At 46.0% G+C, this 134,739-nt stretch overlaps 1 protein-coding gene across 2 annotated transcripts; it reads left to right on the top strand.

Moving 5' to 3' along the window:
- Positions 1–19,360: 19,360 nt before the first annotated feature.
- Myom2 (myomesin 2) lies at positions 19,361–81,463 on the top strand. Of its 2 annotated transcripts, none has more exons than XM_057752760.1 (37): positions 19,361–19,424; positions 25,223–25,340; positions 27,560–27,709; positions 30,612–30,750; positions 30,882–31,039; positions 31,460–31,552; positions 36,840–36,928; positions 37,021–37,071; positions 39,587–39,751; positions 40,098–40,259; positions 42,249–42,390; positions 43,992–44,191; positions 44,835–44,888; positions 51,790–51,917; positions 52,882–53,065; positions 53,692–53,866; positions 55,245–55,366; positions 56,231–56,418; positions 57,749–57,875; positions 60,108–60,286; positions 62,129–62,243; positions 63,712–63,868; positions 63,950–64,056; positions 64,844–64,888; positions 65,277–65,413; positions 68,056–68,200; positions 68,285–68,344; positions 69,601–69,668; positions 72,345–72,458; positions 72,625–72,712; positions 73,464–73,502; positions 75,255–75,360; positions 76,751–76,914; positions 77,161–77,197; positions 78,569–78,591; positions 79,024–79,079; positions 80,614–81,463. In XM_057752760.1, exons 2-37 carry the CDS (start codon positions 25,234–25,236, stop codon positions 80,923–80,925), a joined length of 4,386 nt encoding a protein of 1,461 aa, XP_057608743.1. In that variant the 5' UTR covers positions 19,361–19,424; positions 25,223–25,233; the 3' UTR covers positions 80,926–81,463. The 2 variants fall into 2 exon arrangements, with proteins under 2 accessions (XP_057608743.1, XP_057608744.1); XM_057752761.1 differs by lacking the exon at positions 19,361–19,424 and adding an exon at positions 21,585–21,781.
- Positions 81,464–134,739: the final 53,276 nt, after the last annotated feature.

The raw sequence follows: 134,739 nt of genomic DNA, 5'->3' as shown, positions 1-134,739 counted from the left end.
TCTCCTGTCTTGTCTCTTATTCCCTGCCCTTTGTCCCTATACGGCAAGCAAATCTCCTTTGTGCTGAGAACTTCGTCTTGGGGTGTTCTGGGCTGATACTGGTCTCTACAGCCACTGGGAAGAGAAGCCCAGATCCTCAGAGGGTCACAAAGCATGCTCTTTGATGGGGCAGACCCCACGGTAGTCTCCTTATTCCCTCCTATGCATGGGGAAAGGCTGGAGTACAACTGATGCTTTCTTACTAGAGAGAGGTGCAGGCCTTGGACCCTAGAACACTCTTGCTCTTAGGGACAGCCAGATTTCCAGTGTGCATGTATGTGATGGGAGGGGATGTCCAGATTCTTCTGGAACCTTGAGGACACCCATACACTGTGTGTTTGCCTCGGAGTCTGGAGTATCAGATGTTAAAACACAGAGTTCTGAAAACGAGGTTCCAGGGTCGTGAGGCCCATGAGCCTTGACTCCAATGTATTGTCCAGACTTCAGTGCTACCGCTTCTATCAGGTGTGGTTGAAAAACAACCAATCACTCTCATCTTTCTGTATCTCTTTCCTGCTCCCTCTATTCGGGATGACATTTGGGTACACAGGCGATGGTTCTGAATCTGCCTTGCAAACACAAGACCTGGTTCCATGGTCAGACTGCACCCAAAAAAGTCACACGTGATAATGTGTGTTGTAATCCAAGAAATGGGCAGGTGGAAACAGGTGGAGAAGCGTGGATCTCTGGGGCTGTGGATCATTACCTAGTGAATTCAGGCTGGTAAGACACTGCTTCAAAAAGCCAAGTTAGGTGGTCCCTGAGGACCCAGTCATGGTTTTCCTCTGACCTCAATTGTGGGGCTTTTTTTTTTAAATCACTGAATCATCTCTCCAGCAGTTCTTTTCTTGATTATCAAATCTATTTGATTCTCTCCCAATGGTTTCTTATTTGAGGATTAATTTTTAATCAGAAAATATTGAATACTTTGATATTAAATATTTAAAATTTAATATTTATTAATAGTCCTATGTAAACTCTTCATATATTGAAAGACCTCTTGTACAAGGAAACTGCAGTTTGTATAAGAAGCTTCTAAATGTGTGCTTTACAAATTTAAATTGCCTTTTGTTTATTGTGTGAGACAAGGATCGCATATGCCGTGCATATGGAGGTCAGAGGACGACTGGTGGGAGCTGGTTCTCTTCTTCCACCAGTCGAGTAGCACAGGATTGAACTCTGTTGCCAGGCTCGGCGGCAAGTGCCCTTACCGGCTGAGCCATCTCGCTAGCTCAGGTGCTCTTTTACTATAAATGGGTGTAGGTAAAAACGTGTCCCAGGAAATGATCCAAAGAAGGTCATGATATATGCTATAGTGAAGTTCATTGGCAAAGGCACGCAGTGAGCAGAGGAGGTGACAGCAGGGATGCAGATGGCCGGGTCAGACCCAGACCTAGATCAAAACCTGAGTGATCATAGCCAGGGAGCACCAGCTCCTCTACAGACTCGGCAGCCATGGAGTGAGCTGTCCACGGGTAGTCACAGTGCCTCTCATGAGCACGTCAAGTGTAGTGTCCCCATTCTAACACAGTTCCGGAGTATGGTAGCCTAGAAAAGAATTGCATGCATTAGGACTGGGTAACTCTTATGTGGCGACTGCCCAAATCTATGGGATGTGTTCCTGTAAAGAATTGTCACAGAGACTCCTGGACTTGGGGGGCACTGCTTACAGCAGGTTCCTAACCCTCAAGCCTCCAGGCTCTTGTCAAGACCTTTGGGCCTCCTCACCCTCCAGGTGAAGGCTGGAGGGACATAGACAACTTGAACCTTGGAAAACCTTGGAGCAGAGTAAGGAGCTCGTCTGGGGAAAGCCGAGATCAGTGAAACGGACTCTAGGGTGTGCTCAAGGTACTGGCATTATGATAGACTGTCACCTTCAAAGTTTGAACTTAGGAGCTGCACAGTGGAGTTATAAAGATTAATTATGGGCCATGTAAGTATGAGGACATGAGTTTGGGTTCCCAGCACCCATGTAAAGCCAGCTGGGGCAGTGTGCATCACCGTGCTGGAGGGATACAGACAGGAGGATCCCAAGTCACTGGCAGCCGGCATAGCTGAATTGGCCTCTCTGTGAGAGACTGTGTCTTAAAAACCAAGGTGGTGAAATGACTCGGGGTCAAGCAATTGCTATTGAATGATGGCCTGAGTTCATGCCCTGGAACCCACATCAGGGACAGAACCAATTCCACTGAGTTGCCCTCTGCTTCTGTACCATCGCCATATATCTACACAGTAAAAATAGTAATAAAATAATCAATATGAAAAATGAAAACTTTAAAAGTGGTGGAGAGTGAGCAAGAAAGATGCCCACTGTCAACCTCTGGCTTTTACATGTACACACATATGTGTGAACCTATACAAAACATACACTCTCAATACACATAGAACTACCCAAACCAAACAAAAACCCAAATCTCCTTCATTATAAGTAAGCTCACCATTTTGTGTCTAGCTGCATTCCTAGCTATCTGGGGCACCCCGGCTGCAAGTTGGACATGGTCAAGTACATCTGTCTGTCTGTAAATTCCTTATTAACCTTGTAGGGTTGTTCTGCTCTGCTTTTCTAAAATATGAATTTCCTGGGAACTATGAGGTCAAGAGCTGAACACTGACCCCCCTGCTGTTCAGAACATTCACATTTAAAATGCTACTTGACCTTGGAGTCTTCTAGGAAGAAGCCCCTGCTCTGCCACACTCGCCTCCTGCCCCCATCGTGAGACAGGGTTTCTCTGAGTAGCCTAGGCTGTCCTGGAACTAGCTCTGTAGATCAACCAGGCTAGCCTTGAACTTAGAGATCCCCCTGCCTCTGCTTCCTGGGATTAAAGGCGTGCACCACCACCACCCGGCTTTGCAGTCAGCTTCTCTGGTGTGATACAGACCTTGGGCCACGAGACCCAGTGTTTTACCTCCCGTTCCCCACCAGTGCTCTGCAGCCCAGTGCAGGAATCCACCGCATGTGTGGTAGCAACAGCAAGCCAGGTGTATGCAGGTCAGTACGGGCTTCAATGTCCCCGAGTGTCCACCCCAACCCCAGCAGCAGCTGGCTCAGGACCTGTGGCCTGGATGACCTGGAAGCAGCTCTCTGGAAATCTGTTTCCTCTTTGTACTTTTCCTGTTGTCTGCTCCCACCCCCACCCATGTTCCCAGTTCCTTTTCCTTCCAGGGTTTAGCATGACATCACCGAGCCCCGGGCTCACTCTGTACACAGGCCACTTTCTTTGGTAGGTCTTGCCTGTCACAGTTTACCCTCTGTCCAGCTGAGAACAGAAAATCAACAGAGAAGTGCCCATTGTCCTGAGCTGTGGGGAGGACACTGGAGGCTGCTGGGTAGACAAATGCTCTTTCTCTGGCTAGCCCTCCAATTGGATTTCCTCTGGTCCCCCTGCTCTGGCCGGATGTGATGGGGGGAGCAGACTGAGAGTCTTAGTGGCTTCTGTTGCTCCAGAAGACCCTTATGGAGAAAGTGGGTGGTCTGGCGTGATGGTCACCTCCACTGTCACCTACACGGTCATGAAGAGCTGGGGAGTGCTGTTCGGGAGAAGGCCAAGCCTGAGAGCTAACAAAACCAGATCCAGATCCTCAGGTCTTTGCACGACCTCCCTCTGAGAACTAGGTGTTTCTTGCTGCCTCTACCATACTCTGTATCTCTTCATCTCTGGTGATCCTCAGCTCTGTCTTTAAACTCTCTCTCCGAGGTTCTTTCTCTGTTACTGATAATGTCTTCGGTCCAATTTAAATGGTTTTCTCTCTGAGGTTGGGGTTCTGTGAGCGGAGGTACGATGTAAAAGCATCAAGGCCAGTCATAAGTTACATGGGTCACTGAGTGTGGGAGAGGAAGACAGACCGAAGAGTGTGGGAGGCAGACAGGAGAGAGGTCTGGCGGAATGTGTCTGCGTGGAGCCCCGCCCAGCCTGGGACATCAACAGCTGGCCCCATCTGCCTTATTCAGATGTGGTAGGCTGGGGGAGCTTTGGGGGTGCTGATGGCCGTGGGCTCCCGTATGCCCGGGTCTCAAGGGTTGCAAACCTGAGAGGCTCACAGCTCTCCTTCCTCAGCGCTAGTTTCAGCCTCAAGCATTCCAAACTGGAAACAATCAGCTCTCCAGGCTCAGGCTGGAGCAAACTCTAGGCTTTCTACAACGGCGTGCGGTTCTCTAGCTTTGGGTGCCAGGACTCTTGGCTCTTAGCTGTTAGCTCTCTATCCATGGAAGCCCCCTGGAGCTCTTCTAGCCCCAGGCTGTGGTTCTTTGCCCATCCCCAGTCCACTGTTTGAGTTCTCTGTCATCTCCAGCTTCCTCCTGAGGTGTAAGTGACCTCAGGGTTTGCAGCCTCAGCACCTCCCCAGCTGCCTTCCAGCTGCTGATCCTGGGGGCCTGGGCCCCCAGAGCGTCACCTGTTCCAGTGTCTCTAGCTCAGCCTGCTCTACCTGTGACAGGGACCATAGGTGACAATGGACCACCCAGAAGAAGCCTCTACTGCCTCTTGTTACAACATGGGAGTGGAAATATACAGGAGAGGCCTGTATATAGGTTAACCCGTCAAGATTGAGAAACAGCTTGCTTATATATCGAAAAAAAGGGGTACAGCAAAATTCTGCTTAGCTGCAATTCTACCAAGCCTCAGACTTGTGCGTGCATGGCTTTCATTTATACCTCTCTTAAGGAGAGATGGTTCCAAAGGTCCTTGTTTCTTGCTTGCTTTTCTTAAATTATTCCATCTACTCTTTGACTTCTGTGTTTTTCCCATTATTTTACTTCTTTAAATCTTATTCTTACTCCGTGGATTGCTGGGTGGCTGGTCCCTGATGTCCTCTTTCTCAGGTTACTTACTCAGAACTCCTTCTCCCAGTTTCCCCCTTCTCTCTGTCCTCTCTGCCTGCCAGCCCCGCCTACCCTTTCTCCTGCCTCGCTATCAGGCGACCATCAGATGTTCAAGACAGGCAACCAATCACAGCTTCACAGAGTTAAACAAATGCAACATAAACAAAAGTCACACACCTGAGCATAATATTCCCAGCAGCACATGGTGGCTCACAACCATCTAGAACAGGATATGATGCCCTCTTCTGGCCTGCAGGTATATGCGCAGAACACTCATACATAAAATATACATAAATAAAAATTTAAAAAAGAACCCATCACAAGCCCGGCATTTCTCCAATAGCAGGTACTTCAGGTGGCTCTCTGCCCACCTGCTCCCTCTTGAGACAAAGGGTGAGTAAGGTCACTGAAGTTCACTGAGGCCTGCCTGGCCTGCCTGGGAGTTTTCCCAGGTACCTGGGATGGTAGTGACTGAGGTAGGAATCGTGGCTTGTGCCGTGGCATCCTGTTCTTAGGCATGGAGCCCTGCCACTCAGCCTCTTGGCGTGTTTCATGGAGAAGCTGAACAAGGCTTTGTCTTCCTTAGGACACTGCCGCACTCCCAAATCTGAGGGCATCCTTTTCCCCCACAGATACAGTCTGGTTGCCTCCCCAGTGGGGCAGGATATATCTAAATGTCTCCTTTGTCACCATCATGACACAACTGTAGCTGTATACATCTAGTAGTTTACACAATTCCACTCTTAGGAGAGCTTGACGTTTGAAACATTTGTGAGGAAATGGATCCACGCTGGGCTGGCCATCGATGCTATCACTCACTTTGCTTTAGGAATACAGCCCCCCAAGGACGATGCTGCAGTCTAGGATCCCCTGTGACTCAACTTACCCAGTAGGGACAAAGTCTTCAACACTCAATATCTCAACCATAACAGCCCCATAGCAGGTGACACTGTGGCCTGGGATCTCACGTGTCTAACAGCTTCACCAAAGCTTGTGCTTGGTACCACAGCATCCATGGCTTGCACTGTGACACCGTAGCCTGGGATGCTGTGTGTCTTACAGCTTCACCTGAGCCTGGGCTGGGTACCACAGCATCTACAGTCTGAACTGTGACACTGTAGCCTGGGATGCCACGTGTCTTACAGGTTCACCTGAGCATGCAGATGGATGGAGAGGGACCCACAGAAAACTGTGAGCATTAAAGTCCACGGCTGTGGCAGAGAAGGAGCCACTCTGAAGTTTGTTCTGTTGCTGTGGGAGAGAAGAGCGGCCATGGCATGCCACCCTGGCCCTGCAGGCTACTCCGGTTTCCTGACACTCACTACAGCTGTGTAGTCTTAGGAGAGGAGGTAGAAGCTTCAGAGGGGGAGCTGAGTGAGCCTGGATTCACCAGAGGCCCTGAACGTCATGCAGAGAATTATGTCTTTTGTCTCAACGTCAGAATAGGGAGAACTGATACCACCCACACTGCCACAGAGCAGTGTCTGTACCCCGTGGCTCGCAGTCCTCACCTTAAGGCGACCCGCGAGGGAGTCAGGCCAGTCTGCTACAGCACATCTGTATCCGAGGAGGAACTGGTATGGAGTGAGCATGAAGCTGGGTAAATGATTGTCACTCCTACACTGTGACAGCCGGGGCTGAACAAGCCGGGGGTTGTCCTAATAAGTCCAGGAGCCACTGGTGAAAATGTGGGTTGTCACTAGAAGGGAAAGCCCCCCCCCAATGCCTTATGGGGCTCGTAGTCTCTCTACTCCCTGCATTCCCAGCCCCACAGGTAGAGTCAGGTGTATTCAACACGGCACCTACCCAGTGGAGCTTACCTGGACCCACGGGCAGGCTACTTAAAATGTAATATATTTCAACTGCTAAGTGCATTTTGGCACACAGGGTCTCTGTGTCCTGTGCACATGGCTGGTAACTTATCCCAGGCCCTTTCCCAAGCTGTACTGTGCACAGGCTGATGTAATGTCAACAGTGGGCTGTTTGGCCCACATTCCACTGTACCCCGGACCACCCTGAATAGTATCCACCCTCACCGGTCCAAGACCCTCTCCAGACACCAGCACCTGAATTAGAGCCTTGGTACCTGGTTTTAGGGGCACAGACAGCCAGAATTCTTTTGTACTTTCCCACGGTGTGAGGAGTTTTGTTTTCTCTAGTTCGGGTTCCTGTTAGAACGGCTCTACAAATTCTAATCCGTGCCATTGGATTCTGACTGCAAAGAGGGCAGCTGACATCAAACGCTCACAAAAGGCTTTTGATGGCTCCGCAGTGACACAACTGCCCCTAGATTTCCCACAGCTATAGGAGATCATGGGCCAAGGTTTGGGAGGTACAACTTCAAATCCAACACCACCCCCTGCAGGTCACTACAGCATACTGCAACTGTTAGGTCAAACTGAAGAGTTGTAATAGAGACAAGTAAAAGTATATTAATAACAACAAAGTTACTAAAAATAAATGGCAATCATGATGCCGTATTTTCAGTTTTTTACTTTGTGTGTGTGCATGTTAGTGTGTGCATGCCTGCATTCATGTGTGTAAAAGGTGGGTCATGTATGTTACAGTGTGCATGTGAAGCTGATGGGCTCGTCTCAGGCTTTGCTGGTTATCTCCCTCCCTGTTGGACACAGAGCCACTTTTTTCTCTGGTCCAGTTGGCTGCAAGCGTCCAGGCCTTGTCCCGTTTCTGCCTCCCTCACAGGAAAAAACCTGAGCTACCGAGCCTAGCTTAGGTAAGTCTTGGCGATTTGAACTCAGGCCCTCAAACTAACGTGGCAAGTAATGCATCCAATGAACCATCTCCCCAGCCTTTCAAAACATTTTAAGTACATTTTATATGAGGTAAGTAGTGTATGCACAATAAATGCTTGCTAACTGAAGACATGAAATATACTTTCTTTTCAGGGCAGTGCCTGCCATGGAGAGGACACACACTCCAGTGACACATGTGTCTGCCCAAAATACAGTCCACTAAGCCCCCAGTGTGTACCTGCTTCTGTGTAAGCTCCCTGGTCTGTGTTCATGGACTGAGAGTCAGTACAGCAAGGGGCCTGTTGGTCCTGAAACCAATAGGGGCTTTACACTTTTTGGAAAATCCCCAATATCATCCCAGAATTATTCATGATAGGCCAGGATCTGCATCTAACACTCACCATGTAAAAATTGGAAGATTATGAGGAGGTCAGCGCTTAGGAGTTACAGCCTCGTTCAGTTGTTTGGGTTCAGGCCAGATTGCCTCTGTCTCAGTTTTGCTGTCCTGCACCAGGGCCCGTCCCCACCACACCATGAATCTCCAGCTTCTAATACTTCGTCCCACATGGTATGACTGAAGCAGGGCAGGCTTGGACATTTTGGATACAGTGTTAATTTTGTGCTCTGGGCATCCAGGGAGTCTGGTAGGTGTCACCTGCTGGAGGCTATACTAGGTGGGGACCTCTGTGATGCTATCCACTCAAAGGTCTTTTTTTCTTTCTTTTCTTTTTTTTTTTAACAGTTGTTTCTGACCATGGCCGTTGAGTTTTCAAATATAAAAGTAATATTTTATCTAAAGGGATCATTTGACATCAATTATTTATACTAAGCTAATACTTTTTAAATGCGAGATCATTTTAAAACTGAAAATTACCATAATCAAAAGGAGTCACGTCACTCGTCTGCTTAATAACTGCTTATTAACAGCTAAAACTAGAAGGTTGTAAAAAAAAAAAAAAAGGTCTGTCACTTGGCTGCCAGTTAGATCTCAGGAAACAAAGTAAACCTCAACAGGCAGAGGCAAGCTGTGTTAGCCACTCAGTGAAGCAGGCCTCATTGTAGGCAAACATTCTTCTGTAGTAGGAGCTGCGGGCTGTGTTCCTGCCGCCCCAGCTCCTGGTCGCCTGGCTAGCTTATGCCCCGAAATAACAACACACAAACTCTATTCTTTTAAACACTGCTTGGCCCATTATATCTAGCCTCTTCTCGGCTAACTCTCGCACCTGGACTAGCCCATTTCTAATAATGTGTGTAGCACCCCAAGGTGTGCTTACCGGGAAGATTCTAGACTACGTCCATCCTGGGTCGGAGCTTCATCGCATCTGCCCCAGAGAGGAGAGCTATCGAGTCTGAGCTCACTTCCTTTTCCTCCCAGCATTCTGTTCTGTTTACTCCACCCACCTATGTTCTAACCTATGAGGGCCAAGCAGTTTCTTTATTTTTTAACCAATGACCTTCCTCCATCACTCTTCAATGGAATTTTTATGTCATGCTAAGTGGCTCCTGCCTGCCATATTTACAACGCAGCATGCCAAGAAATGTGCCCACCATCTTTCTTTCTTGAATGTAACCTTCAACTGAGGACACTCGGGTGTTCACATCTTAGCGGCGTGTTCCGTGATGTGCCCACCTCTGAAGTAAGTGTGTGTATAGGCTCCCTGAGTAGCATCCGGGCACTTTAAGGAAGGGCATTGCTTTGGAGGTGGCCTCCTGTCTTGCCCTGCGGCAGGTGGTGAATCGTTCCCCTCTCGTTTCGTGCTGGTTTGTTGTGACTTTGTACTCACTAAGATGCTCATTGCATTGGTTACAGAACCAGACTTTGGTCCAGAAAACCCTTTCAGGATGTTTGCCCAGCAACCACCCACACAGCTATGGGTGGCATTTCCCTTGTTGATCTGTGGTCAAGGAGGATAGTTCCAAGGTGCTTGACGTAATTCATTCTGTCTGTAGAAGTCTCCTCTGGCCTCCACTCAAAGCTTTCTGTATACACCTGTCCCCACCACAGGGCATTCAGCTCTCTAAATCAATGTTCTGAAGACAATGTCCTTCCCATTGCTGTATCTCGGCATCTCTTCTTCATGGGGACCATGTTTGCAAGTGGTCACCATCCCTTAAGGCACAGGGCAGAGCCCAGATGCCCCAGAATGTGGGGGAAAGTTAAGGATTTGGTCTCATCTTGGTCTGATGAAGCTGAGATGTGTCTCTGTGGGTTTCCTGGCGGCTATGCCTGGTAGATTGGGGTCCCAGGAACTGCAAATGGGGGTGCTGTCGGCTTATATGGGTGAGTTTCCACGTTTGTGGCAAAGGGTGGTACCTGTTTAGAATCCCTTTATCTTCTGGGTTTCAATGAGATGCGTAGTAGAGAGACCTGTAGATTTTATGAACACATCATGTGAACAATGATAAAATAAAAATGTGTTAGTATTTGAGTAGCCATACCAGGTATGGGTCAACTATTTCAACAAAGAATTGTGCTTCCGGGGGAACCTAGTGACCAAGTCAACTTTCTTGGATGTCAAAAATAAATAAGCAGTCGGAGCTATCCCTCCCAAATAGCAGTCTACATCATGAAGACACTGTAGGCCACTTCAGTTGTCCCTGAAGTCAGGCTTGAACTCACCCTGATGTCTGTGGCGTTCCCGAGTTGGCTCCCCTGAGGTGCCACAATGGTAGAACTGAAATTCTGGAGGCAACAAAGAATTCACATTCCAGATGTTTTCCTTTACCAGATCCTGGAATTTATATTCGTTAGCACGTTTAGCACGGTGTTCTTTCACCATGTTTTCCAAGGTTGGGGAGGCCTTTGTTTCTAAAACTTCTCAACAGCTTCCAGCCGGTCTTATTGGCCTCACGCTTTATCTGTGTCCTTAGGAGGACCCCTGCAGCTCGCATCGCTCCAAACTCCACAGCCTTCCAAATCTATGGTTAGGCTGCCCAGCGGAGCCATCTGTGCAGGGAGAAGGGAAAGGACTTGTGGGTGCTCACACAAGGGCTTCTTGGGGTGGGTCATTCCAAGTCATTATTTAGCGACAGATAAATAATGAGATATTGTATTATCTCAGTATATAATTTCAGTATATGGATTTTTTTTTAATTTGTTAAGTATTAGTATGCTTTTTTGCCCCATCCCCTTTGCTTTTCAGGGTTTTCAGATGGAAAATATGTTGGTTCTATTTTTAAAAACTATTTTAAAATTTTTATTGTTGTTTTTGAGATTTTAAAAGACTATTTATTTACTTTTATTTTATGTGAGGAATATTTGCTTTTATGTGTGTCTGTGTACCAGGTACATGCCTGGCACCCATAAAGGAGGCCAGAAGAGGGCATCAGATTCCCTGGAACTGGGGTTACAGATGGTTTTAAACCTCCCTGTGAATGCTGGGAATTAAATATGGGCCACCTGGAGGAGCAGCCAGTGCTTTTTTTTTTTTTTTTTTTGGTTTTGCGAGACAGGGTTTCTCTGTGGTTTTGGAGCCTGTCCTGGAACTAGCTCTTGTAGACCAGGCTGGTCTCGAACTCACAGAGATCCGCCTGCCTCTGCCTCCCGAGTGCTGGGATTAAAGGCGTGCGCCACCACCGCCCGGCTGCAGCCAGTGCTCTTAACCACTGAATCCTCTCTCCAGCTCTGGTTTTGTCTTGTTGAGACTATAGGTCTGGTATTTATTATCCAGCCCCCTCACCTCCCTGTTCCCTTCCGCTTTTGTTGTGGAGGGACAACAACAAAGGCCGTATTTGTTGTCTGTTGACACATTTACTCTGACCCCCACTTCCCCTCTCTCACCCCCCACCCCCCACCCCATGCTGCTGTGCTCTCTGTAGACACAATTACAGTGAATCGCCAGCTCCATTCAGGAAATGTTGGAACTTTTACCACATCGCAAAAGGATTGTGAGTAATAATACAAAAGTTTTCTATTTTTTTTTTTCCTTTTGCACGATGTTGTTGAGCTTCCTTTAAAGAACTCAGAAAAGTTCTCAGGGAAGAAGAGATTTCTGGTGGCTTGGCGCGCCCTCTTGTGGACACATGTGAGATTGCAGTAGTGGCTGTTAGTGAAGCGAGGGAGGGGAAGGGCTCCCTGGGGAGCAAGGATCAGAACTTTCACCTTTGCTTTTGCAAATAATTTTCGCAGTGATTGCCACAGGTAGCGAGTGTGTTATTTACTTGGTGAGACGAAATACCTGGTAGAACAGCTAAGGGAGGAAGAACTTGTTTGGGCCACAATTTGAGAGGATGCATCGTTCATAGGGGAGGGGAGGCTTAGGGGAAAGAGCAGTACGGAAACAGAGCGAGATGAATGCTGGCAACCAGCTCACTTTCCCCTTTTTATGCGGCCTGGAACTCCAGTCCAGGGAATAGCACCCCTATATTTATAGTGGGTCACATCAGCAAACCCTTCCTGAAAACACCCACACAGACCTACCCAGAGGCATGCCTCTTAGTTGGTTCTAGATCCAACCAAGTTGACAGCCATTGTACACCATCACCATGGGTGGCAGATTAAGGATCTGCATTCTTAGGTGTTTCTGCTAAGTAGATAGGCTCACTGTGGTCAGGGTGGCAGATGGCTGGACCTTGGGCCATGCAGAGGCTGTCAACGGTCCCTCTTTCCAGTCTCAGGGTAGCTTTGTTGTGGATGATCAACTGTGTGGTCCCCTAGTCACAATAGACTCGGGGGTCTGTGGGAGCGAGGCAGTCCGAGATTGCTTCTATTCAAGGACTTCACAGTCACCCTTTCTTTGTGAAGCCAAACCTGTGTCTCATCCAAGGTCACAGCTCTGGCAGGTGAGTGCCTGGGACGTCAGTGCCATCTCTAACACCCACTTGCTTGCTTGGTGACCTTGTAGTTTCTTGTTCTACTCACCCTTAGCCTGTGGGCTTCTGGGGAAGCCACAGCTGATGAAGCAAATCAGGCATTCACATAGGCGGCTGCGGGGTCCTTGAGGAGGACTGGGCCACAGTGGGTTTATGCTAAGCGATGATGGAAGAGGACAGTATGGGCCTGTCCCTGAGAAAGAGCCCCTCGGGTGTTGGCTTCATTCAGGTCTTGAGCTAAGGGGGTGGCATATTGCCAGTCTTCAGAGTGGCTTAATCCTGAGACTGGACTCTCCCTTCATCCTGCCTTTCCTATTGGCTGGGCAACCATGGGTCTTGGTTCTGTGCAGAGAATGTTGAGCCTGCGGGGGACCTGAGCTTCCCTGTATGAGCAGCGTATTCCCGGGAAGGCAAAAGCAGCAGGCCGGTTGTTCTGGCTTTGTGAATGTAGAGTTTAGCCTGGGCCTTGAGGCACAGAAGGCTGAAGCTACCCTGAGGACAGCTGTGTATTTAGCTGCTCTTTAGCGATCAGGTTGCACGGGGGGCTTGAACTTGATATGTAACCAAAGATGGCTTTGAGCGCTTCATCTCCCCTCAGAAGGGCTGAGATCATAGGCCTGCCCCTCCACACCAGACTCTGGTGGCTGTTCACATGGCTATTTAAAATCCCTTTGACGTCCCACCCCTGTTGTTGACTGTGTCTTGTCCAAGCTACACAGGTCCCTGAAAGTTGCTCAGTCCCCTGGGCCCACACTCATTCTCCATGGCCTCCCAAGCTGGAGTTCTGTCCCAGTTCCATGCTGGACTAGATGGGAGCTCAGACTTTGATCATAGCCCGGTTCTATGCGCCTCTCATTCCTCCCAGTAGGCTCCACCACAGGGGAATAGAAATCAAAAGTGGCAAATTTTAGTTCTGAGCCTTCTACTGGCTTTTTAAAGAACACCCGCCCCCCCCCATGGTTTCAATTTCAGCGGGTGGGGCAGAGGTAAGGACGTCATTTTCAAGAGTTCCTCTAATGGCTGTGGTTCAGCCGTTCCTCGCGCTTGCCAGGACAGGCAGGGCCAGCAGAGTGGACTCCTGTGCCTACTGCCATTTTATTTTATTGCTGCCACTGTTCTTGTAAACACGTGGCGTGGCACATTGCTGCTAATCTTTGAGCCTCTGGTCATTTTCAGAATGGAATCCTCGCTGGCCTGGTTTGTCGGAGCCTTCATTCCTGTTTCCTGGAGCCTGTCGTTGGCCAGGCAGCTGGCCACACGGTCCTGTGCATCCAGCTTATGCTCAGAGCACGACCATGCCGGACCGAGCCCAGAGCCTCTTGGGGCTTAAACGAGGAGTCTCTAATCTGATTCCCACTGTGCCAACGAGGAAGTCAAGGCCCAGAGCAGCTGAACGGATTCTCAATAGGTTTTCAGACCCAAGAATAGATTAGCAAACAGAATGAACCTGAACCGGTGCTCGTGATTCCAGCTTAGGGCTCTCCCTCTAAACCTAGCTGCCTGCTGCCTTAGCATGGCTCATGGAAGCCACTTTAGGAATACACTCCCTGGGGGGCTGGAGACGACTCAATTAGCAATGCACTTGCCACACAAGCCTAAGGACCTCAGCTCGGATACTAGTGCCTCCATTCAAGCCGGATGCTATGGCACAATCCTTAACCCCAGTGCTAGGGCACAGAGACAGGCAGGTTCCCGGGGCTCATTGGTTAGCCAGTGTAGCCGAGTCTGAACTCCAGGTTCAGTGAGAGACCCTGCCTCAAAAAACACAAGGTAAAAAGTTATTGAAGAAGACAATGAAAATTTCTGTTTTCCTAGTGCATGCAACCGTGCATGTACATACAATGAGCACACACTAACATGGGCATGTGCATACACACCCTCCTGCAAGAAATAAATGCAGACACTGGAGTCCGGTGCTTCTAAAGGCAGATGCCTGTCCACAGAACCTGCAGGGTAAACTCCAGGCCTTCACAATTAATCCAAGATAGACCTACTGACTCTCCAGCACGCTGGACGTTGATGGACCCATCAGAGTGAAGATGCAGGTCTATGTCAATGTCCTCCGCAGGCAATCCTGGCCACCTGGTGTAGACAAATTGTCGGAGAGTATGCTCTCCTACCAGTAAGTTGCAGCTGGGTGGCTCCTCTCGCAGGCTGAACGCTGCAGGAATGTTTCACTGCAACTCTGAGTGCTAGCTAGATGCATGGGTGTGAGGGCGCCCAGATCACTACACACACACTAAGCCGCTTGTGTTCCTCTCAGTCACGCAGGAGGCCTCATGTCCTCTGTGGCTTCCTGTCTGCTAAGAACACTTTCACCCTTGGCCTGCTGAAGACAGACCTTTGCAGGCTGAGGGAAAGCCTCCTGCTGCCGCTTTTGATTCTGGGCTTCCTGCCGCTGCAGCCTGGGCACGTAGCTTGGGTTGAAGGCGGTGGAGCTGGTGCCAGAGGGTTGCACACATGATACCTGCAAGGTGCACTGCTGAGATCTGTTGATGGGTTTCCTAGGATATGTTTTGATCGACAAGATACAGAAAACCTTCCGGCTCCCTTACAGAGACACAGAGTAATGCCAAACGCCAAACAAGCATGCAGGCCAGGCAAGTGACCTCAGAAACCAGTCTTGTCTTCAAATGAAGCTGGACCTACTAAGGGAAGCTGTGTGCTGTCTGAGCCCCTCATCCGCGTCATGCGAGAACCTGGGCCTTATCATCCCAGTTCCAGTGGGGTGGAGCGCATTTCCGGGTGTGTTGAAGGTGGCAGGTAGGGCTGGAAAAGGCCTCACCCAAGATCTGAAGTATAGCATGTTACACCGTCTCAGGAGAGGCACCAGATAACCTCACTAGGAATACAAAGTAAGGTCAATGTTATAAAAAAGCATTATTTAAGGGAACATGAGTATTTGTCTTTATTGTCCCTGATAATGGAGGGGATAAAATAATAACAGGAGAAATATTGTATCTGTGTGTCTTAGGGTTTCTAATGCTGTGAAGAGACACCATGACCATGGCAACTCTTATAAAGGAAAACATTTAATTGATGACTGGCTTACAGTTCAGAGGTTCAGTCCATTATCATCATGGCAGGGAGCATAGCAGTGTGCTGGCAGACATGTTGTTGGCTAAATTTGAACAGAAGGCAACTGGAAATGGACTTTCTGGGACCACTGGGTGTTAGTTTGAACATATATCAGATCTCAAAGCCCGCCTCCACAGACACACTTCCTCCAACAAGACCACACCCACTCCAACAAAGCTACACCTCCTAATTGCACCATTTCCTAGGAGATTATGGCAGCCAACTACATTCAAACTACCATGAAGTGTAGCAAGTCAGTTACCAAAAGACCTTCACTATTAAACATTTTCTGTGAACTGTGCTTGATTGACTGAGAGCTAGGAAAGAAAGCAAAGTTCCCCAGAATGGGGTCACATCTCACCAGTGGCTTCAGGGAAACACGTGACATCCCATTGGGGTTAAAGGTACTGATTCCCTTTCCCTTGACAAGTCCACATGGATGGAGAAGAGGTAGAAAAACAAGCTATAAAGAGCACATGGATTTGGAATCTGGAAGGCAAGGCAGCGTGTGCTGTGTGACCAGTACGTGGCCACTGATACCCTCAGCCCCAACACCACCTCTAAGAGAGTTGATTTCTCTGTGGATGATTTCCGTGTGGACGGTGGATGGCAGTGGCATACACATGCAAGCATTACCCCAGAGCCTAGCCACTCCAGTGGGCGTGGGTAGGGGCACACCCATGCATCCACAGGCGCCACACTCTTGCTGAGAAAGCCCTGGGTGTGGTGGCAGGGGCGGGGGGTGGGGCACTGGGGGGCTGGTCATAGCAGCTGTTGCTTGTGGCCCTAGAGTCGGTTCCAAACCTCATCTTTTTCTCATTTCCAAGAGGAGAAAACAGAAACCAAAGGACATTCTGACACTCACATAGGGAAGATGGAAAATCCCTTGCTTATCTCTCTGGACACTTACCTGAAGCAGGACTGCTTTCCTGGCATGCTAAACTGCCTCCCTCCTGGGCTGTCCTGACCCCTGGGGGCTTTTCTTTCTCTCCTCCCTCCCTACCCCCTCTTTCTTTCTCTTTCGTGCTTCTCCATGCCATAGGCCTCTCATGAAGTCCACCTGCCTCTGCCTCCTGAGTGCTGGGATTAAAGGCGTGAGTTATCACACCCTGAGCCAGGGGATTTTCTGATCATGGACAGCCGTGATTGTTTAGCCATTTGGACGTTTTCTATAACATATTAAACCACCTATTTTCTAATATACAATACATGAAAATTAATAACTCAAGAGTAACTTTATTCATAACTTTATTTATGAGGTTCTTCATGAGTTCCTAAGTTGAACAACAGTTTTGACTATGTGGTATCTTAACCAAATCCTCCAGGTTTATTTTGGTCCACACACTAGAGACCCCAGAATTTTCTAAGATTGAAATATTTATGATCCCACTCTGACTTCTGGTCTCTCTTTTTATGTAAAGGGACATTTCATAGAGACCGTTTATTAAGTTGAAAGCTCCAGCTGGGGGTTTGGACATAACATTACCGAAGTTATATTATTATTATTATTTATTTATTTATTTACTTTTTTTTTTTTTTTTTTTTTTTTGGTGGCACATGACAGAAACCCAGGCCTAGCTTCAGCAATGAAGAGTCTTCTTGTCTTACCCTTGGGAACCTGGTGGAGAACCAACATCCCACGGTAAGTTCTGCTTTCTACGTTTTGGGCTCTCACCATTTGGCTTTTCAAGGTTCAGTCTGTGGCAGGTTGACTCCATCCAGGGGCTGATGGCAGAGTCTCGGGGAGGAATCAAAGGCTAAACTTAAATAAATGTATCCTGAAGCAGAAGGGACATTCATCCCCAGGGGAAGACATGGCTGCTTCTCACCAGGAAGCTCCTCTGTCCTCAGATGCAGTGGTCTAGGAAACAGGCTTCCTGCATCCCAGAGCGCTATGCACGGATGCACATGCAGAATAAGTAACTAAAGGAGGGTGGGGGTGGGGATCCTTTGAGGGCTTGCCTCCTGAGACAGGGCTGGGGGAGTTGGCAATGGGAACCCAGGTAATTGGGATTTCCTTGGGTGTAGTGTGCTTTCTGTAGCTACATTACATGCAAGTGGGGTGCAGTGAACCATGTCTGGATATATGGGGTGGGGAGTGCAGAACTGGTCCCTCGTGTGTAAAAACAGCATATGACCTTGGGACTTCTACTGTGGCCCAAGTATTCGTGTTCCTTAGTACTTAGGGAAATCTCTGTAGCTTTAGAGCCTGTCTTGGAACTCACTCCATAGACCAGGCTGGCCTCAAACTCAGAGATCCGCCTGCCTCTCCCTCTGGGTATTGGGATTAAAGGTGTGTGCCACTACCACCCGGCTCCACCACAGATTCTTAGTACAAAGCACCACACTAATTGCCCGGTAGAACCTTCGGGTGACAACTCTCTACTATCTGCCCTACTCTTGGGTTTATTTTCCAAGTCCCCCAATATCTCATTAAGCTCTTAGCATGGAGAGGCTTTTCTGGGTCTAAGTTCTAAAGCCTTTCCGCAATCCTCCTCCAAACATAGTCAAGTCTATCACAGCAATTTCCCACAACCTGGTACAAATTTCTCTCTTCGTTATGGTTTCTATGGCTGTTATAAAGCATAATTACCATGTTATAAAACACAAGACTTGGAGAGGAAAGGGTTTATGTCAGCTTCCGGTTCTCCATCAGAGTTCATCGTCAAAGGAAGTCAGAGCAGGACTGAGGTAGAAACTGTGGAGGGGTGTTGCTTACTGGCTTGCTCCCCATCACTTGCTCATCCAGCCATCTTTTAACACTCCTGCCCAGGGGTGGCACCATCTACAATGGGCTGATTCCTCCCACATCAATCACTAAGCAAGAACGTACATAGTAGGCCACTGGGGTGTTAGGAAAAATAAGACGCAAAAATAAAAGTATGCAATTCACTGACTAAAAATCCAAGGGGCTTCTGGATGAGGCCGCGTGGATCTTTACCTTAGGCCTATCTGAGCCTTAGCTTGTTCCTCAAGCCAGGTGTGGGAAGATGGGTTTCTTGAAAGACTTCCAGGTAATCTGCAAGCGTAGTTCTCACAACAGACTTCTAGGTGGTGGTTGCTGCCGTGCACAACCTAAGACAGCAGTTCAGAGCTCTGCGGGGCTGACCGGCTGGAGACCTCAAGCGACAGCCGTCCCTGCAGAGTCCTCTTCTTGGCAGGATGACCATGCCAGGGGCACGCTGTTATTTATACTTGGACACATGCTGTGTGAAGAGATGGACACCTGCTGTCATCCCTGCAGGTCAGATGATGCGGCACAGTGTGAGGACCTTAAATAAGACTGGGCTTGCCCTGCAGGCTGTCCCCACTCAGGTGGGTAGCTCCTGTTAGAGTCTCCCCTAATAAAGTCACAAAGTCACAGCCAAATTGGAGTAGTTTTTAAATCAACACCCACACCCACACACAACTGAAAATGCATGGAGCTGCCATCTTCCCTAGAGATAGCACCCTTGCCTCTAGGTGCTCTGGCTAACAGGTGACCTGGATGTCTGCGGATGCTCAGGTAGAGAGGCACCATGGTACATGTCTGGAAGCCTTCAGTGAATGAGAAAACTTGCTGAGAATTTGGGTCTGACTCTCAGATCCTGTGCCTGAATCTGGGTAGAGGCAACACCAGAGTCTGCTCTGTCTTCCGGGCAGTAGCCAGAGGAGCAAAGAGTGGAACACCCTAGGACACGCTACCGACACCTTCTACTTCCTAGCTTGAGTTGCCCCCTTGCATCTGGTGCTTCCTCTCTAGTGAGCAGGCCAGTGATTTATGATACAGGTATGGGTTTGGGAGAGGCAGCCCTGTGCCTAAATATAGCACCTCCTCTGGCCATAAATGGGAGGGGAAGCTCAGAGCTTTGCGGGGAGAAATTAGCTCTGCTGACCGGAGCCAGTGTCTGAGAAACCCTTCTGCTCAGGCTCTTCTCCTCTGGGTGAGTCTTTCTCCTTTCCTCAGATGTGGTTTTTGGGAGACCACAGAGCACGCTGCAGCTGCATTTACTTTCACAAGGGGCCAAGTTCAGAGCAAATTGCTACCTGCAGGTATTCCTGATAGGACAAATCAAGGGATTCCACCCAAGGTGTGCTTGTCTTTGACTGGACTCTGCTAGGCTCAGCCAGGATCCCTCCCCATGCCCTGCCTTTTCTTCTTCCCCTACCCACTCCTGTTCCCCTTTCCTTTGCTTCCTTTCCCTTCCTTCTCCGCCTCACTTTTAAAGGGGGAGGGTTACACGTCCCAGGCTGGCCTTGAACTTGCGAGGTAGCCAAGGATGACCTTGAACTTGTGAGGTAGCCAAGGGTGACCTTGAGCTTGTGATCTTCTTGCTTTTGTCTCCTGAGCTTCAGAGCTCTCAAATCACAGGTGTGTACCACCAGGCTTTATGCTGTGCTGGAGATCAAACCCAGGGCTCCAGGCATGCTGGGTTAGTTCTCTACCAGCTGAGCTACACGCCTAAGCATTACCCCTATGTTCTGGGCTTTTGTTGTATAATCTGACACCCCTTCAAGGCAGGTTGTGCCCCCAGTTTCCTACCCTTTTCCTGAGTCTGCTGGTTGATTTGAAGTCTGAGGTTCTTACAAAGGATCAGAGATGAAGAAAGGAGGAGAGGGCGGACTAGAAAATGGAGACATTCTTGTGGGGTAGAGGGCAGAGAAACACCAGGCATTCAGCTTAGAGCTTGGGCAGGACTGGGTGGGAGGTTCAGGCATTTTCAGTGAAAGGGCAGTTGTGGGTTGTTGGGTTTCCTTTGCTTGTACATTTGGAGTTTGGATCCTGCAGGTCACCGGCGCCATGCCTTGTGCAGAGCTGTGTGCAGAGAGCTGCGCCTGTCAGGAGGGAAAGGGGCTCCTGCTGCATCTGAGTGCATTCGAGGGCTGGAACCTCAACTCTCTCTGTCACCTGCCCCACATTCCTTCCTTACTGAGTGCACTAAAAACAGGAAGCAAAGGGCATGTGGAACCAAGACACTTAGAGGTGATAGTGAATAAATGGGGGCCCCAGATAAAAACCTGTCCTAGAAGCCAAGGGCTGGGGCCCAAGCCAACTCCATGTGCCCTCTAGAGATGCTGTGCCCATGAGCTCAGTGCCTGGCACTTTTAGCTCTGCGAAGGAAGATTGGAGCAGGAGTGAGGGTAAGCGGCTGAAGGCTCTGGAAGGATGTTAGATCTTATCTACATCACATTTGTGACAAACTCACAGGAACCAGGGAGCGAGGGGAGCTTGTCGCTAGAACTTAGTGAGGCTTCCATGACTGCTGACTTAATTTCCCTTTATGAAGTAGGGTGGTGCTGTGGGTTGCTGTAAGGATTGTCCAAGTGGGAGCTGCCTGGGACCATTTCTGTGTCAAATTCAACATGATTGAAGTTTTATGGGGAGCCAGCGAGCCTTGACAGACAGCTGAGTGCATTGTGCATACGAAGTTGGATCCTTCTGTAGCTTATGCCAAGGCTTTCAAAGGAGGAGCCCTGCAAAACCCGGCCATGTTTAATTGATTCTCAGTGTCCCTAAGTCATTTTGAAAACCCTTTAAATAGGTCCTAATATGAACGAATGAACGAGCTGGGAAAAAAATTATCTTATGAACTCAGGGCTTTTTTTTTTTTTTTTTTTGTCTACACTGTGTTAGCTGTTTCTCTTCCTCTTTGAATTATTTTCATCCCATGTGTCTATGAACTTTGGCATTTTTAGCTGTATAAATAATTTCTTTAACTGCCTAAGAGGAAATGCTTTCAACCTGGCACATCTCCACAAACTAAAACCGTGTTTAGCGACACAAAAGAGTTTGTTCCCTCTGTTCCTTGCAGCGAGGGCCCCGGACAAGATGCATCACCGACACGGAGCCCTGGTGCTGGGGACAGGCTCGAGTTTCATGGTGGTGTCATAATTCCCAAACATGTCAGGAGCCTCGTGGGTGTGGTTCCAGAGCTGGGCTGAGGCGGAAAGTGTCTGGGAGTGGTCAGAGGAGCAGCTGGTGTCTTGGCTCTGCTGGAATGCCCCAGGCCTTCAGTTAGGGCGTGTTCATCTGAGAGGGTTCAGTCTTACTGGTCGGCACGGTCTCTGGTGTGAGTTACGTACAGCCACGGACATACACTCCTGGAGGCAAGGAGTATTTAGGGGAATATTCCTGGCATTAGTTCAGTCCCCTGGTTTTATAGTGTGGACCACACAGTAGCCTGGCACTGTGAGGGTTCAGGCCTTGGAGTTCCCAGAACCAAAGCCTCTCTGTGCTTCTGAACTCCAGGGGATCAGCAAAACCTGCCCTTTGGAGAAGAGGTGCTCCTCATCTTTTTGGGTATGTGTGGGGCCACTTTAAGGATTTCTGAAGGAGGACAGCAGCAGTGTGAATCTGGGTGGGCTCCCCGAGGGCTCCTTCACCTCCTTGTACCTGATACTCCCAGACGCAACCTTTGTTTCCAGTCTGGGCCACAGGAATATACTTCAACAGAGATGGGGTTGGGAACCCCTCAGAACTCCTCAGGGCAGTTCTGAAGCAAGAAGTCCTAAGGAGACAGCAATGACAGCGTACATTGGACCTGGGTTTCATGAGGCCTCCCTTTCATGTGATATGTCTTGCTGGCCATGGGACTGGTAACAGTCTGAGGAGACAGGTGGAGCCGAGGGTCCCAGGCACAGCGCTCAGGTGCACTGCTCCAGCTGAGGTCACACGTCAGTTGCCCCCAGAGGCTCCGGTTTGACAAAGGGGTATGTTGGGGAGTGCCTGCTCTCCGAGAGCCCTTGACTCCCGCCATTGATGGCTTCAGGGAGACAAAGTGTAGGGATAAGTGCGCTAAAGTGCTGTTGCCCTTGTCAAAGGCACCTAGGGGACGTGTCTGCAGTGGGTCTGTGTGTCAGAGCGAGGGGCCCAGGAAACGTGACCACTTAAAGCAGGTGGTGCCTGGCTGATCACTACAAAGTGTGTACTCCTCACACATGAAGTGTTTGAAGACTTCCAGGCCCTCTGGTAGTGTCAGAGATATATCGTGCTGCGTGCAGTCACTGTCTGTGCCTGTAGCGTTGATTGGGACATTCAGACTAGTCAAGGGGAAGAAGGCCATTGAGATATAGGGACCCTTGTCATCTTACGTTCCACACAGAAGCATGCATCTAGTGGAGTGTGCTTGGCCCTCTTTTGTGGATGGTGCTACTAGGGCATGCGTTTGGAGTTCTTTTTGTAAAAGACAGTTTGGAAGTTAATGTGGCGTGAACACATATGTAAGTGAACATATAGAATGATGTGATATTCTATGTTTCTGATGAAGAATTATAAGCCATCAGGGCAGATGGATTAGGGAAGCAGCCTAGGGAGTAAACTAGCTTGAGGGTGGTTATCTCTGCAAGGCAAGGCTACCTTTAGTGGCCATGTATGCACGCCTCCAGAGACGGCACATGCAGTCATGGGCAGCAGACCTTTCTTGGGGATCACCTTGCTGAGGTACAGTTAAAGTGAGAGGGTCTTTTCGGGGTACCTCTTCCCGTCTTCATGGTTTGGGGTCACAATGACCCTTGACAGAGACAGCCATGGAGTCTGCTGTTTGGCACTCTGTACCAAACACAGTGCCAGCTGTTACATAGATTCAGTGTGGAATATCAGAGCTGGAGAGATTAGGAATAAGCCCCAAGACTGCACCACAGAGCTGGAGGTAGGGTTTGGCCCCAGGGAGCCTGGCACCTGACCTCTGAGTTCTCCTTGAAGGCTAGCTGGGTTGGTTCTGTGTGGCCCTTAGGGCACAATGTCTTTTAACACTTTTGCAACCAGTGGATGGTGACACACTCTGTGGAAGCCTCTGGGAGATGCTTGGTTGACTTGTCGATTTTTTGAAAAGAGGTTACTGAAATATGCTAGTGTATCAAAGCATAAGGGGTCCCAAGACAGAAGTTTACCAACCTTGGGGGTGGGGGATGGACTGGCCTGAGTTTGGATGATTCCCAGCATCTTTCTCAGCTCTGTGATTCTGCGATCCCACGGTCTTAATTGGAATTGATCACAGGGTAAATTGTGCGATATGGTGAATTTTGTACTATAGATGAGGAGGACTGGAATGGGGGCAGTCTCTTCTCTGAGACCTCAGGTTTCCATGCTGAGCCCACTCCGGTCATTTCATCTGAGTGGCAGTCTCAGGGCCGTGCTGTGGGTTCTAAACACAGAAGACTCAGAGCTCATGCCTGGGAAACCAAGGCTCACAGAGACAGAGGAGAGCTGCCTCTGAGTGACTGTGTAGAGATGCCCAAAGAGGCCAGGTGTGAATTCTATTTACTTGGGGTGAATCTGTGCACTATATGAAGACATATAATTCCAGCAATGCTCCAAAATCTCTCATTGATCTCTCAGGAGAATTCCACAAAGACTTGCTCACTTTTTCAGACCCTGGGGTTTCACTGCTGTCTTGGTTTGTCCTTTTTTTGTCTCTGCCTCGGATGCAGAAGCCCAGGACTCGACTCCAGTTGACTCTTGGAGACACTGCGGGGTTAATAATTGCCCGAGGCCCCTGGCCCAGCCACGGGAAGTTCATGGAGTGGCCACAGCCTTCCCAGAGTAACGCCCTGCTGTACACCATGTTTCCACCTGCAGGCTCTCCCTGCCACCTGACCTCTGTCTGTTGGCCTAGTCACCCCCCAGGGCCCTTCCCACGTGTGTCCTGCTGGGGGCCTTGCTGGCTGCCCTCTCTCCTCTTTTGCAGGACGCTCTATCTTTGTGTGGCCTCTAGCTCCTGTCATGTCAAGCATTTGTTTACTCCCCTAATCTGTTTAAATTATTTTTATCGTCTTTACTTGCACTGCTTTGTGAATTGCTTCAAGCACAGTAGGCAGTCTGTAACTGATGTTAAGAAAGAAATTAAAGGCACATTTTCTGATTTTCATGGAAGCCGACAAAAATTAAAACTGGGTTCCAGAGAACTCTGTGGACTTCATGATTATATCTGAAGATTATTTCTATCTGTACAATCCTCCCCATCTCCCCTTTTGGATCAGTATAGCCTTTCTGGTGTGTGTGTCTATGTGTGTGTGTGTCTATCTCTCTCTCTCTCTCTGTATACATCTGTCTGTGTGTCTTTGTGTCTATGTGTGTCTATCTGTGCCTCTCTTTCTCTATGCATGTCTCTCTGTGTGCTTCTGTGCTTGTATGTGTCTGTCGTGTTTGTGTGTGTGTCTGTGTGTATCTGCTACAGCTGTCTTTTTCTCTGTGTGTCTGTGCATGTCTGTCTCTGTGTCTATCCTTGCATATGTCTGTCTGTCTGTGCATTTCTGTGTCTATATGTGTCTGTCTGTGTCTATCTGTGCCTGTGTGTATGCCTGTCTGTCTGTGTGTACCTGTTCTCTCTCTCTCTCTCTCTCTCTCTCTCTCTCTCTCTCTCTCTCTCTCTCTGTGTGTGTGTGTGTGTGCAGGTGGGGACAGAAATCAATGAATCAATGTCAGGTGCCCTTCTCAATTGTTTTCCACCTTACCATGAGACAGGTCTCTCACTGAACCCAGAGATCACCGATCTCTGGACTTCTAGGCCAGTGAGCTCCTGGACCCCTCCTTTCTCCACTCTGCCACCTCCAGCCCTAGAGTTAAAGGCATGTAGGACTGAGTCTTCCCGTGGGTGCTGGGGATCCTTTGCAGGGCTTCCCGCTTGCATAGCAAGCACCTTTTCACAGAGCCATTTCCCCAGCTCCTCCCCCTCTCCCTTGGAATGATGTAGAAGGTAAAGCAGAGACCACAGGACCTGACTTATGCTCTTTTCTCTCTTAGGAGCACTCAGAATGTCCCTGGTGGCAGTCCCTTTCTATCAGAAAAGACACAAGCACTTCGACCAGTCATATCGAAACATTCAAACCAGGTACCTCCTGGACCAGTATGCATCCAAAAAGTAAGTTGTCAGGTCCTGGCTAGGCTTCCTGAATGCTGAATGCATAGCTCTGATGTCTTCTGTCTCCAAACTGTGTAATTCTCTGAGATCTGGAGGTGAAAGGGTTTGAGGGATGTCTGGAAGCAGGAAGACTGCATCCCTGATATACACATCTCTTTGGAGACTAAAGTTTGGCTGGGTTGCCTGGCTTGGCTGCATGGAGTTTTGTATCCTGCAGGGCCTGTGGGCTGACCCTGGTGGAGATGCCCAAGGTTACTCAGTACAAGCCCACTGACTTGCGGGACTTAAAGAGTCACACACAATATGGGACAAGGAGGAAAGCAATGGAAGGACACTGGCAAGGTTCGTAGGTGGCAGAGCAAAGATGGAAATGAAGTCTGTTCTGACCGTAGCTCTGCTACCTCAGCAATACAGGTACAGCACCTGAGCATCCATCCTTCCTGCCCAGTGCAGCCGGAATCTAGACCCCCTCTTCCCCCTTCATCTCTGGCCCAGCTCCTGAAGGACGAGGTCTCCTCCAGCTTGCGGCTCGTGCCTCCCTGGCACTGTTGGAGTGGCAGCCGGCCTATCTACAGCTTCAATGGGCTGATTAGAGGGTGGTGAGCAGGAAGGGACCTCTGAGTCTGGCCTGCTCCTGCTGCAGGTTCCTGCCCCATGTCACCAGCACCCTATATTTAGAAGTGCTGGTGGCGTTCATTTAGTTGCCATCCCTTGTTATAAACAAAGCCAAACATTTGCAGCCTATCTCAACAGAGATTATGCTCCCCCACACACAGACAGATACACAAACACAGACACACCACACACTCATACATACACACACACCACACATACATATGCACACACATACAGGCACAAACACACACTCACATGCTACACACACACACGTACACACCACACATACACACACACTATATACATGACCATATTACACAGAAAAACAAACACAGGTACACACCATAACACACATACACACTACACACACACAAACCACACACACACTCATACACACAGGCACAAACACACACTCACATGCTACACACACACATACACACCACACATACACACACACTATATACATGACCATATTACACAGAAAAACAAACACAGGTACACACCATAACACACATACACACTACACACACACAAACCACACACACACTCATACACACAGGCATAAACACATACTCGCATGCTACACACACACATACACACCACACATACACACACACTATATACATGACCATATTACACAGAAAAACAAACACAGATACACACCATAGACACACATACACACACACAAACCACACACACATTCATACACACAGGCACAAACACAGACACACCACACACTCATACATACACACACACCACATACACATATGCACATACATAACAGACACACACACACCACATACATCTCACACACACACACCACACATAAACTGTACATGTGAACACATCACACATACATTAACACATACACATATCATACACACACACACACCATACACACACACACACCATACACATGAACACATCACACACAAACACGAACACAGACACATACCATACACACACACCACACCACATACACACACATACTATACACGTAAACACATCACACACACACACACACGAACACAGGCACACCACCTTCACCCCCTCACACACCAACATCTACAGGCAGCATCTTGACTGAAAAACAAAAAGGATGGTTCAGGAATGGCTGGCAGAGAAGGCGACCCACCAGCTCTAGGGAGCTCGGCGGGGGATGTTTCTCAGAGGTGGTTTGCAGACTGAGGGAGAATACCACATGCTAATATGCAGGCTTGGGTTTAGGTGTACTCATGCATATGTGTGCTTGTGATTGTATATGTATATATCAATATATATGTGTACCTGCACAAGTATAGATGTCTGGGTATGTGTGTTCATGACCATGCATCTTCCTGCTTATGTTTGTGTAGTATTTATTGGTATATGTATGTGCCTCTGTATGTGGTATGTATGCGTACACAGGCATGACGTATGCCCAGGTACATGTGTATGGACTACTTATGGGCATACATGTACATATGTGTGACTTGTATGTGCATGCTTTGGGTGCACATGTGTGTGCTGTAGGGAGGGATGGGTGTGTAGAAAGGAAACTGTGTGTGTTAGCATAAGTGTTAGTGATTTCCAGCACATCCTAATCGTTTTCACTGTTTGTTCAGGCGAGCAACCACCCAGTCATCATCTGAGAGGTCTCTTACAGAGAGGTCCTCTTCACAGAGAGCTTCCAGTCAGAGCTCCACTGGGGGTGTGTGCAGGCTCTGTGCAAAGCGGGTGAGCGCCTCAGATGAGGAGGAAGTTGAAAAGAACAGGTAATTGCTTTGCGCCCTCCCTCGGCCGCAGCCCATAGCTCCAGTGCTTCTAAGTGCGGTCCTCCAATTCATATGTGGGCTGGGTGACCTGGGGCAGAGAAGGGCAAGGGGGTACTAGCTGGGGAGGTCCAGCAGGCAGAAGCCGGGTTGCTTGTAACCAAATCTGAGTTCTTTCAATCACTCATTTGCTCTTTACCATTTGACGTCAGTCCCAACACACAAGGGATTGGAACAGCATCTCCATCATTATTGTCCCAGGCTGAGATGCAGTTTTGGCTCACCCTCTGCATTCAGATCCCTGTCTTTCCAAGTTATCAGGAGCCTCCGCTCCACGGCTGAGTTTCCATCACAGCCTCTGGGGCTGTTGTCCCTTGGAGCAAGGTCATCTTCTGAGGAGGCAGCCAGTGTTTAAACAGCTGTCTCTGTGGACACCAAGGGCTATGAAGGGTTCCATAAATCATCGTATCTTAGATGTCAATGGATCTGGCTCATGAGGGTGCGTAGTCATAGGAAAGAGAAGGACCGGCCAGAATGTCAATCCTACAGTTACAAAATCCAAGTGATGGAGCAACAGCTGGTGGCCGTGCATTAGTCTTTCAAGAAAAACACGGGTAGGTCTGGAGGGACCGCTCAGTAGTTGACTCTTGCTGCTCCTGCAGGAGAGCCGAGTTTGATTCTCAGGCGACTCACAGCCACCTGTACCGCCCTCCAGTTCCCGAAGATCCTATGGACTGATGGTGGGAAGTTCAGCGGACAGTCTCTTTTTCAGTCGTTTGCAAAGTACAGTTCTTCAGTAACAACGATCCACTGTAGAGCTGTAACACAAGTGAGGTGGAAGCAAGATTCCTGGTGTTTTTAGATTCCTGGCATGTTAAATTCTTTTACATCCAGGGACAAGGAATTCTCAGCCATGTCAAAGTTATGATTATTTTTAAGCATACTTGTAGTAATCCTCACACTCCCATTTAGTTAGTTAAAATGTGTATTTAATGAATAAAATGCAGCCGGGTGGTGGTGGCAGACACCTTTAATCCTAGCACTCGGGAGGCAGAGGCAGGCGAATGTCTGTGAGTTTGAGGCCAGCCAGGTCTACAATAACTAGTTCCAGAACAGGCTTCAAAGCTACAGAGAAACCCTGAAACCCTGTCTCGAAAAACCAAAACCAAACAAGCCAAACCACCACCACCAACAACAAAGAATAAAATGTACCAAATTTAGTAGTACTTACAAAGAACTTCATCCGAGAGGAATAGTCAAACAGTGATATGATAAAGTTCAGGTCTTGTAGTAAGATAACAGCTCTCCGTGGAATCATATGTGGACACTGTTTAAGGACCCACAGGATTTAAGCTTAAGTTTAAGGACTTGAGGACTTCATTTATATAATGTATTACACCTTAAGAGTTCATTCAAAGGACAGGGATGAAGAATACTATATATGTGGACTTATAAGTATGAATTTTATTCATCCTTTTCTTACAAATTATCTTATCAGTGATTTAGGTATATAGTACTATGAATACTGTATACATTTATTTTATTATAAAGTGAGGGCTTCTGATGTTAAAAAATGACTTCAGAGTATAAGCTATGTGGGGTGGGGGGTGTAGGTCGGTGGTACTTAGCATCTGTGGTGCTCTGGGTATCATTCTGAGTCCCACGTAAACCATGTATGGTACATGACTAAATTCCCAGCAGCTGGGATGTAGAGGCAAGAGGATCAGAAGTTCAAGTCATCTTGGCCTCTATAGTGACTTTCATGTCAACCTGGGCTACATGGGACATAAACACTCTGAAGTTTTAAATATTCATTTTTTGGAAAGATATCTTCTGATTATATTTAAGTTTGGGAACAATACATTGGACATTTGAGCCATGCCGCTGTGTGTCCATCCATTCTATATCAGTGCGCCTTTGAACATAATAAATGTCACTCAGTGTCCCCGCTGTCGGATGAGGAAAGTGGACATCATTAACTGGAATGGTTGGTAGGTTGGTTATGAATCCCACACAGTTTGGGGACAGTCTCAGTGGATGGAAATCTTCATGACACACAGATCCTTTGCACTGGGTTCTCTCACTTTGAGTCTGGGTTTGAGTTACGATGGCACCTCTTAGCCTAAGGTTAACATCGGTCCTCTTGGTAGGTATAGGGTTACAGGTGTGGGGTTGGCCAGTCCTCTACTCACCCCACTGTCCCCCGTGGAATCATATTTTACTCTCATCAGTCATGTGGGTATCTTCGCCATGTCAGGTCTTGAGATCACTGCTTCCTCCATAGTGGACTGGGTGGCAAGTGAGTGATCCCTGGGGTCCAGGGAGCTGAAACCACTGCATTGCTGCAGATGAGTGGGCCCCGCTGAGCCCTGATGGGAGTCTCGGTCTCTCATTATGTGCTACCACTCTCAAACAGCCCTAATTGTTATCAAAGTTCTTACCATTCCTTGCAGGCATTAGTCCAGTCTGGTACATATTGGTCCTTTGCTTTGGTAAGAAAGGGCTGACTCTGACTTCCCAGGATTAAGACTGGCATTTCTTCATTGTTTATGAACCCTCACCCTCTACATGCAGGGACCTTTCCAAGCACCCATATATACATACATGCTCTTGAAGGAGTGGCCAAGTATATTATTAGTCTGGTCTCTCATGCCAAGAAAGCAAGAGATGTGTCCTGTGCATATCTATATTAATAAACCACACACCTGCTGTCCTTTGTAACTTCCTGTGTGCCCTTAATGCGCTCTGAAAAACAAGAGGCAAAACTAAGTAGAAAAGGTTGGTTTGTTTCCCTCCATTGTCTTCTTTTTTCCCCTTCACACTGAGGGATGGGTAGCCAGAGAGGATCAGTCTAGTCTGTCTTGTCACATGTCCTATGACTAACAGAGTTCCTGGGCTCTCCTAGGTACCGCTCCCTAGAGGCTTCCTATGGAGAAGCTAAGAGACAGCGTTTCCTCAGTGAGCTGGCCCAGCTGGAGGAGAATGTCCACCTGGCACGGTCACTAGCTCGTGACAAGCTGGACAAGTACTCCCTGGAGCAGATGGTAGGAGGACCTCCCAGCTCCTTAGGGTGCAAAGAAGGAGAGTTTGCATGCATGCAGGTGGTTTAATGCTTCACTGCTAGAGGGATACTCTTGCCACACCCACCCTGACCATCCTTGCTTCTTCCTGGCAGGTGGACGACAAGCTAGCCTGGGAGAGACACTCATTTGAAGACCGGATAAGCAGAGCCCCTGAGATCCTGGTGAGGCTCAGGTCCCACACCATCTGGGAGCGGATGTCTGTGAAGCTCTGTTTCACTGTGCAAGGATTCCCCACACCTGTCGTGCAATGGTGAGTGACCGCATGCATGCAGGGCTGCTTTCCTCCGAGAACTGTGTGCGTGGAAGATATACACGCCTAAAGCCTGTCCTGTAGAGCTATGGAAGTCCCTGAGGGAAACGCATGCGCAACATTCAAAATGCCTTTCTAGTTAATCCTCAGGGCCAGGCTGGGACCTGGCTAGCATCACCTGTGTTTCTTTTTAAATGGAATGATAATTTCTGAGTTCATAAGAGGTTCAGGCAGGTATATGGGGTTCTGTCTGTTTGAATGTTACAATTCCTACCTCTTCTTGAAAGACAACTCCAGAGTGTTTTGCATTAATGGGCAGGGGAGAGAGGAGCCGATGTTTCTCAGAGCAAAAAAGAGGTTGGGATAAAACTGCAGAAGTATGTCCACTGTTACACTAAAGTGAATATTTCCCCCGACCAGGTACAAAGATGGCAGTCTGATCTGCCAGGCAGGTGAGCCGGGGAAGTACCGGATTGAGAGCAGGTATGGTGTGCACACCCTGGAGATCAACAGGTGAGGAGCTACAGCCAATGTGTGCTGGGATCTCATCCTATGATTGAGGGCAAACTACAAAGACAGTGGAAGCTGGCTGGGAGAGGCAGTAAAGCCCTCAACCCTGCCCTCAGGAGGGTGAGGCAGAGAGTCTGGGGTGTCTAGGCCAGCCCAACTGACTGAGACTTAACTGTGTCTGTAATCTCAGGAAGACTTTGATGTCAGGGAACCTGGCAGTATATTCCTGGGCAGAGTGCTCTGACCGGTAGGCCTGCGTAGGTTGGTTTGAATGAACAGTTAGCTTTTCATCAAGAAGTGTTTTCTCTTTATCAAGTATGGAAATAGTCACACCCCTACCCAATGTTGGCAGCATTCAAAATTTACACCCAGAATAATATCAGCTTTCAACAGTGAAGAAACACCCAGAAGGATCTAAGTCAGTTGGCCCTGGTAGGTCATGGTGGAATGATCCAGAAACACGAGTCTCTTGATTTACCAAGACCAATGCATCTCTTCTGTCTATCTCTGTCTCTGTCTGTCTTTCTTTTTCCTCCCTACTGGGGGGTTGTCTTAGCAGATCAAGAGAATTTCATGTTCTTCAAGAAAAGAACAACGGGAAACCCCACAAATTATAGCTTCGCTCAGCTGTTCATTCCAAAGTGCTGAGCTTCAGATCATCTGATCCGGGGCGTCTCCAGGGTGAGGAATGCCTTGCCCGTCTCTCTAGCTGGCTGTGGAATGAGCTTTTCCTTGCATTCTGAGATGACATTTGCTCCTATGAATATTCTTTGGCTCCTGCAGTTGGATTCTTCAGACACTTAAAAGCAAACAGGCTCCTCGGCACTACTCTATTTGAACTTTAACTTGTTATACTTGTATGTTTTCCTCTGGCCACCCATAATGAGAGCCTCCTTTTTATTCCCAAAGGCTTTTTACTGCTCTCTTATTCTGAGGGGCACTTAGAACAGTCCGTTCTCATTTCTTATTAGTGGCACCGCCATCATCCCCGCTTTGCAGAACATTTTCATGACTACACTTCTCTTCTGATTTACTCTTTGACTTTGGCGTTTAAGCTCTGAGCTAAGAGTTAAGTGCTAAGTCTGATTTCTACATCACTTACTGTTTAAGAACCCCGAGTGTTGTCTACCAACGAGGAATCCATTTATGGTGTCTGTTCATCTTTAGCAAAGATACAATTGCATTTAGTTTCCATAGGAAGTTGTGTTGAGACACTTTTACACTGAGATTTCGAGAGGCAAAAGAGGTCCCATGGAAGTAAAAATTGAGACCAAAAGAAAGCCTTCCTGTTCTGGGAATCCATCCAAACAGAAAGTAAAACCCTTGCAGAGTTCTCTCAGCATGAAGCAAAGGCTAGAATTAGACTCTAGGTTTGCGGAACGTTCCCTTTGGGTCGGGAGGAGCAGAAAGGGAGGGAAGGTCCCCTGGGACTGGTGGGGATGGGGTCATAGTTCACTGTCTCCAAGTTAGCCTTGGCTGAAATCAGGGTTTGGTAGAGTTCCCAGAACCACCCTGCGTCCCATTAGGAACCGTTTCCTACAGCTCTACTACATTCAGTAGTGGTGGAATATTCCAGGGCTTACTTCCATACAAGGATGGTTGCTCGCTTATTATTTATATCCATATCACTGTTTCAGAGTTTCGTAGAGACCAAAAGCACCAAAGAGTATAATGGACAAGATGAAGGAAGATACCAGAAGTTGTAACATGCACCCTGCCTACCCAGCAGTCACCTGGGTGCACCCGATTCTGGGGAACAGCTGTCATATTTGGACAGGTCATAGGTTTCCTATCCAATGGGAAGAAAGCTCTGGAGCCTGCCTCCCAGGCCGGCTGTCTCCCGAGCCGGGCTCTCTCCCGAGCCGGCTTTCCTAAGCAGTAGTTATTGCAGAGGAAGAAGCGCTTCTCCCATCAGACCTTCTCCCAAGTGCTCCAAGTGCTAATGGGTGAACGGAGGAGCTAATCAGTGCTAATGCGTTAGGTGGCGCTGTCCCATCTGCATGTCTGAGTCAGCGCGGGGAAAGCTGGGAGTTCCAGGGAGGTGGCCTGAGGTGCAGCGCTTTTTTCCTCTCTCCTGTGGTCTGTTCTGCAACAAGCTTTGTTCTCTTCCTGTGCCATGTCAGCTCTTCCTTACTCAGAAACGGTTCAGGGGGATTGGAAGGCCCTGATGTTTGGAGGACTTTGGGCAAAGAAAGAAAACTTCGTACAGGAGAGAGTGGGAGGACTCTTTTCTGACTCAGTGATTGAGCTAATGCATTATAACCAATGATGATAAGCTTGATATTTATATTTATAATATATATTTATAAAAGTGTAAAAGCTTTTCAAATACATTGTTTCATTTTGGTCATCAAAATCACCCTTAGAAAGCATTTTAGGAATTTAAAATATAGGTACCTTTGGGGAGGGATAACATCTATACATGAGGACTGTGAACTGATCAAGGAAGTGAGAGGTACCAAGGTACCACGGCTGGAGCATTACAGCCTTGGCAGCCGTGTTCTCTGCGGTTATTCTGACCGACCACTATTGAGAACAGCCCTAACTTGCCAAGATGAACAGTTACAAACAGAAACAAGTTTTACCTTGAGTTTAAAGGACGTTACTCGATTGAGGTGGAATCTTTACTGAGGTCTAGGTCCAGACAAATTATATACTATATAAATGACATACTATAGAGTTCTAAACACTGCTCTTAGTTGTGCAAATAGGGTGTGATACATCTGAGCACACACATTTACTCTGGATTTAAAAATTGAAGAGATTTGCACTGCCACAAAGGAAACTCAGTTTGGAAACCATTATATCAACATGAAGGGCTGTTGTTGGAACTGGAGATCATGAGGTCTCTTCAGTGGACTGGACACCTGGGTACCATCTGTGTCCACACTCCCCTGAGGACTCTTTATGGCCTAAGTGTTAATCTCCTTCTCAGCTCTGAGGACCAGGTGATCTGCTAGGCCAAGGGCAGTCTTTGTCCTCTGGGCTCCTCCTGGAAGTCCTGCCCAGGCTTCCGCATGCTCTCCTCTGGCTGGTTCCTTTGGGTGTGCTGCTCCTACTTCCAAGCTTTGTCTGGGCCACTATGTGGCCCTGGTTGGTCTTTGTGTTGGTCAGGCAGTCACTGCACAGACTCTGTCTCTTTCCGTCACCTGTCCAGGACCCCCACCCATGCCAATAGTCACCAGGCTGTCATTTTTCCCATTTTGCAATGCCGATGATGGTGGAGGTAGGTGGGTGTTGGTGGAGTAAGCATCCATGCTGTGGCACTTGCTTCTGTACCCTGTTCTTCTGCACCGAGGTAGGGCTGCCTGCAGAATTTCTAACTGCAGAGCTGATTGCTTCCTCATTGAAGCAGGCCAGCACTGCGCTGTGCTGACGGGTGGCAGCTGGTGTTCACGCCTCCCAGGTGAACGGAACATGACGTTCTGTGTGAATGTCCAGATGGACAGGGCTATGTTGACCTCTGTGAGAAGCGGCATTTAAAGGGGCCAGATGTCATGCCTGACACAGCAGAAGTGGGTTGGAACTCCCAAGAGAAAAGAAGGGCGTTGGCGGACAGCATAGGACTCTGAGAATTCTCCCCCTTTCCTAGAGATATTATATCTTTGGTCACAGAAAATATTTTCAGCTCTGAAAGTGCCAGAGAAGAAAGCCAGGTGATAGAAAACTTGCAGGACAGGGCTTTGTCTCTGGGATGCTGGCTGGAGGCATTTTAAAATTAGACTTGGGCAAAGTTTTTATTTCTTATAAGTGAACTTGTGCTATTTCTTCCCAGTGCCCTCAGTTAGGGAAACAGCAGGAATGCAACTTTTGGAGCCCTCTGGAGCTTGCTTTCCGAACTTTCCAAGTGTCAAATTCTCCCACGGTGTTTTTTAGGATCTACTGGTGATGTTATATAAGCCTGTAGCTGGGGACCGTGGTGCTGGGAACATGGCACAGTCAGTAGGGGCTTGTCGTGCAAGCGTGCAGACCTGAGAGCTGGGCAACAGGCATGGGCGCAATCTCAGTGCCGCTGACACACAAACGGGTGAAACCTGGGGCCGTCTACCTAGTCAGCCTAATGTGGTCTGAGCTCCGGGCCAATTGGAAACCTTGCTTCCACGGTGAGCAGATCCCAAGGCACAACTCCAGAGGATGACCTCTGGCTTTCGTGTGCATGCACACTCATGTACCTACACATACATATACATGAGCACATATGTATATACACACAGGAGAGAGGGTGAGAGTGAGACCCCCACCAGACCCTAACGGGGTACCTAGCATAAATCAGAGGACATAAAGCCGCCTGGGTCTCTCTTGTCACGTTTTCTAGGGAAGATTAAGGGGTGGGGTGCCAGTTCATCACCACAGAAGTGGCCTCACTTCTGAAGGAAGCCAGGAGACGAGAACCCTACACTCTGAGAGTTTGGGCCCCTGCCGTCTCAAGCTCATAGTCTTCCTGGGATGGACGCGTGCACACCCATGTATTAGGTGGGACCCAGCCCAATGAGGCCAGTGTGGTCATTCCAGTCTTGGAAGGATTGTACCATTTGTGGTTTTCAACATCAGCTTCTGGCTGAGGAATGCTCTGGGAGTGAGGCAGCCCTGAGTCTGCTTTACTTGACTAGCAGGGTGCTCCACACTCAGGAAAGCTTGTAGGTTTCTGCTCAGGCCTCAGATACAAGCTCGGGTTCCTGCCTGGGACTCTGGAAAGTTCTCAGCAGCCTGGTCCTGCTGTCATCTCAGAATCATTTAGAACAGGACAGTGGCAAACACAGTCCCAGATGGGAAGCATCAACACAACGTAGAAACCGGCACCAGTCGCCAGCTCCTGGACTACCTCAAGCCAACTAGAGATCAGCTCCTAGGGAGGAGAGCAGCCACCCTCTACAGAACAGGCATAGGACTCTCCCAAACATGCTTCTTTATTGGCCCAGCAGAAGGTTCTGCTATGTATCAAGATTCCAGAAGCCTTTCCCGTGACTAGATAAAACAACAGATTCAACTAGGCTGAGAAATAGGGCCAGACAGACCTGATGAATTCTCCTTGAGAGTGAAATAAATGATTTCTGGAAGCTCTCCTATCCTTCCTTTCTGAGGGTGCAAGCCACACATAGTTTGGGGTCAGGCATGCCTCTGTATCTATAATTAATACTATGCCCTGCCTTCTGTTCCAAGATAGTGCTGGCGTTCTCCAATAAATCACAAGCGATCCAGGCCATGTGGTTGGCTTTTCAGGAATGCTTTGTTCAAGTTCAGGAGGCCGACCATGTCAGGACATCTCTTAAACTTGCTTTCTCTCCCCAAGGGCCAACTTTGAAGACACGGCCACTTACTCAGCAGTAGCCACGAACCCCCACGGACAAGTGTCTACCAACGCTGCGGTGGTGGTGAGAAGTATGTTCCTGCTGTCTGTCCGGCGTAGAGGAAGAAGGTCTTTGTCCTTGCCTGTGTCCTTCTGTGTCTCATTCACCCAAATTTCTCCACAGGGTACCGAGGAGATGAGGAGCCATTGCACTCTGTAGGACTCCCAATTGGATGTAAGTATACCTGGCTGTCTTTGTCTAGAAAGATTTGTTTAGTGACAACTCACTAGGTGAGAAATGATTTTCTCAGGGTAAAATCTTGGTTAAACTTATGTGGCTAATACCTTTCTAGGTTTCTCCAGCCAGGGCTATTGAATGATAATTTTCTCTGCTGGCAAACTGGGTTTTTTTTTTAGCCACAGGCAAAACCATCGCTTATAGAGACTTTCTGTATCTGAATGGGAAAAAGAAATGAACACAAATTCCTGGACAGAATCTGGGATGGTGTCATAGTTTGTGTGTGAAGACACTCCATGCCCTAGAAAATCTCTAGGCCACTTATATGGAGCAGCCGCCTGAGGTCTAGATGGGACGTGTGTGTGGACAGTGACACACACCACCTCAGAGTCCAACAAACCTCTTCCTCGTGTGTGGTGCCCTGGAGGATGTGGCCCCTCGTCTACTGTCAGTGTCAAAACCCCTCCACTTGCCTTTAAACACCATGCATCAGAATTGGGAGACACCACCTACCAGCCATAGGCTCCTTGTCCACAGTGACCTACAGTGGCCTTGTCATGAGCTATGCACGTGACCTGTGACCCAGGTTGGTTTTTCCCTGGGAGGCTCAAGAGTTGTGCTGACTCGGACCAGGTGAGGCAGGCTGCCAGAGATGAGGGTCTGCTTCCAACAGAACTCATGCATGGCTTAGGGACAAGGTTTAAATTTCTCCTATACTTCTACCAGAGGGATTGTGCTTTCCGTGTGGGCTCTGGCTTGGTCATGATTCTATTTACACATGAGCCCTAATCATGAAGAGTTGATGACAACATTTCCTAAGGATAGATCCTTTGGCAACCACCAATTATATTATTTTGGTGTATATGCATGAGTTTTATTGGATGGGCCCACATCTAGTCCTTGGCTGGTATTAAACCACTCCGGGAGCATGGGGCAGGCTAAGGTTGGTGCAGGGAGGGTCTATGGAGCTGGAGTCTCATACACCTTGAATACGCCGATCTTTGAGTATCAGCCCTGTTTCTAGGTTTCTTCCACTAAAATTTTCTTCTTTCTAAACAGATACTGGAAATACTTTTAGATCACAATGACAATAAGTGCGCTTGTATTCACCATGTAACTTTTTTTTAACCATTTTTGTACTTTCGAAATTAGTGTAAAGCTCACATGGCACAGAGTTAACCCCTTAAAGTGCACAGTTCAGCCATGCTTCAGCTGTTTTAAAAGGGCTGGAGCTATCATGGAGTTGGTAAGAACTTCCGGACACTCAGTTAATCTGCCAGGTCAAAAAAATCACTATTTCCATTCTGCAGACAGTTTCTGAACTTTCCCTGTATGCATGTGTTTTAAATCACAGTGGTTTTGGGTTTTAAAATTTACTTTTTGTTCTTTTGGTTTTTTTTTTTGTTGTTGTTTTTGTTTTTGACACCCCATTTCTCTGTGTAGCCCTGGCTGTCCTGGAACTAGCTCTGTAGACCAGGCTGGTCTGGAACTCACTGAGATCTGCCTGCCTCTGCCTCCCGAGAGCTAGGATTAAAGGCAGGCACCTCCACTGCCTGGCCTCAAATTTACTTTTTAAGTGTGGTGGCACACACTCGGGATGCAAAGGCAGGGAGATCCCAAGTTGAAGGCTAGCCTGAGCTACATAATGCAACCTTGCCTCAACAAAGAACTGGGGATGATAGCTCAGGGGTAGATACTTGCCTAGCGTGTGCCAGGCCCTGAGTCGGACACCAGTGCTGTAACAACCAGCTAACCACAGCCTGTTGACTTCCTCCTGAAGCACACGCTCTCCTGAGTGCATCTTTGAGGTTTAATCTGGCTCTAGTTGACATCTCCAGGTCTGCTTAGATCACTTGCTGTGAAATGGCACACAGATCAGAACAGTCCACAGTTTATTCTTAAAGAGGAAGATGTCATACCACCAGTGGGTATGTCTTTCCCAAAGCCACTCTTTGGGTTGAGGTGGGCCGTAAATCCTATGTTGTAAGCGCAGTCAGGTCTGCACTATGTCCCTGTGTGACCATGTCCCTAATGACAAGACAGAGAAGGCTGCTTGTTTGACTACAGAATGGCGGTCTCCCAGGAGGGTGACTGAGAAGGGGCCGCGGTTCCGGGTTTGCAGGCCTGATGTCTTAGATTGCCAGTGTGTGTTCTGGCAGGTGCTGCTTCCTGGTTTATAGGTGGTCCTTCCTGGTCCTTCTGGGTACAAAGCTGTCTCTCTTCCTTCTCTGTAAGGGCCCTGACCCCACCATGGTGCCCATCCTTGTGATTCCATCAAACCCGAATCACCTTTGAAGGATCTACTGCTTTCATATCATGGTGGTTAGGGCTTCAGCACATGAGTCTGAGGGATGCAGAGCCTCAGGCCTTCCCACCCCAGAGGGCATGTACCCCATAACCAGGTGAGGAAACAGCAGACAGCAGGCAGTGCTCTGAGTGCATTTGCTGTGCTGAGACCCAGGCACACAGGCTGGCTGGGTGCCAACAGTATCTGTCCTCCCTACACCCACAGTGCCGCTTTCATCCGTGATTCCGTACACCCATTTTGACATCCAGTTTCTGGAGAAATTCGGGGTCACCTTCAGAAGAGAGGGCGAGACAGTCACACTCAAGTGCACGCTGTTGGTGACGCCAGATCTGAAGAGAGTGCAGCCACGAGCTGAGTGGTACCGGGATGGTGAGTGCTGTGGTGAATTAGGCCTAGGGACACCGCTGACACAGTGTCCCCAGTGGGGACATTGCCTCCTTACTGCTAGACTTGTGAGCCCTTGGTGGAGGTGTGGCCTCAGGCATTTGTCCCTCATCTCTGCTGGTGTGTTAGCTGCTGGCAGAAAAACAGACGTGTGTGTGTGTGTGTGTGTGTGTGAGTGAGAGAGAGAGAGAGAGAGAGAGAGAGAGAGAGAGAGAGAGAGAGAGAGAGATCTTGGCAGCCTAACACTGACCTTGAACACCATCTAGGAGCCCTTTGGAGCAGCTGATGAGGAAGCCCCTGGAGCTAACCTTGCCCTCTGTTACTGTTTCAGACGTTCTACTGAAAGAATCGAAGTGGACGAAGATGTTCTTTGGGGAAGGCCAGGCCTCGCTGTCCTTCAGCCACCTGAACAAGGATGATGAGGGGCTCTACACCCTGAGGATCGTGTCCCGGGGTGGCGTTAGTGACCACAGCGCCTTCCTGTTTGTCAGAGGTGCTTCAGTGGGTGGGGTCTAAGCAGAGGGTTGGAAGAAGCCACACGGGAAGTGGGGACAGGGAAGAGATACAGGAAAGCAGATGGGACATCTTGGTTATTGCACACTCCCCTGCCCAGAAATAGCCCCTTCCAAAATGAGAGGCATGTCTGCCATCATGACCCGGACTTGTGAGTAGGCAGATAGAGTTAGATGCATGGTCTCTGCTCCTTACTGTTCCTACCCATCTAGAATTTATAAAGGGAACCCCCAGAGTGAGTGTGCTGCACGCTCAGTTCCATGGAAGATGCAGTTTTAGACTCTGACAGTGGTTTTTTTTTTTTTTTTGGACTTCAGTTCATTCCTGCTTACTCTGGTCACAACATGCCGGCAACAGTTACAGAATGCCCTGGGTCAGGCTGAATCCTCTGTCCTGCCTCCAACCCTCAACACAGGCTCATCAGTATGCCCTTCTTAATTATATAATAAGGAAGTGTACCATGATGCACCAGGCATAGCACCAGGCAATAGCAATGATGGCATGCATTGTAAACACTCATCATACATATGTGTATAGGTGTGTATAGATGTGTGTTCATGCACAATCTGTACAGACCACTGAAAATTCCCATGACAACTCTGTAAGGTGCCCTGTTCCCCAGCTGGAGACACCAAAGCTCAGAGAACTTAGTTATCTTTCTTGCGGGGGAGCCGGGGCTGAACTCTGTTGGAGCCATAGCCTGGGAGCGTTCCCCCTGCAAAACCTAGTGTACTGTCTTAGAGTTATTTCCCCTTCTCAGCAAGCTGCTTCTGCCCTCCCTGGCCCACCCACCCAGGCTTCCCTCTGTGGGCTCCTTCCTGAGCCTGTTGGGGAGACCCCAGTTATGGAGGCTGTCCCAGGTTGTGGTGTTTTCTGTCTCGTGTGGCCAGCCCTCTTCAGCTGGTCCCTCTGTTCAGCCTCCTGGTGTGAGAAAGTCCTTGGGATGTTAGTTTTTTTTTCTCTCAGTGGCAGTTAGAACTTCACGGAGAGCTGTGCCATTAGAGTATGTTACCTCAGGAACAAAAATATACATTTCGCTTTTGTACTTCCCGCAAGCTCACATAAGCACGCAGGGCTGTGATTTCAGGCTCTCCCATACAGTTTTGTGGGCTTTATTAGCGTCGGCGTTAAGAGATACCTCTCATTCTCCTGTGTGCCTCTGGCAGGGTGCTGTGCACCATAAAAATGCAATGACTTCAATCTGGTTTCATTGCCTTGCTTATTCAGGACTCTGAGCAGGGAGAACAGGACACAAACCTGGGGAGCCCAACCGTTCTAATCTCTTTCTGGAGGTTACGAATGGAGAGGAGCCAGTATACTCGATCTCAATAAATCCCGGGCCTTTATTACATTAGGGGGGTTCGAACTAGACACCACAGAACACTCAGCTTTCTGTGGGCATGCAACATCATGGCTCCTGAATAAATATGAATTTTAGATAAGAAAATCAAGTGTTAAATGTATTAGCTCTCTAAACAGCTCTGCTGGCCTTCAATGTACTGTAATGAAAATCGCACTTACAGGCCACAAGATGAATGGGGAAGCTTTGACCCAGGCATTTGACCACAAAGTTGTCTTTTTTTTTAATTCTCACATTTTCTAAGAAATTTGAAATATAAAAGCATCTCAGTTGGTATTCCTCAGGTGTTGCAAAGTCTACTTCACCACCACTCCATTATTAGCAAATTTTGACTACTTGTAATATTTTACCACGTAAAATTAAGTGAAGGAAAATTCTGATCAATTTATAAAAAAATCCACAGATACAAGACTAAATGATCTAGGTTTTTTTAAAAATGCATATAGACATTTATATTTCTTGATATCAGTCTGTTGGGTTATTAAACATGTTCAAATAATTGGTGATAAAGATCAAGCTGATGAGATAGAATGCGAGTTTGGAGGTCTGTGGGCAGGCTTGGCAGTAACCCCACCTTGTAGGTGATGTGAACACATTTTCCCATGACAGATGCTGACCCCCTGGTCACAGGGGCTCCTGGAGCACCCATGGACCTGCAGTGCCATGATGCCAACAGAGACTATGTTATCGTGACCTGGAAACCACCCAACACCACTACCGAGAGCCCTGTCATCGGCTACTTCATTGACAAGTGAGCGTGTGCTTCATTCCCCTAGGGATGGGAAACACCAGTGACATAGCTAAGGATACTGGGATGTTCAATGTCACTGTAGGCCGACGGTGCCATTCAGGAGAGTGGTCATGCCACTATTTGGCTACCCAATGTCACTGTTAAAGTAGTTGATAAATGATGCTAGTAGCTTGAGGCCTGGGAGACCCCCCGGGGGCTGGTTGACCAGTAACAAGACTGATCCTTCATCTGCGGAATAATTAGGGGAAGAGGGGTGGCACTTTCTAACATGAATGTTCAACTCTATGACTTGAAGAGCCCAAAAGACTAACTTTCAGACCCTGCTGTTTTCTGCTGGGGACTTAACATAAAAGTTTATATTTAATTTCCTCAGCCTATGCCTGTGTGTCTAGGTTTCTGGACCGAACTATATGTTCAAAAGTCTTCAGAATTCTGCATGGGAAGGGTTCTGGAAACTGGTATCTTATTGTTTAGTAGCTTGATCAAGATCCCAGTAAAGTGTCAGCCCTGACTCAGCTCAAGTAAGATGTCCAGTTTAGAGAGAAGACAGTAGATCCTCTCCAGACTTCACCCCACAGGCCGAGGGCCATCCTGTGGCCTTGCCACTCAAGCTGCCGAAAGAATTGCCGATACTGTGGCTTGTCCTGTTCAATTTTGATGCGATAGTTTTTGTTTTTATCTTAGATTTTGTTATGTTTTATTATCACTTAGAAGCCTGTTCTTTTAAAATAAGAGACAGAAAAGGAATGCATCCGGTTTGGGGGTGGGTAGAGAGGAACTGGGAGGAGTAGAAGGAGGGGGAAAACTAAAACAGAAAATGCCAACAATGGGTTTAAAATAAGTTTTTGAGCAGATTTGACTTAAGCATGTTTGATGGCAGGAATTATCTTAAGCTATAAACCACAAAGATTGAACTTACCTGTCTATCCGTGTAAATGCATGTATTGGTTATCTTCCTAACATTTAACTTTGCCTCATCTGTCTGTCTGTCTGTCTGTCTGTCTGTCTGTCTGTCTGTCATCTATCTCTCTCTGTCTGCCTATTATCTAACTGTCTATGTATGTATGTATGTATGTATGTATGTATGTATGTATGTATCTATCTATCTATCTATCTATCTATCTATCTATCTATCATCTATCTCTATCATCCTTCAATCGATCATCTCTATCATTTATCTATCATCTATCTCTCTGTCTGCCTATCTATTATCTATCTGTCTATGTATCTGTCTACTACCTCTCTATCATCTGTCTCTATCATTCTTCTATCAATCATCTCTATCTATCTATCTATCTATCTATCTATCTATCTATCTATCTATCATCTATCTTATATCTATACTATCCCCTATTTATATCCATCCATCCATCCCTATCTCCCTCCATTCTTATGTACCTGTATAGTGATAGCTATTGAATTTGCTAAATACTTCTAAGGTTTATTTTATTACCATTAATAGATGTCAGTATTTCAACAGTGTGAATTTTTATCCAATAGCATGCCACCCTGGGATGACTGCTCTGTGAGCATACCTCTCTGAGTATTTAGCAGATTACCACATGGGCTTCGTTTGTCTTTACTTCTTTTTCATTTTGAAGATGTGAGGTGGGAACTGACAATTGGATCCAGTGCAACGATGCACCAGTAAAGATCTGCAAGTACCCTGTCACGGGACTTTTTGAAGGGAGGTCATATGTGTTCCGTGTGAGGGCTGTCAATAATGCTGGCATCAGCAGGCCTTCCCGGATCTCCGATGCTGTGGCTGCCCTTGACCCCGTTGACCTCAGAAGGTTACAAGGTAGGCTCATTGAAGTCCCAGTAGTAACTGGGAACCCGTGAATCCCCTGCATGTTGTTAGTTCTTTCTCTGGCTACCCATTGCATGTAAGCATGGCTTCTCGTGATGAGTGTGGCAGGCTGTGTTTCCCTATTTTCAGCATCTCCATCAACATTGTCTTTGGGCTTGGAGGTGACTGACACCTTGGAGGTGATTGGCATGCCTGATGCCTGTGCTTCACGACAATGCTTCTTGCCTTCACCATGCAGTGCCTGGGGATCTAGAATGCCCAGAGTCACATGTCCCCCATCTGTTGGTTATGCAGTTTCCACACGTGGTGAGACTTAGGTCTCAACGCCAAGCCACTCTGTGCCTGAGCTTTAAGTTCGATGGCACAGATTCCTTTATGGAACTGGACCCTTCTCCATGGCTCATGGGAGTCACTATTTTTTTTTTACCTTACTATGAGTCCTCTGACCATCTGCAAAGTGCTGATTGTGCTGAGAATCATCAGAAACACTTCCAAAATATCAGAGGTCATGACCTCGATAACTGTTTATTGCCTAAATGCTGAGCCAGCTCACAGCTCACCCCAAGTTAGGGAAAACTGTGCTTCCTGTAGAGAACCCTTGGATGTCACAGTCACTGTCACCCTTTCTATGCAGCCATTCATTTGGAAGGAGAGAAAGAGATCGTCATCTACCAGGATGACCTTGAAGGTAAGGCGCTCTTTCTTCAGCCTTGTGAACTCGAGAGCTCTAGTTAGAGGTGAGAGAGGCTGAGGGCAGAGGGACAGTGGTCAAGCTGTCCTATGTGAATCTCTCTTCATCTTCTAGGGACTTTGTCAGGTAAAGCTGAGATTTGATTCTTAGCTGACGTTGGGTCCCCCCCCCTCTCTCTCTCCCCTCCCTCACTCCCTCCCTCTCTCTCTCTCTCTCTCTCTCTCTCTCCACATACTTTCCCTTCCTCTTTTTTTCTCCCTCCCCCCTCTTGAGACAAGGTATCTCAATAGCCTGGAGCTTGCCAAGAGTCAGTGAATCCCAGTGATTCACCTGTCGCTGCCTCCCAATCCACTTGTCGCTGCCTCCCGAGTGCTAGACTTAACAAGTATGCACGCTTGGCTTTCTACACAGGTGGAGATCAGCAAGCACTGTATTGATCGATCCAGTGAGTCCCCATGCTATGCCCAAATCTGCGCAATCCCCACAAGCGAGTCCTATATGTAAAAGCAAAGAGCCTTTATTTTAATCAAGTTTGCAAACTTGGTCTCTCCACACATCCAATATATTAGAATAACCAGAGAGCCCCAAGCTCAATTAGAATAGGGTTTTTATAGTAGTAAAGGTGGGGGTCTCTGAGGTTTAGGGCCCCTGATTGGCTGACATTTGTCTAGGGGTGTCCTGGTGAGATGCGCTGGCAGGTGTCTCTGTCTACAGCTCTTGGAATGCCAGGCTTTTCCTTTGAATGGTCTGCTCTTGGGTGGGGATCGGGCAGTCTGGGCCTGTGGATCCTTCTGCAGCCAGGCATTGTCTCAGGGTAAACTACTGAGACTCCGGATTCCATTTAAATTCATCGATGGCCGGAGTCCCAGGTGATAACGGTGGGAAGTGAAGAACTTCCTTTGGGTGACCTGCCCAGACTTAGATTATCAGGGCTGCCCCCACACCCCATCTTACCAACTCTCTTAGTGAAAGAATATTTTGTTTTATTTGAACTTTTTTTTAGCAAGAATTTTATTCCTAACATCTGAACTGAAATGGGTTGCGACTCCTCTTTCAAATGGCATTCTTGATTTTGGGGATTGTGTTTCTCTTGTTGAAGCTTGATGCTATTTCTGTGTCTTATCAACATGCACCCCGAGACAGCTAGAAAGAGGGACCGAGGAGGCGAATATCACAGCATGAGTCCGACGTCCTGAGACTTTATTTGGACTTATTGTCAGATCACAGTGCAATGAGCAGAAACTTAAAAAGTCACATTCCAGGGGTGAGATGGCCAGTGGGTAGGAGTGCCTCCTGGCCAATCCTGGTGACCTGAGTTTGATTCCTGGAACTCATAATAAAAGGAGAAAACTAGAAAACTAGCTCCTGAAAGTTGTACATACACACACACACATACACACACACACCCCCCCCACACACACTTTCTTCCTCTCCTCTCCTTCTTTATAAAGAAAGACTGCAAACCAGTTTGAAGTTACCAGTGAAGCAGGCAGGGGTGCTTCTTGGCTCTTCTTCAAAATCCACAGTATTTCAGAAGATTCCTCCTAGGGCACTTGTGGGCTGTGACTGACTTTTAGGTTTGCAATCCACAGTCTCCATGTAGACCTGTGAAGGTTATAGGGTCTCTGAAGAAGCATGCTCCAACCCTGACCACAGAAGGAAGTAAAGTTCCATGGCAAGCGCTTGGGGATTCTGGCGAGGTGACCTCGAGGAGGCACTAGTGGTCTTTGTTTTATGTATATCCAGAAGACCTCCAAAGTCAGGAGAGACTCCTGATCAATGCTAGAGGAAACTGGCCCTGGCAGGGTGGTTTACAACCCCACATAACTGTCTGTCCCTCAGTCTAGCGCTGTGCTAAGCGCAGGGCTTACTGAAACACAGCTATTTGAATGACTGAGAAACGGCTTTGAGATATACTGGAGAGGACAGCCTTGCTTGTGAGCAGGCCCCTATAATTGGGAGGTTTGGCATGCTGGGGGAAAGCATTCTATTTCACTCTCATGGGATGCAGGATTAGCGGGAGAAATGTGGTGCTCTCCCAATGTGGATGGTGGAATTCACACCCCATAACAAAGGCCGCGGTGAGAAGGTGTGGCTTGCTTCACAAATGTCCTGGGTCTGTGATGAAACCTGTGGTACTGCAAAGCAGGGAGCCTAATAAAACTCCTCAAGGCAGGGACCTTCCAGCCATGCCTTTCTACCTAGAGGAGCCACCCTTTAGCACATAGGCACAGATGCATTTGGGAAGATGCTGAGCAAAGAATAGTGCTGATGAAGAAAAGTGTCAAGTAAACGAGGCAGTTTCCATAGCAACAGGAGTGATACAGAGATGCTGCTGGCAGGTACGTGGGCTTGGATTTCCAGAGGAGGAAGATGGGCATTCAGGTATTCCCCTATCCCTCCTCCCTACACCCCCTTTCCAGCTGGTTCTACCCTTCCTTGTGGTTGTGACACTCTTGGGTGTGGCAGTGTCTTATACAGGCATCAGAGCATTCCCGAGGCTAGTATCTATCCATGTGGCTAGCCTTGGAAGGAAGATGAGACCCCATATGAGGACTGGGGACCTTGGTATAGGCTGGTATTCAGCCTCGTGGGGATGCTGGCCCTGGTGTGAGGTGTTGCTTGGGTAGAATAGCAACACCTATCGTCTGCAGCAAGCTGGGTGTGAAACAAGGTTCTGGTGTAGTGGGAGAGAACTTGGAGAGTGAGTTTGTGTTCTAGCTTTATTCTGCTGATATGATTTAAAGGGAGCACTGGAACGAAAAGCAGCTTGGGAAGAAAAGGGTTTATTTCATCTGACAGTCTGGGTTACAGCCTACCAGTGGGGGAAGTCAGACTAGGAACAGAAGCAGACACTGTGGAGGAAGTCTGCTTACTGCTCATGGCTTCTTGGCTCGTGGTTTGATAACTTTTTCATATGGCTGAGGACCACCTGCCTAGGGAGAATACCACCCACAGTGGGCTGGCGCCCTTCTTTGTCAATTAGCAATCAAGACTGTGTCCCTTAGACACGCCCACAGGCCAACCTGACCGAGGCAGTTCTTCAGCTAAGGTTGAGTTCCTCAGCTCTTCTCAGGTGACTTAGGCTGTGTCAAGGGGACACTAAGAACTAACCAGGACAGACTGCTTCTTCTGGTCATTTAAACATAAATATTCATCTTCACTAATCTTTAAAGAGATTCTATAGTGTTTTTAGGTAAATCATGTCTGAGTTAAAACATCTGCCACTAGCAAGCTCCTTTTTCTGTCATGTTTCATGTAATCTGGCCCTCCTTCCTCTCCCCTCTCCTTCTGCCCGGCAGCCTTCCCCTGCAGTGCTGAGGAATCAAACCAGTGTTTGCTCATTTCTACTCTAACATTGAACTTCCCCACCTCCTCAGCTTTGACTGTTTTTAAGTTCAGATAGTTCTTTAGACATTTGTATCAATGAAATGGAAATATTACTTTTCTTTTCCTTTTTTTATTGATTTTATTGAGCTATACTTTTTTCTCTGCTCCCTTCCCTTTCTCTCCCCTCTCCTTCTGCCCTCTCCCATGGTCCCCATGTTCCCAATTTACTCAGGAGATCTTGTCTTTTTCTCCTTCCCATGTAGATTAGACCCATGTATGTCTCTCTTAGCTTCCTCATTGTTGTCTAGGTTCTCTGGGATTGGGATTTGTGGGCTGATGGAAACATTACTTTTATTGACCAAGAAAGGCACGTCAACAGTTTTGTCTTTTTGTTGTCTTTCTTCTTTGCCCTAATCGCAGTTGGTTGGTCCCTTCCTTTAAATATTCCATTCATAGCAATGCTCCTTCCTTAATATAATTTACCTTTTCCCATTTTTACTGAATTATCACTTAAAAAAGATAGTCCATTCTTGGAGAAGCTAAATGTCCCTGCATAATATACTAAGGCTGACTATTTTATGCAAACCTCTTTCCTCCTGCCCCCCCAGAACAACTTTGTGGGGTTAGTTCTCACTTTTCATTTTTATATAGTGTCCTAAGTAGCATTCACTGTCAGCTTGTCTCAGCCCAGAGTCACCTGAGAAAGGAGTCTCAGTTGAAGTATTGCCCAGATAAGATTGGCCTGCGGATATGTCTTTGGGGATTGTCTTGACTGGTCATTGATGTAGGAAGGATCAGCCCACTATGAGCAGCACCATTCCCTGTGTGGCTGATTCTGGGGACTATAAGAAAGCTAGTTAGCTAAGTATGAGCTCCAATGAGCCAACAAATCGTGTTCCTCCATGGTTTTGCTTCAAGTTCTCGATTGAATTTTCCCCCGACTTCTTACAGTGATGGGCTGTAACCTAGGAGCTGAGCAAACACATGGCCCTCCTACCTTGCTTTTGGTCAGAGTGTTTTTTATTACAGTAACAGAAATGAAGTTAGAGCTTTTGGGTCCTGGGTATTGAACTCAGGTCACCAGGCTTGCACAGCAATCACTTGTCGTCATCAGTGATCCCGCTATTCCTGCAAGATTGCTTTTCTTCTACTGATTCCATATCCAGGATCCCGTGGTTGGCCTTGGACCACAGAGCTCATAACTGTGCGTTCAGTTGACCATCTATTCTGGCAATTGTAGCCCTTGGCTTGGTTTCTCATTCTCTTGACTTCTGGCCCCTTGAGAGCTCTACAAATTCCAAATCAACCTCAGGTTTTGGTAACTTAAGGATACTTCTGGGGTGATGGTGGTTTCCTTGGATTAACAGAGGGAACAAAGCCCAGGATTGGGACCCAGAAGCCCTAAGCTTAAACCCCAGCTCAACCTCTCAATGGCTGTGGTGTTGGATGTGGTCTGGGCTTCTATTATGTTTTCTAGATTGGAACTTGAGAGTGTCATCTTCCAAGGGGAAAAAGATAATGGATGTGGAAAAATTTAAATAGTAAGAAGAAAAAATAACACACACACATATGTAGTTATACATTCTGTATTTTTGTTATCAAAACAATTTTAGTCTGAGAAGTATTTCTGTATCTCTCCACTTCATCCAGTATAACCATGGCCTGCTGAATCAAGGCCCAAGAGAACTGGTAGGAAGTGAACAGAGGTCAAGATCATTTGTAGCTAACCAGCTGCACCCAGCTCTACAGCGAAAGGCACAGGGAGAAGTATTTGGTCTCTATTTTTTCATTTTGTCTCTACAGACCTCTCCCCTCACCCTAGCTGTGTTTTTGTGAATTTCCTTAATTCATTCTTGGCTTCTAGGCCATCCCCAGCCTGGTTTCTTCTGTCTGTGGCTAGGGTCTTTGATGATCTGTTACTTGCTTCCCCCGGGGTAGTGTAGAAAGTCTTAATGCCTCAAGAATTTTATCCTCAGTGTGAGCTCTCTGTTTGCAAAGACTGGATTTTTACTTCTTGCCTTGGTAGCCAATAGTGTTTCTTAGTCCACTTTTTCTATGCCTAGAGGCTGTGTCCCCAAAACTACACAGATAGGTCTCAGCTCTGAAGTACGACATTTGGTGTGTAGTTCCTGCCTGCTCCAGGGTGGTAGGAACTATACACAATATGTTCTCCCTAGTTTGCTCCACCAGAAGTGACTTGGTTCTGGGAATTTGGCAACATTTTCTATGCCTTTTTGTGGTGTCCCTGCTTGTACTCTTTTAGGTGCTATGCACATGTACGGGTTGAGAAGGGCTAGTGGGGTCCTGGGCTGTTCCCCATTCCCTCAGTCACCTGTTTCCCCACTTTCCTGGAGACATGCTGACTCCTCTGTGAAATCCAATCCACGGACGGGCATGATTCCGGATCAGGCTGAACCCCCTAGAGCGCGCTGTGCTCTGTGAAGCGACTCCCAGAGTGAAACCCAATCTTGTTTTGTGCTGTTTCCATGTGGCTGCTCAATTTGCCGCCTGGAGCTGAGTCCCAAGGGAGCAATTAGATATTGCAAAGGGCAGAAAGATGTCCTGGGGACTGTTCAAGCCATTTTAATCATGTGCTAATCTAACTGAAAGTTTTAATATTTTGTATAACAATTAAAAAGGCCTGTGAAATTCTCTCATAAATTCGAACACTAATATCTACCACCTCACATGTATTTAAACAATTTAGGTGGCTGAGAGGGGACGTAGGTACACCAGATGTCTCTGATCATAAATACCCTTCACAGCTATCTGCAAAGAGCTTATCACCGTCTCTCCTGAAGTTCAAATAAACAAGCACAGATTCCATTGCTTGCACATGTGTGTGTGGGTCTTTGGAGGGAGGAAAGAGCAGCGTGCCTTAGGAGCTAATGTAAGATCTCAGTTCAGAGCGTGGTGACATCAGGAAGGTGCCGCCAGTGCAGGCTCCTTGGCAATGCTGCCTGCTGCCTTCTCAGATCCTAGCAAGAGACAGTCTTGGTTTGGTTGATTACTTCTGGGTTCTGATTCCTCTGCCCTGTAGAAACTCTGAAAGACTTTTGGATAAGATTCTTAGGAACTGTTTTTGTTTTTTTTTTTTTTTGTTGCTCTTTTTTTTTTTTTTTTTTTTCACAAACAGAATGGAATGATCTTTAATGGAGTGGTTTTGCTTTGACTCTGGATAAAGAAGCCTGGGATCTGTTTGCCTTCTCTGAGTAGAAATGGCCAACTGTAGCAGGGTAGTCTTTCAAAAATATTTATTTTATGAGTATGACTATTTTGCCTGCATGTGTGTCTATGGGCTGTGTGCACAACTGGTGCACTCAGAGGCCAGAGGAGAGCACTGGGTCCCCTGAAACTGAAGTTATAGCTGCCATGTAGGTGCTAGGAATCAAAAGCAGGTTCTTTGTAGGTGCTAGGAATCAAAAGCAGGTTCTTTGGAAGAAGAGCCATTGCTCTTGATTGCTGAGCCATACTCCCAGCTCACCAGGGCAGTCTTCTGTGCCCTGAGTTATACTGGGGATGGGTGGGTATCACCACGCAGCACCCACTCGGTTCATTTTTCCTGCAGGTGATGTTCAGATCCCAGGACCTCCCACCAATGTCCAGGCCTCAGAGATCAGCAGGAACTATGTGGTCCTCAGCTGGGATCCGCCTTCTCCCCGTGGGAAGGAGCCCTTGATGTACTTCATTGAGAAGGTATTCTGGCCCTGTTCCCAAGAAGGCTTCTCTCTGGTCGCCACCCTGTTTTCTGTGCTTTACTTAGGAGCTGTGAGCCCATTGGTCTCTGTAGAGCCTGACCACTGTTTTATAAGAGGAGGGTAGGCAGTGGGGAGCAGAGTTGCGACCTGGGGGCTGGTCCCTCACAGGTATCTGCTCTGGCATGGAAACCGAGCTTTATCACCTGTAGTGGACTGTTGCACAACTGTTTGGTTCCTCTGTCCCTATGGTTTGGGGAGGAGTGGTGTTTACACATCTATCTGCACCCGCCTTCCAATGTCTCCCAAGGACTGTTGGTTTCCTGAGAAGTGAAGCTATCAGTGTTCAGTGTTTGCAGACAAGTCATGCAGCCACTGGATGGCGATCTGGTAGAGCGAACCATGTGTTTGAGCAGCTTGAGGCTTCATTACCTGGATAATAGAAAAGGCAATCACATTTTATGTCATGACCTAGGACAACACACACATGCACAGGCACACACACAGACACACACACAGGCACACACAGGCACAGACATGCACACACAGGCACACACATACACAGGCTCACACACACATGTTCACACATATACAACCATCTGACAAATTCTACCTCTATACTTTGTAAGATATACCATTATGCCTTATGTATTCTCTCTTACTTCGTTTTTACAAACTTGGACACTGAATTCAACAAAATGACATAATTCCCCAAAAGCCTTGCTCAGTAAGCTAAGTAGCATCATGGTTTTGCTATGTGACCTCACCATTGTGTGACCTGTGCTCTTGGGAACACATGGATCGTGTCATGCCACCACTCCAAGTCGCTGCAGAATGGTAAAGCTTTTAACTGGATTGTGACCCATTAAGTGGTGAGGGAATCATAAACATTCCCCTAAACTCTCTTTTATTACCGTCCCTTCCATCTTTCCAAGACTCTGACCTCCTGTCCATTCCTCCTGCAGTCCGCGGTCGGGAGTGGCAGCTGGCAGAGGGTCAATGCCCAGACGGCGGTGAGATCGCCTCGGTATGCTGTCTTTGACTTGGCTGAGGGGAAGTCCTATGTCTTCCGGGTTCTTTCGGCCAATAAACATGGCCTGAGTGACCCATCTGAGATAACACCGCCTATTCAGGCACAGGACATGACTGGTAAGTTATGGCCACATCCAAAATCCATGACAGGATGAAAATAAGGTGTCCCTGGTACCCTTCAGTGAGAGGACAAAGATGCTGGAGCCCCTTGTACATGGGTTTGTGAGTGGGGTTGAGTCCATTCACAAGCAATGGAGGGCTGCCCCATATTGTGGCCAGCACTTAATGTTTCCCCCAAAGGTCTGTCTACTTTTCATGAAACCAACAAATGGTTTGTGAGCCTGTTCACTGAGACAGGGCTTCACTGTGTAGCCCTGTCTTCCCTCAAACTCACAGCCATCACTCCATCTCAGTCCCTTGAGTGTTGCGGTTATAAGCATATGCTACCTAGTAACGCATGGATTAAAATGTACATTTAAGTTATGGTCACTTAGAGACTCAAACCCTAAACACATGGTGGTTTTCTGCTCAGCCGACTTGAAGATCCCACTCAGAAACTTTCATGGTGGTAATGTCTTTCCTGTCAGTCATGTGACTCCGGAAGAGCCCCTAGTCCCACAGCTCCACCAGAACTCACATCTTTGTAGAGACTCAACCCTGGTTTTTACTCCTCGGGACCGAGGTGGCTCTCTGGAATGGCCCTCACTCTGACCACAGCTTCCATCCTCCTGTCTTCCCCTCAGTAGTCCCGTCAGCTCCCGGCCGGGTGCTCGCCTCTAGGAACACGAAGACGTCTGTTGTGGTGCAGTGGGACAGGCCGAAGCATGAAGAAGACCTGCTGGGTTACTATGTGGACTGCTGTGTGGCGGGAACAAACTTGTGGGAGCCATGCAACCACAAACCCATTGGATATAACAGGTGCCACCCCCATCCCCTAGCGACCAACCAATCCAGTGTCACACAAACAGGGCAGCAGACGCGGCGTGGCTTTCAGAACTGGAGAAACCACAGTAGAATGCCTGTGACTCCCCTATAGACATGATCCCTTCATTTAGTCACGTGTCGGGGTGGGGCATTCTAACATGCTGACTTGAGATAGGCGGTCACATCACTGAGATAACTTGTCTATTGAGGCAAATAACTTTTTTCTATTATTATTCTGATCGTATAAATGCATGGTATGCAGTGCAATAATCAAACATATGGATACAATATGTCATGATAACCATCACTGCTATTTCCTTAATATTTTAAATTAGATTTGTGGGGTGGGGGAGTCAGAGTGACATCTCTCCTCACCACACAGCAGGGTAAACTCTTCACCTCCCAACAGGGGTGGGACAGGGAATGACTACCCCATGGCTGGGCAGTGGGAAGCCAGAGTCTTTGCTTCTGAAACTACCCATCCTGTTCTCTGCCCAGGACACAAGGGTTGCCTGGCTTTGTGTTTTCTGCACAGTGTGCTTCACAGGAAGATGGAGTCTGTGTCAGTGGCCGCCGTAGAGGGTGTCCATGGCAGCTCTACCATCTTCCCTGAAAATAATTCTTTTAAAAAAGCATATTGTAAAAACCCAGATGGTATAAAAGAATAACAACCTGATGGTCTATCAGCCCACTGCCAGCAACAGGAGAAAGACTCAAGAGAGGATTCTCAGGAAGGGGCCTGCAGGATGTTGTATTGACTACTGTATTGAAATCATATTGACGATAGAGTCCTAGCAACTGCTTAAATTTCCTGAATACTTGCTGTCTGCAAGGCAGGTGGGCCAAGTTCCTTCTGGATTGTTTTCCATTTGATGCTCGTGCAGTTCTGTGAGGACTGAGCTTCCCCACTCCCCAGGAGGGAAAGCAGAGCCTAGTAGGGGTTAAGGGACCTGACAAAGGACATATGGTCCGGTGGATGTCAAAGCCCACGCTCCAGCCTGCTCTGTGTGAAGTCGAGGTCCTGGTCTCTACTCACTGCCCTGCATTCAGTTCCCATGCACGAACCTCTTAGATGTGAGGAATTGGGTGTTATGGCCGAGCTTCAGTCTCGAGAGGCTCCAGATGAAAAACTGAAGGCAGATCTCAGACATTTTTATTACATGCAATATAATCTGCTTGCTCTTTCACCCTAAACAACGAATTAACTCATGGCTCTGAAAATGAGGATGAAGGTGTGGTTTACAGGAAGAGTAAACTTGGGTTTAGATCAAGTGAGAATTTTTTATGAAGGGCCCCCCAGTGACACGTACTTCAGCTGTACGAAGTGGGAAGCCAGGGCCTGTGCCTTGTGACTCTCGACTGTGTTCCTCAGGTTCGTGGTACATGGCTTAACCACCGGTGAGCAGTACATCTTCCGGGTTAAGGCCGTCAATGCTGTGGGGACCAGCGAGAACTCCCAGGAGTCAGAGGTCATCAAGGTCCAGGCGGCCCTCAGTACGTAGCTCATGGGATCTTCTGTCTCTGTGTAGGGCTGTACTCTTTGCATCAAAAATACTTGTCACACCGCCTAGACCAACACCAGGGGGCAAAGGTGTAGGCACGGGGCTTGTTACAGAGTCCTCACCACCCAGTAGGCTGTTTGTCCTGGAAATAGCAGTGTGAGGGAAACTGGCAATAGGTCAACTCCATGGCAATTAAAGGTATCACAACAGCTCCATACTCGTGTGAGGATATTCCCTGTCTGCCATGACTGTCTCTTTGAAATATGTGCTTTCAAAGGGACAGCCGTGTGGTTTTCATGTCTCTTCCTGGTCTCATCTACGAATATTTGAAATGTCTATTATTTTGATCAAATGGCACCATATCTAGAGGGATGTCACCTTCCCCAACAAGCTTAGGAATGTGCCCCAGCTTCCCACTGACTGGTGTCCAAACAGGGAAACATGAGCTATGTACCCATATTAATCTGAAGTTTTCACTTCTGACCAAGAAGTTAAAACACACGCAATGGATAATGACGCCTCCTGCGGGCCACACGGTGATGGTTCTCCACATATGCAGAGTGGGAAGCTAGATTTGTTCACTTTCGGGGGCTAGACAGCATCTCCTGTCTCCATGTTCGGTCCAGGTTCAAACAGGTCCCTGTGCTATCATCAAGACACTTGAAGCTGCATTTAGAAAGAGCCATGGATACAGACGAAAGGAACGGGCACTGTTAAACTCACCCCCTTTAGAGGAGGCTGTGAAATGAGCAGCGGTTCCTGTGCCTCGGTTTCCCCCTGGGACTCCAAAGGTGGCTTCTTGGTGGGATGGGGAATATAGAGCCCTAGTGACTGTCATGCTTCTGTGTTCTTGCAGCTGTCCCTTCTCACCCCTACGGGATTACCCTGCTCAACTGTGACGGCCATTCCATGACCCTGGGCTGGAAAGTGCCTAAATTTAGCGGTGGCTCCGCCATCCTAGGTTACTACCTGGACAAGCGAGAAGTACACCATAAGAACTGGCACGAAGTCAACTCCTCGCCCGTCAAAGAGAGGATTTTAATGGTCAGTTTTCGTTTGTCCTTTGCTTTTTGCCTAAGTGACCTTTGCTGACCTTTGGGTGGACTCCTTCATTCAGAGTTTCAGAGTTCAGTTGGCTTTTGAGTCCTTTGATCCTGAAATAGACATTGTTTAAAAATCCTAGAAGTAGGGGGAGCATGGTGTTTGGATCTAGATGGGTTTTAGGAAGCTAAGAAGCAAGAAAGAGGCCTTGTCAGGAACTGAGCAGACTTCATAGTCAATTAGTGATCAGTTGGCAGGGATGGTGCGGGCCATCCTAGGAGCCCATCCTGGTCCAGGTGGCGGGGTGAGCAGAGGGGGCAGAGGGGTGGGAAAGGATCTAGCTGAGCAAGTGCTGATGGGAGGTCACTACTCCTTACTGACAACCACCTGTCTCAGCTAGAGTTTCTATTGCTGTGAAGAGACACCATGACCACGGCAACTCTTATAAAGGAAAACATGTAATTATCGTGGCTCACTTACAGTTGAGAGGTTTAGTCCATTAACGTCATGGTGGGGAAACAAGGAAGCATGCAGACAGACATGGTGCTAAAGAAGGAGCTGAGAGTTCTTACATCTCGACTCACAAGCAACAGGAAGTGATCTACGTCACTAGGTGTGGCTTGAGCATATATGAGACCTCAAAGCCCGCCTCCACAGTGACACATTTCCTCCAACAAGACCTCACCTGCTTCAACAAGACCTCACCTCCTAACAATGCCACTCCCTTTGGAGGCCATTTTCTTTCAAACCACCACACTCCCCTTTCCTAGAAATTCCCGTGTTTCCTATCCCTGTGCTGGTGTGTGTCAGAAGGAGTGACAGGTCTGGAGTTAAACCCCTAATTCAACTGTCAAAGTCTTTGATTTCTCATTTAAACAGTGATAAATGGGTTCACCTCATTGCCAACACCTAAGGACTGACCACAGCAGACACATTGGGAAAATGAGAATTGGGGGTGAGGTCTTAGCTACCTGATACCTATCATAGTGAAAACCCTGCTTTATGATACAGTTTATAATATGATTTTCTAACATTTAAACTATATTTACATCACTTAAATGTGATGATGTGTGTGGCTTATACCCAAATTTGGTGTGACAATGTTGATTCTTGCCAAGTTCTCCCTCAGTATGCAGTGGCTCTTTATTGGGCCTGTGCCTCTGACGGACCTACACTGGGTGCAGGTGGCCTCGTAGAAGACTTAGTCTCGCTTTCCAGCACGGTTCATTCCACTTCCTTCTCTCTCTGCAAGCTCCTCATGAGTTCTCCTTTGCTCCTATGTGTGTTAGCTCCGCATTGAGCTCTTTTATTAATCGAAACGAAATCCATACAGGTGGAAGGCTTGACGGAAGGCTCATTGTATGAGTTCAAAATCGCTGCCGTCAACCTGGCTGGGATTGGGCAGCCGTCGGATCCCAGTGAGCACTTCAAGTGTGAGGCTTGGACGGCACCAGAGCCGGGTGAGACAGTCTTCCCTGACAGGCATTCCTCCATTAGCGTGTCTGGCCAGAGGGGGCTCCAGTAGCAGGCTTGTGGGTGTTACGATATCGTCCCCTGCTTCCACAGTGAGAAGGTGGCCATTACATGATGTGGATTGTGGCAAGGGCTGCATGTGTCCGTGAGACTGGACCGATGCAACTGAGCATGGCCATGGAAGGGGTTTTGAGTAGGGAGTGGGCGGCGGTGCATGGAAGGAGCCGCTAGCTCAGGGCACAGAGGAGAGACAGTGTTCCACAGTCTGCAATGTGCAGCTGGCCCCTGACATATGATCCCAATGTGGCTGTGGCCACCAGCTCCTAAGGAGCCAAGAGAAGATAAGGGCAAAAGGTCCCAGGCAGGAAGCGAGCATGAGCCTAGCCCAAGTCAAGGCAGAGAAGGTTGCCAGGGTCCCCACCCCTGTGTTAGCCTCTGTGCTCCAGGATGTTGAGAATCAGGGGCCCCAGCTCCAAGAAGTACACTTGTTGAAGTCCTGACTGCATGTCCTACCTCCTTTCCTCTTTCTCTCCTTCCTTTTTTTCTTCCCCTTCCTTCCTCCCTCCCTTCCTGTCTTCCTCTTTACTTTCTTCTAGCTATCCTTTCTTCCCTTCTTCTTTTCTTCCTTCCTTCCTCCCTTCCTCCCTCCCTTTCTTCCTGTCTTCCTCTTTACTTCCATCCATCCATCCATCCTTCCTCCCTTCCCTCTCTCTTTCTTCTTTCCCTTTCCTCCCTCTCCTCTTCCTTCCTTCTTTCTCTCCCATATCCATATGCCCCACTCTTCCTCTTTCTTTCCTCATTTTCATTAAATAAGTTGGGCCCCTTAGAAATGGCTCTGCAGAAATTCTCCTCCCTCTTCTCCTCTTTTCTTCCTCCCTTGCCCCCTTGTCTCTTTGTCTCTTTTTCATTCCCAGGGAAGAAGGCCAGGGTTTCCTATCAGCTAGGCGATGCTCTGTCATGGAGCTATATCGACAACCCTTTTCTTTTCTTTTAAAAATCAACTTTATATTAAAAACTCAAATATAGGGCTGGAGAGATGGCTCAGCGGTTAAGAGCATTGCCTGCTCTTCCAAAGGTCCTGAGTTCAATTCCCGGCAACCACATGGTGGCTCACAACCATCTGGATTGAGGTCTGGTGCCCTCTTCTGGCCTGCAGACATACACACAGACAGAATATTGTATACATAATAAATAAATAAATATTTTAAAAAAGCCTCAAATATAAAAAAGAAACCACACACTGAAATTAACTAGACCCAAAGTCTATAGGCATTCAGAAGTTGTGGGGCTTCACATTGGATTTTACACTTTTGCTATTGAATACATTTTGATTCATTTGTCTACCACCAAAATTTAAAAAAAAGGTCTATGAGAGAGTTAGAACGGGGACCATATTAGCTCTACAGTGTCTTTCATAAAATGTACCCATTACTACTCTTTTATTTTTATTTTGAGAGAGGATGAGTTGCCAAGCTAGCTTAAACTTACTCTGTAGCCAAGACAGGCGTTGAGCTTTTAATCCTCCTGCCTCAGCTCCCTGAGTAACCCGAATGGCAGGTCTGCACCACCAGATCCAGCTCCAGTCTTACCGAAGGCTTCATAGAAACCGCTTTCACAGCACACACAGGGTATACTGAGATCTAATTAAGACGAAGCTGGGTAACATCGTCTCCCATCTTGCTTTGAAGAGCTCCTTTGGGAATGGGGAGTTAGCCCCAGACTCTTGTGGCTTGCTGGTACCCTGAAGAGAACTGTGGTCTGTGTTAGCATGTTGGGAGGTTTGTAGCACAGCAATGGCAACAATTTCTGCACATTAGCTCTTTGATGCCCATGTGCTGGCCTGAGAGAGTGATATGCACTGTGCGTTGCTTGGTTGGTACTCACAGTCATCCAGGTACCTGTTGGAGGGGATAGAGGCTGGACTCTCCTTTCAGCCCCAGCATCAGGAACCTTCTAGAGAGAGTGAGATATTGATATGAAGAGGATACATGTTATACCTGTAGATGGAAGCCCTTGCCAAGGCAGCAGGGGAATCGCTGCAGTGGTGGGGGTGGCAGGGTCACTATAGTGGTGGGGGTGGGAGGCCCCTCCCCGGCAGATAGGGTGACATGAGTGGTAGGGATGGGAGACCCCTGTTCTGGTTGCAGGGTCACTGCAGTGATGGTGGTGATAATAAGGTTTGGCTCAGTTGGCTGTGCTCAGATTTAGTGACTTTTCAGGCCCTGCCTATGACCTGACATTCTGTGAGGTCCGAGACACCTCTCTGGTCATGCTGTGGAAAGCCCCCGTGTACTCGGGCAGCAGTCCCGTTTCTGGATATCTTGTGGATTTTAAGGAAGAGGATTCAGGGGAATGGAAGACCACCAGCGAGGCGCCAACTCCAAATCGCTACTTAAAGGTGACTGTCACCCCTTCCACATGCATGTTTTTGATTCCCTAGCAAACTGGCCCCAAGTCTCTAGGTGAGAGATGCCCCATTGTAGGGGACTTCACCGCCGGGGTCTACAGCACAAGGGCAGGAAGCTCCAGCAGAGGGCAGCAAAGCACCTTAAGGAGGTGGTGCTGGCCTCACAAACACTGCCAGAAAGCTGTGAGGATTTGCTGTTTATTCCCTGACCCACGTTGCAGCCTACCCAGCCACCATTGTAGGACCACGCCCCTTGTATGAGGTCCGTTCTCCAACCAAGGCAAGGAGATGGCTTCTAACTCTGTGCCTCAACCTCAAGCCCAACGTTTGCTTTACCTAGTTCCTGTAATTGCTAATCGTAATTGCTTATCTTTAACAATTATTTATTTAATAATAATAATTATTGAATAATTATATTTAATAATTATTGCTAATAATAATTGCTTATGTACTTGGTAAGCAACAGACACGGACATGCATGCACATGCACACACTCATTCACACATATCCTCACACATGTGTACGTATACTTAGCTGTACTCACCTGACACACATGCATATATGCACACAAACATCTGCCTGTATACACACACCTGTGGTCTCACGCATGCACATATACAGCTGTCCTAACATGTACACATATATATCTGCATCATTTATATGTACACTTGCGTGTACACATTGTATTATACAGATATAGGCACCTTCACATTCTTATGCACATGTACATACACACACAGAAGCCCACACATGCATATACATACATCTACACTCTCACACATGCACACATATACACAAGTACACACATGAACTCGTATATACATACCTGCACTGTCACATACATACATCTGCATATATTCACTCATACACAGGCACTTGTATGCACACATGTACATATATACATATTTGCCCTTACACTCATACACATAATTTCACATCAGCACTCACACATGTCTGAACACACATGTGCAATTCTTGCACTGTTACACATGTGCACACATGAACACATACTTGTATACCTGTATACATATGCATGCATGTATACACACATGCACACTTGAACTCACCCACCCATCTACACATATGTATACAGATGCATGACTGTGCCCACATATATACACATATGTACATTCACGCTATCCCACACATGCATACCAGCACTCTGACACACATATGCACACATACATGCTTGCATTGCCACATGCATTTATATGCATATACACCTGCACACCTACACTTACACATACACAGGAGCGCACTCACATGCAGAATTTAAGTTAGTTCACCCTCATTTTTCGAATACTTACACTTGCAGTTTTCTCATCTCTGGGTCAGTGTGACAGAGTCTTTGAGTCCCTGGCCTACATCCTTGGATGCTTACCTTGTTGACCCAGGGGTCTTCTCTTGATGTGGTTTAGACAGACGCCTGTGCACCCTCTTACAAGGAAGGTGACGTTCATGCCAGACACTGAAGTACAATGATGGAGGCATAGGCAGCAATATGCTCTGCCAAGCAGACTCGCAGCAGAAAACTGTCTCCTTTGAATGAGTATGGTTGGTGGGAGAGTGTGCGTACATGTGAGAAGAGACTGTTTCAATTACGGCGTGTCTAAAGTGTGATTTCTAACAGCCAGAAACCACATTTGAAGTCGTATCTGGTCCTGGAGAACTATGTTAAATATCACCACCAGGTTGTAACCTTGTTGATAGCATTTGATCTCGCACCTCGGTGTTCAGAGGAACACATGAATGTAGATGGCCCCAAACCTACTCCTTCCGCCAGTGAGCTTGGGTGCTCTCTGCCCTGGCACGTGTTTCTTCTGTCATTTCCAGGTCTGTGACCTGCAGCAAGGTAAGACCTATGTGTTCAGAGTTCGAGCAGTGAATGCCAGTGGACCAGGGAAGCCGTCAGACACGTCGGAGCCTGTGCTTGTGGAGGCCCGGCCAGGTGAGCCCCTACCTCTCAGTTGCTCAGTGCAGTAGATGTCACCCCACAGAGGGACCTTGAGGGGTGCATTCGTGCTCTGTATGTATGCGTATGTGTGGGTGGAGGCATGTTTAATATGTAACCTACCATTTTAAATTTTAAAAAGTTCTTTGGTAACTTCATACATGTGTATAATTCATTTTGATTATATATACCCCACTACCTGCTTACCCCTTCCTCACTGAACTCTTCTTTTCTTCCCCACAAACATGCTTTAAGCAGAACTTGATTGACAGAAGAAGTTAGGCTACATCCAGGCTCTGCACCTGCTCTAAGCCCCTGAGCACATGGCCGTCTGCCTGGTGCGGAGAAGTTGTTCTAGGAGTAGCAGATGATGTCCAAGGGGGACCACTTTTGTTTGCACAACAGCTGGGGTCAGGTCAGATGCCTGTAAAGCTATTGGTCACTTTCTTGGCTGCATCAGACTCCTTTGAGGTGATCTTGCAAAAAGGCGTCTCTGGGGCTGAAACCAGGTCCTAAGATACTCAGGTTGGTTGTGTGCCTGGGTTCAGGGAGGTGATGGAGTCAAGAGCTGAAACCTCTGTGTTTTACTCTTGGGGCCTCTTGCTCTCATCTGTCTCTGTTTCCCTCCTTTTCATCTTCCTGGTAACCCAGGATTGAGATCACTGACTTTAGTTTCATTTACCAGCTTTGACTCCTTTTGCCAACGCCGCCACCACTCCCACCACCAGCAACAATACAACACCCTCTTCTTCTTCCTCCTCCTCTTCATCCTCCCCCCAAAGATTTGTTTTTATTTTATGTGTATGAGTGTTTTGCCATGAATGTGACTGGTGCTCTCAGAAACCTTCTAAGAGGGCATCGGAGCTCTTTGAACTGGAGTTACAGATGGTTGTGAGCTGCTAAGTGGGTGCTGGGAATCGAACAAATTCTTCTGAAAGAGCAGCAAATGCTCTTAATGGCTGAGCCATCTCTCTACCCCCAGCACTAGCTTCTAAGAGTTGTATTCTGAATTATCTGGTGTCAGACAGCAGCCCTCATTTCCCAGAAAACAAACAAACAAACAAACAAACAAACAAACAAACAGAATAACCGACGTGGAGAAGGAAGAATGTGTGGGAGCTATGGAGTAGTGTAAACATGACAGTCCAGGTTATGGTCTGGGGGTGATGGGTCAGTTCGAGAGGCAGTCTTAGGGTTTCTGCAGTGTTAGAGAGGAAGCCAGTAGAAGTTTGAGGACACAAATAACATCAGCTCAGCCAGCAGCTGGCCTTGTCAGCCAGCTCCCTGAGGGCTGCTTGCTCTCGTAAGCCTCTCTGGTCAATTTTGGACAGACATTAAGTAAAACTTATGATGCGACCAATCTCAAACAGGCTTCCACCTGGCTACTGCTAGCCGCTCTCTAGAAAAAGGAATCTGGGGGACATAGTGTTCCTGAGGATCCCTCCCTTCCTCCCATCTCTAACAGGCACCAAGGAGATCAGTGCTGGTGTGGATGAGGAGGGCAACATCTACCTTGCGTTTGACTGCCAGGAAATGACAGACGCCTCCCAGTTCACCTGGTGCAAGGCCTATGAAGAGATCGCTGACGAGGAGCGGTTTGAGGTTCAGACTGAGGGCGATCAGTAAGTAGCCAGCCAGAGGCTGCAGACCTTTGGCTTCTGCAGGCAGAGGTGACTAACCCTCGCCTTTCCTTTTCCTTTCAGTTCAAAGCTGTACTTTAAGAATCCAGATAAAGTGGACGTGGGGACATATTCTGTATCTGTCAGTGACACGGATGGTGTGTCCTCCAGTTTCGTTTTGGATGAGGAAGGTAACCTTCTCCTGACACAGGCTGGCTATCCCCAGCTTTGTCATGCTTTCAGAGATCGGCTCTCAAACAGAGAAAACACATTTGGTCAGGAAGAAGGCTGGGCATGTGGTTTGCTCATGAGCCAAAATCTCTTTAGAAATTTGGCAAATGCAGGTCTTCTCACTGCCTCTTTCTGTCTTGGAAGGTATCCCACGGGCAAGCAGAACTCAGTCTTTCCAAGGGGCCCACTCCCAGGATAGCAGCGTTGGTTCACATCCACCTCAATATGGCTCATAGAGGAATCAGTTATATATATATATATATATATACTCGGTGATGCGAAATTTGCCTTGATGTTTGTCTTAGTTAGGGTTTCTGCGGCTGTGAAGACTCCTTGACCACTGCAACTCTTATAAAGGAAAACATTTAATTGGGGTGGTTTATAGTTCAGAGGTTTAGTCCATTGTCATCATGGTGAGAAGCATGGTAGCATGCAGGCAGACATAGCAGCACTGGAGAAGGAGCTGAGAGTTCTATATCTTGTTCTACAGGCAATAGGAAGTAAACTGTCTCATTGGGCATGACTTGAGCACACATGAGATTGCAAAGCCCCATCTGCAGTGACACTTTCTCTAACCAGGCCACACCCACTCCAACAAGGCCACACCTCCTATAGTGCCAATCTCTACAGGCCAAGGTTTCAAGCACACGAGTCTGTGGGGGCCAATACAATCCAAACTACTACAGCATTGTTCATAGACTTCTGAATGCATGGGTCAAAACTGATGAAGTTTTTTCTTCCTTTTAGAACTTGAGCGTTTGATGGCACTGAGCAATGAGATAAAGAATCCCAGTAAGTAATCACCTGGCTTCATACATGCATCTGCAGACCCAGGAGGAGGGAGGGCCTTCATTAGACTTATAATCATCCGCTTAGGAGAAATATCGGCTTATGTTATGGAAACTTGCCTGCCTGTTCCTAGTCCAAGCGAATTGTCTGGCAGAGGTCATCTCCCAGAGTCACCCCTCAGCCTCTGACCATGTCCAGAGAGCTTCAAGGAACTCATCCAACAGGAGGCTTTTCACAAGGTTCTCACGTCTTGCTTCCATGATCCTGGGCAATACTCCATGGCTCACCTTGAAATGTTTAGGAACTGGGATTGGTGTTGTCTTCCAATCTTCAGCTGTCCATCTGAGCCGATCTGTTCACCACTGACTTACGATTTCTCTTCCTCCTGCAGCAATTCCTCTGAAGTCCGAATTAGCTTATGAGATTTTCGATAAGGGTCAGGTCCGCTTCTGGCTCCAGGCAGAGCACCTTTCACCGGATGCCAGCTTCCGGTTTGTTATCAATGACAGAGAGGTCTCTGACAGTGAGGTGAGTTCTTGGAGTGAGCTATGGCTCAGAGGGAGCTGGGTTTGCTGGTCTGGGAGTGAGCTGAAGCTTAGAGAAATCTGAGTTTACTTGGAAGGTTCTCGGAGTCAATGTTTTGAGTTCGTTCCCACCCTTTTAGAAATAGAGGTTCAGAAGGTTGACCAGATAGCTCGAGGTTGAGGTTCTCACAGTGCTCAGAGAGTCATTCTTGGTTTGGTACTTTACTAAATGAACACTTAGCTTTTGTTCTACTTTGTGTGTATGTGTGTGTGTGCATTTACTTGTGTTAGTGGTTGAGGTGTGTGCATGCTTGGCACATGTGAGTATTTTTCCTCAGTCATCTTTCCCTTTTTGTCTGAGACATTGGAATTTCATCAAATATGCTAGCCTAGCTAGCCTGCAAGCTTACAGAGATCTATCTGTCTGCCTCCAATTTTGCTATTTCTGGGCATGTTGAGCTTTTTATGTGGGTTCTGGGATCCAAATGCAGTTCCTCATGCTTGTGAGGCAGGAACTTTACTGAATGAGTGAGTCATCATCTTTCTATATTGTTGATTATGTGAAAATAATCTTGAAATTACTACAGTCCTCATTTTGCGCTATGGAACACTTGAGAAGTCATTAACTATGTGTAGATATATTAACCCTTGTCTAGTTTATAGCATGCTGGGGAACCCAGTCATAGAACAAATCTATTTTTTATGGTGTCGCTTTTATTCAGGGGTGAGTTAAGTGAATCATCTATTGGTATATCCCCTTTTCCACTAAATGCCCAGTGTATGTCTTTGGTGCTTAGCCACCTAGTCCTAAATTCCCCATTCCGATATTCACCACACACCTATCAACTGGGAGCTGGAACTGAGAGCCCACCTATGTTTGTGGGCAGCCTACTCTCTTTCTATGAGCTTTGCTATCTACTCTAAGGTTGGTCTTTATGTCTGGTGGTTTTGGCAAAACAGGGCTAGATGAAGTGTATCGAACAGAAATCTTGGGATGTCAGGATCATGTGGTGTTTTAAATCATGTGATCGAGTCAGTCTGTCCCACGGGAGCCATGCCATGCTTTTAGAAAAAGTAGAGGGCAGTTGGATTTTGTGGGCTGTAATCGCCGAGTGCGTACACACTGTATATGGGATGGTACTCCCTGATCAAGGCAAGGGGAGATGTTTTCTAGGAAAAGAAGTGGAATGTGGAGTGATTGCACATTATTCGCTGGGCATCTTTTGATTAACATTCCCTGCCTGCCATGGAGAGCGACGATGCTGCTCCAGAGCTAATCCTTTGGAGTAGGAGTGTGCCATTTCACGTCTTTAATTAGCAGCCCACAGGTGACGTTCACGTTTGAAGACTGATGCTGTTTTTGTGAAAGTCACATAAAACCCTGTATTTATGGGGCTCGTAAAATCACAGAACTTCGTCTTGCTGCATAAAGATGCCTAATTATTTCCTAAAGCCTTCTCAGATACCGTGGTGAGGGTGCAGAGGAAGCTGGAGAGCCTGCTGTGTTTTCAAGCTTCTGGCTGGTGAAATTCATACCTGGGATGTTTTAACTAGTTAGAGTGGGTTCCAGCACTTCTGGGAACATATGGTGAACTGGTGGTGATGTCACACAGATACCGACCATTTGTTGAGTAACATGAAAGCTGCTTTTGATAATTCAAATGTCTTCATCTGGAACTAGACAGATATGCAAGGACCAGGGCAGGACAACTCGCTGGGCTCTTACACTTCTAGTCCGATATGGGGGCGACTCATTTCAGGATGAGGACACGGTGCTTCCACATAGTTCCTGTCATTAACATGTTCTGGAAGGTTCTATCTCAAGACTAATCAGCAGGCTGGTGCCCTTCATTGTGGCCTTTCTTGAGAACATAGATATACCCGTCTCCTCTTCTACCTCCCTTTGAAAACACCCAGTAATGTTGTACAAGTACGGAACATGTGGCTAACATATTTGGAAGCAACTTTGAATTTTTTAGTAATTTTTTTGTATGTTTATTGGATATCAAAGCCTTGGGAAGGGCAGGCTTTAGCCATTTATAACCAGGAGGCTGCTTACAGTTCAGGGGCTGAAGCTCATAGCTATGCACTAGGGAACTTTCTGTCTCTCTTCCCTTCCCAGAGGACAGTGGTTTCTTTTTGGTTCTTGGTTCACCCAGAGGTATAGTTGATAACTTTCTTTCTGAGTTCCTTTGTGTCCCCCAGTTCCTTCAGAATGGTCTCAGGTGTATCTTAGTTAGTCTTCTGTTGCTGTGTAGAGACACCATGACCATAGCAACTCTTATAAAGGAAAGCCTTTAACTGCGGGCCTGTGTACAGTTTCAGAGGGTTAGTCAGTGATCATCATGGCAGGAACACAGACGGGTGTGGCACTGGAACAGAAGCTGAGAGCTTTATATCCTGAACCACATGGAGCAGGGAGAGAGAGAGAGAGAGAGAGGACTCACCTGCTGTGGGCTTTTGAAACACTTCCTCTAACAAGGCCACACCTCCTAATCCTTCCCAAACAGTTTCACTCCCTGGTAATTAAGCATTTAAATATATGTGCCTCCTGGGGGACTCTCATTCAAGCAACCTCGAGGTGTAACTTCATTGTGGAGAAGCAGTTTCATCACGTCATTCTCTGTGTTTTTTTCTGGGTTCCAGACTCACAGGATTAAATGCAACAGATCTACAGGTCTGATTGAGATGGTCATGGATCGGTTTACTATAGAAAACGAAGGGACCTACACTGTGCAGCTTCAAGATGGAAAGGCCAAGAATCAGTCCTCATTGGTGCTCATTGGAGACGGTATGCCACATGCCTGCAAAACATATTGGAAGGAAAATCCCTTTGAATCGAGAGATATTTCATCTCTCTATTTTTCTTGACTAGCGTTCAAAGCTGTCCTTGAAGAGGCTGAATTTCAAAGGAAGGAATTCCTCAGGAAACAAGGTAGGTGGTAGCTCCCTCACACAGCAGTAGCACAAGGTGCAGACCTGACTTTGTAACGTGTCTCCAACAGACCCTGCATCTCACAGCTGACTCTGAAGACATGTGGGATGATCGAACATTAAGCAATCATTTTAGCTAAGGAAATTAGGAGACGTCTCTGTCTTTATCCCTTTAGGGGTATCTTGCTTATATTCTTTCTTGCTTCTAACCTTGGCTGACCCTGGATATATGTTCATAATTTCCTATGACTCTCCTTATTGGAAAGCAGGGTGTCTTAACTAACCTCTGCACCAGTGACTGACTAGTCCCTGGCCCCTACAGCTTGATAATCCTTCCCAGCCCCTTTCTTTCCATGTTCCTCTCACAGAAGTGGTAGGAGCTCAGGTTAGCCAAGTTCCCATCCTCTTTCAGCCCAGTATAACCCTCTGGCCATGTCAGATGGACTTCTCTGGATACCCCCATCAAAGTGTCCAGATCACGCCTTATTTGGTTTTGCTTTTACCACAGGTTTTTCTAAAAGTATATTTTTAATTGAAATAATATTATTTCATCTTCTGTCCTCCATTCATTCCCACCAGTGCTTCCTAAGTACCTTCCTACTGGCCCCCTCTGCAAGCTAATTTAAACAAGACACCAATTGAGTTCTAGCCTTATAAAATGTATTAATATAAAACAATCAGTACATGAGTCTCAAACCTGGTTTACGTTGTTGTGCTGAATGAGAAAATAGTTTTATTAGGAGATAGCTTCATGCTTATTTCAGCAGAAATTATTGATATTGTTGAAAGACATACACAGCCCCATCCCTGATCTGAACTAACAAGCATCTACAAAGTTGCGAGGTCATGTTGCTTTATCTTCCTCTCACTTCTGTTACTTCCCTTCCTTTAAAGACTTTGTCACTGTGCTGCTCAGTGTTCAGTCAGAGGCATAGCCCAGGAAAGAGACTGTGAGGAGCTGGATATAAATATCGAAAGAGCAAATGACCCCATGTGCAGTAAGGAGGGGACCGTGTCCTCCCATTGGCAACAGGGGGCTCAAGAGAGATTCAGCTCTTAGGCAAGCTGGCTTCAGGACAATGAGCCATGCCTTGGCTTTACAGGACAAAGCAGGTTCCTTCAGTCTTTATGTTTATATATCAAAATATAACATAGACATATTAAAACACATAGACATATGTATATGTAATATTTACCTTAGCCGTAGGTGTCTACACATGTAAATTCTTATTTTAGAACTTCCTCCTTTTCCCACAGGCCCTCATTTTGCTGAATATTTGCACTGGGATGTTACAGAAGACTGTGAAGTTAGGCTTATCTGCAAGGTGAGAGATCCAGTGGTTTCCCCTTTGTGTTCCTTGTGGGGAGGCTGGCTAGGGAGCAGCCATGGGGAGTGAAATGGGTGGCCAAGGTTTAGGTGCAAGAAGAGACTTCAGGGTCTAGTGAACCCTGTAGATGTAGATGGTAAGTGTCTGTCCTTCCTTCTTCATGGTGCAATAGTGCTGTGACTTTCAAAAGAAGATTTAAGAAGGTAGCTTACTAAAGTATGGACTTAGAACGTTAACAGTGGCTCCAAGAGAAGACATGTCATGAAGAAATGTGTATGCCATGCTGTCCACATGGCACCATCAGGGACTAAAAGGCATATTTGGGGAATTGTTACTTATGATTTATGTTAATAATTCAGTAAAGAAGCTTATTTCTAAGTTGTATTTTCATCAACAAACCTTTAATTTATTGAGTACCTGCCTTATATGTCACTGTGAAAGCGTTGGGATAAATGGTAATAGTGCATTATTTTTGTCCATAATCTACTTAAAGACTACTTAAAGCCCAAGATGAAAACAAGCAGGCTGTTTCAGCAAGGTGGGGCTTCAGGGGTCAGGCCAGTTCAGGTCCAGGGAGTGAGACCACAGGCAGGAGTTGAGTGTCACCCTTAACCACAGTCAGAAGACAAAGCCAATGTTATGGGTGTTTTGTACAACAAGAAGCCATGGAGCTATATCAAGAGGGCAGAGCTGGTGGCTGTGGGGTTGTAAGAAGGGTTGGGTTTGATGGTGGAGCCTGAAGTATTGGCATTCAGAGGCAAGATGCTAGTTCTTTACTGAACAATGGGCTTTTTTGTACATGGGCAGAAAAACTGAAAAAACAAACATCAGTTTTCTCAAATGATCACCATGCACGGATAGGTATGTATTTCTATAGTGAGCATTATAAAGCTCAGCTCATCAGGAGGTCAGAGGTCAGGCTCAGGGACGAGGAGGGTGACTGATGTTCTGGTTCTGACCACAGTACCAGGACATCCTGGTCTTCCTGTATCCTAAGGATAAGGGGCAAAAATGTGAGGTCCTCTTCTTGGGGGCTGATAGTGTCCAAATGCTGTGTAACTGCCTACAAATATTTGAAACTACACCAAGTTCTCTGGTCACAGATCTGCACAGTCCAGTGGACACGGGTATTAGGACAAAGAAAGAAATCTCGAAATCAGTACTTTGCAATCTCATGCATTCAGTTTGTACATTCATGTCCCCATAAATGCTGCAAACCAACTTCCTGAATATCTTTTCATTCAGTCATAACTGTGGCAGGTGATACTTCTTGATTTATTTATGTGACAAAATACATAGGGAATAGTATATATTAGGGTATACTTTCACTTTTATAGAATAGCATTTGAAAGCAAAAGAAGTATTTAACAGAAACCTCAATCACAAGAAGAAAGTGTGTTGGGAGTTTGTCATTCTCTAGAGCAGTGTGATGGGAGAGCAGTGGCCCTTGAGTATGTGCAAACGGTGTGAGCAATGTCTGAGGAACTTGTTTCTTCATGTCTCTTTGCACACTAGTGCACACATGAGGCACCTGAGTGTTCCAACGTGGCAGAGATGAATTGCAGGGCCAGAGATGACATGCAGGGGCTGTCACTCGGTGAGACCCCTCCACCCACATGGCAGCAGAATGGAGGCTGTTTAGACACCAGATTGAAGGGCACTGGAAAGTCTTCAGCTTCACACACACAGAGTTCAACTATCCCCCTGATGAGCAGAGTGAGCCTAGAGACAAGGAAGGATGGCAGAAGCTGGCATTGCAGGGAGATCCAGCCAGAGCAGACCAGGAAGTTACTATCCTGTGATGTGTGTTCCGTCATGTTTTGTGCTGGGGTGGGGCGCTTCTGGGCGGCTACTCCATGGTCCCCATGCATTCCTTAAACACGTGATTGGCTTCTCTGTACGAGGCTGTCTTTCAACTCGGGACTAAAGTAGGTAAAAGTACCTGCAGTATGTGATTTTTCTCACGTCACTGGCGACAACACTGCATATAGCTGCTGTGGAAATTCCGAACACATGGCCTTCCTGGTCTCTAGAGCCAATCCCATGACATAATGTTCCATTGCTGGCATTCCCTATATGGGGGTGATGGGGATGCAGATTCCTCAGCCTCCTGGAATCCAATGTCATCCAACACCTGCCACACAAAGTAGAATATTGTCTTTCTGAGCTAGCATGTCACCCACGCGAGTGTGAACGTGGTTCCTCTCCATCAGAACCCTGCAAACCTTAGCTTCTAAGCCAGAGGCTTGACTGTGAGGAATTCCCACATAGGGTAGCTCTCCGTCCTGGTGCCATCCCTTTGTGTTCATGCGCCTCAATATCACACTTTCAAAGAGCAGCCACCCAGTGATCTAAAGAGCTCGAGGAACATTTTAAGAACCAAAGCAGTTTGCTTGGGTCTCATCAGCAACATTTCCTATTAAAGGAGAGATTTTCACACCTACTGGCTCCATCTGTCCTGTCGGTGGCAGGCACTGTGAGAGCTTACTGCTTTTGGGAGACCATTGATAAATACATTCGCTGTTAGTAGAAGACAGTTCTACCACAAGCCCCTGCTGAGCCTGTTGAGGGTAAAAGCTGGTGTTTTCTTTAGGTCTGGGGTTGACTAACCCTGAAGGATGTTTTTTTGTTTTTTTTTTTTTCTCTTGAACACTTAGGACTTCTGTTTTGCAGGTCGCAAACACCAAGAAGGAGACAGTTTTCAAATGGCTCAAGGATGATGTCCTTTATGAAACTGAGACCATGCCAGACCTGGAGAAGGGGGTCTGTGAGCTGCTTATACCAAAGGTACGACGCAGCCAGAGAAACAAAACAGCGCTCTCCGTAGCTTGTCAACTTGGCTGTGCCTTCTGGTTTGCACACTGATTTCCCCTGCTTTGCAAGCAAAATGGACTAAGACAACATCTTGCCTTGTGTTTATTTTGCATGAATATGGAATGTGTTTTTTTCCTAGTTGTCTAAGAAGGACCATGGGGAATACAAAGCAACCTTGAAAGATGACAGAGGCCAAGATGTCTCTATCCTGGAAATAGCTGGCAAAGGTAAGATGGTGCCTTCTTTGTCTTACAAGGAAATCTGTTCTGGTTGTGGAGCTGTGTCCATACATACCCTGAGCTGTGTGCATATTTCACTGACCAGGACTCTGTCCATGGGGCAGGGGGAGGGGCGCTGTGGAAGAGTACTCACGAGTATCTGTAGCTGTGTGCGTACCAGCTGAGCAGGACTCCATTCTGTCCCTGGAATGAGGGGTGTCAGGGAGGTGGTGTCACACACACCCTGAGCTGACGGAGCTCCATGCTATCCATGGAATGGCCGGTGCTATAGAAGTACCCTCATGCACAATCTGAACTGTGTGCATTTTGCCACTTTAGTGACGCTGGGTAAGGAAACCAGATTGTCCTTTGTCTGCATTAAGAGTTTCTTCACAGTGTTAGAGAAAATGCACAATATCACTTTGGACTTAGATGAAATGTCATTTCACTCCCTCATCAGAGGCCGTGTTTGATTCCTTACAAATGCCGTAAAGATGATTGAAGCTCTTAGGAAGTTACTCAATTCCATGTACAGTTGGATTTATGTCAAACAAAATGTTCTTGTCCCGTGTTTAAAAAGCGAATAGGTTACAAGGATTTATGGTGCACATAAGCCTTTTATGGACAAATATTACCATTTTAGTGTTTCATTTTTCAAATGAGGATCACAGTTTCCTGTGTCAGTTTAATTAGACATGGAAAATGCTGCTTTCTGCTAAAGTCACAACCAATGATGGTGCATCGCCTTTCTCTCTTCCAGTCTACGAGGACATGATCCTGGCAATGAGTCGTGTGTGTGGTAAGTAAAGTCCCCGAGGTTTCAAGTCTGGTTGGCAGAAGCATCTCTGTTTCCTAGGGTGAGCACTCACGTCCCAGAGGACACTGATGGCTGGGTGTGCCCCTGCCTGGACTTGGGCTGGTGGCAGGAGAATGACTGGTGACCTGCCTGCTCTGTCATACTCCGTCTGAGCTCTGCAGGGTGATTACTGGAGCCTGTGTCCAGCTTCAGAAGGCCCTGCTGGCACTGCCTACAATTCACCACTGTCAATTTGCCCTTGCCCAACCTGGGCAATGGTGTTGTTCAAAAGTGCTATTAGTCTTTCTTCAAACACAGAATAGTCATAGTGGATATTGAACACTTAGACTTCATAGTCTGTATATTGAGCCATTTGTCTTTGTCTAGAAACTGGAAAAGCAAAAACATCGCTTATAAATGGGCAAATAGTAGCTCCCATGGTAACAGTTAGTGACCCGTTACTCCAGACTCTCTAGATTTGAAGGCATGCCCAACCTGTGACCTACTGGCTACACGTGACTGGACAAAGTCAAGGATAGCTACACATGTGACCCAACACAGAATCAAATACCTTCTTGTGACGTCATGAGACCTTCTGGAATTTCCTTCCCTGCCGTTCTGTTGTGAGGTTCTCCAGTGTGAATTTTATGACTGACAACACCGTGTTATAATGTCAAAAGATTAGACACATCAGCTGGAGAATACCCAGGTCAAATTTTCTGATCACGTAACCAAAATCTGCGTGGGCAGGTAGATGACCAGCTAGCTGAGTCAGGACTCACCAGAACCCATATCCCCTTTACCTCAATTGCAAAGTCCTATGCTTTCCCAGAATTCCCTAGAAAACCACTGTATGCATACCTATAATGCTTTTGCAAGCACTCCTGTGAGGTAGACCTTTTTGCTTTCATTTAGTGAAAGGGACCTGGCTACATTTTAAAATAAGGTTCCCTTGGAATGGCTTTCAGTGAGTCAAACACTAGCCCATGGGCGTGCAAGCTGCTTGTAAGGTGAATCAAGTCACTTGAAAAATGGCTTTGTTCTCACACTCTGCAGGGCTAGTTTGTATTAACTATCTCATAACGTGTTGGAGGGCCACCTGCCAATGACAGGTCACATATAGAGAACCGATGAGTGCAACAGATAGACCTCACATGATGCTTCCGGAACTCCGGGCACACTCTATCAACCAAGGTGGACGCAGGCATCTTTTATGAGGAGTTAGGTGTGGATGGAGAGCAAGCACAGAAGTCTCCATGTGACTAGTCCCCCTGGCATCTCTGTGCCATTTCGGGTGGAGAGGAGTGAGGTGCAGGTGTCTCCAGGAAGGAAGGTTCTGGCTTTGTCCTCTGACTTTGGCTTCTGCTGATTTGCCCTCCTCCCTCCTGTATGGGGTTTCAGGAGCTCTTCAGACTTGGGTCAATTAACATAGCAGGTTTCATAGCCATTGTCACCAAGAGTGATTCTTTCAGGCAAGCCAAAGTGCTAAGGGCCAGGTGTGGATTACTTTTGAAAAGCTTCATGTGTCTTTGGTCGTAAGCAAAAGGGCTTTTCACAGTACTCTGGCAGGGCAAGTGTACGTCTCAGATGAAAGCATGTGACATGGGAGGGAGGAGCCTCTGTGGTTATGACAGGAATGAGTATCAACTTGAGGAGTGACGTGCCAATACTGTGGACGGGTGCGTCTTACCGTTGGGCCATGGGCCTGTCCTGCCTACTTCTCTGAGAGCTGATCTAATATATTGTTATCTGCAGGAGCCTCTGCCTCACCACTGAAGGTTCTCTGCACCCCAGAGGGCATCAGACTTCAGTGCTTCATGAAGTATTTCACAGAGGAAATGAAGGTCAGCTGGTATCACAAGTGAGTATGAGAGCTTCTGTCCATGACCGCAGCAGCTTGTGGCTCAATGTGGTCCTCTTGGCAAACCACAGGCCGTGACCCTTTTCTCAGTTAGTGTGCCAAGATTTGGCTGGGTGGGCCATGGGGCAGTGAGTCTGGGCAAAGGAGAAAGAAAAGGACAGTCAGAAGGTGTCCACAGTGCTTAGAACACATTCTCCTGGTAGTGAGAAGAGCAACATGGGGACAAGTGTTTAGAGTCCAAGGTCCAATTGTAGGCAGAGTTTTTCTGTCCCACAGCTGCTCTCAAATAGACATACTGAGGCTTATATTAATTATAAATGTTCTGCCAATAGCTTGGGCTTATTACTAACTAACTCTTTTATTTTAAGTTAACCCATATTCCTTATTTATGCTCCACCATGTGGGGGTACCTTTATTAGCATGGCACATTCATCTCCTGCTCCCTCTGTGTCTATGTCTGTCTCCTTCCCAACATTCTCAGTTTGGCTTTCCTGCCTACTTTATTCTATTCAGCTATTGGCCAGTTAGCTTCTTTATTAAGCTGAGTAACAATTCTTCACAGTATCCAACCTTCCAACCAGTGGCTTTCTCACTAGACATGAGTAAGAAGACAGGGAACCCATAAAATTTATTATTCATCCACTGTAAAGGTGCAGTGAAACCATGCTGGGGGCACCCAGCTCTGCCACCATCTCCAAAGCCTTCATTTTGTACAATGGAATGCTGTCCCCCCTGTATGCTAGCTCCAGTCTACTCTCTGTTCTTGAGTGTGGCAACTCTGGTGACTTCAGATTATAGACATATGCTTGTCCTCTCATGACCAGCTTTTTAAATACAGCATAATGTCCTTAGAATTCATGCATGTTGTAGCATGTATCAGTTCCCTTCTTTTAAATAATAGGTAGTATACCATCCCGTGGATAAGCCGCACTTTAATTATCGATTTGCGTGTCAGGGCCCATGTGGCTGTCCACACTGCCCATTGTGATTAATATTTCTGCAGATGTGAGTGTCGAAGTGTCCATGTTTCTGCTTTCAGCTATTTTGAACATGCACCTAGACACAGAAACGCTGCATCAGGTCATATGTTCCATGCTTAATATTCTTACGAATGACCACATTAAATCAAGTATTCTGAAGTCCTTTAAGTTGTAATCATTTGGCTTTAGGAGTTTTCAGGCCTGAGTTATTAATGTACTTAAGTTTAAAACAGTCAGAAAAAAAAAACCCAAAACTTACTATGCCATTGGCATGAGCAAGCGAGTAAACAGTCCCCAGCCAGATGTAAGTGAGCAGACCAGGCCCGGCACACTCAGACATGCTAGTGTCCCCTCACAGGTGTGAGCACGAGATCTGGAGGTTAACTGAGCTCACCCATGTTGTGTTGTAGAGAGGCTAAGATCTCATCCAGTGAGCACATGCGGATTGGGGGAAGTGAGGAGATGGCATGGTTGCAGATCTGCGAGCCCACGGAGAAGGACAAGGGGAAATACACTTTCGAGATTTTCGACGGCAAAGACAACCACCAACGCTCACTGGACCTCTCGGGACAAGGTATGAGAGTTCCCTGTTGCTCATCGCATTCCTGTGAACAGCCCACACAGACGCTGAAAAGAAAAGGGAGCATCACGTAATCCACTGACGTCATGGCTTTCACCTAGAGGAAATGACTTAAGAAAAATCAATTTATTAGTTTGATTGCCCCTCAGTTTTCATCTCATCAGCTAACTAGTAGAGCATCTGCGTTGATGAGGGTTAAACACGTGAGACCATGACTGACTATGCAATGTTTCCTTGCAGCTTTTGATGAAGCCTTTGCCGAGTTCCAGCAGCTCAAGTAAGACCCACAGCTTGTTGGCATCGTTTCCGATTGGGGGCGGGGCTCTCGCTTGGGTTCATTCCGGCTACATTCAGGGTCATCCAAAAATGCCTTGCTGATTCTAAGAATGCTCTCTTCCTGGGATGAAAATAGCAACGGAAGAAACTCAATCTGTAGCAAAGCAACCATTTTCCTACACTAGAAATGCATTGTGTGTTAACTTCCTAGGGCCAGCCGAACCCTGCATTACTTTAAATCATTAAAGTGATGGATTTCTCAAATTGTCATAATCCGGGTGACATGTGATGCAGAGCTTGTTAAAGAATGCTTCAGGTTTTCAAATGAGTGTCTGAGGTTCAGGATGTTAGAGTGGAGGACAGCCATTGGCTTCTACTAAGTTTTCTAGGGTGCCTTTGGTGAGAGGATGTATGTATGACAAGTCTGATAAATCAGAAACTGACAATTTAACAAGATGCCAAGAGTCCAGAAGATGGCTTAGTCAGTCAGGTGGGGTCTTAGAACCCATGTTTGAAAAAAGAAACTGGGTACAGAAGGGCACACCTGTAATCCAACCACTGGGAGGAAGAGACAAGAGCATCCCTAGGGTTCCTGGCCAGCCAGACTAGCCAAATTGAGAGAGAGAGAGAGAGAGAGAGAGAGAGAGAGATCATGCCTCAAAAAATGAATATGGTGGAAAACAACCGAGGAAGGTACTTGATATCAACCTTTGGCCTCCACACACACACACACACACACACACACACACACACACACACACCTGTACCAACCAGCACACACAGGCGCAGACACACAAACACCTAAAAGTCTCTAATGCAGTCTGGTGAATTTGGTGCAAAACCATGAGAGTCTGCATGCTAACCTTCCTTTTGGTTTTAGCGTGCTCCCCAACTCCAAATGACCAGAGCACGATCCCTCTGCCTGGGTACAGGTTCTGCACCCTCAGATCCATCCACAGTTAAAAAACAAAAACAAAACAAAACAAAAAAAAACCAAACAAAAAACATTGCAAGGGCAGCGTATCCCTGCAGGCATATTTCTTGTCGTCATTCCCTAAGTAAAAACCAGGTAATAACTCTGCACACACTATTCACTGGATATCGTCAATGACTAGAGATGATTGATGAGACCCGGGAGGATGACTATATGCTGCACGTGAATACAATGCTTTTTCATCTCGGGGACTTGCACATCCGTAGATTTTGGTATCCTTGGGGTTTCGCTGTGGGACCAATGGGAATGCCTGTACCGCTACGTATCATCCCTTCCTTCTTTATTTGCTTTTGCTGCGAGCAAGCATCTCATGTGCTTTGGTGGACCTTGGTCGGTAGCTTTTCTTACACCTTTCTCTCTCCCTCTTTTGGTTTCCAGGGCAGCTGCCTTTGCAGAGAAGAGTGAGTACTTGTGGGCTGCTAGTGAGGATGGGTGGGGGAGGTGCACATTTCACATGGTTGAGTTAGTGGATCAGAAGGGCAAACCTGCCGGCCCCAGGTTGAGTGCACCCTGCTACCAAGTGACCCAGATACCATGACTCTCTCCCCCCTGAGGTGTTGCTCTAGGTGCTGTCTTTGATGTGACCTCCCGGGTTCAGTTGTCTCTCATTCCTATTTCCTTGGCACCACTTGTCCCCCAACCTGCACAGAGCCAGAGCCAGCTAGTCCTTGCCCACGGCCCCTGCTCTAGCTTTCTCCACCCAGACCATAACTTTCTGTGTGTCCTCTGCTGAGGTTATGCCCGCCCTGCCCTGTTTCCACCTTGGCATCACTTGGTGTCAGCTTCAGGCCTCCCTGGCAGTGTCTCCTCAACCTGGCTCTTTTTCATTATAGATCGTGGCAAAGTGATTGGTGGCTTACCTGACGTGGTTACCATAATGGAAGGCAAGGTGAGAGCAGGCAGTTGAGGACACGGCTGGGATGAGTGTGGTGATGCAGGGTAGAACTCAGCTGTCATCTTGGGGGGAGGACACAGGGGAGCCTGAGAGCTGGAATCATCCTCCACGCAGCCTACAGGGCACTCAGAGCTAACTCCCATTGTGCTGTCAATCCCTGTCCTGAACCCCGGAGAACTGCAAACAGAGAGGTGGGATAGCTTGACAGTCATGACTGTGGTGCACCTCGGTGGTAGAGGGTTTGATTAGTGTATTTAAGTCTTTGGATTTCACCCTCAGTACTGAGAAAAAGAAAAACAGCAGCAACAGCAACGACAAAGCCAGCGTTGCGAGTCCTCAAACACCAGGCAGGTTGCGTGACTCACGGACTTGGTACAAAGGGAACCTTGGGGTCCACAGGGTCTGATATCACCTGGCTCAGGGGCTTCTCTGAAGGAAGTTGTGGGCCAGCTCCCCCATCTGGGGTGAAACTGCGAGCTACCACTTTGAAGACAAACAGTCACAGTTTCTTTAATAGTAAAGGGAGAGAAAAACCCTGCTCCAGTTTCCAAGGTCACTCTGGAATCTATAATTGAAGTTTTAATTTGTCTCCCATCAGTGGAGTTATTGATATCTAATTGGCACTTCTGCTGCACGATTCTAACTCAATGTCACAGGGACATAAGTACTTGAAAGGGCTTTATTAGGCCTAAATGCAAAATTTATAGACCTCCTTTTAGCAGTCAGCGAAAGCATGGGATGAAAGCCCCTGAGATGGAGCGACGGTGACGTGACAAAAGACGTAATTGTGAAATTACGTGTCACAGGCTGCAAGGGGGCTGATCCCAGGCAAGTGTGGAGTTGCAGCATCTGAGTTTGGAGGTGTAGACCCTATATTCTCTGGACTTTCCAGAAGAACTGGGGAGACAGACCCCTAAGTCTAAATGTAAAGGAAGTGTCAGTACTTCTCTTAGAGAGAAAGTTGGGGTTCAGCTCCCAGAATCCATGCTGGGTGCCTCACCACTTCTGATACCTTCAGTTCCCAGGGGATCTGACACCTTATTCTGCCCTCCACAAGCAGCTATGCTTACAGGTACATCTCCATACACAGACGTGCAGGAATGCACAGAAATAAGAATAAAAACAAACACACTAAAGGAGCTTACAAACAGGGTCAGTGGAACGATAATAGCGCTAATCCATTTTCCAAGTTTATGCGCCTCCTCCCTCCACTCAGATTAGAACTTGGAACAGTAGAACCATTTTCACAGGTTTTCCTCAGGCCCCGCCTCCATAGCCCAGGGCTCCTCTGTCCCCATCTCCCTTTGGAGCCTGTGTCTATGAAGGGTGGTTGATAATAAATGATCAACAGGTGCCAGTAGGCATGCTTGAGCGTCCACCTTCAGAGAGGAACATGGCCTTCTTATTCCTTTTTAGATTAGTACTGGAAAATTCCGTACATGTGTGCAGTGCGTCTTGATCATAGCCCCCCATCCTGTCTCCCACTCCTTTTCTAACTGTCTTTCTTCACCCCGTCTTCCCTCCAAAGACCTTGAACCTGACCTGCACAGTGTTTGGGAACCCTGACCCTGAAGTGGTCTGGTTTAAGAACGACAAGGACATTGAGCTAAGCGAGCACTTCTCCGTGAAGGTGGAACAGTCCAAGTACGTCAGCCTGACCATTCAGGGGGTGACGGCCGAGGACTCGGGCAAGTACAGCATCAACGTGAAGAACAAATACGGAGGCGAGAAGATCGATGTCACGGTCAGCGTGTACAAACACGGGGAAAAGATCCCCGATATCTCACCTCCCCAGCAGGCCAAACCCAAGCTCATCCCAGCCTCCACCTCCTCTGAATAAGGGGATACGGTGTGCCCTGGGCTGGAGCGATGGCAGGGACAGTTGGAAGTCTTAGGATGTTGTAGGTGCTGGGGGGATGGCAGTTCCGCGTGATAGCACATGTGACATGATGGGTGATTGCACACCAGGCATTTGGTTTTTGCACTCTGTGATTACAGTTTTATGTGTGAAGGGAAAGGCTGATATGTGTTTCTACAAGGCTGATAGTCTTGGGTGATTCCAAGAGTAGAGGATAGTGGAGAGTGAGTTGAGAAAGAGCCGCTGACATGTCCAGGGTCAAGGCTGTGTAGGGTGATGCTCAGATGGTTCTAGTGTGTGGTCTGGGCAGCCATTGCCATCCTGAGGGGATGGCGGGTAATACAGGACACATCTCTGGAAACCCTTTGGAGGCTCTGAGCATGTTACATGGGTTGCCTTTTTGCCTCTTGCTTTAGGCTAATAAAAAAGTAAAAAGGCATTTTTGCTGTGGTTTCTGTACCATCCTACCTACCTACGTGTTCCCATCTTGGCTCAATAAGTTTCTCCGGCTTTCATGCTCCTGTGGCATGTGGACTACGGCTCCCTTGCAGCTCCATCCATTTATACAGGCGCAGAGAGGGACCCTCAGTGAAGAATCCCGAGATGTGCATTCTGACAGGTTCTCACACCGTCGATTTAAAGACTTTTGTAGAGGAAAGCAAAATTTGTGTCTGGCATTGCTCTGCCCTAGGACACTAACTGATCAGGCAGGGATTACCAGGAGAAGACCCCCTCATTGGAAAGAGCAGTGTAGTATTCTCTGAGGGAAAACTAAAGCCTGGCTGAGTGCGAACCTGCTTAGGTGAAGTTGAAAAACCACACAGGGTGAACACAGGCTTCCTGTACAAGAGGTCCAAGTTTTCTGCTATAAAAGTCTTCACCTGCCAATATCATAGTTGCTTTGTAGTATAAAGAGCTTTCAGGGTTAAGTACATTTTATCTCTTTGGGTCATTAAAATCTGTATTAGTTGCTTTTATTATTGCTGGAACCAAACACTTGACCAGAGCAACACCAGGAAGAGAGGGTTTATTTTGGCTCACAGCTCCAGAGAAACAATCTGCTATGGAGAAGGGATGGCTTCAGGAGTCTGGAGGATCTGGTCTCAGTGTGTGCAGAGCCAGGAAGCAGAGAGATGAATGAATCCTGATGCTCAACTCATTCCGTTTTCAATCAGTCTAGGACCCCAGCCTACACAAGAATGGTGCCTCCCAGCCGGGCGGTGGTGGCGCACGCCTTTAATCCCAGCACTCGGTAGGCAGAGGCAGGCGAATCTCTGTGAGTTCGAGACCAGCCTGGTCTACAAGAGCTAGTTCCAGGACAGGCTCCAAAACCACAGAGAAAGCCTGTCTCGAAAAAAAAAAAAAAAAAAAAAAAAAAAAAAAAAAAAAGAATGGTGCCTCCCATATTTAGGGTGGGTCTACTTACCTTGGTTAACCATATCCAGAAACTCCCTGTTGAGAGGACCAGTATTGGCACAAGACGTCCCAAGACCAAGTTCTCAGAACAAAGGGGCCCCTTACAGCAAACACAGACTCATCTCTAGGAGATGTTTTAACCCAAGAGAGTCCGCTCATGAATGTTAATGACCTAGAAAATTAAAAACTGCAAATAGATTCAGAAATTAAATTTCATAGAGTGCACATGAACCATAATGATGACCAAGTAGATGTCTGTGACAAGAAAGTACAGAGATGGTTCATCACTGGGAGCAGTTGCTTATAGAAGCTTTTAAAATAATTCCAATGATTCTTGACTTGAAGGTGTATTTATGTCCATGTCCACGGAGGGAGGGATTGATAAGCTGAGGGCTGAGTCCTTCCCATGTTCTTGGGAATGCTTGTTGTCCATCAGGGCACATATCAGCCAGGTAGAGTATGCTGCGCATGCCTGTGACAGGGACCATCCACCCCATCTCACCCCAGTATTGTACTCCTGAAATTTGAAATTGAAATTTATGTCTTGGCAATACTGAAGCATGCTTGGGCAGCTCATCTATGATGGTTCTGTTGAACTTGCCCATATTGGGTTTCATGGTCTAAGTTGATGGGGACAGCTGACCAGGTCTCTTCCTCAAGAGGGCGCCAGACCCCATTACAGATGGTTGTGAGCCACCATGTGGTTGCTGGGAATTGAACTCAGGACCTTTGGAAGAGCAGGCAATGCTCTTAACCTCTGAGCCATCTCTCCAGCCCCCAGACATGCTAGTTTTTAGTCTATAAAATTCTTGTTTCTCAATTAGGCAAGTGGAACCCACCAGCTAGCTTTCCTGTGGTCATTCCTTAAGTAGCCACTAGGTGGCAGTGAGACACTCAATTTTAGCCACCTGGCCAGACCACTTGCTTCCTTGGTGCAAACCCATCACTTAGAGAATGGAGATTGTTCAAGGCATTAGACTTAGCCCAGCAACAAGGACAGGTCTGGCAAATTACTGTTTCCAGGAAATAGCAGGCCGTTTGGAGGCAATAATACAGCGTCTTAATCTTCACGTGACTCACACTGGAAGAAATAAAACACACCTTGTGAGATATTACAAGGCTCACATTGCGTCAGCCAAGCCATAAAAGTGTGTGATCTATCTCTGCATTAAGTCTGGGGTGTGAATTTTAAATATCCCATGTTTCAGAGAGTCATGACAAAGGCGGCAGGCTCCCTCATTTTTCAAAGCTGTAAATCGCAACATTGGAATTCTTCCTGTTAGCTCTGGACACGGCAACACTATCACACCGTGATGGGAATTGAGTCAGGACTTCCTGGGCCTCCGGGGACCTGTGAGCCCAGGAGTCCTTCTCTGCCCTTCAGCGTCTCTGCCTATGGATCGCATCTGGGAGGGGCGGTACCCAGAGGATCAGAACCCCAACCCCCTCCCCACTCTGTAATGATCAAACACAGCTAACTTGGCCATCTTTCACAAACATTTTAATTGATTCTTTGAGTTAAGTAGCGAGTTGGATGAAAGATCACAGATGATAGTCCCATTTTTCACCGGCGTCAAGTGGATTAAGTTCCTATTTAGACTCATTTCGCCTGCAGAACTGCGGCCATATTTTTTAACCAGAGCCTGTTAAAAGGGTTCATCAGAGTGTAACGGTGAAGGAGCACATTCAACGGTAGGTTGACAATTATAAAAGAAGCCCGAGTTCCCCTAATGGTATGACTCCAAAGAAGTCACCGGTCGCTTAGTACCCGACGTGACCTGCTACCGTCAATTGCACTGTGTTCTCTGCTTGTGTTCTGATATAGAGGCTCTCCTACTTCTCCAGATGTGCAAACGTTGTTTCTTTCAATATACTGCTATAAATACACGATCAGTTCCCAACACAGGGATTTTTACCCCGTAGGCAGCCTTACCTAGATGACATTTCTTCTGTGCCTCACTTTCTTTATCTGTAAAAAGCAGAACCAATGCACCTTAAGCTAAACCACATCCTATGCACAGGGATTCCGCTCCATGACCTTGGACCCCTCGAACACACCCTGTCCCCCAGCCCATCAATGGACCTCAGTAACTGTTCTCAATGCTGCATCTTCTTCCCGTATTCCCTTCCAGTGGCTCTTACTATCCGATGCTCAGTGGTTTCTAAGGTATGTCTCGGACCTGCTGTGGACTGAGATGGACTGAGGGCAGAGTGTGGCTGCCTGGCCATCTCCTGGATGTCTGTCCCAGAGATGCTCCGTAAGCATAAGCTGTACTCAGGTCCTACGCCAGCAGCAACGGCAGCCCTCACCCATTTACCTTTTCTTTATGTTTCTCCCCATGTCCTAATTAAACCATCAAAACCGGGCCACCATGGTGGTAAAGAATAACTGGTCCCTGACCTGCACAGGATAAAACAGATGACAAACAGTTCAGGTCTGAACACACTAGGCAGCTTGGTGACCTGCATGAGGCTGACTCAGAGGGGCCATACCCATAACAAAGGAGCCAGCAAGGCAGAAGCCTCACGCAGGTGCCTATGTGGGTTTTGAAACAGTGGGGATGACCCCATGGGCCTACAGCAGGAAGACATGTCTACAGTTCAGGAGGGAAACAAGACTTCTGCCATGATTGCAAAGACCCATGCAGATATGCCTGCATGCTGAGGCCCAGGAAGGGTTATGTGGCGGGAAAGTACTGAGTCTCGACTGTGGAAGACTTGGGGAGGCTGTTTTGTGCAGCCAGAGGTTTGGAGCCTAGTGGTCTGGCCAGCAGGGCAGGATGCAGAGCTTTCAGCCACCTAAGGAAACCACGTCCTCTTGCTCTGTTTTGGAAATGTCCCTAGTATTTTCTCAAAGGGAAATAAACTCGCAGGCAGGTTCATGTCCATGCCTTACCTTCGAAAGGCTGAGAAAGCAAAAGGGATAATAGAAGTCCTTCTGTGTCCGCTACACTACCCGCTTAAAGGGCGCTTGTGACAACACCCACCTCTCCTCTGTGGCTACCTGACTCAGTCTTTTGGGAAAAATCAAACAGTTCTGCCTCTGCCTAAGGGGTGAAGACAAGCCTCTATTGCATCAGCCATTCTCAGCATGAGAGACAGCAATTAGAAAGGTCCTCAGTACCAAGGTAGCGCTGTCTGGAATCTCGGCTCTACAGACATTCGAGCAATGTTGGAAGTGGGAGGTGGGCACCGTTTCTTACAGCAAGAACTGGCTTCATCAGCTGGAGATATCAGACTGTTGCGTGCAGCCCAGAGGTTGCTTGGTCCTGTTCTGTGCCCAGCTGAGTTTTGTTTGTTACTGTCCACGAAGAATTCTCCAGGTGAGACAGTCAGTGTGGGTAAGAAGCTCGGGAGAGGACCTGCACGTACCAAATCTGTGTCAGGTGTTTAGTGCTCCGGCCATAAACCCAGGACACCAGAGCCTTCCACCCGCTGCGTGCCTGAGAGCTGTTTTCTAGCAGGTGGGTCCAGGCTGTTCATCAAAGGTAGCTGAGCAAGCCCGTGGGAGCAACGGCGGCTACATTCCTCCATGGTCCTAGCTCCGGGTTCCTGCCTGAGTTCCTGCCCTGACTTCCTTCCCTCAGTGATAGATTGCGATGTGGAACTGTAAGTTAAAAATCAATCCCTTGTTCCCCAGGCTGCTTTTAGTCAGAATGCTGTAACACAGGAAGAGAAAGAAAGGCTCCCTCGCCCCGCCTCCTTACGGGTCTACTTACATTTTATAGTTTTATAATAATCTCAATGCTTGGATATGGGCTAGTGTGTGCCACACGCACATACACATGCGCGCGCACACACATACATGCATACACATGCACACACACACAAAGTTGCAGTTAAAAACTCGCCCTTTTTGCCTTCCCTTCCTTGATTTTAGAATTTGTCGCATTGTACCTGAAATTGACATGTAAAGTTCTCTTATCCATTTTGTCCTCTGATTTCATGTGTGGCTCTATTATTTTCCTTCCGAGAAAGACATGTACTATTTCATGTTTTTTTTGATGTTGAAGAAAGCATTAACTGAGCAGCACTGCTGGCATGTTGGTGAGAAGTTTTCAAGGTGCAGATATGACAGTGGCTGGACGAGCCGTGCGCTTTACCAGCTCTTCCTGATCTGCTCTTGGAGACGCTGTCGAGTTGAAGTCATGGTCTGCCCAGCAGAGTTCCTTTGGTTTCTCCTGTTTGGTTGCAGATGAGACCAGGGAAAGGCTCTGGTTAGTGGCGTGTTCTATCACTCTCCTCCTGCGTCCGTCCGGATGACTGGCAAGTTTGCTTGGCTTCTTCAGGTTAACAACCATGTTGTCCTCAAACAAATTTTTTTCAGTTCTCATAAACTAAAGTTTTCATTTTTCTTTTCTTTTTTTTTTTTCCAAGACAGGGTTTTTCTATGTAGCTTTGAAGTCTGTCTGGAACTCACTCTGTAGACCAGGCTGACCTCGAACTCACAGAGGTCTGCCTGCCTCTGCTTCCCGACTGCTGGGATTAAAGGTGTGCGCCACCACCACCCAGGAAATTACATTTTTCTTGATGCATCTGTGAACTAAATCTCCAGGATGATGATGGGGAGGAGAGGTGTGTCTCAGAGCCAAGGATGTGGTGGTGGCTACTCCCTGTGCTTGCTGCAGGTGACGCTCCGCAGGATATGCTTGGAGTGGGTACTGCCAGTTATTTCTACCAGGGTTTATGGAAAAAAACACCTTTCTTAGTTGCTGCTTTCCTCTTTAAGTCTGTGTGACAGTGAATCACGTTTATGAATGTCCCAAGTCAAGCCGTTCTTGAGATCCTAAAGCAGGTATTTGTTAGGACAGACTATATTTACAAAGAAATGCCACCAGATCATTCGCAAATACTAGCAACGTTCATGTGTATAAATCCCATATCGAAAGCTCAGTCACTGCCACTCGTGGACATTAAGAACAGACCACATCTTCCTTGAAGTTTGGTAGACATCGTATTATATGGAACTTACATTCTTTTGTGATTTGCTCCCACAGAAGCTTGCAAGATAGTTGAATGTTTATTTCAAGACAATTAGAACAATATTTGTAAAGTCCTCAGTTTGTATAAGTCTGACAAACTCGTACTTGGATCTCGTGGTCTTGTCTTGTGCTTTAACGTTTTGTGTTCTCCTTGCAGTTAAACATTTAAAAGATTTTTGTGCTACATGGTCTGTAATGATGGTTGCCAATATTTGGGATTGTTCATTATTTTCAGAAGCCAGCATTTGTTCTCGTTATCCATCCTCAGGATTTCTATATGTTCTAGCCAATTATTTCTGCTTTTCTTTCTTGCTTTCCTTGGAAGTGAACGCCAATTCATTTTTTTCCCCATCTTAAGTTGTGAATTCCATCTCTCCTATGCCGTCTTACAGAGCCTCTCTGTCTCACTTGCGGGCCTCCTGAGCCAGCCTGTTGGCTCTTCCAGAGGGGCCTTGAACTTGCCGCCCGTGGGGGCTTCAGTAAGACATGTCCTGCAGAGGCTCATCTATTTAAGCACTTGGTCCCTAGTTGGCTGCACCGTTTGGAACTATTATGGCACCTTTAGGAGGCGTCCTTGCTGGAGGAAGTTCTGGTTATATTTTCTGGTTGTGCAATCTGTGTTTAAGTTTATTGTATCTGAGCTGTGGTAGCGAACCCAGGACAGCCATCTTCTTTCCCTATTCCTGGCTCCTCCATTTCTGTTGCTGGGCTTCATGCCCTGCAGCTACCAATACCAGTATCCTAGCAACCAACATCCTTTTAGGAGGGATTTCTCTACATCATCCTACCCGCTGTGTTTGAGAGCATGACCTCATAAAGGGAAAGGCATGGGCTCCTTCCTCATGTGTTCTGGCTTCTGAAGATGAGGAAGCTGTGTTTGTGGCAGCCAGTTCATCATCAGCATCACTATCACTATCATCATCATCATCATCATCATCATGATGTCTTAAACATAATTTCTAATCTGCCATGTGCCCTCTCTACAAGATACCATTTAGACATGCATGTTCCTTCTTTCTTAGACACTTCTTTTTAACTTATAAAAGTTTATGTTGTTTAAATGGCGTTTCTGGTTAGTGAGCTCTGGGATACTGGTCTTCAGAGCTGTGTGGCATTCTGGAGACAAGATAGAACCTTTGGAATTCCCTATTGCATGCCACCGATACTATCTGTTCCCTCCGCCACAGTGTAACTCCAACCCACCCAGCCCTTGTTAAGACCACAATGCCCTTCTGCATCTGGATTCCCCTAGCCCTGCACACTCATCTTAAAGCTGGGCCCCAGCCACAGTACCCTCCAGCGCCTGCTACCACTCGGTGAATCATCCTGCTAAAGCCTGGCATTTAGTTCAACACAGCTCATCACTTACTTCATGGCTAACTCTTAGGCTGCTGGGACGTTACAGCCCTTCTGCTTTTCTCTGTTGAGTCTGCACCCACCCTGCTGTGCAGGGGACTCCAGCCCTTCTCCTGGTCCTGCCTCTGTAAGTCAGCTTGCTGGTCCCCTAGCTTCTGGCTCATGTCACATGAAGAGGCTTCTGTGTGAGTGGAGTGACTTCGATGCTCTCTCCTTCCCCCAACTATTTGCCCTCATACCTTGTGTCTCTGTTTAGCATGGCCATTCACTGCTGCTTCCATATTTTTAAATTTCTACATTAATGGGTTTTTAATCCCTCCAAGGGATGTTTATTCTTAGTCATTTGAATATCGAATGTACTGACTCTTTTGTACTTTGTACATTTTATCAGATCAGGGCAAGCTCTGGGGGACCTGAGGATTTCTTATGTCTGCATATGGCAGGATAATCATCCTTCCCTTGCTATACCTTGGTTTTTCATGTTTGAGGCCACATATTTCTTGAGGTCACATGTCCAGGCGATTGTGAAAGGGAGATGGTCTCATCTGTGCCATGTGCCCCTCTGGTACACACTGGGGCCACAAAGAGCTCCACTTCTGCCAGATCTGCTGACACAGAAGACTCGCAGTTCCTTTCAGATAATGTGATTTGCTTATTCTGGTATTTAAATATTTTTTTTTCTGAGGTTTCCTGTCTACACCCTACCATAGCTTTTCTCTTTTTTCCTCGTTAGCTAGAAGTTCCCCGCAACCTCTTTGCAGGGATGTGTGCTGAAGAAAAGGAAATTTCTTTGCAGAATTGCAGTTATGGGTTCCACCAGGCAGTGATTTCCTTAACACCATGAAGTCATTTAAATGCTAACATTTATTCATCATAAAAAAGGCAATGGAAATAAATGCAGGAGTTATGGTGGGGTGATTCTGCTAACTGGCTCAATTATGGAGACAATTTCACAGTTATTAAAACATTGAGATGTGTACCATATATGTGTATGTATATATAATATATAATGTCATGATAAAACTAGAGGGAAATGTTTGTACGTTAGAAAGTCAGCATCAGCTTTTTTACCCGATCCTAGAGAAGAGTCCTTGGTCTTAAACAAATGTGCTGGGCATTGGCTTTCTCCCTGGGTTTTCTTTTTTTTTTTTCTTCTGGGTGATTTACCTTGTATTTCAGGTTCTTTTTCTTTTTTCTTTTGGTTTTTTGAGACAGGGTATCCCTGCAGCTTTGGAGCCTGTCCTGGAACTAGCTTTGTAGACCAGGCTGGCCTTGAACTACAGAGATCCACCTGCCTCTGCCTCCCGAGATTAAAAGCATGTGCCACCACCACCCGGCTGTACTCTTATTGGAGTACAGATAGATTTTAAATCTGTCCAGGTCTTATTACAGTTTCTAAAGAAAGGAAATAATAGTAAAATATCAAGCAAACAGGATCATCCAGGAGCTGCTTCAGGCGTGCGCTGAGGTGGCAGATGGAGCCTGCATGACTTGACGGAGGGGCAGCTCACATAAGCTATGCTGCAATACTCGGTGTGATCGGTAGGGGGAGTTGCCGCTCAGTGACTGTTGATTTTGCTACATAGTAATTGATCCTGTTGAATATGAGTGAAGCTGCTTTTCAGTGCAGGTCCTGGAGGTGGCCGCCCCCTTGGGATTAATTAGTTTTCTGTTTCCCTCAAGCATGGTGGCTCTAAGTAGACCATTGTGGATGCCACTCAGTGAATACGCTCGTCTACCCTGCAGACTCTCACATCGCTACAGGTTTTCTTTAATTCGTGAGCTCATTATTTACTCAGGAGTCTCGGAACACAGAACTACTTTGACATTTAACCATCTTTCCTCAAATATTTTTATGACAGACATTAAATACAGAAATGCATTCCCAGGGCAGAATTCAATAAATACATAGTTAATAGCAAGCAGCTCCCCACAGGCTACCGCTGTCATTACATAGCATTTGGAAGCTGCGGAAGGACAGAGGTGGCCGCCATTCCCATAAGCCTGACCTCATTAACAGATTTAACACAGCTCTCCCAGGGCACCATGCCTTATGATCAGTAAGGGGCCCCAGCTGAGACTCTGCCTGAAGAGGAGTTGGGCACAGACTTTCCAGTTTGTCTAGGAGGGTTTGGCTCTTAAATCCTCCAGGTCTAGGAGCAGAAGGAACTTGGCATTTGTGAGTTTCCCTGGATCAGAGTGAACTAAGAAGAAGTTTTAAATGGATATGCCGGTTCTTTACAAGATGATGCTCTGGAGAGCGGGGCTAGAAACAGAGCTAAAAGGCCTTGCTTCTGGGTCCTTCTGGGAAGGGTCTGTGTACTTTACCTAAAGGCGTGGCTTCTGTAAGCCTGCATCAGGGTGTTTATAGGACAGAAGAGTCATAGAGCTCCTGGAGCACTGCCAGATTGAAATGTTTGTCACACAGCTCCCAAGGCCTTCTGGGAAGACTATGCACGTGCCTTTCATAGTTCCTACAGCTGTTTCCTCAAGATCCCTCTCCACTGCAGAGCTTTGGAAACCCCGGGGTGCCTAGGCCACAGAGGCGGGAATGGGTCCTGACCAGGAGAACAAGTTTAGTGGCTGTGTGGCCTGGACACAGTGGGGGTGGGGCAAAGGTGTGGTCGTTTTCCCTAGACTCTCCCCGTGACTCAGAGGGAGATATGCTCCAACTCCCAGCTTCCCCTTGAGGATAGACTGCACAAAACCACACATTTACACCCAACTTCTAAAGATGACGCTTGATCCTGTTGGGGCACTAACAGGATGTGGCTTGTCCTAATTTTGTGGAGGACACGAGAAACAAAGACGTCGGTTTGGACAAGAGTGTTGTCCTCTTTCTTAGTGGCTTCTGCCTTTTAAGCTATGGCTATCCTAGTCAGTGATTGCAACTCTGCTGCCACCAGCGGTGGCTAGGCCACAAGAGCCGCAGTCTGAGGGAGTTTAGTTCCCTAGGGCACCGACTCTTTCAAAGCTACTAAGAGAACTTGTCTAAATCCCTGTCCCACTAAAGAGCTCAAGATCCGAAGGTTGAGGTAGAATCCTGCTTCTTAGGCTGAATAGCAAGCAGCTCGCCTCCCTGAGTCTCCCAAGAAGTTTTAGTGCCGCCCCCCTTCCTTATAAACCCTTCTTCACCCGGCTCCTTCCTACAACTTCCTGTCAGTTGCTGGCTCAGCCTCCGGACTTCTCCCTCATGTGAATTTTATTTAATCAAACACATCTTTGCATTGTTAAACAAATGTTCCAGAGCATAAACAAAAGTAACACACCTTAAAATAATATTCTACAACGCAAGAGAATCTCTGGCTGGGCTGATTTTGTGATTACAGAGGCAATGGGAGGGTTAGTCTGTCTTCTGATATGTAGCAGTCAACACGGAAAGTCAAGAAGACCTGGCTATACAACATCTTCCAAGACAAAGAAGAACACAAGTCTTTAGAATCCCCAATGGAATGGAAATAACTGATGGACCTCTGTTTATCTCTTAACATTTAAAATAGCACTCAAACTATTTATCTGTGTTTAGGATAATAAGGATACACAAAGTGAGAAAAGATGGAGAAAGATAGAAAATATAAATACATCAAGAATCAATCGTTGACCTGAAAGTACAATATTTCAAATAAGACTTGATGGAAACTTTAAGAGAAAACTAAAAATACAGGTAGGGAATAGAGAACCCGAATACAGGTCAGGGTAAATAAACTCTGAGGGAAGAAAAAACAAAAATCTAAGTGTGTATGTGTGTGTGTGTGTGTGGGGGGGGAGAGGTTTAAGGATCTGTGGGACACCATTAAGTTGAAAATTTAGTTACTGGAGTTTCAGAATGAGAAGCAAGAAGCAGGAGGCATCTTAAAACTCATGAATAATATTTCCCACACTGAAGAAGGAGCTGGAAGTGCTGATCCAGGATGCTAAAATGGTACTCAGTAAGATAACTTCAAGGACTCTGCCGTCCAGACGTGAGCAGTCAAATTGCCAGAAGCTAAAATACAAAAAAATTGAGAGCAGCCAGAAGATGACTTGTTACTTAAAAAGAGATACTCTTGAATTTTATTTTAAAAATTAAAATATAATAACCTCATTTTCCTCTTCCTTTTCCTCCCTCCCACCACTCCCATGATTCCCCTTCTACTTTTCATATTCATGACCTCCTTTTATTCTTCTCTCACCCTTTCTCTGTTAAGACCATATATTGTTATCTATATGCGCATAAGCTCAGGGCTGACCATTTGGGTTTAGATAATCCATCAGGGGCCTCTTCCCTAGGGAAGACTATTTCCCTCACCCTCAGCATCCTTAGTTGCCTGTAGTTATTTGTCTAGGGTTGGAGAACAATGAGATTTCCCCCTTTCCTCCTCTGAGAGCTGGGTCCTGGGTCTCCTGTGTTGTGTCACACTGAAATCAATGGCCACATGGTGAGGAACCTGGGGACCATTTGAGTTTATAAATAAAACCAGAACTACTTCAGGGGAGGGATAGCTTGAATTGATTTATGCCATAAGAGACTGTGGGCAGAACTGTCAAAGTATGAGAAAGATGTGGATCTTAACACGGCTTAAAATAATGGAAAGCTGGAAGGATACACCAAACACAGTCATTTATTTAACGGCAGGAAAATACCGCAAAGCAGCAAAAATCAGCAAAGATCTAGGCATGCAGATCCCAACAAGCTTGCTTTTGTATGTTTATTTTTATTTATGTGTGTGCCTGTGTTGGTGTGAGTGCATGCCACATGTATGTGCCTGATTATAGAAGCCAGAAAGGGTGCTGGAGTCCCGGAAGGCTGTGGGCGCTGGGAACCCAATTCAGGTGGTTCTCTAAGAGCAGGAAACTATTACACGTTGAGTCATGTGTGCCATCTCTCCAGCCCGTCAACAAGCCTGTTTATCTCTTTTTTAAAGCATTTGGAATTTCCAATAAGGAAAACGTTCACGGATGAGCTCTGGGAATGATAGGGTATTATTTTCACGTCATTTATGGCATTGTCTTTGAAATTCCATTGAACTGCCCATCTAATTGTGCCAAGTGTGCAAGATTTCAATCTAACACATGTTTATACATTATTTGAGGACACCAGGTTAAACAAATGTGTCATTTGCTAAAATCACAGGGTGTCTGGCACTTAGGAACCAGCTGCCAGACTGGAAATCCATTCATTAGTACATCTTGGCATCGAGACCCGTTTCTGCTCCTGCCTCCTTGGGATGCAGCCTGGCTAACGAAGCATCTACCATCTGCAGCCATGGCAAGATTCCTTCCTTGTGATATCACACCTTCTTCTGAACACAGTCACCTGACCCTGTGAATGGAATGTGGAGTGAGGCGGAAGATTGATACGGTCTGAAGAGAAACCTCAGTATTTAGTTTTCTATTAGATAAAGGAGCTTTGAGATCCTGTGTGGCTTGACTCAGGGCTGTGAGCGTCTGAGATTTCTTGGGTCACAGAAGTTCGGCTTCTTACTCTTGTCCTGCTAGAACTGGCTCCAGAACAAGCCTCAGGAAGTACCTCTACAATCTTGCCCAGGCTGGAGTGACTGTCTGAGTTCCAAGGTCCCTTTTTCTGTGCCACACAGGGAGACGATGTGGGTTTAGGGGGCTTACTGCATTCAGGCTTCACATGGCACCAACACCCGACCTTTTCTGCCTCGAAGCCTAGGGTCTGAGGAGAACGAGAGGCCTGCATCTGTAGCCACTTGCTTCAGCTGGTCTCCTGAGGGCAGATCATGTGCTCACCCAACCCCTCGACACAGAGCACCCAGCATGTCTGCTTCCTTTCTCTTGTCTATGCACATGCTCACTTGGGTCTTACTGGGGACAGGAGCAATGGCATCGAGGGCATCTGTTGCGGGAGCTCCTTCCACTCCTTCAAGCATCAGTTCCTTCTAGCTTCCTTCACGGCACCTTGTTACACGCTGAGGTACTCGATCATTTATTTATAGTCAAATGACCTCTCTGTCCCCATCTAAGCAGATGCAGACACAGGCAAGGAGGACCTGCAATAGGATGTATTAGATTGTTTTTTTTTTTTTTTTCCCACCGTGCTCAGACACCTTAGAAACAATTTAGAGAAGGACTTATTTTGCTCCTAGGAACTCAAGTTCCTCATGATGTGAAAAGAGCGAGGGATTGGAACAGCTATGCCTTGATGGCCAGGAAGCAGAGCTGGCACCTTCCTGACCTAAGCTGCCTTTTTCTCACTGCCCATTTCATCCACGCCCGGCCTAGAGGGTGGTACTGCCCACATCCGGACAACTCTTCACACCTTCACACTGTAGCTACTCCTAGTAACACACAGATGCACCAGGTGAGCGACTCTAATCTTCTAAATCCAGTTGTTTTGTCAGGAAAAAGCGGATATGACTTGCGTGAAAAAGAAAGGAATGATAGAAGTTTGGGCACAGACCTGGATTTCAGGAAACACTGTTTCCTGAAAGAGGAAAGTGCTCCCATCCCACAACCAAGGGCCAGGGTTGCTGGGCGGTGGGAATCTGAACTTGGTTTCATTTGTCATCAAAGCTGACATGGTTCTTTACTCAGCAAATTGGGGCCCTCAGGAAGGTTTCCCTGGCATCTGGTCTACCTGGCTTTCCGCACATCAGAAAGCTAATGCCGCCTCAACATTTCTCGTGGCTACTTTGATAGCTCGTATTACTGGGGAGATGACAGGAAAATGTTTGGGGATATTGCAAAGAGAAGATTTTTCTCAGACTCTTTTTTCCAATGAGTTAAAGCAGATGTTCTGGAACCACCGGGCCATTTTCCTTGTCCTTACATCGCCAAGGTGTCACTGGAAGGGAAGAAAAGCGAGTCGGAAGATCGCTTCTCTCAGCAGCTGCCTTTGTTTGCTTTAAACTTTCAGATTTAAGTTCTGAGAGCACGTACCTCACATTGGCGTCAAGTACAGTGTGTTTAATAGCAGAAAGGATCCAAGCTACAACCAATTGCATATCAGCGGAAGGTTCTTGAAATAAAAATTCTAGGCTTTTTCCTCCTCTGGTTTAGTGTATTCTTTGTGGGACTGAGACAGTAAACCCCAGAGTTTTATGAGATTGAAAATAGCTCACTCACTGGCAGAATCAGAATGTGTCAGATGTGAATCTGAAGCCCGCTGCTGCCTCCCCAGTATTACAAACACGGACCTCACCAGGTGCTAACATCCAGACTCCAGCTTCATATTTAGTGGGGACTTTGTTTCATTTCCTGGCACCGAGCTCAGGCCCAGGCATGTCTAGGGAACTGTGACTTAGTATTAGTGGGTTGACAGCCTCGTCCAATTTTCCACACGCTGAAATCTTCTGTGTTAAGAGCAGACATTGATCCCCCTTTAAAAGGGATGAGATTCCATCTCAGTGAAAATGTCACCCCTCTGAGAGATTATTCCCGGTCTAGTGTTGTCATGCCATGCTTCAGAACGGGAAGACTTGGCTATTTTTAGAGTAGAGACAGTCATAGGGCGAAGCGGGGTGAGGGCAGCTGGCTGTGCGTGGGGTGTTCTGTGCCAGCTCTCTGGCAGTGGCTAGGAGGGTGCAGGGTGGGGCTGGTGCCATGGGCAGGCTCTTATGCAACATGGACAAATGGTCTCCATGCCCAGCAGGTGCTCGCCCTGTCAGCACACTCTCCTAATGACATTTACAGTTGTGTTTCTTATATAACGGGATATTCTATAAATACTTCCAGGTCCAGCAGCGGCTCGTAAGAGCCCAAGCTACCCAGTGCTTTGAGAGCGTCAGGACGCCAAAGCTTTGTCTCAGCACCTTCAGATGGGGCATCAGCTAAAAAGAAGCCCCTTTCTTCGGAGCACACTTTAATGCTTTGAAGAGGGAGCAAAATTTGCATCTTTGCTGGAAAAAGTTTTCTTCGATTATGTTTAGAATAAAGACTTTGTAGTGGAGCTTGTGGCAGAGTCCGTGGCAGTGGTAAAGTCAGGAAGGAAAGAGGTGAAGATGGGGCTGGAGAGATGGCTCCCGGTTAAGAGTTCTCGCTGGTCTTGGAGAAGATGTTGGTTTAGTTTCCAGCAGCCACATCTGCAGCGCTCAATGTCTGGAGCTCCAGCTTCAGGGGATCCAATGCACTGGTCTCCAAGAACACTTGCATACACTTGGGGGCCATGCCCCTCTCAGATCAAAAATAAATATTAAGGAGGAAATAGGCTTATGTTGTGCAAATTAAAAATTCTTACTAGCTTTCATTATTTAAAAATAAATCCAAGCAGCTGTGAATTAACACCTCTGTCTCTAGGTTATCAAAATATTTTCCTTAAAAGATTTCTTCTGTTCTTAAAATTCTCATGATTTAGACCTACTAAATAGTTAAGGGATATGCTACTGACACATGGTCATGCGTGTATCAGAAAGCATGTACTGTTTTAATGTATTTTCCTTCCATCTTAAAACATTATGTTTCGGTCTTCCAGACAAAAAACATTTAATATTCTGTTTTTCAGTCAATCCTAGTTTATCTTGTTGAAGTTCTACATGTTGATTAAGTGGCATTCATGAATATGATACCTGAGGGTCAAAAATTTGAGATGACCTTTTATCCTAATACCCCAATGGAAGCATTTGACAGCTACTGAAAAATGTAACTACAATGAGGAAGTTTTTAAAAATTCTAGATGAAGTAAATCAATAGTAATCTTTCCATATGTTAATGTATTTCATGCCATTTTACGCATAAAGAATAAAGACACGTTAACACAAGTTTACATTTATTTTATATTACTTGCATTTCTATGACTTTATATAATATTTGTTTTGTAGAATATGCATTTAATATTTATGATATTGAAATCCACAAGTGTATATTTAAGAAATACTAATGAGTAGAATGAAGAAAGCGTTTATGGCTCAGCTTTACTCCAGTTGCTTCTATTGTCATATCTTCTTCAAATGTCAGTCTGGGCAAGGAGTGCCAAGCTTCTATCTATCTATCTATCTATCTATCTATCTATCTATCTATCTATCTATCTATCATCTAATCTATCTGTCTACTATCTATCCATTATCTATCTATCTATCTATCTATCTATCTATCTATCTATCTATCATCTAATCTATCTGTTTTCTATTTATCTATCTATCTATCTATCTATCTATCTATCTATCTATCTACTATTTATCATCTATCTATCCATTATCTATCTATCTATCTATCTATCTATCTATCTATCTATCTATCTATTTATCATCTGTCTATCTATCTGTCTACCTATATCCATCCATCTATCATATCTATCTTATCCACCATTTCCCTATCTCATCTATCTTTGTTCTTTCTATCATCCATCTATTGTTATGTTTAAAGTCTGGAACACCTAAATATCACTATGAGACCAAATCCAATGGAAAAGCAAAGAGTTTTTATGTAAGTTAACATGGCCTCCAGCATCAGCACAGACCACAGATATCCATATGGTCTCTTGCAGCGACCCTGACTGTGGTTATAAACATGGTCTCTGTGGCAGCACAGACAACAATACAGCCTCTGGCAGCAACATGGATCACAGGTGCCAATGTGGTCTCCATCAGCATCCACATGGCCTCTGGGACAACACAGACCATGGGCATTGTGGGCAATTGTGAAGACTGGTCTCTTAAATAGATCTGATAGGTGATTTTTCAAATATTAAGAGTAATGTACTAAGCATCCTTCTTTGAGAATCTATTATTGAACAGGAATGGGAAATAGGAAGTAAGCACATGGCATGGTCTTCCTCCTGCAGCAGCTATGGGCAGCAACTCCCCTTGTGGAGGACATTTTACAAAGAGTATACAAATCACTCACCTGCGTAGAAAAGTATCAGCTTCACCAGGGTTAGCTCATTACCTATCCATTCCAGAGTGTTAGGGCAGGATACTCAAATAGGAAAACAATAACCATGTGGACACAGGAAGAGGAAATGGACCACCGAGGAAGTCAAATTGTAAGGAGAGTCTGTTTCATAGATGCTGATCTTGGTCACTGGGTTGGAGGGACCTCATGCAACACTGGTGTTGCCTGGCAGGGCCACTGTGACTGATGGTCTGTCCTGTGGACAGTCATATCTGCCAGGGTCACACTTTCAGTGTAGCACGATGGACACCAGAAGTAAAGGTGGGAAGACCGGACTTAGTGTGAACAGAGCTTTGTGCCACAGGGCTTGTTCCTCTTAAATGTCCTGCCTGCCGCTTACTCCAGCCCCACCATTAAAACTTCATCTTTATACCCTGCTTCCAAAGCTCTCCTTGGTTCAACATGGTAGATAAATTTGGAGAAACTTAACAACCTGGCTAGCCAAGCAAGATTCTAAAGACCCGGGGTTCCCATCCGTTATAAGATATGTCTCCATCAGTTACATTCCACTAATGAAGAACATTGCAATAGGAAGTTCATGGTGAGGCTTTGTTGAGCCCATCTCTTTTGTGTATGCAGGGGTGAATTCTAGCCTCTGATCTAGTCTTTGCTGGAAGCCACTAAAGCAAGACAATTCAATACTCTGACTTCACTTCTAAAAGCTAGCAGGTTCCTTTTCTGAGTCGGTTAGGAAGGTATTACCAAACTGATAAAAATGAATATAATGAGAACAGGTATTCATGTTAGGATTCACCAAGCATCTTAAACAGCAGCGTACAATGGTTCTATTTGATGAAAGAATTACCTGACATTCGGCTGCTCAGTCTCCCACAATGGTGCCACTCATTTTCTCTTGGAGGTCTTAGTTTACAACGTGTGGCTTTGCAGACGCAGTGCCGTCTTGGGGTTCCATGACATACACGGTGTTTTCACACTCAGCACTGAGTGTATGCCTACAGATGTGAGCACGCAGATAGTAGAATTAATGAGGTTAATTAATGCATGCGTCTTAAATTATATAACCTTCTTTTACCATTGGCAGTTTCTTCTTGATCAGGTAGCAAGTGTGTGTGTGTGTGTGTGTGTGCGTGCGTGTGTGTGTGTAGGCTAGAGGTTGACTTTATGTGATCATTCTTCAGACGCTGTCTACCTTGTTTCTTGTGACAGGGTCTCTTACTGACCTGGAGTTCTTGCCAAGTAGACTAGCTGGCCAGTAAAACCTACTGACCCATCTATCTCTGCCTACATGTATGCCAGCCACCACCTCTGGCATTTTATGTAGTGTGTGGGGATTGAACTCAGGTCCTTAAACTTGTACCACAAGCCCTTTCCTGACTGAGCTATTGCCCCGGCCTCCGTGAAATTAAGTGCTTTCTATAAAGACTTAATTTTAACGGAGTAGGGAGGCAGTCAGGTGATGTTTCACTTGTTTAAATTGAATGACTACAGAAGTTCATTAGCGAGAGCGCTAGTCGGTGGAGGAATGAGTAACCTTCTAGAAGATGATGTGTGAGAGCCAGTAGCTCTTCTGAGCTCTTTTCTCCAGCCCCTTCCTTTGAAAAATTACACCTCAACAAATGTAGAAATTATATTTAACTGTTGTTGAATTAGGTGTGACAGTACACATTTATAACCCAGTAATTAAGAAATGGAGAAAAGGGAGGTAACAAGTTCTGGACCAGTTTGGGCATATAGCATGGTTTTGTTTCAAATAAAACAAAACTTTCTCTGAGGTAGGTCACTTCTAGGTATTTTACCATTTATATATAGACTTTTATTTGTAAATTGCTTATGGCTCAAATTATTTATATCTGAAATTATATTTTGAATATAATATTGTTTTGTTTTTATAAAGTTTAAAAGTTCTAGGGATGAATAAAAGGCTCAGTTGGTGTGCTTGCCATACAAACATGAGACCCTGGTTTCCCAGAACTCATGTAAAAAAAGAAATCTTTACAGGGTGGCGTATGCCTGTAACCCTAGTACTGAAAGGCAGGGACAGGAAGATCCCTGTCTCAAAGAATAAGGTAGAGAACCATTGAGAAGAACATTTGATAATGACCTCTGGTGTCTATACACACATGCTCCTACACACACATGTGCATATACATGAAGACGTATGTACACACACACAAGATTGACATGGCTCTTATACACTGTAGCGTCTTGGGACGTTTGCTTAGCAACTCTTTCCATTCTCTCATCCTTAAAACTAGGGTGACAAGGGTCTTTATTATGTGGGGCTGTGAAAAGGAGCAGCAGAAAAACCAGGATGGTTTTTCTTGGTGCCATTTTAGCATAGACTTGATGATGAAGGTGATGATGGTAATTATGGTGGTAGTGGTAGCAATGATAGTGCTGGCGATGTCCAGAGCCATAATGATGGTGACGGTAGCAATGATGATGGTGGCGATGGCACTTATGGTGATGATGGTAACAGTGGTGATGGTGAAGGTGATGGCAACATTGATAGTGATAGTTGTGTTAGTAGTGATGCTGTTGAAGGTGGTGATGATGAAGGTGATGTTGGAGACAGTGCCGATGGTGACGATGAAGAGAATGATGATGGTGGTTAACGATGACGGTACCGATAATGGTGGCACTGATGATAAGGGTGATGGTAGTGAAGGTGGTGGTGATATTAACGACCACGATGATGATGACTATAGTGTGATGCTCGTGGTGTGGGTGATTATGATAATGACCATAATTTACCTCCCAAGAAGATGACAGCAATGGTGCCTCCTTAGATTGCATCATCTATCTTTTTAATATATGGGGATTATAGAGAGCTGAGATTCATCCTCTAGAAGTAAGAGTGACAGCCATAGTAGGAGTCCTTCTTAAAATGAGCTGGAGCTGTGGAAGTGTGCCCATGGGGATGACCTGGCACGTACCATTTGTAAGCAAAGCTGCCCTGCAGCTTATTTCCGTTGCTGAAAGAATAACTCTTTCATTGTAAAAGGCGGACAAAGGCTATGAATTCTACCACATTAACAGAAGAAAATCGTCAAGATTGCAAGTGATTAGTTCACTGTAGCATGCTCTGCACAGCGAACTTCTCTCAGGGGAGATGGAGCACTTTCCATCACGCCGTTCTTAACCTTTTCTTAGTCCATTTATCAAGCCAAACTTTGCCACGGATGGGCTTGTCTGGGTCCAGCTTGTTTGGTCTTTTGGTCTCAAGGAGAGATTGTGCATATTTATTTCCCTGATAAGGGATTTTATTTTACCTCAGTAAGTGTTTAGTTACTCAGTTACGTGGGAATTTAAACTATCTTCCTTTAGCCACAGGAGCATTTCCACAAAAAAAAAAAAAAAAAAATGTTGTACACCTTCGGCTCATGTGTCAGGGCACTAAGTGCTGCCCATCAAATTCAGGACACAGGACAAGTCGAGATTGTTTTCTGACTCTGTGTGGATTAAGGATGGTGTTTCCTAAGCAGATTCCGCAAATTGATAGATAACAGCTTCCTGGCTGGTACAAGTTATTGTTTTCTCTAGAAGCTTCAGGAGATACAATCTCCCATTGATCAATACCAATATCTAGGGAGGACAGTCAGTCCTAGGACAGGGGGAGGATTTTAATTTCCTCTCTAGCTCTATTTCACAGCTCCATAGTCTTCTGTGGGGGTCCTTCTCCACAGCAGGAAGGAACCAGAAGTAGCTGGTTGGTATGGGGGTTAATTCTTTCCATCCTTAACCCTTTCTCACCTCTCTTTTTCAGTTAGGCAGGAAATTGTCTTTGGTTCTTCGGCCTGAAGTCATTTTTCAGTGAGGAAGAAGCTTCCTTTTCAGACAAGCCGACACCTTGTGCAGGTGACAGCAGCTAGAAGGACAGGCAGCATCCGCGAGTCTCCCGCTTAGCAACTTCCCTCCACTCACGCCTTCACTCCAGGCTTTTTGTACTCTGTTGTGTAGTCAGAAGTTGCTGGTGTATCCCAGAACTCCTGCTGATTCAATCTGGCATCTCCTAGGCCTTACCTCCCCCCCCAGGATTTGTGAATTTCTCAGCATTCAAATAATCTCTTCTGTAGAACCCCATACAAACAGTTAAACACAGGAAACTCCCGGATTGCAGGGGAAGGCACTTCAGACGAATCAGATGACATAATTCTACTGGTCTCTTCTTTCCTTCTGAAGACAATTAATACAGAAAGTTTAGTCTCTTTTCTCAAGCTACTTGTTTAATCATCTCTCCTGTGAACGATGGGATTTCTGTATCAGATGGCAAACATCAAGTTCTGTCCCCACAAGCTCTGTCCCGCAGCCCAGCGACTAATGAAAGTGGCGGCTGGCTTTATGCGTCTCTTCAAGTTCACGGTTACTTTAAATGTGGCTGGTGTATCTCTGCCAATTAATATGCTGAATTTCAAAAACAGAATGAAATGATTAAAATGCCATTAAAATGATCTATAAATCTCTCACTTTAAAAAAGGGCAGCACACGTAGTATATTATCATCACAATGTAAGTGGGACTAATTAGTCTCTCTCCAATTAAAGCTTGAGCTATGAGTATATTGCAGTCTGATATATTGTTATTTTTAGAAAGACAATAAAAGGCAGGAAGGGAGTCGAAGGAGAGCTTCTCTCTTGAGTTGCTCACCATAGAGGGTACTGCACTAAGAAAAGCTTTGGGTTTCCAAAGGGTGTCTGTGGAACCAAATGAGAGGCCTGCACCTTGGCTCTTATGTTTGTGTTGTAGCTTATTATGGCATGAAAAAATTTATATAAGAGAGGAAAATGTCTTGAATTCCCAGGATGCCTTGGTCACTTTCCACAGTGCTCCATAAGCTTCGTGGGTCTGACCCAGTGACCTCTGCAGGACACGGAATGTCTGCTACTGATAAAGGTTGTGGGAGCATCTTGCATGACTCCTGCGTTCTCCAGGTGAGGATTAGAATCCCGCAATTGCAATGCATGGCGGGTACTCTGACCTGGGCCGGGTGAAGAAGGGGTCCCCAAGACAAGTGGGCTGAGGGCTCGGTGCTGAGTTTCCTGGGATGAGTCCTGTCTAATGGTGAGATGGCCAGTCTTGGTTGTCGACAGGACTGCATCTGGAATCAACTAAGAAACCGCCAGGCACACCTGTAAAGAATGTGCTTGATCAGCTACTTGAGGTGAGAAAACTCGCCCTGGGTGTGAGCAGCGCAGATGAAAGGAGGTCCGAGGGGAAAAGCTTTACTTTTTGTCTGCTTGCATTCATTCTGTGCTGGCGAATTCATCTACTCCACTTGTGTCTTGTTGAACCCATCTACTCAGCTTAGCTGTGGCTACTCTTTGGATATCAGAATACAGTTTCTTTGACCTTCTAGACCGTCTCTTGTAAGCCAGTCTAATAAATCTCCGGTGCCCTCTGCTGTGTCTTGTTCACTGTGTCTTGTTCCTCTGCTTTCTCCAGAGAGTCTCCTCCTTGGCTTCCATTTCACGTGATCCATTATCGTCTCTTGTTCTCCCTCCCTTAGACGTTTTCCTCCCCACTCACAATCCCCTTTATAGCCTCATGACCCCCCGCTATAAATGTGTGTGCGCACACATATATATGTATGTATATATCTATACACACATATATACATACATACACATGTATGTATGTTTCAGTTTAGATTCCCCACATGAGAGAACACAAGCTGCACCAATGGGCACCCATCTTTCTTAGCCTGGCTTCTTTTACTTTGCAGTGTTTCCTGGTTCTCACATCTTCTCTTAGAGACGCAATTTCTGTTCACCATGGAGGAGAAATGCCTTTAACATTCTGGCGCTGTGCATTGGTTAAATGGTCCCTGCTGAGTCCTCAGAGTTATCCCAGCGGCACATTGGAATCAGTCATCACCTCTGATTGGATCTCTCATTTTATTAGGAGCAGGGCGGCTTACTTCAGACCATCCTAACACTGCGGGCTCAGTCACTATTGAGCAAAGGGGCCCCGAGACAGTTGATGAGATCCCAAAAGAAGTACCAACAAGAACATGGGGCAAAGTATTGTGGAGGGTGAGTTCCCTGAATGGGCAGCATGTGAGAAGGTATCTTCCCTGGGAGATACCCTCAAGAGACCCCTGGATAGGAGCAAGTGTGGGGGCTGGGGACACGGCTGGTACTTGTCTGATCTGTCTGTGCTGCCTGTCTGGGCACCTCTTGTTTGGGTGGTGACAACCTGCATCAGCATTTGTCACTTATCATTCATAAACCCTTCTTGTAAAATGTGGCCAGATACCTTGAGAGCCACAGTGAATGACTTCTAAAAAGAGAGCGGTTATTTCGGGGGACTGGGCCAAAATGAAGGCCCTGAAGATGCGTGCTCACGAATAAACCTCTTCATGGTGCTGAGAATGGGATGTGCTCATGGAAGTATAACCCAAAACACAAAGGACACACACATAAAAGCTCAATTAATTTAATTAGAGCCAAATAAAAGGTGCCAGGAGAGGACTCAGCGCAAGGTCTGGCTTGTTGTAATGGCCAAAAATAATTAAAATTTATTGAGAAATTGTGCTATTATGTGGTTTGGGCCTTCTCAGTCTGGTAATTCTTGATGTAAAGAATGGCATAAAGACTTAATAATTACCACATTTATTGGTTTACTGAAACTCATTATATATAGTGAATATGTGTATATGTATATGCAGATATACATGTGTTCACACACATAATCATGTATGTACCTATCTGCCTTCATCATGTGTTCCCTGTACTGTCACACTGCCACCCTGAGGACTGGGGATGGAAGGACCTGAGGGTAGGACAGAGTCCCTATGTTCACTGTTATCTAAGTGCTAGGCTGACCTCTATTCTGAATATTGAGGCTGTATGAGAAGGTCATACACAAAACTGTGTCCTAGTCAGGGTTTCTATTGCTGTGTAGAGAGACTATGACCACAGTAACTCTTATAAAGGAAAATACTTAATTTCAGTGGCTTACAGTTCAGAGGTTAAGTCCATTATCATCATGACAGGGAGCATGGTGGCATGCAAACAGACATGGCACTGGAGAAGGAGCTGAGATTCCTACATCTTGATCTGCGGGCAACAGGAAGTGAACTGTCTCACAGGGTGTAGCTTGAGCAAAGGAGATGTCCAAGCCCACCCCCTACAGTGACACACTTCCTCCAACAAGGCCACACTTCCTGATCGTGCTATTCTCTAAGGGTGTCGTTTTCTTTCAAACTACCACAAAAGCTTCCAGGAAGAGGATTTAACTGGTCAAACTTGGTGCTATGATGATGTTTAAAAACAGAAATTCCATTGGGTGTGATGGCGAATCTCAGGACTCTGGAGGCAGAGGCAGATGGATCTCTATAAGTTCACACATCCCCATTCGCAGAGCAAGGTCTCAACCCATCAGAGTTGAATAGCAAGACCTCATCTCAAAACAAACTGCCAAACTACTTAACCAGCTGGGGTTTGAGATGCTATCCTCACCGTGAAGGGACCCCACAGGCTGTCCTCACCATGAAGGAGACCCCAGAGGCTGTCCTCATCACGAAGGAGACCCCAGAGGCTGTCCTCACCATAAAGGGGATCCCAGAAGCTGTGAGGTAAATTGTAGACATGTAACAAAGTATCCTGGGATCCAAGTTAGAGAAAAATGACAGATATGGAAAAGTGTACTTGCTGATTTGATTTTACAAATTTAAAAAAAGTACTTGTACATTAGGAAAGCAAAAGATGCAGATTACCAAGTCAGAGAACCTAGCTCAGGTAATCCCCAAACAAAGAAATGGACAGTCAAAACCCACGCATGGGTGGGGCAATCATTACTGACCTGTTAGTGAGATGAGATATCACTTATCTAATAACACACATGTTCAGCAGTGGCTGTTTTTAATTCTTGCAGATAAGGATATTGGTGAAATGATACATTATTATCAGAAATACAAGTTGATGAAATCTGTGTGTTTTGATTTTATTTCTGTTACTATGATAAACTACCCTGACAAGAAATAACTTAGCATGGAAAGGAGTTTTTAGCTATACTTTCAGGTCATGATCCATTATGTCTGGAAGTTAAGGTAGCTCACTTGAAACAGTTGGTGATCATATCCACAGTCAAGATCAGAGAGAAATGGACACATGCACGCTTTTAGCTCTGCTAACTCACACTGACTGTTTCTCCACTCTTAGTTCAGGACCTAAGGAATGGTGTCACCCACAGTGAATCAGTGTCCATCACTCACATTTATTAAGATGTCCTCTATAGATATGTCCACAACCCAACCCAGTGTAGACAATTTCTTAATGAGTGTCTCTTCCTAAGAGAATCTAGTTTGTTTCAACTTGACAGAGTTAACCGTCACACTATGCTTTAGAATAACTTGACAAAGTAAATGTGTGTGTGTGCTGTACTGTCATGAAGCGATCTACTTCTGAGTAGTACCCCCAAAAGATGAGTACCCTAAAAGTCTACAAGAAGGGCATTTGTAACAGCCATACTCACAGTGACAAAAACAGTCATGGAGATAAAGCTTGCTCATCAAAGTGTGGGACCAAGCACCTTCAGGGTCTGTGGAGCCTTGGACTATCTACTTGCTCTCTGACAATTTATTGACTGCTGGTAGGTGAAAGAAATGGAGACTGATCTGGGAAAAAAAATAGCTCATGGAGAAGTGGATGCCTGCACTTTGGTGATGTATGGTGGATCTCCTCCAGCTTGCTGTTTGGGCTTACTAGAGGGGCTGGTGTCTGCGGAATGACTGGCTGCCTGGGGAACATGGAGACACAGAGAAGTAAAGCAAAAACTGCACAAGGAAACAGAACATTCAGTTAACACGAATCCCCCAGCCTTAACTTGGCAGCTATGTGGGCGTGCATAGAAATGAAGAGAAAATAAAATTGTCTACAACAATCTGTTCAGTAGTGAAACCTTACGTGAAGATTACAGTGTGTTTAGCTTTTTTCAAAGAAAAAAGAAAAAAGAAAAGAAAAGAAAAGGAATAGACCTTATACACCTGCATTATTTCAGAAAATGCTCAATTTGTATACGAAGCTTGATGGCCTAGTTCTAACCCACCATCCAGATATGTCCCTCAGAAATTATTTAGCGTGACAGTGTAAACAAGTCAACAAAGGGAACAATAACCAGAGAATTATTAAGTTTATAAAGAAAATCCTCTTGTCACATGAATGAAGCGGCTGGCGTGGGCAGCTCCAGGATGGATGATCTCATCTCTGTATCTGTCACCCACATGGTTCTTCCCCTCACAAATGTGCGTGTGTTTCTACACAGTCGCACTACACTTACCTGTGTGTGTCTCCTCCTCTGAGATTTATGCTTCCTTTTGGAGCACGGGACTGAAGGCACTCCACAGGGGAAATCGTGATTCACAGTTGGGACAGAAGAAAGCCCCTTAAATCATTTCTTGTGACCCGAGTGCCATGATTTCAGTCCAAAGCGAACAACATCGTGTCTGTGACTTACAGAAATTACCAAGAATTGTGTCTCAAAAACTCTAAGGCAGCTTCAACAACCCTGCTTCTTTTCAGTGTTAGAAGCTATGTTTTGTGATGAAATATTGAAATGTATGCCAGAAAACTAGATGGATGGAGAAAATGAAGACTCTCCTTTTGAAACAAATATGGATCAAGACTCCATCGTGTGGGAGAACACATGATACATATCCCAAGAAATGTGCTCATCACGTGGGGTTCACCTTCCAGTTAGTCCTCCAGTGTTGGCATAAGGCTTGAGTCAATCATAAATCCCCCCTTGCTGGATTTGAAAAGAAGAGATTAGTTTTTCCCAGTTGAGGGCAATGGAAAAGTTAATTAAACCATGGAAAGCTCTTTGCTTATGCTTCTTTGGCTCTGGCCGTGCCAACCCTCTCTTCTTGACTGCGCTCTTCTCTCACACAGGGGCTGATGACTTCAAGGCGAGCACTAATCCTCACATTCTTAGTCAGTGGTAATCACCTCCCCTCTGCTTTCATGCAAAGCCACCTTCTACAGGCAATGGTGTGGACACCTCTGTAATGAAGGGTCTTAACTGCTGGCGGCAGAAGTGACTTCTCTCCCACATCCCTGCTCCCATTGCTGCTGATTCTGTCCCTAAGCATTTTCTAGACTCTCGCTGCGTGGCCGACATGTGAAACAAAGAGATAGAGCAAAGTCATCCGTGTTGTCTAGCTACAGTGGGGACGGGGATGATGCCCAGATCAGTGGAAAGTCTTCTACATTGAAGTTTTATTCTTACTAATGTCTTTACCTGCTGAGCCATCTCAGCACTGGTCCACCTTCTTTATTTTGTATGTTTTCTAATTTATGAGCTTCTGATTTTATTGTTGCAGATTTATTATTTTTATTTCTTTTTTGCTCTCTATTACTGATAGCTTCATACATTTGCAGACTTTCCATAACATATAACAGGATATTTTAAATTGGTAATATTCGTACAATGATAGGTTTGTCCTAATGCTATTGGCTTTCTTTCAAAGTATTCCCTCTCCCCACCCCCATCCCTCTTTCTGTTTATGTTTCTATGCAGGTGAGTGGAGGCCAGAGGTTAGTCAAGTGCTGTCCACAGTATCTCTCACTGACCTGGAATGCTTGGATTTGTCTAAACTGACTGGCCACCAAGCCCCAAGGATCTTCTGTCAACACTTTCCTGGCTCTGGGATTACATGTGTTCACTGCAGTTTATATATCTAGAATGGGTCTTAAGGCTTGAACTCATGGACCTTGTGTGTACATATCAAGGACTTTATAAGCTGAGGCATCTCCCAAGCCCCCAAAGTGCATTTTGTGTTATGTTACTGTTGTGAAAGACACACACCCCAGACTGAGAAGCGTATGGCTTCTTTAAACGTAATGCTAGGACATGGCGCACTGTGTAGAGCCCAGCAGTGCTTTGTATGCTAAGACAATAATTATTAAAATGATGTCCCCATGATAACAATTGCAGCACCAGAACCAGAAGCTGGATGTCTTACCCACAAATGATGTTTCCCTCTACCACTAAGATCCAGATTAGAAGCAGATCTACCTACTTCAAATTAAGCAAAACCCCTTCATAGTTGTGCCCTCCATTTTTGGATTTTAGTTAATTCCAGATGTCATCAAGTTGACAAGAATGAACATCACAGTCGGTTTGCTAACAAATAGGTGATGCTAGCCTCAAGGCTCTAGCTAAGAGCAGGTTGCCCTGGGCAGGTCTTAGCACCCCATTGTCCTTCCCTGCACTCACTTATGCTCTAGCACTCACGGCTACAGGGGCACATGCTAATTTGTAAAGACACTTACGGGCAGGACCCTCCTAAGGGTCTGAGCTGAGCACCTAATAAACCGTGACTCAGGTGCTAGAGCAGGAGATTAAGAACACCCGGTGCTGACAAACAACTATGCATTCCATACCAGGGCGGCAGTGGGAACCACTGAACCCGGCTGTGCAGATTTTCAAAACTTCATTATTATCTGGGCAGTGGTTTGATAATGGTGCAGGCAAGGGAAATCTGCACCCTCCCCCTCATTGAAAACTAATGAGGCTGCCTTGACTTGGGTCCCTCTGGAGTCACAAAGGGACTTTAATTTTTCATCTAGCACTAGATATTGTGGCAGTATAATTAATAAATACCAACCTTATTATCTAGTCTGGCTTGAAGTACTGAAATTCCCCTGTTACTGAGAAAAATGTTCTTGTTTTGTTGCTGCCCAGAGCTCCACTCTACTATGGAAGGATACATGGTTATCACATCACCAGCTCCCTCTTCTCTTCCCATCACCAACATATTCAGGGATCTTATGAAAACAATCTATTGGCATCCGTTCTTGAGGTTCGCTTGCTGGTCCTGGCTTCACAGTGCTAACATCGACTCCATTGCCCAAGAGGGTTTTGCACACGGAGGACAAGACAGAAAGGAAGATGAACACAGCAAGTTTCTTGAAGATAGACGGTTAATATCAGGGTGTCAGTGGGGGCTGCTTGGCTGTGTTCATTTGGCAATAGTTCGTGAGCTGCATGCTTCTCTGGCCTCACTTCCCATGCATGTTTCACATGCTGAGGTTAGAGCAGGATGAGTACAAGCTGCAAAGATGTTTTTTTAGACCCCTTGTCCTTACCTGCAAATGCATCATTTTCAGCTTTCCTGCGAGCAACCTGTCACAGCGGCTGGACCCGGTTAGACATGTCATCACTCCAAGCCCATGGTTTACATCCAGCTCTCTCGTGTTATGGTTTAGACAAGTGGACAGTGAGTTGTAGACACGACTATTGTATTTTATAGGGAGCTTTTGTTGACCTATTTTTTTTCAGTTTGTTAAAATTGTTAATCATGTAAATTTGTGAGTCAAGCATGAAAGTTTGACTAAGGAAAGCAAATTAGATTTTTGTCATTATTTTTATAATTCCAGGATATATTAGGTGACAAAAAGATGGCTCTTCTGCTCAGAGAGTCAGGTTAATCTCTCTAAGGAGGCTTTCTTCTTGGTGGGCCATGGATTTTTCAACTTAGTATCTGCTGTGGAATCACAATAGGAAAGAGAGTGAGCCCAGAACACCCTTCAGAAGCATCCTCGGTTGCCATGGAAATGCTCCTTGAGCATCCTCTGTTACCATGGACACCCTTCTTGTGCATCCCATTTCCTGAAGGGGAAGTTGGGAAGAAGGACTCAAGCTGATTTTCAGTTGAAGCCCAGATGGCGGAAGAGCTTTGGGGTCCCTGTCAGGCACTTAGGCCATCAAAGGACACCTGGACCTTCCCAGGGTAATGCATTTTTCCACAGTTGGCTTCCATGCCATCCTTTCTAGTGTTGAAGCCTATTTGAAGGAATAATGCCTATAGCATTAACTTTCAAGGAGCGTTCTGATAAACTTGCCGGGTGGCGGAGAACAATTTAGCTCCTGCATTAAGCATACAGATAATTTAAATATTATTGCTACTTAATTCCACTGAAACTCATTTTAAGAGCATTGAGGTAAAACTGCTGGGGTTTTGTTTGGCTCATTTGACCCTGAAGGGAAGCTGATCTGCAGTCAAGAAAACAGTGTTCTAGGTCACCTGGTGAGCACAGTACTCCCCCCCCCCCCGCTAGATTTGGGCTGTGTAACAGATGTATCATGGACACTGTGAAAGGGATATGCATTCCGTCTGACACCTGCTTGCTCTCTCTCTCTCTCTCTCCCCCTTCCCTCCCTCCCTTCCTCTTTCCCTCTCCTCTTCTTCTTTTTCCTCTTTCTTCTTTTCTCTCTCTCCTTTCTCCTTCTCTCTCCTCCTCTCTTCTCTCTCCCCCTTTTCCTCTCCTCTCTCCTCTCTTCCTTCTTCTCCTACCCTTCTCTCTCTAACCAGGAGAAGGACTTTCAACTCAGCCCTAAAGGAGGTTGGGATGCTGAACTGGAGAACAACCCCCTAACTCAAAGGAACACTTTGGCAGGAGAGCAGTGGGATGTTTTCCCTTGGGTCATTCATAGCTTAGAATGACTTTGTACCTTTACTGAGTTGTTATCAGTTGCTGGCATTAACCAGGCTCATCAGAAAACTAAGTTACCAGAAGACATTGCCACATTGCTTATAAAAGACCCCTTGCTGCAAGAGATGCCACTATGCTGTACCTTACACTGACACCTGACTCTCCCGAGCCTGATCTGAAGTCATTTTCTACAAGTCCATATAGACGGTATGCATAGTCATGGGGAGTAAGGGAAGGTCTGCTCTCCTCTGTTTGCTGACTGCTTTTATAGTCCCGAGAGTGCTGAGTGTATGGAGGGAAGTGAGCTCATAGAATTGGCAAAGTGCCTTCATTCTGGGCAGTGGTAGTGGTGGGGGGTGGTGGGGGTGGGGGTGGTGATGGTGGTGGTAGGGTGTTTATGCTTTATCTAGATGCACCTCAAAATTGTGAGGCAAGAGTAATACTTTCTGGTTGTATCCAGGAAGTCTTCAGTGGAAGGTGCAGCCCTGTGGGGGACAAGACTCATTTTTTTTTCTCCTTTGAGAGCCATCTTGGCTAAAGTGGTTCTGTGTCTCATTAGCTGTGGTTTGTTGGGTGACACTATTCCTTTCAGTTTGTATATATTTTGGGGTGGAGGCACCCAATGAATCTGGTCAGCTTCAGGAACTTCCTTTGAGTTATTTATTTCCTGAGCTTAAGAGCTTGCTTCCAGGATGTAATGTTTCACCTCCCCTTAGAATATTCTCTTGTTTACCTCCTTTATAACGTTCTGTATCTTAAAACACTTCCCTCCAACATGGATAAGATTGTAACCTGCTACACAACACAGCCTGGATCTTCTGATGGAGACCCCTTAATGCTCTGGTAGACAAGGAGGGCCAGTGACATGTCCACAGAGCTGAGGATGCTCATGGTGACAAGGACCACCCCTGAGATTCCCAACCAGATCACCTGCTGTTAGCAAGAGGGATCTATTCTAAGAGTTCATGGGTCTGAACTTGGCAGAGACAAAACTCCAGGCCATGGCTTCTCCTGTTGCTGACCACCAGGTAGTGCCAGGGCTCAAGCACTGGGGTTGAGTCTGTTACTACTAGAGAGATAAGAGTTGGCTTTTCCACCTCAGTCTGAGTGGAGGAATCCAGCTCATCTTTGCCCCTGGTTACTAGTTCACACAGCTTATTCCACTAAAATCCGTAATGTGCTCTGTATTTTCAAAATTAAAGAACTTTAAATATGTTTGCAATGAAGAAGTGATGAATGTCTGAGGATAGATGGGGGTGGACTTTCAGACCCCAAACCCTCCCATCTTTCCGGACTGCTCTCTCTGCCTCATGGTTAAGGTAACGGATGTGAAGTCTGCATTCTGTTCTAACTGCAATGCCTGTTGCTTGCTGCCCTCCCTCCATGCCATGATAGACTCTTTTCCCGCTGGAGCCGTAAACCAGAGTAAACTCTTTATTTCTGTAAACTCCTCTGCTTCTGGTCTATCACAGCAACAGAGAAATAACGAATACAGTCCCTCTGTGCATGCGGCTACACCCAGGCTTTGTGACCAGCAAGGCTGGGTAGCACACTAGTCACTGGGTCTGTGCATCCAGTCACAGGACCTGCTAGTGAGCAGAGAAGGAGGGGTGACTCCCGATCTGAAGGCCTCTTAATTCTAACATGGACGATCTGTGATCTGATATGCGTCTCTCTGTAAAGCTCTCGGTGACTTTGTTGACTTTGAAATCACTCCTGTAGTCCATATTTTCTAGATGTTTTATAAGTCTATTTAAAGACCTTCACGTAATTTGGGAAGAATCAATACAGTGATCAATTATGGAAATGGACACATCTGACGGTGCTTCCTGGATAGAAAGGCACAACCTCAAGCACAGTTTTAGTCCTGTATGCACCTGACATTGCTCCTCACCATAGGGTTCATGGCTAAGATTTCTTTGTTTTTCCCTTTAAGACAAAATCAATCAGAGGCATCTATTTCAGCTGAGGTTAATGAGCAAACCGATTAATTACGGAAATAAAAACATTTCTAATACGTTTAATGGATTAAAAAGCAAAAGGCGACATAAGCAGCAATCTTGTCAGTTCTGAGGCCCCCAGACTTTGGGATGAAGATACCATGAAGTCATATGCTTGGAATCCGAAAGGGCTCAGTCTCCCCAGCCAGTCCTTTCAAATGAAGATTAAAGAAGACCGAAAGTTACAAACCCTGCCTGTCTCATTAGGGTTTATTTAAGGGATTAAGAGTCTTACATGGAGAATAAACAACAAGAAAGCAACAGAACCTCCCAGGCTGTATGTCTTCTGGCTGTCCTTTCTTGCCAATTGTATCAGACAGCAGGCAAGGCCCTTCATCCACACTTTCATGTGCACTGCTTTGAAGATAAAGTTATCACAAATGGACTGCCCGATTCCTAGAAACACAGCTTGCTTTGGAAGAAGTGAGAGCTGGGACACGGCTGCTTTCCTTGAGCAGTCACCAGGGTTACTGGGGTGGGTAAGGAGGTGGCTTATGAGAGACACTGGATTCTGTTAAGAGTTGGTGCTATTCTATGTTTTCCCAACTCCGTTCCTTGTTTACGCCAACCGTGATCTCTAGTAAAGGAGCCTAGAGCATGGACTCCTTCAGCAGTTGGTTGCTGCTGGTCTTGTGTGCAATGCCAGCATTTGGTTTACCTCTCTCAGTCCACACTGTGTTCCCAGCCCAGCATAGTCTGTGGTGTTGAGACTTCTCTCTTAGCTGCAGGGGTTAGCAGGCGATCTGCAATGATCAGAAGTGTGGTTGGATGGGGAAATGTTTGTTTCTCCAGCCTGTTGGTTGTACTGGGAAAACTGTCCTGGGATGCTTCTACCTTGGGTAGCAGAAGGTGAGGTGCAGTCTTCTCTTCCTGATGACTGTCTTCTCTTGGTGATAGCCAAGGTTTTCTGAGCCTCTCTGGCTTCCATATAAAGAGGGAGACACCAGCCTGTCTCCTACTCTGGATGAATTCTCTTATGTGGTTATCAGGTCCAAGGGCAAAATATGGCTACCATGGATACCGATGGGGAGGTGACAGCTCTTCAGATGGCTTCAAGAGTCCTACAGGGTGTTGTAAACAGCTGCGGTGCTTGTTCACAGCCCAAGTGGTGAGGGGCGCTGTTCTCACTATACATCTCCTATCAGCTTCTTAGGGCCTTGAGGCAGAATGACCTTTGGGTGATGAGAACTTAATGTGGCATTATCGTTTGATGAGAAAAATCTTCATAGTCTTATGCATTTGAACACCTGACCCCTAAACGATGGCACTGTTTGGGAAGGTTATGAATGTCTAAGAGGTGAAGCTTACTGGAGGAAATCCCTGGGGGTAGGCATTCCTGTTCTCTCTCTTTCTCTGCTTCCTATGTTCAGACGAAAGATGATCACCCTGCATCCTTAGCTCAGGCTGGCTGCATGCTCTTCCTGACATGTCTTCTCTGCCATGGGGGGCTGCATCTACCCTGGGACTGTGAACTGAAGTGAACTCTTTCCCCTCTAAGTTGTCTTTCATTAGGAAAGTCTAACAGAGTACAGGAAAGTAATTGATAAAGCAAGTAGTCAGGGGAAAGTTCTCTTTGTATTTCTTCAGCAGCTAGATTATTAATGGAGACACTCTCACACACATGTACACACACAGACACACACAGAGACATAAAACAACTCTCTCTCTCTCTCCCTCTCCCCTTTCCCACCAGGCTGCTGCACACCGGTGCACTTAACTTTAATGTGCTCACGTGGAGGACTTGTGTCTTCTCAGGTGTCACGTACCTAGGGAATACATCCTGTCCACAGCTAGGCTGCTAGCTACTGACTGCTCTATGTCACTGGGGTAGAGCAGGTTTCCAAACTGCAATATCTGACGGTACTCGTGTCTTAATGTAATGAGGGGAGCTTCTCAGACAGCCTGAATTCACAAACATGAATCAAACACCTCGTTTACCAAGCTCTCCAACATATAGACACCACACGTATTCACCTGATGTCTGTGAGATGAAGACATTTGGATTCTTACCATATTAGACATTATTGAATAAGCTGTGGATTAATCTCAGGCTTAATTTATGCTTTTAATGTTTCTTTAGATTCTAAATGCACTCTGCGCTCTCATGGGGTCTTTTCTGAGGCCAAGAAAATTGCCTGTTCTCAATTCTCTGAAAACGAAGTCTCTCTCCTAATGAGTTGACAAATACCTTCATTAGTACTTCTTAGTCCGCCTCCTCTCGGCTCAAAATTCAGCAGTGTGCTGCTTCCGAGGATGCTCTTTCTCAGTGTCTGAATAGAGGCATCCAGGAATCTGAGTCTCATTTCCCTACAGATGGTCTGATTACAGAGGGGTGAATGTGACCACGAACAAGCAGTACCATTGACTGGCTCAGATGCCGTCTGTCCACACCAGTGTTCATGGGCATCTGAACGGCAAACAGGAGGGTGATGGGAGAATCAAGACGCTCAGGTGTCCCCAGCACCTGCCCGTCTCCATGTTCTGCCGTCTCCTGAAACATCTCAAGTGGAATTAAAGTCTAATAGTTTTGCCATAACAGGCTATAGTTGATAGACAATGGAATAAGGAGAAACCTGCTTATTATATTTTTTTTCTATCAGAAAATACCTCTTATTATACACCAAACATTATATAAAACTAGTCATACCCTAGAATTACTGTATCTTGATGCCATAATCTCTGGGATAGGAGGTTGTTTTTATTGTCTCTCAATAAATCTTATTTCTTCTGTTTTTGTTTCTGTGATATTTTAACATTATATTTTTTTCCTTATAAGCTTGGAGAAAATAGAGCTTGTTTCAAGGCCCTGAGTTTTTGCCAGTGTAACTTTGCTTTGAAGTCAACTTCAGTATCTTCCTGGCTTTCCCACGTATCCTGTCTAAAGCTGAAGTAGGATATGTTCTGTGTGGAGGCTCCAGGAACCAGGAGGCCTCTGGTAACCTCAATACTGTCCCTCCTACAAAGAGCGACAGTAGGCTCTGTCTGACCCGAATGTCTTCTGCCTTCAGCTAGCTTCTGTGAGATCAAGTGGAATCAGTGTTCCTCAGAATTCTTGATAGCAACTTAACAAAATGAAGCATTTTCGGGCAGAATGAATTAGGGTGAAAATTACCTGGCTTTGACATTTCTATGTAGAAATGCATTTTAGTAAATAAAAAGCACAGCAGGTTGCTCTAAAGCAGCGTCGACTTTGCTCCAACATTCTATAAAACAGCCACTCTGTGCACACCATGTAAATGTCGGGTTAGTAATGAGCTATGCCACAACTCCATGAAACCCAGCGGAGGTGGCAAACAGGAGGTTCCCGCTTCTCTTCTAGCCTGGCTTCCTAGAAAGTAAAATTATGCATGTGTATTTATTACTGTATTATGGCACATTCAATACATAACATATAGGGAGTGTATATACAGTCTGTATTATATCACTGAATCTATCTATCTGTATCTATTTATGTTAAAACATTTTTTCTCATTTTATATACCAATCCCAGTTCCCTCTTACTCCTCTCCTCCCACTCCCCCCCCCAGCCCCCCATCCACTCCTCAGAGAGGGTAAAGCTTCCCATGGGGAGTCAACAAAGTCTGTCATATCACGTTGAGGCAAGGTCAAGGCCTTCCCCCATATATCTAGGCTGAGCAAGGTATCCCTCTAAAGACAGAGGGCTCCAAAAAACCAGTTCAAGCACTAGGGATAAATTCTCAGCCCACTGCCAGTGGTCCCACAGACTGCCTAAGACACACAACTGTCACCTGTAAATGGAAACAGCTCTTTCGTTTCCCAGCTGCTCAAACTAGTAAGGTTCTGGAGCGTCTGTCTCCTTTGGCAGCTACATGCCGTCTCTCTGGCTCCACCTACTCTCTCTCTATATCCTTTGCAGCCTGGCTATATTCTGCCCTGCCATAGTCCGAAGCAGCTTCTTTATTAACCAGTGGCAATAAAACATTTACAGCATACAGAGGGGAATCCCACATCAGCCACCTACATCCAGAGGGCCTAGTTCGATCCTAGTCAGGTTCCCCTGCTGTCAGTTTGGAATCAGTGAGCTCCCATTAGCTCAGGTCAGCTGTTTCTGTGGGTTTCCCCATCATGGTCTTGACCCCTTTGCTCATATGATCGTTCTTCCCTCTCTTCGACTGGATTTCTTTATTACAGTGCGCACCCAGAACACAGAACCACAGCTGAATCTTATGAGGGTCAAGGGGAAGAGTAGCTGTCAATGGCGAGCAGGGTCTTTCACCTTAGCCACTAGGATACAGTGGGGCTGATACAGAGCATCTTGGGAAAAATAGAACCACTTAGTGAAAATTGGAATGGCTCCTAAATAGACTTGAGAGGGCAGAATGCTGCCTGATCTGAGTCTCTTCACCGCTCTCCTTCTACCCCCTCTTCCCTAACGGTTCATTTTCTGTCTTTTTAAAAATGTTTTAATGTCTTTTTTTTTCCTCTTAGATTTCATATGTGAAAGGAAGTATGTGATGCTTGTTTTCTGAGTCTGTTTTTTCTGTTCTTCTATTTCCCTGCAAACAGTAGAATTTTGTCCACTGTATTGACAAATAAAAGCCCACCATGTATATCTACCACATTTATCCTTATCCATTCATCGGTGGTGGATATCTAAGCTGGCTCCATTCTTAACTATTGAAAACAATACGGTGAACTCTACTACAGAGCTACAGTACTGAAGAAGGCCTGGTATTGGTATAAAAACAGACAGGAGGACCAATGGAACCAAATCAAAGACCCAGATATAAATTCACACATCTACGAACATCTGCTTTTTGACAAAACAGCAAAAACTATAAAATGGAAGAAAGAAAGCATATTCAACAAATGGTGCTGGCATAACTAGATATAAATATATAGAAGAATGAAAATAGATCCATATCTATCACCATGCACAAAACTCAAGTCCAAATGGATCAAATATGTATTCAATCATAAGTGGCTTTTAGAATATAGTAAAGGAAACCAGCCTACAAATCACAATCCCAGAGAACCTAGACAAAAATGAGGACCCTAAGAGAGACAGACATACATGGATCTAATCTACATGGGAAGTAGAAAAATCTCCTGAATAAATTGGTAGCATGGGGACCATGGGAGAGAGCAAAAAGGGAAGGGAGAGGAAGGGAGGGGAGGGGAGAAAAATATAGAGCTCAATAAAAACAAAAAAAACCAAAAGAAAACAATACAGTGATAAACATGGGCACAAAGTATCGCTGTGGTGTATTCCGAGGTAGAATCTTTTGGGGATATACACAGACGTGGCATATTGTATGGCAGTTCTAGCTGATTTTTTGAGGAAACACTATACTGATTCCATAGTAGCTGCACTTGCCTGCATGCCCACCAGAATGTTTAGGATGCCTTTTGAAAATAATTCTAAAAGGGCAGCCCTGTCTTCCTTTAACAACCCCCCAAGGACAGAGCAGTGCGCATGATCTTTGCTCTTGTGAACTTTGACGTTCAGGTAATTGGGCTAAGGGTAGCCATGAAGAAACATTTAGGAAAACAAGCCTTTCCGGATCCCCAAACTGACAATGCCTAGCTGTCATCCAGAGGCCGGCAAGCAGTGTGCTCTGAACACGCAGCTCTTTCCGTGATACGTTGTTGCCAGGCAAGCTCTGGGTCAAACACGGTAAACGAAGACGAATGCAGGTTTTTGAGGAAGGCTTTTCCCTGGAGCATGTGCAGCGTCTTGAGCTCAGAGAGAGGACAGGGTGGACTGTGAGGCCACAGGGCAGAGTCTCCGTTCAAACCTCAGGGTCTAGCTCATGCAGGATGGTCACAGCTCCAGCTAACTGTGGATTAGTCTGTTGGAAATATCAGCGAAGGGGAGTTAAGTCATACGACAGCATAAGTCTTATTAGTATTCCTTGTGGCTGCTCACATTCACGTTGTGGTTTAGGCAGAAGAGAAACCTAGCGAGCTTTATCAGGAGGTGTGTGGTTCAGCCAGGTTGGTCAGCACACCCTCCCCTGAGGCCAGAGACATCCATTGCTAGAGTACGGAGGTTTCCGACGCATTACCCCACAGCTCATTCAGTTCCCCTGCCCCCAAGGACCAACCTGGAAAGGCTGCATCTTAAGTGCTGCTCTTCCACAGCAGATGCCTTGTTTATTTTCTGTGTGTCCAGGGTCCCCTGCACACAGCATGGAAGCAATTGCACCCCGAGGCGGGTGCCAGGCACCTGAAAATCAGGCTGTCCCAGAGTTCCCCGCGATCCATCACGCTGCATCGGAGGTGGGAAGTAATTGGCTTCCTCCGTTGTTTTTGATTCCTGTTAATCATTCTCTGCAAGGTGGAGTTATTTATCGAAACGGAACAGGCAGAAGACTAGTTGAAAGAGAGATTCCCCTGCTTTGAAACCGCAGTGCCCAGAACAGGAGTCTCAGGAGATGGAGCTAAGACGCAGAATGCCCGGAGCAGGAGGGATTAATTAAAACACATTGCTAGATGGGAAGTGAGAGGTGTTTGTAAACAAGGTCGTGATTTCCTTTCCTCTCTCTCTCTTAAAAAATAACTATTAGCAGGGAACAAAGCAGAAAGGCCACCTGAAGAATTTACTTCAAGCCACTCTCTAGATAGACCTGGCGGAAGCAGTTTGTTCTTGTTTCCGTCATGGGGAAAAGGGCACTTGGTTAAAATATCATGGGTGAATTTGGGTATATTTTTAAGGTGACCTGCGACTTTAAAGATGGACTGGCAGAGGCATTCATGCCAAGAGAGAGGATAGTGCTCTCTCAGACCCAGTGTCTCTTGCTTGCTTGCTTTACTTAAGACACAAATTTTTTCAGTAGATGTTACAATTGTGTTCTTTTTAATGGCCAAGCAAACCCCCACAGTGTATATTTATCACATTTTTGTCATTATTTTGCTGAAGGATATGTAGGCTGATTCCATATCTTGGTGGCAGTGGATGGTTACACATGGAGCACAGTGTGTATCTATGGTGTTCTGACTGTGATAGGTTGATCAACTAGACAGTCTGGAATCACCTGGGAGCTGGCAATGCCTTTGGTGGGCTATACTCGGGTATAATTACATTTCTCATTTTTCTTTCCTCTCTTCAAGCCCTTTCACACTCACCTTTCTGCTCTCTTTCAAAATTATGGCCTCTTTTCCATTTATTGTTACTGCAGGCATGTGTATATGTATGCACATATATATGCCTGAGTATAACCTGCTCTGTCTGTTTCGTGTTACTTGTACACGTTTCCAGGGCTGCTCATTTGGTATTGGATAACAAATTAGTACTTAATTGGACTTCTCTAATCTATTTTTTTAAAAATATTTTTATATTAACAGTGGTGAGCATGAATCATTTGGTTGATAACTAATTGAATCATTTGGTTGATAAAGTATTGCTTTATTATATCAGGGAAATGAGACACGAAGGATTTGTTTGCTTATTTATTATTAGTTTTGAGGTAGAGTTTTGTGTAACTTACTATACCATCCAGGATGGCCTCAGGCAATCCTCCTGCCTCAGTTTCTCCAGGTGTGGAATTAGCGCTATAGTTCAGATATACTTCCAGGCATGCATCGCTTATATCACAATTCACAGTGGAAAGGAGAAGGATGAGTTCTGTGCAGTAGACACGGTTGCTTAATCCAATTTCATCATGACAAAACTCCCATGCTCTTATGTCTGAGACCTCAGGAAACTAAGAGGCTGGGACTATGGGAGAAACCCTGTCATTTGGTCTCCCCTCAGGTGACAGCTGACTTTTGGGTGATTGGGTCTTGGGGAGTTGGTGACCAGGCTCAGGTGAGGACTATGTTATTCTTCCTGGGCTCCTTCATCACAGAGGGAGACTTTGGAGCACGGGGTGGGTGGTGGTGGGGGAGTGAAGGCACTAAACCCGGTGCTGGAGATACCCATTTGAGTCTCTACCTGGCCTGGTGCCCAGCTCACAGTGTCTGTCCCCGGAGACTCCACGAGATGGAAGGCTGTGGTCGTGGGTGATCAGGAGCAGAGTTCTAGCACGGCTGGGACCAGTCGCTGTATGACTGAGACTTATATTCCCCATCTGGAAAACCAAGATTTCATATTCAATCCATAGTCTTCAGGCTGTCGAGGGCATTCTGAGAGCTGGAGACCTTTCTGTCTGTGGAGGTGGTGGTGGCAAGTCTGGCTTTTTAGACATGCATTGCTACCAGATTCTTACAACATTGGTTTCTCCAACGAAGTTTACGCTTGAAGAAAACACTAGATCTGCAAAGTGTGTATAGCGACAGATGTGGCTTAGCTATTCCAGGACAAAGCCCGGAACTGTGCTCTCTCACCTACGGGAAGACATAGACGCTCACCTTCCTGCCCCGGGTTATGTCATCTTCGGGGAAGGGAAACACTGGGCTGCCTTGCTCTAGTGTGTCTCACAAACATTCGTGTTTAAACAGGGCTCAGAGAAGTATGGCTGGAACCGGTTTAGACACTGCCTTCTCGTCTACAGCTTGCTCTTTCTCCTGAGATACAGCAGTGCTTCCTAGTTTGTGAAGCACAGAAAAGAGTGTTGTTTCAAAAAGAATATATATTAGAATAACACCCCCGATCGCAGGGGCAAGGCAACAAATCACCTGCATCTGATGGGAACCATTCCCTCTCCCTGTCACGCTGTCGCAAAGGCATTAAAAATAAGCATTTTAATAAAGAAAACAACATTAAATTCCAGCAGGCTAGACCATTACTTCTAATGAGAATCCTTGGAATGAAGAACCAAAGCTTAATTGGTTAAAAAAAAGATTAATAGTTAATTATTTGCTCAGGAACAAAAATGATTAAAATAAAACACCTGTGATTGCGCATAAGGGCAGCGATCCAAGGAAAGGGGCCTCTGCGAGGTGGCTGCCTTTCAGAACTCAGAGCCAAGACACTGAGGCCTAGCTCCGCCCTTTGGTCAGATGATGGACAACTCAGAGTGAAGGCACAGTTTTATTACCCCTGTCCTGAGCTACTTTGACTACAGAGAGCCATGGCCAGTCAGATTCTCTGCTGGGGCCACCTCCTGGAACTGCATGTTGATGGCTTTTGATAGGTGGGTCCCATTCCTTGCTGAGATTTTTAATCAGAAATGAATATGCATCAAGGAACCCTGTGTGCATAGCAAGTCCCACTTAGCCAGGCTGCATGAACAGATAAGGTTTTTGTTTGTTTTATCACGGGCTTCTTTGCTGAGGATCAGTAAACCCTAACCTGGGTGTGATGGCACATGTCTGAAATTTTCTTTACTTCAGAGGCTAAGGCAAGAGGATGGAGGGTTTAAGGTCAACCAGGACTACAGAGCAAGACCCTGTGAGATAGAGAGATGGGTGGATGGATGGATGGGTGGATGGGTGAGTGGATGGGTAGATAGGTAGATGGGTGGGTGGGTGAATGGATGGTTGGGTGGATAGGCAGGTGGATAGATGGGTGAGTGGGTAAGTGGATGGTTAGATGGGTGGGTGGATGGATTGGTGGATGGGTAGATGGATGGGTGAGTGGGAAGGTGGGTAGGTGAATAGGCAGGTGGATAGATGGGTGGATGGATGGGTGAGTAGGTGGGTGGGTAGGTGGATAGGCAATTGGATGGATGGGTGGATGGGTGAGTGGATGGGTGGGTGGGTGGATAGGCAGGTGGATGGATGGGTGGATGGGTGGGTGGGTGGACACACGGGTGGATGGATGGGTGGGTATGTAGGCCAGCAGTCAGTAGTTGTAGTTCAATTGTGTAGTATTTGCCTACTGTGTGCAAGGTTCTAAGTCTAGTCCTCAACTTGATCATGATGTATGACCTTTCTCTGTGTGTTGCTGAACACAATTTGTCCATCTTTTCTTAAGGCTCTATGGCCATCACAGCAATTAATTTATAGATTTCTTTTTCCTTGTGTTCTTATCTGAACTTTATAAATGGGAAATATTGGCTTTATCAGACTTGTTTGGAAGAATTCCTTCAATTTGTATGTCATAGAATAGCTTGAGGAGCTTTGGTGTTAGGTCAAGCTTGGGAATCAAGCAGTCATTCCATGTGGTCCCGGGCTTTGTGTTATTGGGAAATCCTTTATTAACTCCTTCAATAATTTCTACTTGGCACAGATAGATGTTTTTTTTTAATACCACATATTGATTGTATTTTAATGGTTTTATATGTAAAAATAGACCCATTTCTTTTAGATTTTATAATTTGTTAACATATATAGTTTCGTATATTATTTCATATAATATTCCCTAGTTGTCTTTGAATTTCAATGGTATGTATTATAATTCCTTTTTCATCTGTAATTTTATCAATTTTTATTGATAATTCTTTTTCTTTTGATTAAGAGTTTATAGTTCACAATCATGTTTTTCTTTTTAAAGAACTCCTTGATGCATTCATTGTTTGTATTGTTCTTTTGGGCTCCATTTAATTAAAATAAACTCATTTATTATATATTTATTATTTTTCTACCTTATTATTTGTCAGTTATCTTGTTCTCTAAGATCTTGAAGTATAGCTGAGAACTGTCCTTTTTTAATGTAACCCTCCCAATTCTAAATTGTCTTCTTAGGATGATGTGTGGTGTGTCTCACATGCTCTGGTAGTGTTTCCCTTTCCCTCTGATACTAGGATTTCTAGAAACTTCCTCTGTTTTCCTCAATTGTCTCTTGGTTTCAAAAGTATATTCTTCACGATGGCCCAGCTGGTAAGCGCCTGCTGTGTAAGCACAGGACGCATACTTGTAACCTCAGCCTTTTGGGACAGTGGGAAATGCGAAAATGGCTGAAGCTCATTGGCCAGCCAGCCTAACTGAATGAATAAATTCCAGGGTCACTGAGAGATCCTCTCTCAAATACATCAAGGTAGAGAATGATGAAGGAAAAATACATGACCTAAACTTCAGGCTTCTGCATGTATGTGCACACACATGCTCCCCTCCACACCTTTAGTACTCAATACCATGTGTACACACACTAAAAGAAGTGTACAGGTCCCACTCCACATGCCTGGACACGTTCTATGGTGAATCTTATTGCTATTTCTATTCTTATTCCGTTATGCCTTGATAAGGTATGGGAAAGCACTTGAACTTTTTCTATTTGTTGATATTTGCTTTATGTCCTAAAATGAGGTCTATTTTAGAGATAATTCGATGGGCTGCTGATAAAAATGTGTTATTTCACATCTGCCAGGAGAATCTCTTGCGTTCCTTTCAATTTTGGAATTTATTGATATTGATGCTCCTTTTTGAACCTTCTGTATTGATGTTAGCAGTATATTGAAATCACCTGTTATAGTTTAGGGCGCAGGTGCTCCACAGGTTTGTGCTGAGCCCAACCCTCTTCCCCAGCTCTATTCCCATGCTGGTAAACAAAAGCCAAACAATATTGAGGGCAGAGCACTCTGTTTTATTCTTCAAGGCAAACTGGGTCAAAGACAAGGAAAGTAAAGAAGGGGAGAAAGGATTGCAAAGATTTGAAAGTATATATTTTTGAGAGAAAAGAGTTTGAATAAATCAGCTTCACTCATGATATACTCTCTGTCAATTTTCTTTTTTTGGTCACGATACATGTATTGCCCCAAGTATTTAGTGAGACCCTATTAATATGTTCTTTTCAGAACATCAAACCTCCAGGCTACAGAAGGCATGTGAGGCTTGGATCTGAAATTCACAGAGTTCAAGGCCTATCTAGAAGTATAGATTCCCTTCCTCCTGCTGTTTATGAAGGCTATGTGTGAGTGGGAACATCTATGCCGTGGGACTGGCCCCACTCCATGGCAGTCAAGCATTCTGCAGAGGCCCATAGGCAGACATGTACTTGGGGTCTGGAGGACAGATTCCTGGCTTCCCCCATGTACATGTTGCTCTCGGCTTTTCTGCATCTCCTGTGTCAGGAAAAACGTCTAGGATAGGTGCCCGTTGCTGTCTGTCTGTCTTGCACTCTACATCATGGAGGAGTAGGATCCAGTGTTACATAATCCCAAGGTTCCTTGGGACTTGTTCACACAACAGAAGTCAGATTCATTCAATTCCGTTTCTTCATCTTAGAATAACCTACAAAGCTTTCCATTTTCAGAGTAAGGAACCAGATCACAGTCGAGCCAGAACCTTACATTTCTCTCTGACATTCCAACCAGAAGCCAGAAAGAAATGACCCAAAGGATCATCTGGTGTGTTCTTCATCAGGCTATTGTAATGAGATCCCAATATCCACTGGGCAGCAAAATGTGGTGGAATTAAACAAGACAAAGTATTAAATGCTTTAAAGGTCTATTTGGTCTTTAGTAAAACTGTCTGGAGGCAGACACTTCAAGGGGTGCTATGGTGACCCCCATGCCCTTGGATGCTGGAGTAATATAGGTAGGTAGGTGTCTTTTATAGCAGAGATATCTATTGACAGATGTTTCTGTCCTTCCAGTCCTGCAGTTGTTCAGTCCCAAAGAAACATGCAGAGGCCTACATTAATTATAAACTGGTTGGCCTGTTAGCTCAGGCTTCTTATTAACTAACTCCTACATCTTAAATTAACCCAAAATTCTTGTCTGTGTTAGTCACGCAGTTTTGGTGTCTTTTATCAGTGAGGCATTCTCATCTTGCTTCTTCTGTGTCTAGGTGACAACTGCAGTCTGAGCCTTTTCTCTTCCCAGAATTCTCCAATTCTGGTCACCCTGCCTATACCTTTTGCCTGGCTATTGGCCAATCAACACTTTATTGAACTAATACAATTGACAAATCTTTATAGGGTACAAGACATTGGCCCACAGTAGACATCCAGTATTATTTCCCAATTTTTGAGATGATGTACCCACATTCCTTACTTCTGTGGGGAATAGAAACATCCTGTTCTCTTGAGTGTGTATGTGTTCAATTGTGCATTTGCACATGTTTTGGAGAGGCTTGCTGAAGTGATGAGATGGTGTCATTGATACCATCTGCATAAACCTAAAAAATAACTCAAATGCAGAACAGTGTATTTCTGAATAATAAGAAGGAAGCATGTTTTGAAATATGTCTCATTTTAATACAAATTCATGCTGTTTTTCTTAGACCTCTGTGCACAGCTTCATAAAAATGGGCCTTGGAAATGAGAATGCGTACAGGAAATTATGTAACCAGTTCATGTGGATGTCCTGTTCTTTTTCTTGCCTTATTTATAAAGTGTCTCCCCCTTGCTCTGCAATGAGAATTCAGGAAGAAAATTTTGATTACATAAATAACTGGGCAAATGAAACACACAGAACAAGTCAAGTGGGATCCAGCTAAGCCCTACAGTCACAACTCAGCCTGTGGATCATCTAATGCCAAGTGGTGACATTGAGCTGACTCAGGGCCCTAGGATTCTTGGGAAGCGCAACCATATTCAGCATCAAGTACGAAATATAAAAATGGATAGACGGACAGAGTCAGTATCTATTTTAAATTAACTTCCAGAACACACCACCAACATTATTTCCCCAGGGATTTCAGGTGCATTCCCGCTTCTCAGCAGAAATTTGTTTCATAAAACTGATATTCATATGACATGCATTTCTTGATTAATACCCACAACACAGAACAAAAATAAAACCCCACACAATGCAGCAGTGTTTCCTCCTTACCTGTGTTATTATGTAAGTCAGTGCAAAACGGGGTGTTGTCTTTGTATAGAGTGTTGTTTCAGAGACCATGGCTGACATTGTTTTAAACAATTGTCTGAATAAAACAAAATAAAATTTAAGATAAAAAAGTAAAAACAGAAAAAAAAGAAGGGGAAAATCTCATCATGGAAGCTGCAGTGTGACACAGTGAGTCATGCAGTAAACCCCTTTATCCACATGTTTTTACATGCAGGCGTTCATCACAAGGAATCATTGGTTTGATTTGAGATCCCTGGTCTCTACTACACCATCGATGCTGGTCCCTTTCTGGGACTCAGAGAGAGAGAAAGAGAGAGCGGGGGGGAGAGAGAGATAGACAGAGAGAGAGAGAGACAGAGAGAGAAGGAGACAGAGAGACAGACAGACAGAGACAGACAGAGAGAAAGAAAGAGGCGATGTTTTGTTTTTAAGTTAGTTTTGCTGCTGGCAGGTCCAGAAAGATAATTTATGCAGAAATTCAAAGTTAAAATTTACTGGTTCCATTGATTTGTATCTGTAAATATTAAAAGCCAATCGTTGTAAGTCATGGTTTATAAAAAGGATGCTCAAACATATGACTTGTATTTTCTGGCTGGTGATGAGAGCCTGGATCCACATTGATTTCTCTCTGTGACCTGGACAGTTCCATAATCACTCCCATGGGGTCAGCTGGTTAATGGAACTATCTGGAGTTTGGCACTAGGAGCCCATCATGTCCCAGCATGCACTGCAGAGATTTCCTGGTTACTGGTACAGATTTGGAGACATTCACTCTTCTGGCAGTGAAAGGAAGATGTTGTGCAAGACACCTGGGGGATGATCTTGAGGACCCCATGCCAAATGTAGGACATATGGTGGGACATAGGTTCAGTGTTACCAGCTGAGACTGCCAGATAGCTGGTGGTTTCCATCATAGTCCAGGCTGTCTCTATTCCTGGGTTTAGAATATACACTGGGCTGCGTAGGTCTTAGGGTATAATCACTGAAAACTGCCAGCTCTATCAGCTGCTCTGTAGGTGTGGGTCTTTCCTGCAGGGAGAACATGGCCCTGGGCACTATGATCACTGTTCTAGAAGGAACTGTTCTGCCTCAGTAGGCAGGGACTAACTTAAACAGTTGGCTCTCTACTGGCAGGAACAGCAGTACATGGCTTCCATTGGCCTTGGACATATTTCAGTTCCTCAAGCACAGACTGAATACACTGGTTATCTGGCTGACTGCATATCAGAGGAAACCTTCTGGCTCCCTCCACGGGAGTCTTCAGGCTGATGGGATTTGTGTGGCTCCAGTTCCAGGTTCTATAGTGAGAAATCACAGTGGAAATAAGGCGTGCTATGTAGGAACTGAGTGGTCACCTGTTGTAATAAGACTGCTTGTTGGCTCCCAGCTCCTCAGCCCTGAAATAATCATACAGACACTATATTATTTAAAACACTGCTTGACCCATTAGCTCTAACTTATTGGCTGACTCTTACATCTTAATTTAACCCATTTCTATTAATCTGTGTATCACCATGTGTCTGTGGTTTACTTGGTAAAGTTCCATCCAGCTCCAGTGGGACTACATGGCTTCTCTCTGACTCTGCCTCCTCTCTCCCAGCATTCAGTTTAGTTTTCCCCGCCTACCTAAGTTCTGCCCTATCAACAGGCCAAGGCAGTTTCTTTATTCACAGCATATGGAGGGGGAATCCCTCATTAGTCACCTATTTCATCAAAACTTTTGAGGCTGCAGGAGGATGGAGCGAAGGCAGCTTGTTGTGATTAGATATAAACACAACACCCACAACACCAGCCAATACAATTTTTGGAAAGCAAAGTACTCCATGAGTGCACACTCAGTCCTCCACTTCTAATGGAAGTAAAGAAAGATGGAGAGGCAGGAGGAAAAGTGGAGGAGAGACAGGGACACCACCCACATGACTCCTGTGATTTCCTGGTAAGAGGTATTCAAGTTGAGACAATTGGACATACTTTGGGGCTATCAAGTGAGCCACCTGGTGGGTGTGGCCTCTACTGCTCTTTTAGCATAGAGAGAGATATATATCACGTTCTTCTCTCTGGACTGGGCACTCACACTGGGACACTGTTTATGAAGTTAGGAATACCATTTGTTAGGAATCTTCACTTCCTAAAGAATAGCTCATCAATCTTCATTTATTGTTCTTGTTGAGTTTAGCATCCATATTGCCTGTGATGGGTTTATCTTTACCCATAACTCAAAGCTACTCAAGGTGTTTTTAATTTAAACAGCTATCTTAACTGAAAAAGTATATGCATTTAGTCGACAATTCAAAATTTTATAACATAAATGACATGTGTAAAGGAGGTGGTGTGTGTGTGTGTGTGTGTGTGTGTGTGTGTGTGTGTGTGTGTATGTATGATGGAGGAATGGGTCTTGAACTAGTGGGAACTCACTCTTTGGCAGAATCTCCATGACAGTGGTGGGAGAAGGTAGTGGCTGGTGGTAGCAGCTCTTAATTTGCATAGAAGCCAAGTGTTGACTCATCTTTCACTTTTAAATTAGGTTGTTCATCTGCCTTAGAGGGTCAAGGAGTCTAAATAGGAGAAAGGACTCAGGTCAAGAATGCCGGTTGGTAATGAGATCTAAAGCATTCTTTTAAGGGCACTCTTCACCTTTATATCCAAAATGATAGGAATACAAAATCAGAAATTATAGAAATGACATTCCTTATAGGTAGTGAAAGAGAAAGATCAGTTCATGCCTAGCTTGACTTAATGTTAGAGGACCATCCTCCCTTTAAGACCTGCTGTACCTGCAGGTGTGTGGGCATGTCCTTAAAATGCTAGTTCTTTGATAGCTATGTCTGTGATGTTAAATGTCAATGTATAAGGCATGTGATGCATGTGTGTGTTGTGCCTGTGTGCATGTGTGTAGTGTGCAAAAACAGTTTAGGATTATACAGGAATAATCATTTTCTGATTTGATTTAAAGCCTGCTCTATAAGATGGACCCCGCGCCTGGTACTGCTAACTGAGCTAATCCTGTAGCTGATGACATCATAGGCTCTAGGGGAAATCCTACTGATTTTCTCTCTATACCATGTGTTAGGGCATATCTCAACACAGAAGCATCTTTTGTCGGTAGATGGCAGTTAATACAGCACTCAACAACTGGTTAACATATGGCACGTAGGAGACAATGGAGCACTTGTATCTAAACGGATATTTACATCACATCCCAGATGACAATGTCTAGGGATCATAGAAGGGAAAAAGATCACAAAAGCCAGAGAGAATGGGTGTGTGTTGTGAGACTGTATTCGTGAGACACACAGTAGCATTACACATACTAACTCATGACAGCTGTGACTGCACACACAAGACTTGCCTAAGACCAGGGTAGCACAATCCCAGCACAGATAGGGAAGAGGCTCATGAAGTCCCACCCCCTCTAAGAAGCTATTGGCAATTGATGCTGCTTTTTTTCAGAGATGCTGGTCCTGAGAGTTTACCCACGCTCCAGGTACACGGGTCCACACCTGTGAATATACAAGCATAAAGTGGACTCAGAGTGCATTAACGTTTCTGAGAGAAACAGAGAGAGGCAGAACAAGTACATGAAGTTGGATGGAAAACATAAGAACCTAGAGGAGTAATAGGAGAGGAGTGAATGCTGGGGGTTGATGGATCAGACTCAAATGCATTATTATATGCTACTAATTAATAGTAATAGTAATTTAATAGTATTTAAAAATAACATTAATAGAATATTTAATAAGAAAATTTTAAATACAAAAAAAGGCTTACAGGCTGAGGAATAAACTTTCCTCTAGGAAAGGTTTATTTTTTTTTAAAGTTGAGATACTTAATATTAGAAAGACTGTATGTGTTCTCACACTACACACAGGCACACAGGCACAACACACACATGCATCGCACACCATAGAGAATTTTAATAACTTTTTTGCTAATACTATGGACATGTCTCACCAGGAAAATTAAAATATCCAGAGTCTTCTGTAAAAAACCATGCTGTTCTGGATGATGGAATAGAAATGGAGAATGAATCAAAAATTCCAATAGGAAATAGGGAACATATATTCTGGCAACTTCTATAAATGATCATTATAATTGTGGGTTTGACAGACATGGGTGTGGACATGAGTATCATTACTCCAGAATCTTGGCGTCCAAATTGGCCTCTTCAAGAAGCAAATGTTCAATTACTAGGAATTGGAACCCTGTCTCAAGTGAAATAAAGCACGAGTTGGGTTGAACACACAGGCCCAGAAGGCCTCTTATACTATATTTGTCAATGTAAAGTGCATGTGCACTCTCTCTTCAGGCTGCGGGATTCAGTTGCTGTTCCCCGTTCGAGCAGAGGACTGTGATCTGTGAGCCTACCCCTGAATAAATAACCCTCTATTAAACGCAGTTCTGAGCTAGTGTGGGTTTTCTCTTAAGCGTCTGTCATCAGGCTGTTGACACTGATAGGGCTGCCCTGAAAGCCCCAATGGTTCCTATAAAAGAAGGGTACCGTTGGTGTCTACGGAATGGAAGGCACAGTCAGTTCTCTCTTCCTTCCTCTCCCTTCCTCTTGTCCCCTTTCTGCCTCTCCCCTCATTCCCTCTCTCCAGGGTTTCATATGACCCAGGATGACCTCAGACTCTCTACGTAGATGAGGATGGCCTTGAACTGCTGGTTCTCTCTCCTCTGCTAGGATTACAGGATGCTGCAATGTGCCTTGTTTGTCTGATGTCGGGTACTGAATCGAGGGTCTTGTGCATGTCAGACACTCTGCCAGCTGAGCAGCAGTCCTCATCTCTAAGTCACAAAGCTCACTTGGGTTAGAGCAATCCTCTGCAGGATGATTGGATTTGGGATCTCTTTCAGGTTTCACTCCCAGTGTGTTCCTGTGTTTCAGGCTTTACAGGCATCTTCTGTTGCTAGTTGTCTGGACCTGTTCAACATCATCTTCCTGACATGCTGCTCAAAGACCTGAAGAGATCCACACAAACAACAAAACAGAAAGGGGTTTTGCTCAGAAAAAGTAAAGGTTCTCTCTCTCTCTCTCTCTCTCTCTCTCTCTCTCTCTCTCTCTCCATCATCTAGATATTCATCTACCTATATATCTATCCATTATCTATCTTTCCTTCCTTCCTTCCTTCCTTCCTTCCTTCCTTCCTTCCTTCCTTCCTTCCTTCCTTCCTTCCTTCCTTCCTTCCTTCCTTCCTCTATTCATTTATCTATCCATCCATCCTTCCATTCATCATCTATTCATCTATCTATCTATCTATCTATCTATCTATCTATCTATCTATCTATCTATCTATCTATCTATCTATCATCTACCCTTAGTCATGCATAAACACAAGATGGTAAATAAAGGAGTTTCCTTTAAATGACACTCTGAGGACAGACTTTGCCTTACTGCACCTACAGACATCTAAACCTGGTTCTCACGATATGGGCTCACGTCTAGTTCCCAGGTGTGTTTAATGAGAAGCTAACTACACAAGGGAAGTTGGGAGAAGAGCATGTGTAGGGTCCTTCTTGGTAATCTGCCCCCCTCCCACTGCTTTCCCAGGTTTAATTGTTACTGCAAAGGAGTCGTTGATTGGTGACTGTCATCTTGAAGCCACGTGTTCAGGGCTGTGCAAGATGGAAGGTGAAGTCAGAGAAGAACGGCAGCATGGCTGAACTCAGCTTCGTGTCGTTGAGAAGCGTGGAGCAGATGGCTCTCTGGAGCTGAAATGTTAGATTCTTGGGGAAATAGATTTCAGTCCCAGCAGCCCTTGGTATTCATTTGCCGCTCTGATTAACGTTGCCTGCATCACACGGGCATATTGAAATGTGGTGTTTAAGTGTGATCAGCTATTTTAACAGAATTTTTAAGCCTCTATTTGTTCATTACAAAGAGATAAAGCATTTACATGGGTATCATTGTTTAAATAGGAAAAGCGCGTCTGTGAGGTGTCGCTCTTCGAAAAGCCTGTGAATGGAAATTTACATTCTTTATTTCCAGGCATCCCATCTTGAGATGCACTCTAGGACATAATTCACCAAAAGCAGCATGCTTTGCTGGGCCTCACGCTCCTGTGAGGGAGTTTTGAAATGGCACGTTTGAAGAACAGACTTCCATGGCTAGGACAGGATGGTGTGTTTGTGGTTCTGTTCACCACGAACTCTGCCTGAAGTCTGGGTGTTGAGCAGGGCTGAGGCCTCGAGAAACTCTCTAGTTCAGCCCTGTGCACGGCTCCAGTCTCACTTCTATTCTATAAACAAAGCCCCCTGTATAATCGCTATGACACATCATCAATGGGCTTGCAGACAGTAAGAAACCCTTGCATTTCCAGACAGAGTCTGAGTCAATATTTTTATAATTTTCCAACTTGCACGATGCTATGATTGTAGGCATGTATCATTACCCTCATAATCACACTGTTAGGATCAACTTAGGACTTGTCAATAATTTTCCCTTTGATCCTGACACTTGTCTCTACGCTTCCCGTGTCCTAGGACACAGAGGTTCACATGCCTTACCCAGCAACACCATATTATTCCTGCTACCATGGCAACCTTAGCCCGTTTAGAATGTCCCCAGCAGAGTTCAGTACAAGATCTGCATGTCTTCATCTGTCTACTTCAAGGAGTCCTAGTGACAGTTGATGGTGAGTGTTGTCATCAGAGCCACCTGGGACACTGAGTCACAGCGTCTGCTTGGCAGCCACAGGTGGAAACTGGAAATATCAGTCTCCGACAGTGAGGTTAAGTTGACTTTGTACTCCCCGAGGAACATCAGTGAGATGTCTGCGCTTTCCTGGACTCTTGATTTATAGTTATCTGATTAGTTAGGAGTCAGAAGCGGAAAGCCAATACTCTCCTGTCCAGATATTCTGGTGCCTGCCCAGGGGCAAGTCACACATGACCTGGGAACTGCTAATGGCGCTATCTGAGAGCCTACTGACCTCCGTGCCCCAGGGACCTGCATGCCCCATTTGATCCTGACCAGCCGCTAACTCCCAACTATTCAGATCCCATGGTAGACATGCAATTTGTTCTTTCCTGCCACAACCTACAGTCTTGGTCTCTCGGGGCATCTAGCAATTTCTCCCTCTCTCAGGAGTGGATCTGGGCTGCCTGGTTGTTGGTATGTGTCTTGGATGCTGCTGCAGTTCTCAGTTTTACGTACAGTGTAGAGCCAGGGTGGTAGTCATGCCCTCTCCATTCTTTAGATCCAGAGTAGGGGATAGCTTTGGCCAGCAGGAAAAGCT

The sequence above is a fragment of the Chionomys nivalis genome, chromosome 20 (genome assembly GCF_950005125.1).
Source record: "Chionomys nivalis chromosome 20, mChiNiv1.1, whole genome shotgun sequence".
Lineage (NCBI taxonomy): Eukaryota > Metazoa > Chordata > Mammalia > Rodentia > Cricetidae > Chionomys > Chionomys nivalis.
This window is presented reverse-complemented; position numbering and strand designations above follow the sequence as displayed.

Coding starts and splice junctions, on each gene's coding strand:
- Myom2 (XM_057752760.1), top strand. CDS start 25,234: ATGTCCCTGGTGGCAGTCCCTTTCTATCAGAAAAGACACAAGCACTTC. Junction 64,057..64,843: donor TTTCGTTTTGGATGAGGAAG/GTAACCTTCTCC, acceptor TCTTCCTTTTAG/AACTTGAGCGTTTGATGGCA. Junction 77,198..78,568: donor GCCGAGTTCCAGCAGCTCAA/GTAAGACCCACA, acceptor TTTGGTTTCCAG/GGCAGCTGCCTTTGCAGAGA.